This window comes from Scleropages formosus, chromosome 11, assembly GCF_900964775.1.
Source record: "Scleropages formosus chromosome 11, fSclFor1.1, whole genome shotgun sequence".
NCBI classification, from domain to species: domain Eukaryota; kingdom Metazoa; phylum Chordata; class Actinopteri; order Osteoglossiformes; family Osteoglossidae; genus Scleropages; species Scleropages formosus.
The window spans coordinates 2,792,719-2,935,943 of NC_041816.1; the positions used below are offsets into that span (position 1 = coordinate 2,792,719).

Sequence of the window (143,225 nt, forward strand, 5' to 3'; positions counted from 1 at the left end):
TGGATTGCTCCAGTAATGGTACCCTGCTGCATACGTGGATAAATCGCTGCAAAGCTGCTGATCGAACATTATAAGTCACTTTGGACAAAGGTGTCAGCTGAATAAAGGGTCATAATAGCAACAAGAAAGGTCCCTTCTTCTTCATTGATATTGACATGTTTTTCTCCACATTCTCCACATGGGGGCGCTAAAGACAAAAAAAACTTGAGAGAGTGGGGCGCCAGAAATCAGTGCTGCAGTGACACAGTATTGTAGTGCTGCACGCAGCCTTCAGTGATCTAATTAAATATTGTATTATTGTAAGGATATGTGTTTAAAAAGTATCGAAATGTTTTGAACTTTGGATATTAAAAGGGAGAAAGAAAAATGAACAGCAGCGCTACTGTTTACTTCAGTTCTTGTCCTGGAAGCACAAGGTGTGTGACAAGGTTAGGTAGAGCCTGGAGGGCGGTTCATCAGAGTTGAGAAATATTTGCAAGCTCTGATTTTCCATGTAATCTTGACAGTATTTAGAATTTTTTTGGTGCTTTTGAATGAATATGCACTGTGTATTATGTAAATTCAAAATACATGCAAGGCCATTCCACACACCCCCCTTTGAACTGCCAATAGACCCAATCTACTTATACAGGACTTTGCACATGTACATTTACATTTACATTTATTCACTACGTTTACATTGCGCACTGCACACTTTATATCTGCATATAACTTTATTTCTTGGATTTTTGCACTAACAGTAATTTTGTAAATTTGTGATTTACGCCTTGTGTTTTCTTTCCTTATGTCCTTATAATTTATGTCATGGGCTGCTGAGAGGATTCACAGAGTAAGAATTTCGCTGTATGGTGTAACAAACTGTTTGCTGTACATACGACAATAAAGTCTTGAATCTTGAATCTTTATTTTTTGTATAGGTATGGTCGTAAATATTTCCAGTTTTGACAACGGAACTAGACGAAGTGTCACATTATACACACAGTCTGGTTTAGGTGTGACGGAACTAGTAATTAATTTAAACAGATTTTTATTTTAATTGGTAATTAAATAACGTAGGCACAAAGTGACCTAACCCTTGCGTTAGGTTGTGCGGCGCCGCCCTGACGTGCGGTACCCAAAATGCCGGTGTCACGAGGGAGCTGTAACTGGGTAATTAGCAGAGACAAATTGATGATGTGGGGGAGAAATTACCAGGATGTATTCCTGCCACATGGCCCCCCTGCGCATTGACAGCAGGCTCGGGCAGGTGGAGCGGGAACACGGAGACCTGCCACCCTCGGGAGCCCTTCGCAGGAGCGTGACCATCTGACATTAGTGCACATTGTCACCAGATGTTTTACTCATATGTCTGACAGGGGACGCATTCCCAGGCCGTGCAAAAACACAGCTGTGAAATGTTATGGGTGTAAAGACGGGCGGAATGTGCGCGCGGGTTTTGACGGAGGCACTGCGTGAGCCACATGCCCCTGTGGTAGCCCTGCATTCATGTATTTTTCATTCATGTTTCCCCCTCTTCGCTGCTCTATTCACAAAAGTCGGGCAAGAGGCAGTGAGGGATGCAGGGAGAGACGCACCGGAGAGAGGGGGCACGGAACATGAGAGGGAAAGTGTTTGTGGCTCAATGGGCTTCGGTGGGGTTTCTGTCAATCAGATCATTGAGGTAAAAAGCAGAATGGAGCAGGGAGAGATGGGAAATGGAGAGACGGAGAGCGCAAGAGTGAGGGATGAAGCGCTCACAATTTAATCAGAGACGTGGGCGGTAAAGACTGCGCCAGACCGCCACAGGAAGGCGGGGCTTCAAGTTGGTCGGGGGGGTGTGGTGCTAGCGGGGTGGTGTGGGGTGTGTGTGTGTGTGTGTGGGGGGGGGGGTCCAATGAGAAGAAATGCAGGGGGGTGTGCGGCTGTGATTTCAGGAGCGGACCTCCTTCCTCCGCTCCCCTCTCCCTCTCGTTCCCTCGCTCGCTCGCGCTCTCTCTCTCCCCCCCATTGCCACGGCAACGGAAGAGTCAGACTCCTCGGTACCTTAGAGCCGACTTGGGAGAACCATCCTCCACGAGCGCAACAAACAGAAGGACATCCAGACATCCACAAGGGACGGGGGGCTGCGGGTGAAGCGCCCCTCGCTGTTGGCGGAGGGCAGAGGGGAGAGCACCAGGAGGAGGTGGGTGGGGGTTTTGATGGGGGGTGGGTGGATGAATGCTGCTCGAACCTGAGCTGCGTGGAGGGAAGGTCTACCTCAGCAGCGGCAGCGGTGCCGGGGCCGAGCTCCTGCCCGCCAGCTTGTCGTCCTCGCCGCCGCTCCTTGTGATGTGAATACTAATGACTCAGAAGGAGCCGTCACTCCCGACACCGCTTCCTCCCGCACGTGCAAAGGTAAGGGGGCTGGCGAACCCGGCACCACCATAGCTTACCGCGTTTTACCTTACCTCACCTTTCTCCCATGAACTGAGAGGTCTGTTTGTGATATCTGCTGTCAGTGGCTGTCATGCCCTTCGTACGCGGCTGCGTTTCTCCATCCCCGTTTCGACGCGGCGTTGGCGCATCACGAGCTTGGGCTTCGCACCCCTCTAAAGAGGAGTGTGTCGCTTGTGCGCCCAGAGCTGGGCTTCCTCACACTGCTGACCCTCTCCCGCTGCGTGACGAATGTCGGGAGCGGCGCGGGGGAAGGAACGAAGGAGTTTGAGACGTCGGACGCGTTCGAGGCCTTGGTGCCGGAATCCACAGAGCTCTTCCTGACGATAGCGCCGGAGACATTTCCGTACAGGTCTGCGCAGCTTCCACCGAGTCATTATTCCCGTCGCTGTTTGAAAGCCCTCTAAACGACATAGAACAGGTGCTTTTTTTTTCCTCTCACAGATCTGGCTGTACGGTCCTCGCAATTCCATTCAATATTCAAATTCAATATTCGGAACTGAAATCTTCACGTGACCTCAATGAAATAACTGCTTTTATACGTTCATGAAGTGAAGATTCTATGTAGTATCGCTCAGATCACTTAGGGTTCTGCGCATTGCTTTTTGGATTAATATCTCGGCACTTACCTGCATTTTCGGCACTGGGTTTCTCACCGGTGAATTTGTGCTCATTCGTTTTATTTTCTAAACATAATATAAACTATACACGACCCAGGCATCAACTGCACGATTAGAGGCAACAGATATGGTATCTCGCAGTAGCCGGTATTTTCTTTATTTCCTTTTTCCAGCTAAAAATGATTTCACAATAATTTCTTTTGATCGTTATTGTGCTTTTGTTGATCCTCGTCATAAGGACATTGGTCTTAATAACAAAATCTCTCCATTCACAGAATTCCTTTTCATGGCAGGCAAACAGTGCTTCAATAATCTGGGACAAAATAATATCTCTTTTCCCTCCAATTGTATTGCTTGCAAATCAGAAACACGCACACGCACACAAAGCTCATGAAACAACCCCATTCTGCTCAAACACAAGTCATCAGCTCTAGTATGTGGATAAATGATACTTTCGAAGACAAAGAAGGGTGATCCCTTAATGCACATTTGACGGTCTCTATCATACTAAGCAGTTTCACGAAAACAGACTCTAAAACCTTGTGCTTTCTGTCCACTCCTCTCTAGTACCAATGGTAACAAGACCATCGACACAAACCGCTTCTCTCGAGACTTTATCGCTGTGATGAGGAAATGATCGCTGGTAGATGGACTGCGGCGTGCGGCGCTCCAACGTGCGATGCCACGTTACGTGAGCCTTCTTAGTGACAAGATGGCAAAAGCACCGAAAACTGTCACAGTTACATGACCCTTAATGCAACGCCTTAAAATAAAGAGCACGACGAGGCAGGCGGTAGCCGTCGGTGGACTATTGGATTCCGTCTCAAGTGGCGCGGTACCGCGGTGTCGGTACGACCAAGTCCGAATGAAAATGTCCACAATCGGACACTGTGAGTGTGGTCATTTATGCATGTGACGAAAGGAAGCTCGTACGAAAAGAATGTATCGCTCATAAAACTGACATTAGGAGAGGTTCTCCTTCAGCTCCAACTGCTATATAAAAAATCACGGTACTTTCTAGGAACCTTGCAAGCTGTTCTGATGCATGAGCAGGTCAGCGGCTGAACTGAAACGGTTCTTCTCTGCCGATGCCTCACTTTGGCGTCCTGATGCGGCTGAGGGTGGTTGGTCAATGGTACTGATGCCGGACAGTCGGGTGGCGTCACCTATCATCCGCCGCGCTCGGATGCGGGGCCCGCTGGGCGATCTCTCTCGATCCCCTGCTCGATGACTTCCGAGACACGTGGATCATACCTCCAAACCACAAACAAGCCCACCTGGACCAGCGTTTCGGGCTTTCGGGCTTCTGTCTTTGGCCGTATGTCTATTACCGTGGTATTCTTTCTATTGCAATGACTCATTTCCTAATTATGAACCGCTTTTAGAAATGATACATCAAATCGTACAGTTAACATAAAAAATGCCATCTATTTATGGATTAAAACTGGATTAAGTGGCTCCAGCTATTAAACGGATTAACACGCACGCACAAATTGAGTTATTCCTTGTGCTGCGTGCACTTGTTGTGGTGTATTGCATTGTTTGGACATTCCCCAGTCAGGCTCATCGTGAGAATCCCTCCAATAACCATGTAATTATATGTTCATAATGGGAAATGATAGACACGCAGGGCTGAGCATGCAGTGAAACAATGCCACAAGTGATGTCCCTGTCATAGCGCGCTAACACAACGAGTGCCAACACACCCTGGAAATCTCTTCTGGAACTCCTTACCTCCCCCACCCCCTTAAAGTTTAACGTGAAAGAACTCAGAGATCGTTATATGTTTCGGAGCAGAATAATGTATTCGGATCTCTGCTGTGCTCTGCACGCAAGTCGATATTATATGATAACGCATTTTGGGAGCCCTTCGCACCTGGCCCGCACGTACGTCGCTTCTCGGCCTGCTGGCTCCTGGAACGCTTTCCGCCTTTTTCTCAGACACCTTTCCATTCTTCCTGCGCTGCCGAGAGAACCTCACGTTCACGCGAAAGAGGCCGCCGCTCTATATGTGTGTATTGACGGGCGAGAGTGTTTGTTTCCATGGTTACTGAAACGCCAGCCTCACGCACGTCATCGCTTCAAACCATCTTCAGAGCCGTCGGCTCACCTCGTCTATTGTTGGCCAGCAGATCTGTCCTCCGGTGAAAATATCCACGCCGCCGTGGCCTCTTTCGCTTGACGCTTTTGTTTGCTCGCTTCGCTTTTAATTGATCTTTGCTCGGCGGTGCCGAACAAAGCGCGAGGTGCGGGTACTCACCTGCACGTTTCGCCCGCGCCTTCGATCGGGATGGGCTGGAAGAGAACAGGACAGAGTGAGATTGGCGGTTTGGACTGGACATCGTTGTCTGACGTCTTGCATCTGTGCGACACCGATGCGGAGAGAGGAGCAGGGCTTCTGTGATGCCGTAGCTTCAAAAGATTATACGGGATTATCTGTTCACGAGGGCGCTTTTGCTCTGCGCTTTCACTCTTCCCCTCTCTCGCTGCATTCCTTCTTTGTGTCCCGTGCTGACGTGGGGGAGGATTAAGGGTGGGTTTGGACAGGGGGTAGGGTCACCTTGACAGCTTCTCCTTCTCCTTCTCCTCTTCTTCCCCCCTCCGAACCAGGATTGTTCTTACAGGTCAGCATCAGAGAGCAGCGGGGCTCTGGCGAGGGGAGAGCCCACCTCTTGCTTTGTTATGTGATCCAGCTCCTGCCATCGTCTTGCTTGTGCTTTTGAAAGGTAGGACCCTCTTCTCCGTTCCAGCAACGGGGGGGTTGGGGGGGCATGATGCTCTCATGTAAAAGAGAGAAACCGATTTTTACTCATTTTCAGAGCAGTAGGTACCCCGCTTACAGGTACTATAGCAATGCTATGGAGTGGGATTTGAACTGACGACCTTTCGGTTACAATTCAGCATTCCTTAACCGTTAGTGCGCCTCGTACTTTGTGGACATCTCTAGGTAATTTGCCTCCTGAATGACTGTTATTATAAAAATACATGTACGTATTAACTTGCTTACTCAGTGCTAAGTGGAGTGATTTCATTCATACGGATAATTTACCGGAGCACTTCAGATTATGCACCTAGTAGCAACGCCTCCCTTGGGGTGTGAAATGGCATCCTTCGGGGTAAAACTCGACGCCTCCCAAAAAATACAGCGTGACGTTTCAAGATGAAAAGTAGCAGAGAGTAACTGAAGGGACGATACTGGCCTTAGAGGATATATTTCCAAAGAATATATTAGTTGTTCTCCAAGTGGGCTGCGTTGGCATTAATTACAAAAGCAATTTACTACATTTACTCAACGCTTTTCTCTAAAGCGACTTACAGCGTTAAGCTACTATGAGGTTCGTGGTCATAACATGCTGAAGCAGTTTCTATTTAAGGAATATATGTATCCAGTAAATACATTAAGAAGCGTATTAAAATTTTATGTCCGTGAAATTAAGACTTTGAAGTTGTCACCTGGTTGTTACCTGGTTTGTCTGTCTTTCATTGCATTTCTAAAATAAAACTTGGTTGTCTGTGCTTTCGCATTAAAAATGCAAATTTTGTTTTTCGTGGCATTGGCGTTGCACTTTATATGTGTATATACAGTATATACTATATATATATGTAAGTCTATATATTTTTACATGGATATACTGTATATATATATTTCATTTAGCTGATGCCTTTGTTCAAGGTTACTTACAGGGATGGTTGATTCATATTGTATATTTTATGTGTTTACGTGTATTTGTACAGTGTAAACGTTCACATATTTTGCAGTTACAAGGTGCTAATAGTTCCTGCACGACATATTGTGTGGACAGTCTCTATCAGGTGGGTAGAACTCATTCAGCAAGAATCACCGATCGGTCAACGAATGACGGATTTGCACTTCAAGCCGCGGCTTGAAAATGCAAACGCGCACGTGCGCAAGCACACGCATTGGCGGACGCGCGCTGTACGCGCAAGGCTTCGGGAAGGACAAACGGCAGGACGAGGAACAGACTTTGAATGGAAATCTGATTGGAAAGAGGGTCGAGAGCTCATTATGCGTGGGCGCGATGGAAGCCATTGTGGGGACCCGTGCGTCCGCCGTCCTCTCCCCGAGAGCGGCCGCATCTCGACACAAAAGGCCCCGAGAGACGCACCGGTTGAGAGGCTCCAGCTGGCCCTCTGAATGGACATCTCGGCCCGGCTCGATTTCCGGAGAGGGAGAGGGGATAAATAATATTCATTTAAAAAAAAGGGACAAAAGCGGGAAAAGTGGGGGGTAGTGGATGAGTCAGTGTTTCCCTTAGAAAGACTGGTGTGTGTGTGTGTGTGTGTGTGTGTGTGTGTGTGTGTGTGCGTGCGCGCGTGTGTGTGTGTCTGAGAGTGCATGGGGGCAGTAAATGAATCACCGGTGAGACCGGCGGCTCCATCAGGCTAACCCACCTTGCAGGTCCGTCCTGGTCTCTGACCTCCGACAGGCTGGACGTAGTGGGATGGCTGCACCAGAATGCGCGATGGAGGTGAGGCCAGAGGCAGGGCCTAAGGCAGCGTGATACTATGACCGCATTTACTTCCCACATTCTCTCCCCGATGGACACTGAGATGCTCCCGGAGATGTTCCTTCACACAGTTCCTGCTTGCGTTTACTGTGCAGTGCATCAGGATTTTATGCAGTGGATCAAGATTTAGACTTGTGTCCTATTTTCTTATGAGGCTGAGGATAAAGATGATGTCTGAGCTGATGTAGACAGCAAAGTATTAGATATTAAATGAGCTTAACGAGCTGAACATCAGTGCAACGGGATTAGTCACACAGATGTGCTGCTTATCGCACCGCCATCAACCATGGCATGAAACATGAAAAAAATGGAAATGAGAGCGTATATATGACGATCAACAGCGAAAGTCACGGACAGCTGAGCATTCGGTGATTCATTGTGAAACGTAATCCATTTCCTTCGTACGGCACAGAATGCCCAAATGTAACCGGTTCTCGTTGTATAATTCAGAGCCTGGGCATTATTATGTACATTATATCCGAACCCCTCCACTCCTCCCTTGGGCGTCACGTGGCGACATGACCTCCATCGACCCCGTGAGCGACGTGTGCTGCACGTCCAGACCAAGAAACACACACCTGTCTTTCCTCAGAAGACTTGTTCGAAGGGCGGTGCCAAACGGCTCTATCCTGATTTTAGATCGGGTGAAAACAAACAAAAGGGGGCGTGATCATCGAGGAGCTGGATTGTTAATGCATCGTTTCTGATTTAAATGAGCTGGGCTCAGCTGCTGCTGCTGTGGCCTCTGGAAAAGTACTCATTTTACTAAACTGCTTGTGTAAATACTTACCAATTGTAGGCTCTGTACATGATGCAGTCCCATCCTTTGCAATAACAAGACCTGGTTCGAGTCTTGCATTCTTCTATAGCGCCCTTGATCAAGGTACTTAGCCCAGACCGTTCCAGAAAAACTACCCAGCTGTATAAATGGGTAAATACTTGCTTTGCGATCAAACCTCACTTTGTAAGTCATTTCGGAGAAAAGTGTCGGCTAAATGAATGACTGTTACTTTAAGCTGCTCGGAAAACAATTTTCTCTTAAATGTACAAATAATTGCACTAATGAGGTCACAGACAGATGGGCGTTGGATTAAATCAGGCCCAGAATTCTCTCTAGGAGGGCAAGCGATGAGACTGAGGTTGTCATACATCGCGCAAACGTGCGGTTGTCTCGAAAAGACAATAATTTTCGGGACGTTCTGGAAGGCGGATGGACTCGATCAGAGACGCAATGGACACATCCCTTTCAACACGAAGGACATTCTGGAACCTGCAAATGTGGTGGACACTGACTCGGTGGCACTTAAAAACAGCAACGGCGAGGGAAAGGAGTATCAGCTGCCCATGCTGACCGCCATTCGAACGTGTGCGTCTCATTGAGAATGTGGAGGTAGGAGGGAAGCTGCTACACCAGCGCAAGGGTGTGGGCTGGTGTATAGTTTTGCTGATGAGAAACCCCTAAAAACTGTTGCCACTGCTGTGTCCAGGACAATATGCTGCCCCTATTGTGCGAGATGCTCGCCTCCGCTGGAGAGGTGTTGCTTTAGAGCAATGTCCTGCTATGCTCTCTCTCTCTCTCTCTCCAAGTGTGACTCAAGACTTGAGAGCTAGCAAGCGGTCCTCCTGTTCTACCTCGCTGCTTCCCATGACTCGCATGTTGTACTGCAAACACAATCTGGTCCCCATTCCACTCACACTGCTACACAAAGAGGGACACCGGTCCATAGAATGAACGCGATTACAATAGACCGCTTTGACGAGATTGTTGTGGGCAAAGATATGAATGAGACATGATATGAGTGCAATATGAATCTGCTGGATTTGTCACATGCCCTTTCAGGGCTGTCGGAGGGGTCTTGTTGCTGTATCCATTGAAAAAGTGCTTAAAGTGCTCTAAGAGAATGCCGTGCAATGTGAAATAGTGAAATTTAGAAATAGCTTTGTGTAGAAGCAGCTCTATGACATACAGTAATATTCATTGCTCGGAGAGATTAAACTAATGTTGCTGCATCCACACAGCTGGGTCTGATGGGTCCCTTGTTTCACTTTCAGCTATTCTTCTGGACAAGGCGTCCCCTTCTACGGCGATGGCTCAGCAAGGCCCAGCCCCGTTGGATCTGCGAGAGGAGCAGCGGACGAGCCAGCCGCCCTCCCAGAGTTCCCCACGGCAGGCCTATGGCACGTGGTGGGAGAAGTGCTGGAAGACGGGATTGATGGTTGGCTGCATTCTCAGCCTCGGCGTCTTCTCCCAGATTGTGGTAGGAAAGCCAGCATCCATGGGAAGTTTTGCTCAAACGGGCGTAATTTTGGTCCAGATAACATCAGCTTTCAAAATCGCTATTTATTGCTTGTTGTGGTATTTTTTTGTACCTTTGATCTAAATTTAAGGTTGCAAAACCACGAATATATAGAGGGCATATTTGCATTTGCACTCCGTTGACAGGGAGTCTGGGTCCTGTACATGATGAATGGATATGGAGCTTTCCCAGCAGCCCACAAGGTCCTGGACCTCATACAGTACCTGCTGTCATCGCTGGGGGTGCAAAATTCTCCCGAGGAAGAGGTTAGTATTTCAGAATTCCCATTCATTCGTATAATTGGATTCGCAGCTCAGAGTCAGGTGATACCTGCTGCTACAGTAATGCTATGAGCAGGAAATAAGAATTCTGCTTCTTAAATGCTAAAATTACTAAATAAAGTCATGTCAATAAGAATGTGTCCAATACAGGACTCTTTTCTCTTTAATGTTGGACATCCAAGTCCTCACAGAAGGAGCTCTGGAAGATGGAGAGTTTGTGCCCATTGCTGGCTACCTTCTTCCTTGGTGTTGTCATCCTGGGCATCGGAGTGAGAAACTTTTCGTTTGCTCCATTTTACAAAGAGCGCCCCCATACATGTATAGCAAGGTTATCATTACCTTTTGACCAACCGTAATGTGTCGTCTTCCTCTGACAAGCTGCCTGTCCTCTCAGGTCATCTACTGTCTCGGAGCACTGGCTCCCAGCAACCCCCCGGCCTTCCTAGAAGACCGACGCCAGTCCGTGAGCCGCCAGCCCTCCTTCACATACTCGGAGTGGACTGACCCTCAGCAAGAAGACTTCTACAGTGGAGACCCTGTGCCAGAAACCCCTGTCTTTGACTGCTTCATGGACATGAAGGCTGAGAGTGACCCGGCAACGCTTACAGTGAAGCCGGTGGGCCTGCAGGAAAGGTCAGACTAACCCAGCCAACGGAAGCTGTCATTTACTCCACGTGCAAAATGTCTATTGAACATTTCACTGATATTGTCCAAATGTCATGTGCACATCTACATGGTCTCAGGAGGGGCTCCAATGTGTCTCTGACTCTGGACATGTGTACGCCCGGCTCCACGGAACCCTACGCGGCCATGCTGTCGCCCCGAGAACAGTCTACACAGGAGTACCTTCAGAAGGCCTCCAATGTCCTGACGGCTGCTGAGCTGCACGAACGAGCCCTAGACGACGCCGCCCTGCAGGCTGAGTTCTATGTGAGTTTCACGTCGCAGTGGAGGCTGCTGGAAGCACATTGTGGACTTCTGCACAGTACAAAATGTAGACGAATATGTCCACGACGTAATGCAGTATCGTTATAAAAGCATACTTTCCTTTAACCCTTGGGTTGTGTTCCAGTCAAATTTGACTCATGTATAGCTTTTACATATAATAAATATGGGTTATTGTGTCTGATTGCCATAAGGCTTCATGACATCTTCCGCAAACCTGAATACATAAAATGAATGATCACCAGATTCATTGAATTTTACGTGTTTTATTCAAATATTGTACATCGCGACGTCAGTCTGATGTGGTTCATCATAGGTAATGAATGTATGAGACTAGAATAAAGAACAAAGAGTATTAAATACCAAATTCAGGATTTCAAACTCACACTGAGTGGTATCATCTAAGGTAGAAGGCATCTATAGAATACAAATTCCAAGAAGAGTGTTGACCTTGTGATAATGACTCAGAATGAATGAGTTAGTAGGTGTGGCCCAGCATTAGATGATCATCAGTGTTTTCTAATATTATTATAATGGGCTGCCCAATTTTTGATGGGAACACTAAAAAAAAAGGCCAAAAATGGAAAATATTTTCAAATACAACCCAAGGGTTATTTGCTTTTCCTAATTTCTTTGTAGCTTTATGACTGTGAAGAAGTAAATATTTTTAACTCCTAACAGGAGACTCCTATGAATTTTGTGGACCCCAAGGAGTACAACATTCCAGGAGTGGTGAGGAAGAATCGATACAAGACCATCCTTCCAAGTGAGCGTTTCTGCTGTTGCGGAGGAAAAGCCAACTCATGTGCTCGCTCGCTCTCTTCTTGCTTACCTTGGCTTACTGAGGCGGATGTTGTATGGAGAGCAGTGGCGTCGATGCTGCACAAGGTTGCGTGGAGGTCACCGCGAGTGTGAAATACGAGCTTTCCCTAACCGCAGCCCGATTTGATTCCCTGCGTTCCAGACACACACAGCAGAGTCTGCCTCAAAGCAACAGACCCGGATGACTTCCTCAGCACCTACATCAACGCTAACTACATAAGGGTGGGTATTAGCATGTTGCCGACATTCTGCACCTTGTTTCGAAATCCTCGGAGCTGTTAAATTGCACTAGAAAAATAATTCTTAACTTTCCGTGTGCGAGTCTAAATGGAAGACATTTTCAGTTCATGTGAGGCTTCAAGAGAAGGTGCTGTCACGGGTGGGGGCGTTGCTTGCAGGGTTACGGGGGTGAGGAGAAGGTCTACATCGCCACACAAGGGCCCACAGTCAACACCGTCAACGACTTCTGGAGAATGGTGTGGCAGGAGCGCTCGCCCATCATCGTCATGATCACCAACGTCGAGGAGAAGAACGAGGTCAGGCTGTGACTTTGACTGACAGGATCCTGCCCTCTGTGTGCCCATCTCTGATGGGGTCCACTGATACTCCGCGAGATGCTGGCCTCCTGCTAGTGCCAATGCTAGATGTTTGTTCTGCTCACACAGTATTAACACTTCTTTCTACTTGTGTAAAATGAGCTTGCCCAGAAAGAGTGGGCAGCCAGTTGGCCTTGTTTTCCATTGTATATGGTTAATTGGTTGTGTATCCATCTGTGACTTGTTATTAATGGAAGATGATGCTATTACTAATGCTACTTGTTGCATTGTACTTTTTGGATTTCATATGTTGTGCTAAGCAACCACATTGAGAAGGGCACAGTACGAAAAGGACTGAAACTGAGATTACCGTAGTTCCGAAGCGCTTTGATGGGAGTAAAGTTGAGGCGATCAGTGCTGTTCTTCAAGGCTCTAGCAGCATGCTGTTGTACGCTCAACCTTAACCCTTGGCTGCAGTTGAAGTACCTAACAGATGTGGTGATGGGGGGGGGAGAGACATAGGTAGACGGTGAAGTCAACTGGCTCGGTACCCGGCTTTTTCCCTCCGTGTCACAACGCTAATTTGCTCTGGTTGACTGACGTTTTGACCGAATGACGGTTCGTTTCTCAAGACAGTCCTGCTTTAGTTCATCCATGCAGAACTGGCTGTATTACTCATAATTTGTTGTTTCTGGCTCCCGTTTGCGGTTGTATTTCTCACAGAAATGCGCTGAGTACTGGCCAGAGGACAGTGCGGTCAATGAGGGAATTGAAATCACCATCAACAAAGTGATCCAGGCTGATGACTACAGTCTGAGGATCTTCACGTTGCAGGTCTGTAGATCATCTCCAGACACGTGCGCTGCGTAGCTAGTCCCGAGGCAGCTGGGGAGTGCAATTTTAAAAAGCAGATACCTGATTTTAGACATGTGAAACGGGAATATACGGATCAAACTTGTATCACGCTCCTTTTTACATCAACTTTTTTATAGCGGCATCTACTAGATGCAAATGGAAGTGTATCCGAAATTACCGACAGAAAAATTCATTAACACAGACAGAAGTATTAGCTGGAGATTTACGTTTGATTGTTTCCACGTGAGTTTTCTGGGTTGGTTGGTGTTCACCGGTCGCGTGCTTCCGTGTTGCTTGAATGCGTGTTCACGGCAGTGCGAGGGCGAAACACGTAGCCTCAGACAGTACTGGTACACGTCATGGCCGGATCAGAAGACTCCGGACAAAGCTCCGCCCCTGCTGGAGCTCGTACAGGAAGTGGAGGAGGCGCGTCAGCAGGCTCCGTCCGGGAGCGGTCCTGTCATCGTTCACTGCAGGTACGCAGCTCAGTGTGACGGACACCCACACACACTGCTGGGGAGACCTGCACCGTGTAAACATATGTCCCACTCATCATATGCCTCGCACTGATTGTTTGTTAATGTCAGACCGTTACATCATTGCATGTGATCATTATAACACCAATATTCTCAGTAATACCAGCATCACGGTGTACCGAAAGGGTTTTGGAATGAGCACCGCAAATCCCGAACTGGTGAAACGTGAATTTCTTGGCAACAGCTTGAAGAAGTAACCATATCAAATTTAAGACCGCCGATATTTCTAAAAATGAAAAGGTCTGAAGCATTGATTTTTAACCTTTTCATCTGAAGTGTAATGTTTTGTTTTTCACATTGATTTAACAACTACAGAGGTTCTATTTTGCTCCTGGCAGCAACATTTCACAAAGTTGAAAAAAACGCAAAAATACACTGGCGATTTTCGCATTAAAATTCAGTTTCCATGACCACCGTGCTCCCTGCTGGCCCGCAGCGATCCGGAGCACAGGTATGCTGGCCAGGTGGACCTAGCTCTCTCGTTCTGCAGCCACGGGCCATGGAAAACCTCTGGCACGCAAGCGAAATATTTGAATAGATAACAAGAGGCAGGAGCTGTGGTGACTCATCCAGAGTTCTGACTTGTGCCATAAGGAGACAGTCTGATCTTATCCCAGCTCCCTGTGCTAATAGGCTATTTAAATCTGTGTTTGTTTGGGCCTAGAGGAAAGGCCTGCCTCTGTCCATGCACCTGCCCCCTTACTGAGAGCTATGTGGGCTGGTGGACCTTCTCATAAGCCCGGGGCACACAGCCAAAAGCATAAATTCTGCTTTTCCCAAACCCTACACGCTTGCTCACAGCCTTAGGTGTCGTCACGTCCTTCAGCTCAAGTAGTTAGGGGTTCGATGAAGCTCTGACAGCATCCCAGGCACCCACGATGCCCATAGTGCATATCGTGTTTCTACCTACAGCGCAGGAATCGGACGAACTGGCTGCTTCATTGCCACTACCATCCTGTGTAAACAGCTTAAGAATGAAGGTGTGGTGGACATACTGAGGACTACCTGTCAGCAGCGTCTGGACAGGTGAGCTCTGCCACCCGATGCCTCTCAAGTAAGCCTTTCGGCATCACCTGTGCTGTCTAATACCTGAAATGAGCTTGTCTTTTCTCCAGGGGGGGCATGATCCAGACCTGTGAGCAGTATCAGTTCGTTCATCATGTTCTCAGCCTCTACGAAAAACAGCTCTCACGTCCTGCAGAAGAATAGAGTGGCCGTCAACTCTCCGGAGCATCACTACGATAGCATCTGCTCTGCTAGCACAAGGACTCATCCGGTGGCACCTTCAGCCATCTCCACATTTCAGAGAACTCAAGAGGCCTTCAGGGAAAATCAAGGCCTAGAACAGCTTCGCGTGGCGTTCCATCTCTACCCAGTCTGTTTCCCTTAACCACGGCGGAGATGTCTGGGGCTTGAGGTTCTGAGGCCTCTCTGTACAAGCACAAAAAGTCCAGCTTCCAGCCTGAAGTTCAGATGCGTCAGCAAAACATACTTGCCAACTGCCAACACCACAGTGATAGAAATTTCAACAGTTCTACAGTTTTCTCCAAACTTTCCATGTTAAAGGCCTGACTGGCGAATGTTGAGCTTCACAAAGCCTTTCTTCATCTGAGACATATAGTTTCCTGCCCGGGAGTTAAGGACGTCAATAATGTTGACTTCGGTATTGTTCTACTGTGGACTGTGGGAAAACTCAGAGCCTGATCATCACCACTCGTGAGCAACGAGCAGGGCGCATAAACTTTCGAGTTGTTCGAGTCGAGTTGTTGGGGCTGCTCGATCTTATTGGCACGAGATGATCTGCTCTCAGAGTAGACCAGAACCTTGGACTCAGGGCCAATGCGCTGAGGGTCTGCAGGGCTCATCCTCTCTACGAAGAAAGAGTAGTTCTTTGAAGCATGACGAATATATACCCATGTTCATGAGTGTCTGTGCTTGTCGATCAGTTTTTCGATTCACCGTTGAAATCTTTCAACTTCTGACGTTCGCTACCTGTGAAGGGACAGAATGGCCGGTGACAGACACCTGCTTACGGGACCCCTCTTCAACCAGGGGTCCAAAACATGCCAGCCTGGGGGTTTAAGAAACAGCTCGGTTCTTAAACCTTGAACTATCCCTTTGCCCCGCTGTTGTTGAATGTATTCCATGCTCAATAGGTAGGGTTCCCATTTCACCAGCTGCTGACCATGAGCTGCAACTCAAAACCTGGACAGCTCGCAATGTAGGAGGTGTTAAGAGGCAGGTTAATTCAGCACATCTATTTTATACGCAATGGCCTTATCCCATGTCTGTCTGTCTGCTCAGCTCTGTTCTGTCAGAGATTCGCTATCCTCTAGCATCTCTTTTAACGTCTCTCTCGCACTCCTGTCAAAACTGCAGAAGAAGGTGTCCGCTAAGTCTCAGCCTTCGTTTCATCCGCTTGGTTTTCAACAGGTGGCACTTCCTCCTCAAGCATCACTCATACTTGCTGTGCAGCAACAGGGAGGTCCTCCACTTTGTGGTTCCAACCAATCCAAGGCAGCTGTGGGTATGGATCTACCTGGGTTCTTATTGCTTCTTCACAGAAATACTATTCTTTTTGACACCATAATGTTAATAACATGTATACCCGCGTATGAATGTATGTATACTGTTTGTTGATATTCCACTGGACTCTGGAGTACCCAAGATGCTGCATCTTAAGTTTACTACACAACGAAAATGCCGGTATACTGTATATCAAGCTACTGTTAATCGTGTAAATATGATCTTACTTGTCCCTTTCTGATTGTTGTTCAAGGCAACAGTTGACATATTTGGTAGGGAAATCACTCTTCATACCCAGGTGTCATTTGGCTGAAGAGGTTTATTTGCATTTTTTTATCCACCCATTGTAATTTCCTGTAGGACCTGGATTTTACACCAAAAAATACGTTTTTTTTTTTTGCAGCTGCTGCCGCCTCAAGCGATCAGTTATCTTTGCTCGGGTTTGTTTCATGTCTCCGTGCAAAGGATCATAAGCAAGCAGTCGCCTTTTTTATTGTGTCTGTGTGCGCGGCTGCTTTTCCATCAACATCCTGCGCTTGTGTTTGCTGCCACGTGTGTGCCCACATTCGGATGAGTCGCGGACATTTTTTGCCCTTTCTCGCAAATACAAATGACTGCCGAAGTCATAATTGCAAATTCCCTTTGCAATAGAACTGGCGTCCATAGAAAGGGAGAAAAAAACACTAATATGAGCGACCATCTGTGCAAGGTCTGCGATTTGGGTTTATAGACGTTCGATTTTATCTCAGCCCATGTAAGACAGTACTGTAGACAGGGATTTTTGCGCATAAATGTGCTTTTTAACCTTTCTGATGGGCATCTCGCGTAGACGATAGCTAGAATTTATGTAACTGTTACAAAAAAAGATTTTTTTTGTGCAGGTGGATAATGGTGATTAATAATTAAATTAACATAAATTCTTGGGAAAAATCACATGTTTTCTTTCATTGTAGCATGACGGTTTAAAGCCATCGATACAGTTTAGCACCGACGTTGCAGGAGCTCCCCGAGACGTGTCCGGAATTAGACGACCGCAGCCAAAACATCAAAAAACAGAAAGTCGCTGTAGAGGAGGCAAAACAGTGAGATTGAACCAGCTGACAGGCAATCAAATGGCATTATATCATTAGCTGTGAAGCAAAAAACACTCCTTAGTGCTCCACCGCCTGCAGATGGTCTGATGATGGTCGGATGAGTCATCTTCAAGATGAAAATGGACACTCCCCCCTCCCCCCCTTGTCGATGTCCAGCTCTCGGTCCCAGTCTGGCTGCCGCTGTGCCACTCGCATCAGTGCCCCCCCAATGCCTCCCTCCCAGGACCCTCCATCTGTCCCGCCAATCTGCGCCCACCATGGGGGATTTGCCACACGCACATCCTGCCTCGCTCCTCTCCTCCTCAGACACGAACGCAACGGCAGCGCTCTCCATTTTCTCCGGCAGCTCCATCTCGTGTACCCCACCGTTAAGCCGCGCTCCGTTCCGCACAGCGAGCCCGTCGATGGCCTGACACTTCATAACGTCATCGCTTCGTGAATGGCAAATTCCTTCTGTAATCACACGCTGCAATTCGCAATCGTTCGTTTTTGCAAATTCCCCCAAATTGCGCGAAGGTCCTCACCTCAAGATCGTTAGGATTCGATGTCTGCGGCCAGAGCTGAGAGGCGGTTATACTGTACAGCGCCCATGAGAAGTTGCACAAAAACTAAGCTGTGAACACTGACTGAAGGTACTCTTTCCGTCATAAGACAATCAGGTCTTTCATAACAGAATTCAGCCACAATTCATTTAAAGTAAAATACAAACAATAATTTCAGTTCCGTTTGATTCCGTCATGAACTGAGCTGAATTAAAATGAAAACAAAAAAAACTGTGCTGTCAAGGCAAGAGAAGTCCTTTAAAGCTTCTAGTCTACAACTGGCAGTTTTATTATTTTAAACACAGGTTTCTTTATTACCTTGCTTGATTATTTATGTACTTGAAGAGTTGTCCATGACTCAGAACCGTATCCGTCATACATGGAAATGAATAAGGAATTCCTTTCTAATTCTAATTTATAATTTTTTTTTTTTTTACATCTAAATGGTGAATATATTGATATTACAGTGATATATTTAAAAAATAGGATCAGCTACTTCTATATTGTTTTGGTTTTCTTCGTTCCTGCAGTACATATATAAAAAAATATATATGTAGCATAAATATATGACAACTGCATGCAACCCTTACAGGTCAGGCCTCACCACGTATAAAGCACACTTTTACAGGCCGGTTTCGAACAGATGACAGCCATGTTACTCCTTTATTCCCATTTGAAATATAACTGCACTGATTTTAGACACTTGCATGCGCAAAGTGAGTCTACAGGCTTGAAACTGGCCGTCATGCTTTCTTCATGGCTGCACCACACTTTCTCTCACCATGTTTTTATACTTTGTTAGTTTGCGCAAAGCAGATAAGTCTTTGAGAATAAATTCATCCAAAAAAGGGCAAAGGCACTTTTGCTAACGATGCAGTTGCGAGTCTTTCTACCGCATCGCTGTCGGTTTCTCTGGGCTTACGGAGACTGACCGCGGCTCGGCTTGTTTCTCCGTCTCCTGGCTAGTTTGACTGGTTTATGCTCACGTTTATAAATTACTCATCATATTTGTGTCCTTAAAACCACTTACCCCATCACGACATGTAAAAATGTTGACCTCATATACAGGTATTCAGAGCATGTTTACTTCATACTCCTCTTATACTTCTTAAAAGTTTGAATTACCATGGAAACGTGTTGACAAAAACGACTATTTTTTTGAAATCGCAGTTGTTTTATACCTTGAATGAGAATTTCACAATAGATTTTTAATCAAAAGGTCTCTTGATAAAAGTAGTATAGAAGATTAATTGACTCATTGCCCTTTTTAATTTCGTTCAAAGTGTAATTTCATAGATTCCTTTGTGTGTGTGTGTGTGTGTGTGTGTGTGTGTGTGGGACCAGGGGATTATGAGAAATGTGTGAAAGTTCAGGACATTCTGTGTAAGCACTGTACAATTAAGCGATCTGCGCACTTCATAAGAAAACAAAAGCCGAGCGTGGACATGGGGAGGCATTTAAATGCCATTTTATGTGTTTAAAAAACAAGATCCCAGCTTTCAAGAGGCAAAAGAGCATTGTGTTTTATTTTTCCACTTTTTAACTCTCTTTTTGTGTTCTGTTTTAACTCCCACAACCGGATTACATTGTTCCTGAACCAAATTTATTCATACTGTGCTATTCGCTTTTTAATGACTGAAAAAGGACCAGTGTGAGTTGCCTTAATTGGTCAACGAGACGTACTAATAACTGAATTACTAAATCTATATTTTCATATGAAGAGGCAGCTATACAAATGATTGTACATTATTTTGTAGACTTGCGCTCAGCTTGAATCATGCAATCATTGCATGTGGCTTTTTAATCGATAATTTGGGTTTGTTGATCTTGTCCGGAAAGTGACAATAATTAAGTTGTTGATGATAGAAACTGTCATACTGTGTGTTTTTGGACCTGTCCAACCAGCAAGGTGGCAAGGATTTAATGTTTTTCCTTTCTTTCTTTCTTTTCAGAAATTAATATGGGTTGTGTTTTGCATCGTAATAAAAGCAAACTTCAGTTAACATATGCTGTATCTTTGCTGAGATTTTACGCAGTTATTCATTGTATTTCCAGCGTTGAACGTTATTGAACTGAAACGACTGCCTGCAGTATTTTGTGGCTGCAATAAAAGTGCTGGATGATGTGTACATAAACAGTAGGGTGATTGTTTCAGACAGGAAAAACACTCATTCTACCTATCTTTAAATGAAATAACAAGATATAAGTATAAATTGTATAGCCTGCAGAGAGCAGGTAGGGTCAAGACTGTCACTGCGGTTGTCTGAAGGTTGCTAGATTGAATCCCCCTTCGGCTGCAGCACCTTTGGTTTAAGTACCTACCTCCAGTCGATACTGTAGAAATACCCTGCTGTATAGATGGGTCAATTGTGGTAAAGTTCTAAGTTGCCGTGGACAAAGGCAAGCATTGCACCTAAGCAAGGGCATGAGATATACAGAACAGAAAGAAAGATTACACTTTGTGCATTTCATGGTACGTAAACACTGCTTTTTAATTAACATAGAATCTATTTTTCTCATTAATATAAAATACTTTCTGAATCAGCAACATAGGTCATAATGAGCTGTACTACACCTGATTAGTTTCAGGCCTTTGGATAAATATGGGACTATTGCAGGAGAGCAACCTCTCCATCTAGTGTTCAGACTGAGACTAAATTAAACATCTTGGCAAAAAGATCTTTCTGCATTTAAACCACAGAAAAGCACATTGATAATACAGGAACATGGAGATGACACACTGCAGTTAAAGTTGAAATAAACACAAATCACATGTTTCCTCATCTTATCTAATATATATTTTAAAAAATCTCCCTCTCACCCCCCACTTGGGGTGGTGTGTGTGTGTCTTCCTCAAGCTTGGGTCCTCTACCAGAGGCCTTGGAGTGTAAGGGTTCTGCGCAGTATCTTAGCTGTTCCTAGGACTGCACTCTTCTGGAGAGACACTTCAGATGTTGTTCCCAGAATTTGCTAGAACCACTCTCTCAGTTTGGGGGTCACAGCCCCGATTGCTCCTATTACCAGTGGGACCGCTCTGGACTTCACCTTCCACATCCGTTCCGGTTCTTTCTTCAGCCCTTGGCACTTCTCGATCTTCTCATGCTCCTTCTTTCTGATATTGCTGTCACTTGGGATCGCTACATCTATCACGACTTTCCTCTTCTCTTCCCTGTCGACCACCACTATGTCTGGTTGGTTGGCCAGCAACTGCTTGTCAGTCTGGAACTTGAAGTTCCACAGGACCTTAGCTCTGCTGTTTTCAGCCACCTTTGGTGATGTCACCTATTTGGACTTGGGGCCTTCCAGTCCGCATTCTGCACACATGTTCCTGTACACTATCCCAGCCACTTGGTTATGCCGCTCAGTGTACGCTGTCCCAGCTTGCATCTTACACCCTGCTGCTATGTGCTGGACTGTTTCAGAGGCGTCTTTGCACAGCCTGCATCTTGGGTCCAGTCTGCTATGGTAGACCCCAGCCTCAATGGATCTGGTGTTTAGAGTCTGTTCTTGTGCTGCCATGATCAGAGCCTCCATGCTGTCCTTCAAACTGGCCTTTTCCAGCCACTGGTAGGATTGCTTAATGTCAGCCACTCCCTCTATCTGTCGATGGTAGAGCCCATGGAGGGGCTTGGTCTTCCACGATGTCTTCTCTTCTTCCTCATCACCCTCTGTCTTCTGCTACCTGAGGTACTGACTCAGCGGTTTGTCTTGGGGAGCCATCTTCCTGCTATACTCTTGGATGTTCCCTGCTTTATCTTGGATAGTGGCTCTGACACTCACTAACCCTCAGCCCCCCTCTTTTCACTTACCGTACAGTCTCAGGATGCTGGACTTCAGGTGGAACTGGCTTCTAAGGACCTGCTTTACTCTATGGAGGTATTTGGTTGTGGATGACCTCCTTGCTGCCTTGTCATGGTTCCCACTGACCTGTGGGATACGCAGGTACTTGTAGCTGTCCTGTATGTCTGCAATTCTACCTTCTGGTAACTCCACTCCTTCAGTCCTGATCACCTTCCCTCTTCTTCCTACCATTCGATCACACCTATCCAGTTCGAATGATATCCCGATGCCATCACTGTATATCTTGGTGAGATGGATCAGTGAATTGATGTCTCATTCACTCCTGGCATACAGCTTGATGTCATCTATGTAGAGGAGGTGGTTTATGGTTACTCCACTTCTGAACTTGTATCCATATCCACTCATTGCCATGATCTGACTGAGGGGCTTCATGTATAGTACTGTGCACAAGTTTTAGGCACTTGGGGGAAAAAAGCTGTAAAGTGAGAATGCTTCCAAAAATAATGCCCTTAATTAATAAACTTCCTACAAAGCTTAGTAACCATCCATCGTCAACAACCGCTTGTCCCGAGTGGGGTCACAGCAGGCTTGGTCGGGTCCCGCTCTCTGGCGGGTCTGGGGTTCGAGTCCTGCTTGGAGGGCTCTGCGACGGACTGCGTCCTGCCCTGAGTGTGTCCCCTCCCCCTCCAGCCTTGCACCCTGTGTGGGTGGGTTAGGCTCCGGCTCACCGCGACCCTGCTCAGGACAAAGGTCTCAGACAGTGTGCGTGTGTACTTTCTTTCTTGAATTACATACAAAACCCTTACTGTGATACTGTAACTTTTTGCAAGAGGAAATCTAAAATATCCTCTTTCCGATTGACACTAAAGCAGAAGACATTAAATAACTGTCTAAAACAAATTTTTTTGTGAAACATCTAAATACCTAAGACTTTTGCACAGTACAGTATATACTCTATATATATATAATATGGTACAGAGGCATTTGCAGTTTCATTTATTCACTTAGCAGATGCTTTTCTCCGAAGCAACATACAGTATATCTCAGAGAACAATACAAAGTGCATGATGATATCACTCAATGGAAGGAATTTGATGAATTAACATATTTGCATGATTTCAACACAAGCATCTACTAAATAAAAAAAAATGGAAATATTAATTCACTTCCACCGTCATGAGCATTTTCTATCAGAGAGAAAGTGTTGCTGAATTACAAAGTCACCGATCAACGAAGAAATTATTTTCCATTCAAAATGCGATGTTTTAACGTGTGAACCCAAGCCAATTACTAACCAAACCCTCAGTCCTTAATAATAGCTAAGCTTGGTGATATATTATACATTGTTCAGTGTAAAACTTTGAGATTATTTCTTGTCAACGTGTAAGAGTCTTAGCGGAAATCTATTTCATCCATTTCTGAAAGTGCATCGGAACCTCTTAAGTTTTCCCCGAACCGCACGAAGAAAATTACGAAAACTTGTATTCAGCGTCATGGAGACACGTGTGATTTCATTATCCGCCTGAAGGTGGCGACAAAAACAAAATAATTCCTGCGCCGTCAATAACGCGCAGTCCGGTTAAAAGACGACGTTGTGAGTAAAGAGTATTTTCAGCCGTAGTGGCGATGCTGAGGGTCCAGCAGGCACATCGCGGGAATCTGAGGTCACCGCACTTGGACTCCTGCAGGGGTAACGCGTGTGTTACAAGTATTGAAGTATTCAAGAGTCTGACTCCCGGGTAACTTACAGATGCTGGAGAGTGTAACACCTGGTTGCAGGATACGAGTTCTCTAGCCTGAACTGATGCAGTAAAGATTCAGTGATATTTCCACTTTTATTCATGCATACTATTAACGTAACTATGTGCACTAAACAGTGTAGAAACCCCATTTGGATCTAAATAAATGTAAAATAACTTATTCTCGGCTTCTCTAATGGGTCAAGCCTATTAGGGATTGTGCTATGGTATGGAATGGGGAAAAAAACAAAAATTATATTACCTTTATTTCTCGGGTTGTATTTTGTCACACGGTGGAGCAGGGAGTGAGTGACAGCCTAAGCCTTAGGCTAAGGGCTTGTGTTGTGGCAAGCAGAAGCGTACGTGCGATGTGTTTTTTTCCTCTCTTTCTGTCTGGATCAGCATGAGGGACAAAGTGAACGTGAGCATAACAGGCGTGTGCTGCAGAAAATCAATTAAAAGGACATTGAGTCGATCAACGTGTTCCTCAAAGCCGCACTCTCATCGCAGGTTCCCTTTAAAAACCCCACAGCGCCCTTTAATCTCATCGACCAGCCGGGTGACGTCACCTCGGCTCCGAACGGCTCCCTCTGATTGGCTCGCGGTGACGTAACCCGCGTCAAGCCAATGACTTCACCGCGAGTTCAGTGTCTGTGCCAAAAAAGCGCACGTTCTGTAGTTGCGCACCGCCGGGCCCCCGTTTCTCCCACCGCCCCCCACGCCAGTGACTACCCCCCGTCCCGCGCGCGGGGGACACGAGCCGCCGGCGCCGCCGCTGCCGCTAAATCCACAGTGACACCTGCGTTCCACAAACAATGTCACATACCGCAAAATGGAAATTAGAGAAGCAAAAAAACATCAGATTTTGAAGACGGTGAGTTTCGTATATTTTTTAACCTTATCATGTTCCCGTTGCCTGCTGTGCACAAAAAAGTGTTATTATTATTTTTATTATTATATTTTCGGCACCCCGTCCTTGACCCACGAGGTGGGCATACCTGGTGGCAGTACTGTACCTTGTTGTTTGTCCTCGGGGCTAAGAGGGCCAGAGACCCCGCACCTGTGACGTCACCGGTGTCGCTCCCTCCGTCCCAGCGGCGCCCTAACGAGGCTCTTTAAATGCCCTGGGTTTGGCGTTCGGACTCCGTCTTCTATTCTTCTCTTCTTCATTGCATTGCGAGTCCCAGGTACGAGGACGACGTCTCTCTGCCTCTTCTCCATGCTGCTGGTATTTGTCCGCATCTCAGCGTTTAGGATTTCATACTTTTCCACATATGTTATGTATCTCAGAGATATATATTCAGTCAGTTACAAATTTTTAGTTTTCCTATGAATACAAATTGTAAGGGGGGGGCAATGAAATGCTTATTACGTCAATGTGAAAATTGTAAGAAGTTATTTCTTCCCCAAGGGACCGTTAAGGATGACTGTGGTATTGATGAGCTCTCCCATTCTGTCCTTATATTGCATTTTTTGCACATCTGTGATTTGTGCTCCTGCTTGCTTTGTTTTAATCTGAAATTATCCAGATTTTTGCATCACAACAATGCAGTGAATCCTGATATATTCTCAATTTATTTAAATTTGGGGGACACATTGCATGGATGTAGAGTCCATTCTTCTACATTAAAATTAAATGATAATTAAATCTCTTGACCACATAGTTTATGGACGTGGGGGTGGACTCTGCAGCTCACTGAGCAGAGCCCTGTGTTTTTCGTCTCTGTGGTGCATGGAAATCACCGCAGGAGAACACAAGTAGGCGAGTGAGCTCTCCGCGCTCCTCGTGTCATAATGCAGCCCTCGATCTCCTGTGCAGGAATGAGCTGGAACCGTGACCCTCGGCTGTGCCTCACATCACACAGCGCGCCAGTGCAGTCCTACTTGGCCCTGTGGCCCAGACCTTCAGTAAGCCGATTAAGCTTTGAAAATCATTTCCGAAAGACAGCGCCAAACAAGTGTGCAAAAAAACAGGAAAAGCTGCAAACCACTCATATATTTTTTTTTTAACATTTTTTAAGTTTTATTTTTATCCATCTTTTCTCATGGATTCCAGGGAAGACTGGCACCTTGTACATCAATAGTCTGTTAAGCTTGTAATGTTTGATTCCCCCCCCCCCTTTGTTTTTATTGGGACTGGAGAGCAGGGCGGTGCAGCAGGTAGTGCTGGTGCCTAACAGCCCCTGAGCTGTAGGTGTGGTATGTTTGGTTTGAATCCAGCACCATCTGTGCGGTGTTTGCATGTTCCCCGTGTTCACGTGGGTTTCCGCAAGATGCACTGGGTCCTCCCACAGTCCATAGACACGTGTTTCAGATGGATTGGCGATTCTAAATTATCCTTAGTGTGTGTGAGTGAATGACTTTGTCAGTAATTTCCCTGGTGTCCCATCCAGGCTATACCCTGTCTCATGCCTTGCGCTCCCAGGATAGGCTCTGCGCCACCACCACCCTGCAGTGGGCAAACACTTAATGGTGATGTATGAATGATTTACTTGGACTGAAAGATATAATTTTCTCTTATTCATACTATTTTTTTATTATGCATCCATTCAATTTCAATAACCGCTTGTCCCGAACAAGGTTGCAGTGATCCGGAGCCTATCCCAAAAGCATCGGGCATACATTATTATTATGTGGGACATTTTTCCTCTTTAAGGAACCATTCCTCTGAATCTACCACCCCCGACACCACAAAAATTTTAAAAACACGGTACTGGTACCCTCATTTAGCAGTTGGTACACATTTGGGGTTTTTCTTTTTTTTTTTTTTTTTTTTTTGAATGGGCCTGCTAATCGATCCTCCTAATCCGTGGACTTTGTCCCATGCCTCATAAGTAATAAAAGCCAGAGCCTGTTGTGGACACTGTTAAATAAAATCCAGAGATGTGTTGTTGACAAGACTGGGGGATTTACCACATGTTCCTCTATAAGAATATACAAATGTAGTTATTAATGTCTGTAGCTTTGTAGAGAGAGTCTGTTTAATTTTCCCCCCATCGCTTTTTTGTAAACAGCAAGGGCTGAAGGAGAGCCCTGGAGTGGCACCACAGAATGCAGAATAAATTCTGAAACCATGCGCTGCAGCGCTGCAACGCTGGAGCGCTATCTGGTTAGAGCTCCGACTTGTTTTCTTCATTCGGTCTATATTAAGACGGCTAAATTGAATGCTGTCTACACGTTACTCGCATGTTTCCGCCGGTGCCAGAACGTAGTAAGGCGAGGGGTATAAGTGCGGGGAGCTCGTGCAAACCAGCACTCAGAAAGTTGCGAAATGAAGAGATGAGCGAACGCCGATTGCACGTAAAGCAGGTGTACGAGGTCAAGGCGGTCATTAGGACTGGTGACATGACGTCAGCCCCGTTTGCATCCAGGATGAGCTCTTCTGTTTGCCTTCCTTCCTTCCATCCACAAGCCGTATTGAGCCGATTATGGCCTAGCCTTGCTCTGCGCTCTCAGGAGCACGCTGGAAGAATTTGGTGCAGCCATGAATTTGTCGTGTTTTCTCCATTTTTTTTTTTTTTACAGGGTTGCATTAAAAGCCCCTTTTCTTCTCTCCTTTCACCCCCCTTCTGAGTGTACACCCAGCTAGGGCAAGGACATACTGCATTACAAACAAGCAGCGCTGGACAGGAATAGTTTTCATGTGCTCGTTTCACCGACCCTTCTCTCCAAAGCGACTTACAATGTTAGGTTTATATACTATGCAACTTGTAATTATTAATAGTTAATTGTTACTCTCACTTCGAGGTAAGTACCTCGTTGAAGGGCTTCTGCGGTGGGATTCGAACCTGGGTCTTTTGATTGCATGACAGTGACTCTAACCACTGCGCCCCCTGCTGCCCTAACAGCTTGTTTAAAATGAATTAATTTATTTTGCTGTAAACTATATTTGTGAATACCGGTTCGTGGCGAGACTACGGATGAATGTGGTCAGTAAAACACTGAAACCACACGGTGACAGAGGGGTGGGGTCTGGGTTTAGCACCTGCCCGCATGCTCCTGTGGAAGGCAGCGACAGGGAGCTCAGTGGGAGCAGCACCACTGCCTGCTGCAGCACCGCTGGTTGCACACCCCTCTTTGGTTTGTCTCGACCCGCCGGTCCTCGCGCTCGGCAGGAAGAAGCGCTTTCGGAGCTCTCGGCATCAGCCTCGCCGCAGTCGAGCGGAAAGCGCGTTCCTGCCTCACGGACTGCAGAGGCGCCTACCTAAGGAGTCGAGGTAGGGCTGCCACGGTTTGCTGATGCTGGGAGCTGCGGGGATGTAGGAGCAGGGCTGCGACTGTGCTGTGTGGCTGAGAGAGAGAGAGAGAGAGAGAGAGAGAGAGAGAGAGAGACGGAGAGATGGAAAGGTGGGTGGCGGCTGCGGTCAGACTCCATTGTTGACAACGGCAGCCATCCCGAGCCTCAGCAGCGCTGGCGCACGTTTCCGTGCTGCAGTTTGTTGTGGCATTTTCTCGCACTTGGCTTGTTAGGCACTGTCAGGGACCGTGTCCTGATCCAACATCAGGACCTGGAAAAGCACTCGGGACGCCGATGGCATATGTGCGTTAATGGCGGGCTGTTCGCGTCGCCGTAAAATGCGCCGTTCTTCTAGCCCTGTGACGCGTGATACCGTCATGTATTATACCTGTTGTGTTGGTGCTCAGGTAGAGCAGAATCTGCATGCGAAAAATTCCATGTATAAATGATGATCGGTAAATGAACGGACGGGTCATCTGAATCCCATCTCGTCGTTTGTTTTTGCCGTCACGTCGTGCGCGTAAACCTGACTTATGCGTCGGCGTCAAGAGAATATGAAAAGGTGTCATCGTGAAAATACGAGCATGGAAGCATTCGGTTGCAGGTGCAACGTCTCGATGGGTGAGTACGGTTCTATACCCATCCGTTGCTGGAATTGATCTTTTTCGGTCAGTTCAAGGGTCTTTGGTACTGTCAACGGTGAGGCGCAAGTAAGCCCAAAAAAACATGTTTGTTACGCATCTGTAGTATCCCACGAGGTGTTACCGTCACAACTGTCTCTCCGTCGGAGGAATTGCCGCACGCGCCGTCGTTCTTCCGTTTTCATCGCGTTGCTTTTGTTACTGTGCTCGCTCGTCGCTCGTGACCGTTGCGCTGTTCTGCCCGGATGCGGCTTTCGGAGAAAGGACGCTCTAATTCCGACTCGGGTTCTGTTATAAAACACCTGTTCGCTTCCAGGCAAACGGTATTTCGGGAAACATCCCCACGGGAGACGGCCCAGACGCTCTCCGTTACACGGGCAGCGCTACATTTGCGATCTTGAACGAAACCAGAGATTTTTTTCGTTGCGTTTTATGACTCACGAGCTGTAAATCCCGCTCCTTTTTTCTGATCCTCGGAACAACTTGGCCTACTTTTGATGCAGCTAAGCACCCGTGTTATGAGGCAGAAGACAAGCGGCAAGTGGACTAAATAAATAAAGAGCGCAGCTGTTTTGTGGCCTCTTATCTTTTCGGCTGGTTACCGTTCATCTGCGCAGCATAAAAGCAGCAAATAGGCTGCATGTGTCTTGGGGTTTTATGAAGTTCTGAGTTGCGAAGGCCAAGCGTCCCAAGACGAGGAACGATGCTGTCTAGAAGGAACCCTTTGTCACGAGTCCATGTGCCCCTGGACATAGGCAAGGTGAGATCTTATTAGGCAGCTGTCAGCATCAACGTATGCGTAAAAATTTCCTGGCCGCCGACTGCCTGCGCAGGCATCCGACGCCTGGCCGGATCCATCTCGGCCAAAAAGCATCTGCGCTCCCTGGACGCGACCCAAGGCCCGTTTGCAACAGCAGAGTCGGTACCCGTTCCAGGAGGGAAGAGCGGTTGAGATGCGTCCGGTGGAATGCGTGGACCTCGTGTCATACCTGACCGAGGCTATCCAAGCTGCCCAAGTTTTCCCTCTTTTTACGGCTCCGGGAACCGACCGCTAGCATACGGCCGAGCGAATAGATTTCGGAGCATATCCGTCTCATCTGACATGATTTATGCTTCACGTTGTGAGCGAGGGTGATTTCACCGAAATGCATCATCGGTGGGGAAAAACATGACTAACTTTCATGTGCATAAGCAGCATAAACATCCCAAAGCTGTTTTGTCCAGAAGCTGACAAATGTTTGTATTGTGACTACCATACTGTGTGCTGTCATTGTTGACATGCCATTACTCATGGGCTAATTACAGCTGCTTCTGGAATATTCTCTTTTAAATGATAGAGTGGCGCAGCTACCAGCACTCGGAGTGCCACCGCTCGGCCGGAACTGAATGGGCCCGCAAGCGGACTTTTTCTTTGCAACAGGACTGTAATTGTGTGACTGCAATTCTAGAACTGAAAAGTTTGTTTTTTTTTTTTTTTTTTCCTTCTTTCTAGTTACTTTTTAATAGGATGCAGGAAATTATAATTATTTATTTCACTGGGATGTTTACAGCAATTTCACTTCTGCAAGATTTAACCAGCATGTTTACTACAATATTCCGACTTTTTTCTGCTTAACATAATGCCACTATTGTTGTGAGGCTGTGTTGTGCCTTATGGGTGTTACCGAGATCTCATAATTCCACGTTGCGTCGTGGGTGATTTTTAAATGGTGCCTTATTTGGGGGAATACATAGCGGAGATAACATCTGGATGACTGTGAGGGGCTTTTTTTTTTATTTAAATCTGATGTTCAGAACCCGTCTCGAAATGAGTCAAGAAATATGCTCAGTTTGGTTAAATCTCTGCAGCCTCTCGTATTCCTGCCTGCTAATCAAAATGGGTATTCAAAGCCTGCGCTAATAAACACTGTTGATGTTTACAATGAAAATTGTGACTGTGATAATGAACGAGCCGTTCTGTCATCTGAATTATAGCTCTTCAATCTGAAGATGTCGAGCAAGTCATCATAAAAAGTTCTCCTCATTGAGCAATCGTTAAAAAAAAAAATCATGTAATGCTGACCACTAATTGCAGTTAATAAAAACGGTCTCCACTGGCACTGCGATAATTACTGCCTCTGTCCCTGTTCAGTTCAAATTCATTTAATTTCAATGTGTTCTCCTTTGAAGGAAATTGGGTGTACAAATAACATCCCACACGAAATGGCATTAGCTATTAAAATAATGTTGATGCGTAACAAAAACGACATTCGAAATATTTTGTATTAAACAGCTATTGGCGACATTATAATAAATAAAAGATCAACCTGCTTATATTTAACCAAAGTTTAAGTTTAACTGTCTACAGCATAGTCATTTGTATGTTTTATTAAGCAGGTGGATGGAACAAAGGTGTCTTTTGTATAAATTCCTCTATAATGATGGTTTTTCAGGTTTTTTCAGTTGCGAAGGGTTCGTCTTACGTATTCTCTCCTCTCCTCTTTTTTTTTTTTTTTTTCCTCCTCCCCCCTCGTCATAGAAACCATGGACCCCCTGATCCACATGCCTGCTATTTCCTTTTGACCCCGCCCCTCGCAGTTCCTCCTTTCTCACATCCATTGGCCACACAGCAGGCTCCCTGGCCCAAGCCCTCTGCTCAAGCGTCCATGTCCAGGGAGGAAGGACACTGCAAGACCATGGATCCGCAACGCTTGGCAGTGCTCTTGCAGCGAGGTCTCTCGGGCACGCTGATCGTCGACAGCCGTGCCTTTTCCGAATACAACGCCTCGCACGTTCTCGGCTCCATCAACATCTGCTGCTCCAAGCTGGTCAAGAGGCGGTTGCAGCAGGACAAGGTGCCAGTCGCCGAGCTCCTGAACCTTTTCGGCAAGATGAAGGTATGATCCCAGTGCCCTCTTTTACCCTCTCCATCTAATTTCTGACCAGTACTGTCCCTTTTTCTACACGGAGCCCACATCTTCCCCTACCACAGGTGGTGGATACAATGTTTTAAGAATATCAAAGCACCGAAAATTCACCGCAGGCTTTGCCTTAGGGAACGGTTATGGCACCTCCTCACGAAAAAAATCTCGTTTTTCAGCTCTGCAGACAAAACAGACGCATAAGGCTGGAGAGTTTGACTTGGACTGATTGATACTCGAAGGTGTTCAACACCTTCATGCTACTCTGCTTCTCTCCGGCCTCTTGGTCTCAGTTGTTGACTGGCTGTATACCTGATCTGCCCAGGACTGAATTACCAAAGGTGTATGTTTATTCCATATTAGCGACTGAGAAACTGAACCCTTGAGGTCTCCATGACCTCAAATATGGCACGTTTTTCCATCAGCTGGTGTGTGATGCTGGAAGGAGCCGTGAGAAACCGAAGGAGCTAACCTAAACGGGAGCTGATGTTGCCTTCTGCATCTCATTATAGAGGGCATTTTACGAGAGCATAATGAGTGGTGGTCTGGCTTTCCAAGTTGTCTTTACTCAAGTCTGGTTTTTTAGTGTATTATTTACCCTCAGATGATGCATTTTTCCAGGTCCTATGAATGAAAGACTGGTGTGCAACGTGACACTTTCCAGGACCTGAAGTTAACTTTTTTTTTTAAAATCCCGTTCACGTGCTTATGGGCTGAAAACAAAAGTGAGATACAAGCTTCTTCCTTTATAAGAAGACAGTTAAACATTTAACACGAGAAAATCAATTAAAAAAAGGTAGATCGGTATTCAGTTCTGAAACATTACCCTTCATACATGCTGTCAGATTTTCGTTTTTTGGATGCTGCCGTAAGGTTTTTACAGTCCAGTTATTATGATGTCATTGTTTGTCCTAACGAGACGAGAACTCTGTCTATTCAGTCTTCTGTAGGGGGTTGAATGAGGGCGAGTGTCTCGCTCTCTCTCTCCTTGCAGTCAGTTTTATTGTGCCATCGGAAGGAAAAGGCAGAGGAAACTTCCTGGGTTCGTGGTTTCCGACAGCTGCCCTCACGCGTGAGAGAAGCCTCACTGTTCTCCCAGCGTCTCCATCATCGTCCTCCTTCCTCCTGTGCCCAGGCCTGGCTCAACAGCTGGCTGGCTCTCATTATCTCTCCACCGAAGAGGATAATGCCTGCGATTAACGAAAGGCCGAATAAAGCTGGAAGTATTAAGAGGTGGAGGCGGTTGGCAATGCTTATGACATCATCTCCTTTTGTGTGGCGACTGACGGGCTGCGGGCCACACGTGCGCGCCAGCTGTGGCCCAAAGGTGGGGATTCACGGTTGCCCCGCGCCGGTCAACTCCTTTCACTGCAACCTGGGAGTTTTCTGTTCTCCGTACTTTCGATATTCGCTTCAGACCTATGTGCTAGTGGTTCATGTCATATTTTCCTAGATAGTTCTGCACATTTGTGCTATTGTCTTTTAAGTTTTGGTAGTGCGTGGGCCCTACAGTGCCACAGTAAGCGGTGATAGTCCCTCGCGCTCCCGAGCTATGGGTGCGGACTCGGGTTCAAATTAGATTCTCTCTGTGTACAGTTTGCGTATTCTCCTTACAGTCACGTGGGTTTCCTTCAGGTGCTCTGGTTTCCTTTCGCAGTCCGTATACATGTCTTTCAGATCCGTAGGTTAATCTAAAACTGGACTTGGTGTGTGTGGCATCTCTCTGCTGTATTAATGAGAAAATAACTGTAAACCAGAGCACCCGAAGGAAACCCGTCACCGTATCTACCGTTACGCGTTGCCTCGGACAGACGTGTGACTTGAATAATAGTTGATGATGATGACATCCTGGATTAGTTCAAGGATCCTGTCCGTAAATACAGCAGCACTTCATCTACACTGTATTTCCAATTATGTTCAGCACAGGTAGAGATATTGTTTATTCCACACTGAGTAAAAAAATCCATTTAACTCACATAGAAGTGGGTTCTGCTAGTTTGGTATGCCATAACAGCACAACTACTGGTGGGATCCTCCAAGAAATCTGGAAATTAGTTTTTTTTTTTTTTTTTTTTTTTTTTTTTTTTTTTTTTGGGTGGGGGGTGGGGGGGGTACAATCAATAACTATGCAGAAAAGTAGCACAAAAAGTCTGGCCACATCAGTTTTTTTTTTTTTTTTTTTTTATGCAATAGCTACACATCATAGCTGAAGGTTTTCCATCCATAAAATATGCAACCAAATATCTTTTGCAACCATATGTATTTTGCATTTAACTGCATCTTAATAAGCCACAAAAAATGCAGTTACTCCGTCTGCAAGCATATACAAAAAAATTTTAGTAAAACTGTCAGTCTTCATTTTCATCCATGTGTTTCCAATTTTTTTTTCTACATGCCCTGTTGAATGAAATTCCAGTTTATAAGGCTGGAGTGTAGACTGCCCATGGCACCACTATGAAATGTCCATGCACCAGTCTGACAGGGCTGGTCGATGACATAACGCCTCTGGAATGAAGTAAGCACCTCAAGGGGAGGCGGAGGGACAGCCACTGTGACTCAAGGAGGTTAGTTATGCGTTAAGCGTTTCCCAGAAAAGGAGCAGTGATTGCTGCTGTCTCTGTAGCCTCTGCCTTTGGCACGGGTGCCCTTGGTGCTTGTGTCTTAGGTTCTGGTATATTAAAGGTTAGTGTCTTTGGGTCTGCTGTCATTGGAGCTGTTGTCTTTAGAACTGGGGTATTTAGGGTTGGTGTCTTCGGGTTTGGCATCTTTGGCACTGGTATCTTTATGGTGTCTATATGGGGCTCTGGGGTGTGTGTTTGGGGCTGTGGACTTTGGGTGTGGTGCTTATGTGGCTGGTGTATTTAGGGTTGGTTTTGTGCTTTCTCCTTATTAGTAGGACTATATACACCACTCTTGCTTCCATGTGTCTGGTGATTCTGCACACCTTATACACCAGAACCGAAGCGATAGCTTGACGGTTTCTGGAGACAAAGATAAATCCCCGCTTACAACTCGAGGCACTCTTATTTGTAGAACCTGGCCATCTGTACGTACTTTCTGAGTACCGAATAAATACATCACACACTAAGAGAACGACACTGAATGAGTTACAATGACTGAAAGGTTTTTGCGGGAACGTACTGCATCATGTTGCTTGTTATGTTCTTTAGTTTGCCAAGAACAGGGGAAATAAAAATAAATTACGGTCATATATTGAAAAATACAGTTTTAGGCAATATTTCCCCAGGAAAAGATGTGGGCAGAGGGTTCAGTGAAACCAAGTTTCTCTTTTTTGCCCCCATCCACTTACCATGTTTCAGATACGTCTGCAAAGATGCAAGGAAAAGTGAAACTCTAGTTTTGCATAGCAGCTTGCCGGCGGCATGCACGGGGACTTCTGTTACTTAACTGCAGATCTCTATGAAGGGAGCGTCTCATATGTGCGTTGAAGCCTCCTGTGCCAGGGAGTGTCTTCTGAGACCCCAGCACCAGATTGCTATCTTCTTCCTCCTTCCTGACAAAGACAAGTCCATCTATTCAGATTTCCCCCAGGGTGTGTATGGTGTTGATGAGGACGGGACAGTTTGAGCTGAAGCTGGAGAGCGGGGATCCGTCATTGGGGACTACGGTTGTAGAGCCGATGGGGCTCGGCTGTCAGACACCGGAAAGCTCAGAACACGTATTGTGCCCTTGCTTAGGTTGCTGTCATCTGACTAAGGCCGACGGGTTTGTTTTCAGTTAATTTCTCCCTTTTTCCTCTCTCGTTTTCCCTGTCCGGTTACTTTCAGACATGGCAGAAAATACATTTGGTGCCAAAGTTTGTAAGAAAAAGGCTAGAAGAATGAGTGGCCGCTGTGTGAAGCTGCTGTGATTGCAAGTCAGTGGCCCACAAGTATTTAATGTAGTGGTGTAACAGCTCTGTTGTAACCACCGTAGCATCATACTGCGGCTAGTCTTTGAACTTATTAAACTTTATAAATACTAGACAGTGCATATCGCTTGAACTGCTTGCATTTTTTTTTTACTGTATTAATTGGAGGAGGACAACCAGGATTGTTTAGTTCCTCTCCTGGGTACTGTACTTTCTTTTTTTCTTGAGACGCTGGGATGTGGGTGCCCAAACTTTGGGTGAATTCCTGGAGATGGAGATAAGGTCTGACTGTTCTGTGTGTCTCCGTTGTGCCACCATACAGATGTCCCCTGCTGCTGTACACAAAGTTCTCTCTCCCATCCCAAGTCTGCTGCCTAACATAAATCTCATGCATAGCCTTTGATCCCACGTTGATGTCATCCATCAGGTTCAGCTGTAATCCTATTACAGAACAACACCTTTAGCCTGGAAAGTTGGATCGACTGGGAGGAGATCAAAGAAAAGATCTCATCATGTAAGGAGGTGAAAGGGTTGTGGAAGTGTTACGTAAGAGAACTATAAAAGCCGGATCCGTTTTATTTATGTATGTATTTACCGTAAACAAAACAAAGCAAAAAAAACGAGCCAGAATCAGTGTATCGAGAAAATGCTAATACGTACAGCTTCGGACAAATATAGCACAACGGCGGAAGGTTACAGTGCTTACCAGGTGTGGTCATATAGCACCATCTAAGATGTTCCAAAAAGGGTGGTCATATTTTAAAAATTCATTAGCACTATGATACAAGTTGGGTATTCATCATTTTTGTAAGTTAGGCTGTTGAGTCGACTGCCCAATCCTCATTTCTACTGTGTTACACCCATGTTGACATTATAGCTAAGCTCTTACTACACAGTATGTTCATATAGTACGGTAAATATAGAAAGGGATAGCAGTGTAGAGAGTTCTCCCGGCCCTTTAAATGTAGCTTGGGCCAGTAGCCCATTAGTGCCAACGAGAGGCCCAAGTGGGGCCCATTTATGCCATTGCGTCATTGAGTCTACCTGGTCGGAGATGTACTCTGTAATCTGCACCCGCTCTCTGACCTTGGTCCTGGCACGGCCCACGTGTCACCCACGGGGCCCCTACCAGGCTGTCAAAAGAGACGGCGGGCAATATATGCCCTAGAACATGTGCAGTCGACCCAGGCTTGATCATTAAAAATCATGCACTTTGGCTGGCAAACACATTGTCTTGCACATTAACTGCTCTTTCGCACAGTGTCTGCAGTTTGTTCCAATCCTCGCGTGAACTGCTGGATCTCATGTGAGGCAGGAGGCCGCTGCGCAAATGTTTGTTTTACGTAAACGCGACCCATGGCAGTCTGTCTGAGTGACAATTTTGACCTCACTTAGCCCTCGCTTTCCTGCAGCCCTCTGTCATCGCATGGTTACTGTGGGTCTGTACAACAGCACGGTTTATAAGAAATGTCTTGAAAGTGTGATGATCTTCAGTGGCAATAAACAGATCAGTGGAAGCTGTCAGTACCTAAAACGTCACAAGAACTTTAAGTGGTATTATTATTATTATTAGAAATACTGTATTTTTTTTCTTCTTTTTTCTTCTCCTTTTAATTTGGTTTCTAGTTCAGATTTAAACTCGCACTGAAGAGATAAAACCAAACTGCGCAGGGGCGCAATTCAATCCATGAGGATGGTTGCTGAAATTGGGAATGCCGTCATTGGAAATATGAAGTGACAGTTCATGGTTTCGCTGTCCAGGGGGCTGTTAATCCTTGACTAAACATATGCATCCATGCATGCTGAGGGACAAACTTGTATAAATACTTTACATTCATGCAAACGCACTACAGTCAAGCCGAGAACACGTACACGTTGTGTATGCATGAACACCCTCATGTTCCAAGAGACCGAAATCATTTTTTTTTCCAAGCTATGAAAAAGGAAGATGAAAATAAAGATATAAATAGCAGTGTCATGCTACTGTATATTTGTCATGCTCTCTTGGAACTCTGGGAAGGGCTCTAGGGATACTCACTGTGTGTAGATCTCAGCCATGTTTGAGGATTTTTACTTGGTCACGTTGCGCTGGTCTAGGATTCCATTGTTGCCATAGATTTAATCATATCTGAACACAAATAAATGACTTCATCATTTCTTGCTAGTGGTTAGACCTGTCATCTTGCACACAAAGAACCCAGGGTGAAGTCCCACTTTGGCTGTAGAACTCATGTCCAATGTTATTACCCTGACTTGATACAGTGAGTATAAATGGGTAAATCAGTGTAATCAGAATATTTAGTTTGCAGGATTATATCTTAAGTCAGGTGCTTACCCTAAATTGCTCTGGTAAAATTGCCCTGCTCTTTAAATGGGTAAATAGCTCTAGGTATCTTAACATTGTAAATTGCTGTTGAGAAAAGCGTCAGCAAAATGAAAAATAAGTAATTCTGGAAAATCCATTCACAAGTAAATATGTATCTTTTGACTGGACTCCTAATATTTCAGTGAATGAATATGAGGCATAATAAATATTTAAATAAAAAAAAAAAAAAAAAAACTTTATTTTTGATATGCCGAATTGTAATGTATGCTGGAAGGACTTGTTTTAAAGAAGAACATGAACATGAATTTGAATGTCCTTTTAACGTAGTTCCTGTTGATGTGTCTGTGCAGCTGGACCTGAGCAAGAAGCAGGAAGTGGTGGTGTATGACCAGAATTCCAGGGACAGGAGCCTGCTGCCTAAGGACAGCTTTGTGAGTGTCCTGCTGGGGAAGCTGGAGGCCACCTTCTACCAGGTGTCCCTGCTCACAGGTAGGGCTGTGGCAGCTAAGGCAGCTAAGTCTGCGTCTCTGTTTGTCCCGTTTGCCCCTCCGCCCCCCAACCGTATGTCACGATGCCACTTGGCACTGGGTTGGATCTCACCGCTAGAAGTTCCATCGATGCCTTTCGGCTTTTCGGCCAGCAGGTGTCGCCCATGACATCACAGCTCTCAACTGTTTCAGCGTAACGTCACCTCTCCAGAGTGTCTCAAGGCCTGGCTAGAACCAACATTGCATCAGAATACATTGCTAGCAAATCCAGAAAAGAATGCCTAATACCAGTCTTGCCCTATATAAAATCCCATACACACATAAATATGTGTACTTTATGTACATATGTAAATGTTTCAAAACTGAGTTCTATTATCTCGGACACACGCACACTGTCTACAAAGCTTGTCCCAAGCGAGGTCGCGGTGAACCGTAGCCTAACCCGGCAACACAGGGCGCAAGGTCGAAGAGGGAGGGGGCGCACCCAGGACGGGACACCGGTCCGCCACAAGGCACCCCAAACAGGGTTCGAATTCCAGACCCGCCATTCTATGATCAATAGAGTAAAATATAAATGAAGTACAGTAGTAATGTTTGGCCTGATGATTTTTTTTTTTTTCTGGTTCCTTTTGTCTTTGAATGTGGTCTAGAAAGTAAAAGCAGCAGTTCAGGCTTTTTTACATTTTGCAGTCAGCCTATCCGAATTGCCAGAAGCGAGAGTGCTAATTTAAGATGTCGAGCAAGAATTAAGCGATTATCCAGCCGAGAGGCGGGCAGGCTGTCTGGGGCCGCTTGTGAGAAAACTTGACGGTAAATACGGCGGAGACCTCGTCATTTCAGAAGCCTCGGTCTCCTTTGGCCGTTTCAGCAGGAAAAGATAAGAGTCGAGCTTTAGGAGTGGTTCCCACACAATGACGTAATAGGAATGCAGAATATCAAAGAGGGCAGATTTAGGCCGCAGATTACAGTGGCCCTTTGTGTGCCTATTTATTTACTGATTGTGCTCTGTGCGCGCAGGCGAGCAGGGCCGCGCTTGGCGGGGCTTGTGATCGCGCTATGACGTCGCGCTCGGCAGCGCCTTACGGCTCCTCTGAAGTAATGGTTTATGTAATAGTGCCTCTAGCAGCAGCGCTGCAATGTGCCGCATAACAGAGCCCCTGTACTACCTGCCTCGGTTGCGTGTGTTAACAGTGTTAACGCACACTGTTTCTCATGTGTCGTAGCAGTTCCAGCTGCTACCTTTGACTCAAAGGAGCGCCGTTCAAATACCACCTCCTGCTGTAATACCCTTTAGTAAGGTGCTTACCCTGAACTGATACTGCAAAAATTACCCAGCTAAGTGAGTAACTAATTGTAAGTGGCTTAACGCTTAAGAAACTTTGGAGAAAAGCTTCAAGAAAATGTGAATTTTCTGATTCTAACTCACACATACACACATTGTCTGAACCGCTTGTCCCATACGGGGTCGCGGGGAGCCAGTGCCTAACCCGGCAACACAGGGCGAAAGGCCGGAGGCGGAGGGTACACACCCAGGGCGGGATGCCAGTCCGTTGCAAGGCACCCCAAGTGGGACTCGAACCCCAGACCCCCCAGAGAGCAGGCACAGGCCAAACCCGCTGTGCCACCACACCCCTCGTTGGGTCTTTGAAGTATATTTTTCCAGTTCCACTGGTTTGATTTAATGTTGATGCTGCTTACAACTGTATGCACAGGGATGACTGTTGCGGGGGGGGGTACCTGACAAGCTGGAAATTCCTGGATCAGGAAATGACCGGTTAATGTGCCGAAGCAAAGGCTGCAGAAGAATTCCCGAAATGTTGCGTAATAATGTGTAATAGTAGCAGGCAAGTCACTGGGAGGGGAAAAGATTTCCCATCAGAAAAGGTTTAAAATAAACACAGTGAAAAGGGATTTGTGGGTTTGTTCGCTCCAAACGGGTTCTTGGAGTTGAGCTTCTCGTCCAGGAGTCCAACGACGGACACCATGCGAGAAGCTGGCAAGAACATTCGAATTAAGATTTTTTTTTTTTTTTTTTTTTTTACATTAATATAAACAGAGTGTGGATAATAATTCATAACAGGACATGCGTATGTGTATCACTCGGTCCGCAATCATCAGCCTTACTAATGGAACTGGCAGCACATCTCAAGGAAGTCCGGACTATTTGAAGTCTTTAGTCATCTATTGACAAACGGGTTATTTTTCTCTGACATCAGCCCTTGGACGGTGTTGACTCTGAATACACATCCAGATGACAGTGCTTCTCTCTGACCAGACCATGCAAATGTTATTTGCATGTTTATTATTTAAGCTCTGAGTCATATGTGCTCTTTACAGAGAGCCTGGTAATTGCACCAGCAGGTAGCATAGTGTTTAGAGTTGTTTCCTTGCAGTCAGAAGGTCCGTGGTTTGAATTGCATTCTCGCTGTAGTTCCCTTGGTCAAAGTACTTACCCTGAACTGACACTGTTAGAATCCCCCACTGTATAAATGGGTAAATCATTGTAAAGTTGATGATCTGATGTTGCAAGTTGCCTTGGACAAAGAGGTCGGCTACATAAAGGTTAATGATAATGGTGAATGACGACTAAGTTCTGGTTGGCTGCATGCTGACTCCTGTTCAAGAAGGACTTTGTTTGGGACGCCTGGCTCACGTTGATGGTGCTGGGTTTTCGATCAGCGTTTCGTGTTTGTTCCCTCTGTGCTGCGTGGAGCGTGTTTGTAGGTGTGCGGTGATCAGCGCTCTCTCCGACTCGGAGAGTTCTCCCTCTGCTCTTCTTCTGTGTCTCTTCCAGGAGCCAGATTGGTCGTGATAGGGAGCCAGGGCCTCACCGCACAACCTACCGCCTTCATACCAGACCTGATTTATGACTCCATTAACAAAGGCGATGACTTCATGTTTGGCCTCTATCTGATATATTCTGTTTTTATCTCACACATTTCCCGTTAAATCCACACCTTCCCACACGCAGCCTGCTTTCAGTTAGGTAGGGGGGTCTGATGATTAGGGAGTAGAAGGATAAAAATGATCGACTGATGGTTTCAAAGAAAGGTAAAGTAATTTGCTTTTTGTTTGGTCCTGCTGGGCATCTGACAGTTGCATCAACTTTTTTTTTTTTTTTTTTACTTGGGATCAGTGGGTAGTGTAGTAGCTGGAGCTGTGGCTGATTTAGAGGTTGCAAGTTTGAATCCCACCTCCTGCTGTAGTGGTACCCTTGAGTAAGGCATTTGCACCGAGCTCCAGTAAATGTTGCCCAGCTGTGTAAATGGATAAATCCCTGTAAGTAGTTTAACCTTGGAAGTCACTTTTGGGGGGGGGGGGTTGCCAGCTAAATTAATAAATCTGATTGTACATATGTAGGGGGTGCAGTGGCGCAGTGGGTTGGACCACAGTCCTGCTCTCCGGTGGGTCTGGGGTTCGAGTCCCACTTGGGGTGCCTTGCGGCGGACTGGCGTCCCGTCCTGGGTGTGTCCCCTCCCCCTCCGGCCTTACGCCCTGAGTTGCCGGGTGAGGCTCCGGTTCCCCGCGACCCCGTATGGGACAAGCGGCTCTGAAAGTGTGCGTGTGCGTGTGCGTGCGTGTGTGTGTGTAAAAGTGAAATTAATCACATATTCATGCTCATTGTAAGCATTGGTGAGATGGAGTGTGACATGATAACTTTATTTAAATTCTTAAATTAAAAGCAGAACATTAAAAAATTAAAAGAACAATATTACTGTATTTAATTAGTAATAGTTAATCATATACCATACAACAGCAAAGGTAGTACATTAAGATTAATACACAGTGGCTCCACATTTTTACACACACACTTTCTGAACCGCTTGTCACATACGGGGTCACAGGGAACCAGAGCCTACCCAGCAACTCAGGGCGTGAGGCTAGAGGGGGAGGGGACACACCCAGGACGGGACGCCAGTCCGTCGCAAGGCACCCCAAGCGGGACTCAAACCCCAGACCCACCAGGGAGGAGGACCCGGTCCAACCCACTGCGCCACCGTGCCACCACGCCCCCTCCGCATTTTTACATTTACATTCATTCATTTAGCAGACGCTTTTGTCCAAAGCAATGTACATCTCAGCAAAAGCACAATTTGTGCATTACATTAAGAGAAAGAGACACAGCTGCAGACATGTGACTCAAGTAAACCTAGTTTGTTACCTTCCACTTGATGCACCGAGGTTCATCGTTCAAGTAGGTGCATAAAACACAGGACAGACAAATTTCCCTCCTACCATTTTTTTTTAAAAATAATATTATGATACACAAGCAAGCAAATACAGTGCCGGAGTAGTGGCTGATTTATTCAGATAACATGGTATATCATTATTAAGCACCTGGGAGAACAGCAAAAATGTGCCTGAATGAGATGTGTTTTATGCATTAATATGCACCGAAGCGGGCAATAAATCAGTTTTTTTTTAATATTTGTGACTTTATGTAACGTTCTGCAACTCAGTTCAGGTGCTTCAGTCGCGCATTTTATGAGCTGAGCTCATTGACAGGCTCCAGTGATGTAATGTGTCTTTTCGTTGCACATTTGACTCTCCGTCTTCGATTTCAAACCGGTCCCTTGGCTTCATGCATGATGTCATTAACCGTTGCGCCGTCTCACTGAATAATTTAACACGAGGAGATTCACGCTGCGTCAGGGTGCCGTGCGTCTCGGCCACGTTCTCGTTTGACGGTCGGCGCTATCAAGAGCAGCGGTCTAAAAATAGCCGTGCTCGATGTTTTAATAGACAATTTCTTTGCAAACTCCACAAAGATTTGCTGATACATTTTGCTGCCAAAAAATATCCGAATGAGATGAAAAAAGGTGATTTTTCTTGCTCTTTCTCTTCTATTCTAATCACACTAGTCAGTGTTGATCTAGAGTGTACAATGGTACAGCATAAATACTGTTAGTTTTTCCCCAGATGTGAGCACTAACCATTGACCAATAAGCACTCCTGATCTACGGCATTAAAAAAAGATCCTAAAACTGATATAACTGGAACTTTGGGACTGACTGCCCTTTAGACGGTCATGTTCACTAGGTCTAAGCCCAACATTTCCCTTTTGATCCTGTTTTTTTCCTGTCATTTATTCACATTTAGGGTGTGGTGGCGCAGTGGGTTGGACTGCAGTCCTGCTGTCTGGTGGGTCTGGGGTTCGAGTCCCGCTTGGGGTGCCTTGCGACGGACTGGCGTCCCGTCCTGGGTGTGTCCCCTCCCCCTCCGGCCTTACGCCCTGTGTTGCCGGGTAGGCTCCGGTTCCCCTGCGACCCCATATGGGACAAGCGGTTCTGAAAGTGTGTGTGTGTGTGTGTGTGTGTGTGTGTGTGTGTGTGTGTGTGTATTCACATTTATTTAATTGATGTGTTTTTTCAAAGTGATTTACAATTATTTACCTATTTACGCAACTGGGTCAGGGGGGTGCGGTGGCGCCGCGGGTTTGGCCTGCGCTTGCTCTCCGGTGGGCCTGGGGTTCAAATCCCACTTGGGGTGCCTTGTGGCGGACTGGCGTCCCTTCCTAGGTGTGTTCCCTCCCCCTGCAACCTTTTGCCCTGGGTTGCCAGGTTAGGCTATGGTTCACCGCGACCCCCCTTGGGATAAGCGGTTTCAGACTGCGTGTGCGTGTGCGTGTGCGTGTGCGCTGTCATTTTACCCTGTCAATTCAGGCTAAGTGCATCTGGGACAACTGGAAGCATAGTGGTTTGAGCTGCTGCCTTTAGAGCCAAAGGAGACTGGATGTTAGGTACTTGCCTTAAATTGTTCCAGTAAAAATGACCCAACTGTATAAATGAGTAAATAATCGTTGGTTGGTAAACATAGTAAGTCATTTTGGAGAGAAGCACCAGTTAAATGAATACAGTCGACCCTTGAACAACGCGGGGGTTAGGGGCTCCGACCCCCTGCGCAGTCAAAAATCTACATATAGCTTTTGACTCCCCAAAAACTTAACTATTAATAATAGCCTACTGTTGACCGGAAGCCTTATCAATAACATCAACAGTTGATTAGCATATATTTTGTATGTGTATTATATACTGTATTCTTGCATAAAGTAAGCTAGAGAAAAAAGTTAAAATAAAAGGAAGAGAAAATACATTTACAGTACTGTAATGTATTTCTCGATACCGGAAGTTTACGTCGTCCGTTTACAAGATGAGCCTGTCAGTACCTACATCAGTATTGTCTTATATGATACAAAACGCTGCAGATGTTATACGTATTACTAACACTAGACATCAAAAATGAAAATGAAAAGATAACGTGAAAAATAAATTCGTATTTATTTACAGGTGTAACGATTCTTGCCTTGATAACGAAGAAGCACCGATATGATTGCTTTACGGTAGCCTAGTGTAATTGATACGATTGCGTCACAAAATTTTAACTTTTTATTTTTTTCTTAAGAAGTCTGTGTAATTTATGGTAGTAAACGATAAAATGGACAAATTATTATAGTAGTACAGTATGTGCTGCGCTTAATTTTCTGCAGTTATGATTCAGTACTGTTTGCTTACATGTCTCTCGACTGCGAATGGCACCATATACCGTCTGTAAGTGTTTGTGTGCATAAGTTTTGATAAATTTAAACTTTTTACAGTAGATTAGTGTATATTTTATGGTAGTAAATAATAGAATAGACTAGTATCTAAATATATTTTATGCATTCATGACAGACCTAACTTTTTCTTAATTTTTTTTTTTATATTTCTAGGCTACGCGGTTCATCTGCGAGTTTTTTTTTTACGATATCGCAAATCTCCAAAAAATTTTCCAATACATTTATTGAAAAAATCTGCGTATAAGTGGACCCGCGCAGTTCAAACCCGTGTTGTCCGAGGGTCGACGGTAAACGCCAGTACGTTGCTCGAGGGCACTGCAGCAGTACGTGGGATTTGATCCGAGTTCCTTTGAGACCAAACGCGGCGGCTCTCGCCACCGTGCCGCCTTGTGCCCTGCTTGTTCTCAAAAGGAACAAAATGTCATGCTGCTCCTGTACACTCCCACAGAGTAAAATGTGCAGTGTTTAATTAACTGAATGGCTCATATGCTCCCTTTTATGTTCAAGATCAACTCCCCTCAGTGTTGGTTTAACTCTCTCAGGCTTGACAGCATGACACAGCAACATCTCGCCTAGCGACAACCCCACGCTAACAGGAGGAAGCGAAGCACCCCGAAAACATCTCCTAACCATCAGACCTACATGACTTCATGCGGGACTCTAAAGTCCTTCAGCTACAGTGTGGAAATAACCTCATTCTGGAAGAAGTGAGAATGACCCATGAATACAATAATCTGAAAGGCATTTTGAGATTCGCCTTTTATTCCCGTTGTCGTGCGAGAGCGTCATCGGCATGGCGTCTTGGTGGTCTGATGTCGGTGATGAATCCTGCTGTGTGTTTGATGTTAATTATTGTGCAGGAATAAAACAGGAATGACACCGAACCGTTTCTGTAGGGGAGCGGCTCCTTGGAATTTGGTCTTGTGGGTCGAAAGGGTAATAATAAATTTATATTTTCATATTTTTAGCAGACTCTTCGATGCGACGTGCAACAATTATTTGCCGTTGCTTATCTGACACCTTTATTGAAAGTGACTCACTGTGTTGGATGCGCTCTACTAACCTCCCGAAAATCATTTATACAGTACAGCGATGTTTCACACACTCAGGCTCGTACACACTAGGAGCACATTAAACCCCTCTTTGGACTGTATGATTAAACCCCCCCCCACACACACACACACACACACACACACACACACACACACACACACACACACACACACACGGGGAGAACACGCAAACTCTACGCAGATGGAGCCGGATTTGAACCCGTGTCCACATGCGCAGCCCTGGCACTGTATTGCACATGCTGATAAACGCACTGCAATAGCACTCTGTTGGAAAGCATGTTGAAATGGGCCCCTGCGGCTGAGAAAGACGTGTAAAAGTTCTCCACGAATTCTTCAGGAGGCTTTGAGAGCCCTGGACCGCCTGCTTTCGGCGAGGTTTCTGGGGTTGGACCGACCTGCTGGTTATCAGGGCTGCAACCCCAGACAACCACACCTTGACGCTTAGTCAAAAGCGAAGGTGTGCCCACCCTCGTTCCCAGGGATCTGACTCGGGCGCTGCCGGTGCCAGGTTCACCTGGCTCTCGGATTCCTCCCGGGGCCTCCAGCAGGTCGCGTGCGAACCGGACATATTCCCTGTCGCTTCCTGGCACCGCTTGCTTCTTCTTCTTCGAATTACTCCAGTAGGTGAGAGAAGACAGAAGAGGATGAAGTTTGTATAAGCGGATGGCGCTCTTTGACCTACATCGCCGCTGCGAGCCGTTTGTTCTCCCGCCTTTGCGGGGATGTGCGGGACAGACCTGTTCAGCCACCTCGTCCCCCATCCGTTAGCGATGCCAAGGACGGTCTCGTCCGGTGTGGAAGCAGTGCATTCTGGGAAGTGCGGGCCTGCACTTTCTCTCACTCTTTTCCCAAGGAGGAGCTGGTTCATTTAATCAGTCTGTGCTGGACTCTCTGCTCATGCAAAAACCGTATTTGTCCAAATGTGCTGCGAAATAGAATAGCACCTCGAATAGGGAAAACCATAAATATGGATCAAGTAATACTTTTGGGGGAAAATGTGTTTTTACGCTACAATCGATGAATTTCACTCCGTTCTTGGCGCATACGCGCACCCTCTCGGAAACTGTCTTTTTTTTTTTTTAGGTTAAGAGTCACTCTTAGCTTCAAGGAATGAATTCTTTGAACCACTCAAATTCCGAACCTCTTCGCTGAAGAACAGTACGTTAACTCCCCATATCTCTTTTCCCGGCGTTTCATTATTTTTACCGAAAGACCTCATTATGTTTGACATTTTATTAGACGTGAAAGTCGCAAGGGCTTCGGCCACATGCTCTATGACATCACTTTCTATTCCGGCACGTACCAATTACCTCGCCGTTCCCTTTTATTCCCTCGAGTGTATTTCCATGGGCTACTTGCAGGGGCGGAGCCGCGCTCGTTCTGCGTTCGGGGCCGATCGGCTGCTCATTCTTCCTTGGGAGAAAGCGTTATGTTGTCATATGACCTGCAGATGCTGACACTATTAGTTGCAAACTGTTAAGAGAAGCAGATGGGAGAAAGCGAGGCGCTAGCCTGTGCCCCAAGGCTGCCATCATCATCATCCTCATCATCATCACCACCATCATCATCATGATTAATTCCCTTAATCCTGCCTGGTGAAAGTGTTAGATAATGGACTCAGCAGCCTCTCGCACCACCTCCTCTCCCCTTGCCTCCCTCCATCTCTTCTTTGCTTGTGTCCTCTAGTTAGAGCACATATCCAGCTGGGAGGGAGGCGCAAACAGAACCCCAGTGAGATTTTTCAGTCAATAGGCAGCATCCTGTTCCTTCAGACCCAGCATCATGGGGTTTTTTTTTTTTTTTTTTTTTAAAGGGGATGAAAATAAGCTTGCGGGCCGTTGTTGCCGAATGCTTCCTGAATGACGTGATCCCTCCGCATTCCTGGTGCTCTCTGTTCTCTAACCTCGTTCAGCTTAAAGGAGCCGTGTGCCTTCCTTGGGCCTGCCTGTCGCCCTTCTCGCTGAGCTCTCGCCTTTGACAGTTATCTTGATTTTTTTTTTTTTTTAACAAAATGTTTTCTCTGCGTTGGGGGTGCTTATTTACAAGCCCATAAAAATGGTAGTGCATACTGCTGGTTTCATTGTTCCGTGCACACCCATTAAGCATTTGTGGGCAGTACAGTGGCACAGCATGTAGTACTGAGGCCTTATAGCCCCTGGGTTGTGAATTCAGACGTGGGTTCAAATCCGGCTCATTGCATTTCTGCATTTGCGCCGGTTTCTTCCAGTTTCCTCCCACAGTCCAAAGACATGTGTTTCTGGTGAAATGGGGGCTCTAAATTGCCACGCATGCGTGTGTGAGTAATGGCCCTGTGATGGACTGGTATCTTATCCGAGGCGTACCCTCGCCGCACACCCTGTGCTTCCAGGATAGGCTCTGGACCACCATGACCCTGCTTGAATAAGTGGTCATTAAGAGTGTCTGGATTGATGGTTTTGAGCTTGGAAGTAAATGACAGCAGGATTAGTGCAGTTGAAGGGATCTGGTTTATGGTGCGGTAACGCTCGGTCGAGTTTCAGTTTCATTTCCGGGGACGCGTCGGCGTAACATACGTATTGCCGCAAATTGCTCGCGCGCCGGTTTTGCCCACATAGTCCTGCGATGCCGGTAGCCTCAGACGTCGTCACTCTTAAATGGGACGTTCGGACTCGGAGATTACGGCTCCTATTAATTCTCTGACACGCAGCGAAAACGATGGAGCTCAATAACAAATTAATCTCGCCCCGTAAACAGTTTGCTGTGAGGCAAGTCGAGCGTGAATGAGGATGGGGGAGACATCATCGAGCGCGGAGCCTGGAGTAACTTGAGGACATGGAAAGGAAAGCTTGTCCATCTGCCAGGGACTGAAAGACTATATCCCCCCTGCCACCCCAGCTCCTTCTGGCTGCTGGAAATAGAAGTGGATCTCTGGGCCTGAGTGCCGCATGCGTGAGATCCCAAACCCCGTGTTGCTGCTGGGACCGTTGCCCCGGCAACGCAAACACATCTATCGCACCGTCTCGAACGGGACCGAGAATGTCCCTGACAGCTGCGCCGGAGGGACCGTGAGCGCAGTGATCATCTCTGAGTCACGGCCCTCTTCTCTTTGCCCTAATGAGAGATAACGGGAATAAACAGAATAACTGGCACGCGCTGTGCGACGGGGCCGGCCGAGGCCGCCGCCATGGGGCCGAGGGGCTGCCCCCCCACCCCGTGCATTCCCATTCAAAAATATTTGTCTCTGAGCTGTCGCTCCTGAACGTGTTAATGGCTTTCACGTGGACTGCCCGTGGTTTTCAGATTTTTCTGATGTTCTTTTCCCCGTAGCGCAGCATAACGTCGCTTGACCGTTTTTATCCGCTTTCCGCTTTATACTTCACGCCATTCGTACAGGGGGATTTTTACTGTCGCACTGCGTTCTTATGCGTCTTCACTAAATGCGCTAATTCATTTACCATCTCTGGATTTGTACCTGCGTCCGTTTTCACTGCACACGTTTGCTCTAGTTTGCCTATTGCAGGCCGTCCTTCATTTACGATGTACGCGACTCGCGACGAACCAGACTTTCCGGTTTCGCCGCGCTGCCGCAAGGCGCCGCATTTCTTATTGACTCGATCGCCGTGTCTGTCCGCCGGGCTGTGTTTCACTTTTTAAAAAAAAGTATTCTTTCATTTACAGAATTTTTAATTTGTGATTCCATGCAAGTTACTTTTTTTTTTTTTAAAAAAATTACAACAGATAGCAAGCGAAAAATGAGTGTTCTGGTGGTGCTGAAACGAAAAAGAGAAGCAGAAAGCAGCTTTAGAAACAAAATTGAAAATATAATTGTAATGCTGTACTGTACTTATAGTATATTGTTATATTAGAATTATTTTAACATTATAAAAAAATATAACAAAGCCCTATTATACAATATACCATTACTGCATTTTAATACTTTATATCCTTTTGGTTCATATAGGGTGGCACGATGGCACAGCGAGTGGCACAGCAAGTAGCACTGCTGTCTCACAGCGCCTGGGTGGTGCAAGAGGACGTGAGGTCGATCCCCGCTCGGTCTGTGTGGGGTTTGCATGTTCTCCCCGTGTCTGTGTGGGTTTCCTCTGGGTGCTCTGGTTTCCTCCCACAGTCCAAAGACATGCTGTCCAGGTTCATCCGTAGTGAGTGTGACAGAGTGTGTGTTCCACTGATGTATGGATGAGTGACCCAGTGTAAGTAGTGTATGTAGCGGTGTAAGTCACCGCGGTGAAGAAGGTGTGTGGGCTGACAACACTACATAGTATCCGTTGGAAGCTGCTTTGAAGAAAAGCGTCTGCTGAATAAGTAAATATAATATGATAGAAGGGATTGGATTTGAGACTTGCGATGAGGTCATCGGGACAGAACCCCGTGGTAAGGCGAGGGCTGCCTGTCTTTCAGTGTTTGGCTACAGTTTCTCCTGTCACCGAAGTTACCATACGTGCAGCCAGGTATTTTACCAGAGCAATTCAGGTTAAGTATGTTCCTCCCTAAGGGCAGTGCGGCACGGCTACTCCAGGGCTTTGCACTGATTGTTTTCAGGTTACAGCTCCAGGTCCTAAGCTACCACGCCACCTGCCGCGCGGTTAACGCCGGTGTACACGAGAAGCGGTGTGGAGGGCGGAGCTCTCTCGACTTACTTTATTGAAGGGCTTAGAAAAAGAGAAGAACTTGCATGGTCCATCCCTGCCCGGCCTCCCCTCCCTCGCTGACGCAGCCGAACGCTCATTCCTTGATAAAGACTTGATATTTTCCATCCTGAGCGGTCTAAATTTGGACTTCCAGTGTAGCGCAAGAGCTCCTGTGCAAAGAGCAAGGAATGCAGATATTGTCATCATTTCAAGTATTCCCGGTAGTGCTGTTATTCCCTTTTCTGTTCTCCCATCTCTTCTGTGCGCACGCACACGCACGCTTTCTGTAAACACATACTTGCTGCTCTTTTGACAAAACCACCTCCCTTCCTTGTCCTCTGAACCTCTCCCCCCTCTACATTCCTCAATATATAAATAAACCAGTTCCTCACAGAGTAACTTCCTTTACGATGGTCTCGTTCCCGTTCCCTCCGAGGCCGCTTTGCATCTCGGCGCACTTCTGCTCTCGTACCCCCGTCACCTGGGGGGAGACGCACCTCCACGCACACGTCAGACTTCTCGGGCGTAGAGCCGAATGCGATTTTGCTCACGAAAGCTTGTTTTCGGTCGCGGGCGCTTTGGGACGAATGTACTGGAGAAAATGCCTCCCTGGAGATTTAAGAAACCATCATTTGGATTTATAGCCGAAATACAATTCTCTCTCGCTGACTACACATCACACCAGAAGCATCAAATTCCTTCCCCGTTGTGTAACCAGTCAGGTGACTCTTATCACCGTGTCACAGACGACCAAATTACGTCATGGACCCCCCCCGAGGCCACATATTTGCTCAACGAGATTAACTTTCCGCATCGATAATAACAGGTATAATAGCGAGAGTTGAGTTGAGCTGTACTCCTCAGCATCCATTGTGCCTTTTCTCCATAAACTGCCGTGTAACGTTTGAGATACGGGCCAAATGGAGAGGGTGCAAAACCGCCGTGCGTCATCGTGCGGACAGTCGATAGCCTTCCGCTCCTCCTCGGACCACCGTCCCCGTCAGAGCGGGCGGGAGTATTGTGACATCAGAGCTTAGCTCACCTGTGTGTCCTTTAGAGGAGTACACCCGAGTACTGTACCTAGACTACCTAGATTAGTCCAGTCCCCAGTCGCCACAACCGCTCCGACCAGACAAAGACAAGACCACGGAGGGACCTCTAAAGATCCAGAGTTCAGTTGAGGAAAAGCAGTCAAACGTCGCTGTAACGCTGGACTCGTATTGGCGCCAATTCCCATTCTCATCCGACATGCTCCCCCGGGACCATCTGTATTAATGTTTAATATGCAGCGCAAATAGGAAATGCCCTCTCTAAATTAGATTTGGGGATTTTCATACCCCAAGGCGAGTTATGAATATTGATTTGAAATTTGCAGAGCGCTCCGCCTCGCCGTGCGATCTGAGGGGCTGCGCTGTAATTTCACAGCGTGCCCAAGCGAGAAGGCTGCGTCGCACGGTGATTAAAAGCAGGATCTTTCGTGGCCGATGGGCAAATATTTCCTTTGTCTAATGCGATCCCCCGGCGCGTTCCGAGGGCGGTTTCTAATGGCAGTTATCTGAGAGAGGAATGGGTTCGATGGCACGCTGGCTGTTTGGCATCTGCGGGACAGACGGCGGCTTCGTCCGACCGCATGGAGGCGAATGATGACCTTGTGGCAGACGGCTGCTCTTGGGGATGACGTCGCCGTGTGCCGTTCCTCAAGATCCGTTTGCAGACCGCAATGGAAAACTCGCCGGATGCTTCCGACGCGAGGAGTCGGGCCTGTTTCTTATCAGCGACCCAACGTGGCCAAGGAGATAAGCCAGATTTCCCCGGTGTTCTTTGAGAGTCTCCGCGACGCTGGACCGGACGTGTCCTCGGAGCTTCTCCAACGTTACGGCAGAGCTGCGACCGCACCGTGGTCTCCGCATCCCTCCGGACATGTGGGAGGCCTCCCTCGTTCGTAAATTCTTCACTGTGATAATTTCTCTCTAAAAGAGCGTCAAACTACATTTCACAGCTGTACAGTGTGTACTAAGCTTAAGTAATGCTTAACTCGGTGTTGGTCAACTCAGGGCTGGACCGTTGCACCGTTTTGGGCGTGAAGGGACCATTGAATTTGAGTAACAACGCATTGCATGTGATTCGAGATAGTGCTGAGAAAATCAAAGTAGTGCTTTTATACCCGCTGCTCCCCAATATGTATAAGACCCGATCGCTCGCTACACCCCAACCAGACTGGTACACCAACTCCAACTCTGCCTGCTTGGTAGTTCCACAAACACAAAATCACAAACATTTTTGATTTTTGGCTGCACGATTTGGCTGCACATTTTTGGTTTAGGTGGCACAGCGAGTAGCGCTCCCGTCTCACAGCGCCTGGGCGGTGCTAGAGGACGTGGGTTCGATCCCCGCTCAGTCTGTGTGGAGTTTGCATGTTCTCCCCGTGTCTGTGTGCGTTTTCTCCGGGTGCTCTGGTTTCCTCCCACAGTCCAAAGACATACTGTTCAGGTTCACCCATAGTATGTGACTGACTGAGAGTGTGTGTGTGTTCCACTGATGTATGGATGAGTGACTTAGTGTAAGTAGCATATCTAGAGTGTAAGTCACTGGGGTGAATAAGGTGTTTGGGCTGATATCACTGCATAGAGTTCATTGGAAGTCTCTTTTGAGAAAGGCGTCTGCTAAATAAATAAATGTAAATGGATCCAGTGTTGTGATATCAGCTCCCTCTCTCACTCAGAACTGCTGAATCCTTCTCTACATTAAGAAGGGTCTCAAAAGTCACATCTTTTGGAGTCACTTCTCCCTTGACTTCCTATGTGCTCGATAAACGTGTAAAGGTTTAATAATTTGGTGGTTAGAAATTGTTGAATAATGGGTAATCCTTTCTGCAGCTACTCATGTGACGTACACTGGTTTATACTGCGAAATGGGACAGATGGACTGTACTCCGGAATCACGTGTCTGCATCCAAATCTCTCCTTCTGTTGATATAATGCACTCTTTGTATTGTTCTCTGAGATGAAAGAAAAGAAATGGAGAAAAGTAACTAAAAAAACTACCGGCTGAAACTGGTATAGCGCTGACTGCTCCGAAATCCTCGGATGCACACAGCCACGTGGCAGTAGATGTACGGAAGGTATTTATATGGCAGGTCCCATCATTTGCATCTGTAGGGTATAAGTATGGTCAAAATTATGCACAGAACTCAACTGTAACATTTACTACTAATTTCAGTAGGATTTTTTTTAAAATACGAAAAATTTAAAATACGTGTATGGTTCCACAACACAACTCTTGCACAAACCGGGATATAAACTTTATTAGTATAACACAGCGACTCTGCCATACATCCCTATTTCTGTTTAATTTAACAATCCCGGCTCATCTGCCACAAACTGACACTGATAAGGTAAAAATTGTTAAATACATTGACTTTATCATCTATCTGTTTTCTTGCTTTTTTTAATTTTTGGCTTGGCTGGGATACAGCTACATTTATTCATTTCGCTGATGATTTTCTCCAGAGAAAATTGCACTGTTACGGTGCCTATAATTATTTTCTCACTTGTACAGCTGTGTGACTTTACTAGAGAAATTTAGGGGCGGTATCTTGTTCAAAGATACTACGGCAGAAGGCGGGATGCAAACCTGTGACCTTTGGATACAAAGGCGGCAGCTCAATCTGCCATGCTGTCAGTCCCCCTAAAACCAGAACGTTTTGGGTTAAAAGTCAGTGCTCTGAATCACCGTGACACTTTCCATGTGCTACACTGACCATTTAACAGGGATCAAGAAACCACAAATCCCTCTGCTTTATTTAGAGCGTCGTTATGAAGCGTAAATGTTACCAGCCTCCTGATGCCAGTCAACGTGCCCAGTTTGCCAAGTCCATTGCCTTTATATTTCAAACCAAGCCTGGTCTCAACAGCAGATAAACGCGTGGCCATCTGAGGCTGGACAGCTGCAAGAAGAGCTTCTCTATAATTCCACGACTGCCAAATGAACAGCAGGCTCCCTCCTCCTCCGCTTGTCGGGTGTTTCTCCCTGACCCTCCCAGTACCCCGGTTTCATAAACTCTACCGCTCCAGGCCGATCTGGTTCTCCTGGCGATACCTGGGAGTGTGCAGGATCTCCCAATCCCTTGCAGCCCTGTGCCCCCAACTCCGACCCTCCAACAGGAACAGGAGGAAGATGTCTTCTGGGCCCTCGGTCAAAGCTCTCTCTGTCTTCACGGTGACATCAGGCCTTCATCCTGTGGCTGCTCCTTCACACATCCTGCCCGATGTGTTTACAGGCTTTTGTTTCCCAGAGGCATCTTGGCTGAGGAGTATTTTACAGTGATACATAGGTAGATTCTGAAGCCCTGACCCTTCTACCCTTCCAGGCAGTCTTTTCTTTTTAAGCGAAATATTATCATAATTCTTCATTCACTTAACTGACCCTTTGCTGCAATGCAGTTTACAATGTTAGGGTTGTAAACGAAGCGACTTAAAATGATTTACCCGTTTATACAGCTGGGTAATTTTTACCGTATCAGTTCAGGGCTCAGCACGAGGGAGGATTCGAACGGGGGCCTTTCAGTTGTATGGTGACAGCTCGAATCGCAAGCCGTGACCTTGTAGGTTTAGGAACGTTGACTTTTACGTTGTCGAGTTTCTCGTAGCGCTATCGATTCTGAATTCACTCAATTCGCCCCAGTAATTTTAATGGAGGACTAAGTGCCAGATGCTTTTTAGACTCATTAGTCTGGCATTGTACGGTGGAGCCCCGGTGAGAAGTTACACGTCGACACAGTACTGATAACAGTATGTTGTGTAACTTTTATGTGTTCAGGTCCTTGCCGTGTCGGTGCAGATGTTTCTGATTTAGGGTGCAGCATGTTGTGAAAACATCCCATGGACATTAATGGTTTATAGGATGTTTAATGTTCACCACACTACGTAATGATCACCAGCGGGAGCGTATAACGAGGGAGGGCTCCCGTCTCGCTCATCGAAAACGCCGGCTCTCTCCGGCACACGGCATCGTTCCCTTGATTTAGTAACGATGGCGTAACGGTGGCTGTAAATCCAAAACTGAACGTGACGGAGGAACGTTCTTGGGACTCTGGTTAATCCACTGCTGGGGTTGTTTGAACAGAGCTCCACACTGGGCAGCAAAATTTGAAGAGAAGTTCACCTTTCATGAGGAAAATCACCTTTTACTAGAAGGAAGAAAGCAAGCAGACTTGCGGTGGACCAGAGAGTCTAAAAAACGTGAACGAAATGAGCGAATGTGAAACTGAAAGCTTTCTCACGAGCTGTAGATGTCTTCAGCTTTGGGAAGTGCTTGGATTATCGGTCTGTTAGATCTTAAAGCTTGAGGTTCGTGCAGTTTAGTGCTTTCCGTTTGAGAAGCGTAAGCTCATGATCAGCTTGAAATTCATGTGAAAGACATACGGTGTCATGTGTACTTGTCAGCCTGTCCTTTCATTAAAAGAGCATGGATGTCATCATAGGGTACTCCTCTCTCTTCTGTTCTTCCGTTTGAGAAGCGTAAGCTCATGATCAGCTTGAAATTCATGTGAAAGACATACGATGTCATGTGTACTTGTCAGCCTGTCCTTTCATTAAAAGAGCATGGATGTCATCATAGGGTACTCCTCTCTCTTCTGTTCTTAGTCAGCGGGGCTCCATTCGGACAACACGTGCCTTAAAGACGGTGCATGTTCAGAGAGAGGAAGCAGGGCTAATGCAGGGGATTTTGGATGACACGTTTGATGCGTGATCCGTGAGTCACAGCAGAGTGAGATGAGACACCCCGCTGGGCCGTGACCTCACCCCCTGCTGATTACACCCTGGAGGTTCACAATTCTGTGCATTGTGAGATAGCGGTGCTGCCGCGAGCTCGGTGACAATCGGGCCCTTTCAGCGACTTCTATCAACTGCGGCCCAAATCCTGGGGTGCCAACAGGGCAGCAACGAAGGGAAGGGATGGCGGTGGCCCGTGGACATTTTTAGGGTCCTAATTGAAATCCAAACATGATGTGACACTGAGATTTTCTTGTGGAACCCCAGAGTTTCCACATTTCCACTTCGGATTTGCCAAGGATCTTGTCACAAAATCCACGAGTGTACCGGGAAAGGACAAACATAGGAAGTACAATTCGGAACAAATGAACCCTTGCAAAGCATGGCTGTATTTTACTCTAATCCATGCAATTTGGCTCATCCATGCCCCTCGAGAGTCCAGCGATAGCCCCCTCTCAGTGGACGTCACATAAACCCCGCTAGCAGGGTGACCGCATCACGCTCAAGGCATGTCAGCTGCGGATGGTGTCTGCATTACATCACTGATGTAAGGACATATTAATTGCTTGTTACCGATGCCTTGACAACAACAGCTGTCAACACAGAGCTACGACCCCGCTCCTTCCCTCGCCCTCTTTAGCCGAGCAGTACGTTAGCTCCACGGCTCCATCTTCTCTTGCTCTTGGAACACCCAACACCCCGAAGCACCCTCCTAAACGCTCCCCCGTCGCAACCCAACTCCACCTTCCAAATTTAGGGAGTGGGCTGCCTTGCTTCTGATATTGGGATGAAGGTGTGGATTACCATGTCCATTCGGGGAATGGTCTGCATGGGAGTGACTTCATCTCACCATGTGGAGAATGCATCTTGCGCCCACCTGCTTGCTGACCCTTGACCCCAGTGTTGGAACACAAGGGTTCAGACATCTGCCCTCACTGCCTGGCCTCCAGACCCCATCATCCCATGTCCTCTCCATACACACTCTCTACAAGGTCCTGTCCTGCTGCAGGCTGTTTATCTCCATTAGAAAGGTCTCTTTGTCCAGGTATGGAAGAGGAGTTGTCTGAAGGGTTGTGAGAATGAATGAAATCAGGTAGGCCACTTCAACCAAAATCTTACCCTGTTTTAGCTGGAATTACTAAGGAACCAAAAAAAAAATAGTGTTTAAAATGGTAAAGTACGGTCTGATGAATGTTCGTTGTCATTAGCAAGGTAAAACGCTTGGTGCTATTGTGTAACACGGTCAATTCCACTATGTCATCCAAGCTGACGTAATGTCGGAATGATGCTCGTTGATTCAGGAGGCTCTGTCAATAGGGTTACTGTATTTTATTTCTTTCTTTTTTTTTTATTTTGACTTGAGTCACTGCTTAGCTGCGCTCATGTGATCTGTTTGTGTGGACTGACTCTTCTCCTTACTGAAGCCATCGCCGAACACGCTCGTCACAATTACTTCAGCTACCCAGCTCCGCTTGTAATGGGACGTCCTTCCGGCAAGGTCACTACAGCTGTTTCTGCCATAAGTCGTGATAAAATGGAATACGTTGTGAGCCTTTAACCGAATTGTGACCCATCCTGACCTACCCACATGTCCTTTAACCCACAGAGAGATCTTTTTACCTGGGGCATCAGTAGTGCTGCTATTATGCTTCTGCTTTCAAAAGATTACTTCCCCGTGGCCTCTCATTGCTCGCAGTCCCCCCTTTCAGCGCGCTCGTGTTTCGAGGCGAGGGGTAGCCGAGATCTTGGCTCCCGCACGGGGCTCCTCTCCCTGCGTTAAGCAGCGTAGCAGGTTATCTGGCGGCTGCGTGTGGCGACCGTTGTTCCGTTTGTACGCAAGCCAGGGTGGAACAACAGGGGCCTCCACAGGAATAGAAGCGCTCGGCCAGGTGATGCATGTACTTATTTGCTTTCCTGCTGAAACGGGATCCTGCAGGAGTAATTAAAAACATGCAAGATGCTTCCCTGCAAGCCTCTTATTTAAACACGGAGTGCCAGCCCATGCTTCGGGCCTGTGCTGCGTTGCCTGCCAGAACAACGTAGACCTCTTTGATTATACCAAATGTCCGAACCTTGGTAGATTGGACATTCCTCGACCGAGGAGGACACGTGCACCGAGGCGACCAGTGAGTTGAACGGAGCCCACGTTGGTGGACGTACGGGTGATCGCCTGGCAATGAGCTCAGCGGTAATGTCTGTTACGGTCGAAGGAATGTATCGCCTGTTAATTTCCATCTGATTCATTTCTTCTTTTAAGCTGTTGCGCTATAAAAAATGCTGGGTTTAAAGTTGCTCATGCTGGGTTACTATGGTATAGAATGTACTTTGGATTACAACACAGCGCAGCATTTTGGCATTTGACCGAGAAACATGGTGGCGCAGTACGTGGCGCTGCTGTCTCACAGCGTCTGGGTGGTGCAAGAGACCGAAGGTTCAACCCCTGCTCAGTCTGCGTGGAGTTTGCATACTCTCCCTGTGTCTGTGTGGGTTTCCTCCCACAGTCCAAAGACATGCGGATCAGGGCTATTGGTGATTGCAAAATTTCCCGTGGTGTGTGTGACGCGATGAACTGGCATCCCATCCAGGGTGTACCCTTCTTCAGCCTAGTGTCCAGTACTTCCAGGATAGTCTCTGGTTCATCACGACTGTGCTGAGGAGAAGCAGTTTTGAGGATGGATGGATGGGACACCAACAGGGTAACACAAAGCTTAAGATGTTAAAAGCATAACAATATCATCACCATCATCATCATCATCATCATCTGACACCGCTTGTCCCATACGGGGTCACGGAGCCTAACCCGGCAACACAGGCCGCAAGGCTGGAGGGGGTGGGGACACACCCAGGATGGGATGCCACTCCATCACAAGGCACCCCAAGCGGGACTCGAACCCCAGACCCACCGGAGAGCAGGATCTGGTCCAACCCACTGCGCCACTGCACCCCCCATAGCATAACAATAATAAATAATAAAAATTATAAACATATGGTAAAACCATAATAATCATAAAAGTAGGATTAAAATGAACAAATCATCCAAGCATCTAGGGGGGCGGTAGATAATGCAGTGGTTAGCAACATCATCTGGCAATCAAAGGACCCAGGTTCAGATCCCTGTTCCTGCTGTAGTGCCCTTGAGGAAAGTACTTTGCTTGCAGTGTAACAGTAAAAATTACTGCCATATAGGTGGGTAAATAATTGTGAGTGCCTTGGTGTCCAAACATTTTCAGTTGCCTCTGATAATGACATCAGGTAAATAATGGTAATAATATGAAAAGCGGACTGTGTTCTGTCCAATACTTACTTGGTATGGGTTGCTTAGAATTTGCAGAGCAGGGTAGTTTCTGTGCAATTTTCGGAGCAGGTGGTCCTACTGAAGGAATGGCACTACTGAGACTGTAGAAGTGGATGCTCAGTGATATGGTGCGGTTGACCTCCTGGAGATGTGAGGAGGATACAGATCATGTTGACTTCCCTACCGCTCCCGTTTCAACACTAGAAATGCGAAGGACTGGCATCTTCTCCCGAAGGCGTGTTTTGCTAAGAGGCCAACGGGGGAGGCAGTTTGCCAGCTACAACAGAGCATGAAAACCTCGGTGTTTGAAGTCCACGGGATGACCGCAGTTCTAAGAAATCTTGCTTGTTGGCACGAGTGTGTGACCCCACCTCCGACAAAGCTGCTCTTCATCTCTAGGAGTTCTCGCTAGCGCTGGATGTTTGTCATACTATAGTAAAGCACCACTGCCGTGTGACTCCCCGCCCCTCTGAAATCACTCCCACCCAATTCCGTTGAGAATGCCTTTATTGAAAGGGGCCATTTTTCTGCTAGTGTTACCCGTAGCTCTGGCTTTTAAGCACACTGTCGTGAGTTGTGGTGAGATGACATTTCCACTTCCTCGCTCAACAGCCATAAAGCTAAAGGTACGGATGCGGCCGTAATGGGATCTCTTTAAATCGTCCGGCGCATCATGGGTTGTATTGTGAGCAGCACCAGAGGTGTAATTACCGTAATCCACTTTGAAACCAGAATCCATTTACAGTTGAACTCAACAGTCACTCAAGTGGAAGGGTACCAACGCATGATCAGGAACCTGAATGAAGCAAAGAGTATGGAAGTGCAGGTTCCTTGCCTGAACAACACATCCCAGCTCCGTGGCAGAGTTTTACATTTATCCACTTAGCTTTACACACTTCTCTCCAAAGCAACATACAGTCTTTAGGTATTTACAGTGATTAACCTATTTATACAGCTAGGAAATTTTTACAGGGGTAAATTCAGGATAGGTACCTTGATCAAGGGTACTACAGCAGGAGCTGGGATTTGAGCCTGAGTCCTTTTTGTTCAAAGGCAACACCCCTAGTGCACAACTGAAGGTTTCAAAGTGGTTAAGGCATTGAGCCTGCGACCCAAAGTCTGCTGGATCACATCCCAGAATTAATTCTGCTGTCGGACTTCTCGGCTGTATGCATAAAGCTGTCTCAGTGAAATATCCTGCAAGGTTTTAGTGTCAGTGTGTATTGTAGAAATGTAATGCAAACAAACCAAACAACAAGCTTCATATTCGAAGCCTACACTTTATTGAGTTAGGGTACGAGTCTTTCTTGTCCATCCACGAGCCTGTAAGTAGGCCCCAAGGTGGCCGCATATTTGCGTGGTGAGTAAGGAATGCGGTTACATGCCTTACGCATTAGCTATGACTGATCCCTGGCTTGGTGACCGAGCGAGAGAGAGAGAGAGAGAAAGAGGGAGGGAGGGAGGGAGGGAGGGAGGGAGGGAGGGAGAACAGATCGGCTGCTCACGGCAAATGAGCTCATTCACTCGCTGAGCGCTTGAGCAGAGCAGAGCACCAGGGCGTTGTAGAGGGAGACCACGGGGAGAGGGAGGGTGGACGGAGGACGGGGAGAGAGAGAGAAGCTTTACAACAATAGGTAGCAGTATTTCCAAGCAGAGGCTTGGGCAGAGACACAGGGAGCAATCGGAGAGCCTTATCCTCCGCAACCCCTGCAGGTCCACCTTCCACCCAGTGCTCTGTGGACCGGACGCTTCTGTCATCCGCGGAGGGTGTTTTTTTTTTTTTTTTTTTTTTGGCTTGTGCGGGATCACGGATCTGCCCTCTGCCTGGATGCCGGTGGACGTTGTCATCACCGCAGCCGAGGAACGCTTCTGGCACGAGATGCACGAGAGTGAGATGAAGCTGAAGATCCGGGTGCGCAGGATGAAGGAGGGGCGGGACCTCCGAGGTGCGTACGCGGAGCATCAGGGGCATGTTGGGGTTACCGGTTTTTCGGTCACCTTTGCATTTTTTGGGGTTTTTCTATGTCATTTGTGGAGATCAAACCAAGGGTTACTCGGAGCATTGTACGGACACCCCCTTACTTGGGTGAATCGCTTGCGGTTTGTCGGCATGCAGCCATTGATATGTAAAAACCATCGCTAAAGCTCCTTTGCGCTGGCTCTTTTTGCATCTGTGGGCCGATTGCAGAACTTCCCAGGGTGCTTTCAACGCGGCCTCTCTCTCCTCCCCTGCGTATGAGCACCTGGGTTTGGTCCATGTCCCAGACAGGGTCTGATCTCTTTCGATTCCTGCCGCCCCAGAGGGAGAATGGATGACACAGGAGCAAGGGAAAGCAGTACAGGTGTTGGGCTCTTCTGCAGAAAGGTCAGCAAGACACCAGGACAGGAGGCCATAGAGTTAGAGATGGGGAAGTGTGCTTGAGGCCTTGAAAGATGTCCAGCTCCTCAATGCATGAGACTCCATGGTCTGTACTGCTTAGTCGGTCCTGAGACCATGTGGCATGCAAAACAGTCCCCAGTCAGAAGAGTTGGGGAAGAGGAAGGATGCATATAGCCGTGTGGCAGGACTCTGGTCGATGCTGAGCTGAAATGTGGTTGGAAGTCCTGCTGCGTACCTGTGGTTGCTTGGACAGTGACCAAACCACAGTGAGATTCTCCCTAAAGCGACTTGCGGCACGCGAAGAGGTGGCGATCCTCCGTTTCTCCTCCAACCTGCAGCGCAGCCTGCATTGGCACCGCGCCTCCTTCTTCCCATAGCACCATTTGTTGTTGTTTTGAGCGGACGATGTAATTGTGCTAAGCAGGAGAGCTCATTCTAAGGTCGCGCCACCCTGTGGGGTAGCTACTCGACTGAAAATTGCAGGAGCTGGGTTCTCCGGTGTTCTCCTCCAGAAGAAACAAATGCAGACCGGAACGAAAGCAGGGTTTAGTCAAGTGAGAAAAGCAAAATAATACAGTATACATATTACTTAATTTACACCAGTATATGTTCATACCTGTCTCTACCTGGGGACAGCCGGTGTCTCTAATGGGGATTGCTGGTAGTGTCGTGATTAGAGCTACTGCCTTTGAACCCGAAGGTTGCAAGTTCAATTCCTATCTCCAGCTGTAGTGTCCTTGAGCAAGCTTTTTACCCTAAATTGCTCCAGTAAAACTTTCCCACCTGTATAAATGGGTAATTAACTGTGAGTACCTTAACATTGTAAGTCGCTTTGGAGAAAAGCGTCAGCTGGATAAATAAATGTAATGTTTTGTGTCGCTGACATAGTCATGATCTATTTCGACATACAATGACATGGTCCAGAGGAGGCACAATTAACTGGAACTGTACCACGATGTCATAAGATGAGCCATCTGTGTCAAAAGCAGCTGGACCTCAAAGCGGCATATAAAATGTGTGATAAACTTTATTGAAATATTTTATTAAAATATAATTACACTGTTATTTTCATATTTTAATTGTTCCTTTCAGTCCTTCACCTAGCGTATTTACAAAATGTAAGGGCGACATTACAAAGGGTTGTATTTTGCAGTATGAGCATAAAAAAGAAATACAATAAGCCTTTTCCGCTTAGGGTACGGTGCGATAAAATGTGGTGAAAGGGGTAAAACTCAGAGCAGGGTGGCGTGTGCCCAAAACGTTTCCGAAGTGCATATTGCTATTTGAGACATTTCCGCTGCATTAGTGTTTGTTAATGAAGTGAACAGTGTTTCCACTGCACGTTAGCATGTTAGCTAAGAGCGGGCCAGATCGATCCGAGGCTTTAACGGGCGGCGCGGAGGGAGCCGCTGAACTCGGCCATTCGTTATCGACGGCTCTTTTCCTTGGCAGCGCGAGAAGAGTGAGGTAAAGAGCGGGTCTCCATGTTTTCGGAGGCGGAGCCTGCAGCAGGCTGTTGCGTAAGACTTGGGAAAAGGAAGTGAGCTCCCCCTCCCGCCGGCCCAGTGCCCTGCTTTTCCCTGCCTTTTCCCACTTTCCTGGCGCAGGAACGGACGCGGGCGCGCTCGAGGGCCGCTCCGAAAAGACTTCATTTGCATTGGCTCTCCATAGCCGTTCTTCTGAAAGCCGCACTCCTGGCTTTCTTTGCTTTCCTGGCTCGCTTCAGGCTTCTGGATGTGTAGAAGCCATTATGCGAAAGTGGTTTTGAGCACGGCCTTGTTGTAGGTCTTCTGTCCACGTGGCTGGACGGAGAAAGGGAAGCGTGCGGCCCGTGGCCGCCTGTCAGCTAGTAATGTCTGTTGAGCACGGCCCGTTTCCTCCATTGGTAACCGTAGTTTGTCCGACCGGGGTTCCTTCCGCTCTGCTTTTCAGAAATGATACCCACCTTCTCGTTTCCATGTTGACCTTTAGCGTACGGGTCACGGGATTAATCGCTGAATCTGACCATCTGCGGAAGAGGTTCTGCTCTCAGCATCAGGGGGTTGCGAGATGCGAGGAAGAGAGAGGAACGTTGATACCTACTCAACAGGACGTTTACTAAACATCGTCAACGTGTTGTAACAACGAAGGAATCCAGGTTGGATGAGGTGCACGCGATGACGTTATGCTCAATTCCCTTCCGCAGTTTGTGAACGTCATTGTTTCGGGACTCCAGAATAAACGTTCATCGCTCTTGTTACGTATCATCCGCCGCACTGGACGGCCTTGGCTGGTTGCGAAGTCGGTTAACCTCCTGTTGTGCAATCCTCGATGGCCATCGCGGGACTGGCTTTCAAAGTTCAATCCCAAAACATGTGCAGTTCTCGATTTCAGCATTTTTGTTCGTCAAGGTTAAGGAAAATTTGAGGCAGGCAGACATCTCCCTAGGACTGGATGTTTTTGCTTGAAACTGTGCATTTGCTCTGTTGTCCTCATCACCTATGTTTAGTTATTGCGTTTAGCCACGATCTATGTTTAGGCATTGCATAGTACATGCACCCTGGAGGACCGTTGGATATTCCTATCCGATGACTTCATTCCAGCAGCCGTAACGTGTTGCTTTTTGCTTACGCCGAACGTACTGCGCCATTGCGATTCCGTCGGGGTGCCGGAGCGTGACAGAGAGAGCTCATAGATGGAAATATTTACCATGTGTGGGTGTTGCTGTGGCTCAGCAGCTAGCACTGGTGTGTCCCAGCATTTTCCCTGTGCATTCTGGACGTGGATTTCAATTTTGCTTCGTTTCACTGTTCAACCCGTGTTCACCTAGGTTTCCTCCCACGGTCCAAAGTCATTTCAGATGAATCGGTGACTAATTTGCTCCGAGTGTTTGAGTGTGTTATATTGCTCTGCTGTTTTAAAAAAAAAAAAAAAAAAAAAAAGGATAAATGATTATAGAGAGTTTAATGGAGTGTTCTAAATTGCCTCGGATAAAGGTGTCCGCTAAATGCTAGTTCATCATTTTGCGTGTCACTTTGGATAATATTTTCTGCTAAATCACTACGTAAATGTATATATATGCTTGCAGTCGCCTTGGCAGTCGAGGAAATGGACCACTTCCCCAGCATGCCCCTGGGGGCCGTGTCAGTGCGTGTGACTTCACGCTGCCATTAGGTAATGGTTAGTGGCAGGGGAAGTGGTCCGTGCTGGGGCACACTGAATCAAAGCCTCCGAGACCCCCCACCCCCCAACCCCTTTCCTGGGATTGATGTCTGGCCGGTGCAAAAACAAAGCATTCCAAGGGGAAAAAATAAAGCTTACAGAACCAAGCTAATAAGGCAGGTTACACTGTGATGGGGAGCGCGATGCTGGCATGTGCCAGGGGTACAGTAGCACCGAGAGGGGCTTGTCCACATCCTCACGGCAGAGGAACTTGCGTGTCAGTGTGTGTGTGTGTGTGTGTGTGTGTGTGTGTGTGTGTGTGTGTGGAAATAGGATAACCCTCGTCCAAAGCGGACAAGGCAGGATCCCGCCCGCGAGCCGCTCAGAGATGATGTCATGCCCTGTGGCGGCTGCCATTAATAGCTGAAAACAGGCACCCATTCACTCGTCTTAAAGGGCCAGTCCCCAAAACGAGAGCAGGAAACTGGAACGCAGTACCGTACCGGCCTGTAACCATACCTAAAAAACAGGTTTTGCGCTCCTTGCAAACTCCCGCGTCGCTTTGTCGCTGTCGACTTTCGTGCATTTGTTCATGCTTTCAAGGCGGGGTACACGAAGACAAATGTCAGTTAGCTGTGACACCAACCTCTTGGCGGCATTCTTTATGTAAAATGGCGTTACGGTATTTGCATAGGCTTGTGCGAAAGGTCAGGACGGCGCTTGCTGTTAGGAACATTAGTCACCGTGCAAATTCACTCGTAAGCGTGACCTCATGCTTATCGCGGCCTGCTTCATATCTGTTGTGCCGAGCTAGCGCACGCAGATCGGACGTTCTCCTCCTAATTTAGTAGCGGATCCGTTGTTAGTAAAGTGGGTTATATAAAGAAGAACATCGGAATCAGATTAGAATGACGTGAGGCTCAAGTGAAGTTAACAGCAGCTTGTATCTAAGGTAAACAAAGGCACAAGTCAAAACACTGAGGTAAGTAATTATTAAAGGCACTATTTATACTGTCAGCCCAAGTGCGGGCTTACGTAAGCGCCTGGAGCTGCTGAGGTCGCTACGCATGCAGGGCGGCGAGCAGCAAGAGAGTCCCGGTGAGAAGAACCCAGGCCAAGGCAAGGACCGCGAGGGCCGTGGCCTTACTGAGCGAAAAGACGAGCATAAAGATGAGAAACCCAAGCAGATACAGTTTTATTCTCCGTTTGACTTTCTTTTCTCATTTTTGTTACAGTGTTTTTGCAGGCCTTCTAAGCCTGGGATTCATGGACCCCTTGTGGGCTCTGCAGGAGAGATTCAGTGGGTCCGTGAAATTCGTTATGAAAATGAGTTTAACTAAATCACGCACACAACGTCCACAACCGCTTGTCCCGAGTGGGTTCGTGGCAAGCCGGAGCCTAACCCGGCAGCACAGGGCGTAGGGCTGAGAGGGAAGGGGACACACCCCGGACGGGACGACAGTCCGCCGCAAGGCACCCCAAGTTGGACTCGAACCCCAGACCCACCAAAGCGCAGGCCCCGGCCAAACCCGCTGCACCGCTGCGCCCCGTAGTTTAACTAAATTACTTTTTTTTTTTTTTTTTTTAAAAATCACTGTGTCATTACCCTGTGTGACATAACTGAATAGAAAGGTCATCAGTTTTCAGTAAAATCAGTTCAATGCAATGCTTTCTCTGAATTTCATTATGGAAATTTTTTCTGTGAGTTTCCGCAGCTTTTCTTACATAAAGAGGTTTTTGGCCTAGAAAAGGTTAAGAACCTCTGATTTAATGTTTTTCTCCCATGCATTTTTGTGATGAGTCCTTGTCCAGGCATTAGTCCAGAGCACCCTCTCCTTAGCCCCTTCTCCCAACCTGTATATCCTAAAAAATCTGGCCTGGAATATGCATTAAGCCTTATAATTTCTCAGTGTGCCTGCCTTACTGGGAGGAAGGCGAGCGTGTGGAGCTGAGCTGAACATTTTTGTTATTCTTAGAGCAACTGGATTAATTTAACTTTCTTTCTTGGATTTAATCCTATAAGTGTTCATGCTGCAAAAAAGTGTTTAATCCTCGGCGTGTGCTTTGCTCAGATTTTTAAGGATTTGAACGAAGCATCCGAGGACTAAGAGCATGAGACGATGCCAATGTTGCCTATCGTCCGGTGCAGCTCGGGGAGGGGGTTTGATTTATGTCAGGTGGACAGTTAAATGTAGTTGAGTCACAAAGAAATAACGAAGAGGAAACCCCTTCTCTTTCCGTGCCGTGCGGATTCGGATTTTCTCTTTGGCGTTTGCATTTCTCGTTGAAAGCAAGCTTGTGTTCCCACAGCCGGCATGCAAATTGCAGCCGTGAGTCACACAGATGACTAACTTACTGAATTACCCTGATAATACATCCCAACTGCCCCTCACTTTCCTCATTGCTTCTGCTGTATTTCTTCAGTATCATGCAGCTCAGTTCCTATCAGGAACTCCCCATGGGTGTTTTTTTTTTTTTTTTTGGTGACTTTTGAATCTGTCACTAAAATTGATGAGCTGTAGATCCTGGTATGTGCCCACACCTGCGGGAGAATTCAAACATGTATTCCAAACAGGTTTATGTGTCATTTCTTGCGTGAAGGAACTGAGCCTTAGTGGCAGTTGGAACTTCTGCAGGGGGTTGACGGTGTTTGCATGTGACTTGTTCTCCGGTCATTTCCCATGTTGCTGGAGGGGCTGATTGTGCTCTCAATATGTACACTTCACAGGGGGGTTTGCCGCCTTCTCCTCCTGCTTCCCGGGCCTGTGTGAGGGTAAACCAGCCACCATCCTTCCTGTGAGCCTTTCCCAGCCTTGCCTGCCCGTGGCCAATGTGGGGCCCACCAGGATCCTGCCTCACCTGTACCTGGGCTCCCAGAAGGATGTTCTCAATAAGGTGAAGATTTGGCATGGGGCAGAGTTTAGATCACCGCCAGCTGCTGACTGCGATGCAAACACACATTTCAGTTCAAAGGCAGTTGTGCAATAATCATTTAAATTCTGCTTTTAATTTTCCTGAAAGCCCAAAAAATCCTCTTTGTGACTTTTTGCTCTATACAAAACACAACAAAGTTAGAGAAATATTTTTTAGATGTAAGGGCTGCTACGTACCCGTTTACGTTCTGGGCGAATTCCTGAATTAATAAAGTGGTTTCCCTGTTTTGTTCGGCCCCCTTCCAGGACCTTATGGCCCAGAACGGCATCACCTACGTACTGAACGCCAGCAACACCTGCCCCAAGCCGGACTTCATCTGCGAGAGCCATTTTATGCGCATTCCAGTCAATGACAATTACTGCGAGAAGCTTCTGCCCTGGCTGGAGAAAACCAACGAATTCATTGGTAAGAAAGCTTTCTGTGATCTGTACGATGAATGGCATCAGTTACGGCTTGTATGAATTTGCTTGCATACCCTTCGGTCTCCGGTATCTGTAATATACAAATCAATTTCCTTCCACTGTTTCTAGAAAGTTGTCTTTACTTGATTCACGCAAGCTACCCCTTAAAACTAGAAATGCATGTTTCTTTAGAACATGTCCCTTTTTATGTTTTCTCTTTTTTCTCTTACAGACAAAGCTAAGGTGTCTAATTGCCGAGTGATTGTGCATTGTCTGGCGGGAATTTCCAGGTCAGCTACCATCGCGATTGCTTACATTATGAAGACAATGGGATTGTCATCTGATGATGCCTACAGGTAACTTCCTCTACCGCTACCGAGCTTAAATGAGTTTGCAAGGTATCCTTCTTTTGTGAAATTTGAAATGCTTTTTTTTTTTTTCTCCCCCAAAACAAACAGTGAAGCAGCTTTTTTTGTTTGGTGTGTGCAGAGCATGATGAAAATAAGGTTATCTGCAAAACCCAAGCACAGCTTTATTGCTATCTTTAAATAGCATTTACCTGTATTAATTTAGCTGATGCTTTTCTCCAAAGCGACTTACAATGTTAAGGTTATTATAAGCTTACAATAATTTACCCTTTTAAACAACTGGGTAATTTTACTGGAGGATTTACAGTCAGTACCTTGCTCAAGGGCACTACACCCAGACGTAGGGATCGAACCTGTAACCTTCAGATCCAACAGCAGTAGTTCTAACCACTACGCTACCAGCTGTCCCCTTAGAAAGGCTGTGCTTGTTAAACAAAGGTATGTTAAGTGAAAAGTTCACTCAGGCTTGTGTTTCTCTGTGTTCAAGGTTTGTGAAGGATCGCAGGCCTTCCATATCACCAAACTTCAACTTTCTGGGCCAGTTGCTTGAGTTTGAGAAAGGTTTGAAGCTGTTGAAAGCCTTGTCTTCAGTCCCTGGTAAGACCCTGATTGAGAGGCAAGAGGACGACCCTGAACACAAGGTCCAGGAGTGTGACGGTGTTGCGCTGCGGAATGGACTCCATGAGAAGGAACCTGAGCCTCAGGAGACAGAACCAAAGATCGCCTCCCCTGCATCTCTTCAGCAGGGCCTTAATGGACTTCACTTGTCTGCAGAGCGCATTTCGGACACCAACCGTCTCAAGCGCTCTTTTTCTCTGGACATTAAGTCAGTTTACACCCCCACTCACTGCCCCAGGGCTACTCCAACATTGGCAGTGATACCAGTGGACACAGAGGACGTTCCCAAGCTTTACAAGCTCGACAGCCCTGAGGTGTCCAGTGACGTTTGCCGGTTTTCTTCGGAGCTGGAGAGCCCGGGTTCAGACAAGTCACCGGGCAGTGAGGAATCCAGGACACTGCAGAGGAGGAAAGAGAAGGGCAGTGGCAGCATGGGGAGCTCCCCAAACCGGTCTCTGAACATTAATGCTGGCGGCAGCCGGGCCATGCACCAGAACTCTGACGTGGACAGAAACTTGAAAGGCTCGCTGCTCTTGAGCTTGCCCGGTGTAGGCTCTGGCCAGGTGTGGACCAAGCACAGGGACTCGACGCAGGCCACCACACCCAACACGCCCACAGATGACGGCCCCTGGTACTTGGGCCCCGACTCATCAGCAGGCGGAGGTGGGGCACGCTTCAGGAGTGGCACAGCCTTTGGGGCATTTGGCTGTGAAGTGGTGCGGCTACGGGAGAAGCCCCAGGATCAACGGGACTCTCGGGGCAGCTGGCACGAGGACACGACTGGCAGCAGCGCCGACAAACAGTTCAAGCGGCGCAGCTGCCAGATGGAGTTTGAGGAAAGCATCGCCGAGACACGGGCCCACGAGGAACTCGGCAAGGTCGGCAAGCAGTCCAGCTTCTCGGGCAGCATGGAGATCATCGAGGTTTCCTGACACGCAGGCCTACGGACTAGTGCCGTCTCACCGAGGGGGAGCTGAGCCAATGGGTTCTTTTATAATACAGTATTTTTTATTGCTTTGCATTCACAGCTCAAAGGAATCTGAAGCAGCCATCTCAAACACGTACAAATCCGTGATGACAATGACACTGGTTGTCACAGTTCGTACTTCACATCCTGTAGAGCCAGTAGACCAGTGTGCATGCCACTGACCAGCACTTTGTGCATGCCATTGAGCCAGCCAGTTCTGCAGTTTTGATTAATCCATTCATCATGACTACAGCGTAGAGAACTTTGCGGTCTTCGCTCTAGTAATGGACGGATTATGAAATGGATCACGCAGTACGTGGATACGGATCGCTCCCGAATACCAGCACAGTGAAGCACCAAGGGCTGATCTCTCAGCTCTCCCCTCATGGTGGTACTTTGACATTGTTGTTATTTTTATTTTAATGAAGGATCCTCCATGGGCAGGCTCCTTGAAGCTAAATAACACGGTTCACCACAGTGTGAACAAAACAAAGAAACACAATGCACATGCATTTATGTGACACAGACTGACATCATTTCCCACAATGTCAGCTTTTGCCAGTATAAGCCAAAAAGCGAGTGAGAAGTTTTGATTGCCCTCTGTACTTTTGCTGAGACTCCCGCCAGCTCTGTGTTTCACCAGAGCTCCTGGAACTCCTGCGTGTGCACTGAGCAAGCTGAGAGCGGCCGGCCTACAGTACCGACGCGGTATTTTTGTACCTGTGTGACAGAGAGAAAGAATGCGTTCGCCATGATTGTACCGTGCTTTTTACCTTTTCTTACTCCTCTCGGTTTTAATTTATTTTATCTCTTCATTCTGGCAATGAGAAAAAGATATCATTTGTTGAAATATTTTCTGCAGATTTTATTTACAGTTCTACTATATATTATTTAGAAAACGTGAAAAGAAGTACAACTTAAAGCAATAAAAAACATACTCCTTTCTTTCCCCTTTTTTCCGCCTTGAGAAGAAAAACTGAGGTCTTAGTATGTTGTAGGACTTCAAGCCTTTTCTGTGCTTCGTGAAACCATTTGCTATACAAAGTCTATATTTATTTATCTGTCTTGATGCCACTCTCGGTCCAGACTAAGCTGTTTTTTTTAATATGTGTCTTGAAAATCCTTTAAAAGATTCAGTTGGGCAGAATTCGAGCCTGGTCCCACTTTCACACAAATGGACCGCGTGAGAAAGAACATTTACATTAAAGGACTGCTGCCGACAAACAGCTCAAATTCCTTCCGCCTTCATTCTTGTAATGACACAGTTAGTCGAATCTATTTGAAGAATTTGGAAGCCCGAATGTCCCGCTGCAGGAGCCTTTCGGGAAGATGCCTGTAGAATGACTTTTGCTAAAGGCACCTGAGGGTGTTGAAATTCAAAAAGTTAAACGGTAGTGAAAATTCAGTGATTGAAAGCGCGCCTCCGAAGTGAGATCGCTGGTGCCCAAGCAGACCTGGGACTCGAATATGAAGGAGTGCTTTCGTGCTCATTGTAGCTGTCCGCAGTAGTTCGTAAGCCTTTCCCGTGAAGGCGCATCCTCGGCACCTTGCGGCCGAGGGCTCGGATGTGCGGACGGTCGGTGAGCGCAACCCACAGACCCTGTGGGGAAACACACTAGAGATGTTATAGAGGTCCTGCGTGTGCCCCAGTCTGCTGTGGGCACCTGTCACTCATGGTAAAATCTATACCATCCCGTCTTGCTTTTCGTCGAAAATGCACAAAGGGGTTTTCAGTGCTAAACTGAATGCAGTTATTCTCTTTGCAGTGCAAAATGTTTGTTTGTTTTTTTTTTTTTTTTTTTTTAAAAATTCTGGTAGCTTTCAAATGCCAACCTTTGACCTTTCATTTGTGCTGCTGTAAATTCAGACCTTAACTGACTGTGTTCTGTTCTTTTCTGTGTGTGAGGCATTTTTCCTTTTTCTAAGTATTTTTGAGGATTATTATTATTATTGGAAAGATGCTGATTGTCCCAATTATCATAACTATTATTATTATTATTATTATTATTAGCTTGATGTAAATAGCAGTGTATCTAAAATGTATGAAATAAGGTAACTTTTCAAAAGAAAACCGATACCTTTGGCTGCTGAAGCAAAATACCTCAGGTTAAATTGAAAAAAAAAAAAAAAGCTTTTCCTTCCCCTGTACCTGTTTTGTGAAAATGAAAGAAAAATTCAAACAAAGCAATGCAGTGTCTGTCTTTGTTAAAAAAAAAGATTTATGATGGGCAGTCTGTGACGGTCAAGAGAAGGTATTTAGCTGTCAGAACTTAGAGGACAACCCTTTATCCGTTGTCTTCACTGAGACTTTTAAAAAAACTATTATTTTGGTGTAAAACTCCTTATACTAAAAGCGTGTCCTGCACAAAGGCCTGAAGAAGAAATACACTGTAATGCATCCATACATCCATAGTACTGCTAGTCCAGTGCAGAGACACGGTGGTCCAGAGCCTATCCTGAAAGCACATGGTGTGAGGCAGGGTACATCCGGGATGGGATGCCAGTCCATCGCAAGGTAGCTTCACACACTCATTGACTCACTCACACACACACACACACACATCCCCACCACAAGCAATTCTGAGTCACTGATTCATCTGAAATACGTCTTTGGGCGGTGGGAGAAAACCAGAGCGCCCAGAGGAAATCCCATGCAAACACGAGGAGAACATGCAAACTCCTCACAGACTGAGCTGGAGTCAAACCTTTGTCCAAATCTAGTCTTAAGAGCTGTGAGGCACCAGTGCTACCTGCTGTGCCACGCTCACGGAAATAAAAGAACACAAGTATCATAGTTGTCACGTTTACGCTCTACCTGTGACGCAATGAGAAGACATACTAAAAACTACGGGTAACGCCCCTGTGATTTACAGAGGATGACCATTTGCACTACTCTTTTCACTTATCGCTGCTTATTGCTCATCCCTTTCTATTACGTGACGCTGATTTCCCGGTGGATATGCGTCTGAAATGCTGCTTATTATTCTCTCTCCGCTTAAAGGAAGGTCCACGATGGGCCATGCCCATAATGCAGCTCACGGGAGAGACGCGTGTGTCGTCGTGCCACTTCCGGGTTGAAAATTAAACCGGTCAGAGTGACCTCAGCGGTTTGCGATCGGAGGTTGGGGAGGTGGGGCCTGAGGTTGCACCCATGGAAATGAGGACGAGGATCCTGGCCGCGGTGGTGACACGCTGGTGTCCGCTGATCTCTGCCGTGTTGCCTTGTGCAGACCTGGAGGATTTCCACGTTTCCTTGAGACGCTCACACCCAGGGCGTAATGATACATTTATGTTCTTCCCTATTTGTTTTCCGAGTGCAAACTGTCTCCTGACTTCGTCTCTCTCCCGATCCTCGCTGCACTGCAGCATATTTCCGTGGGATGATTTACAGCGCTTGATTTTCATTGTTTGGTCCTGGGAGCCGATTCTTTATTGGAACACAATAATTTTATTTAAATTTGAAACGTCCGGTTTCATATAAGCCATCGTAGCCCACAATCAACTACTCAGATGTTTTTCACCATCTACAATAATTTCCCATCTATATATGTGCATGTGTATCTGTATCTGTCTCTGTGTGTGAATGCATTCAGGAATTGTCCCACTTCCTTTTTTATTAGAAAAGTCCATCATTTCTCTAGATTTAATCATTGTAAGTGGTTTGCAAAAAGGAGATGGCATCATGGTTGGATTCCCCAGCCGCATAACTGGGTAAACAATTATAAGCAAGAATTCGATCAATGAGATGCTTTTGAATGCGTATAAAGTGACATCTCAGACATGGCTGAACATGTCCCTGAGGACGCAGACACCCATTTTATGTTAATATTTTCCGAATTAAATAAAACCTTCACCATCAGCAAGGAATCCCCAGGATTCTCAGGGGTGTAACTGAATGACAAAACTGTCACATGGTCTATTAGCACTCATCATACCAATAAAGGAGTTAGATGAGGTTAGTGGACCAGTGGGTGGCATAGTGGTTAGAGCTGCTAGCCTGCACTAGCAGGACTTGGGTTCACCATTGATCAAGGTACCTACACACACACACACACACACATCTTCAGAACCGCTTGTCCCATACGGGGTCACGGGGAACCGGAGCCTACCCGGCAACACAGGGCGTAAGGCCAGAGGGGGAAGGGGACACACCCAGGACAGGACGCCAGTCTGCCGCAAGGCACCCCAAGCGGGACTCGAACCCCAGACCTACCGGAGAGCAGGACTGTGGTCCAACCCACTGCGCCACCGCACCCCCTTCAAGGTACCTACATTTACCTTTATTTTTCAGATGCTTTTCTCCAAATCAGCTTCCAACAAATACTATGTAGTGTTATGAGGCTACACACCTTATTCACTACGGTGACTTACACTACTAGATACACTACTTACACTGGGTTACTCATCCATACATCAGTGGAACACATTCTCTGTCACTCACACGCTGTGGGGGAACCTGGACAGCATGTCTTTGGACTGTGGGAGGAAACCAGAGCACCCAGAGAAAACCTACACACGCGGGGAGGACATGCAAACTCCACACAGACTGAGCGGGGATTGAATCCATGCCCTCTCGCACCACCCGGGCGCTGTGAGACAGCAGTGCTACTTGCTGTGCCCCCATGCCTCCCCTAATTACACCACTTAAAAGAACCACCCAGCTGTATAAATGGGTAAATCACTGTGAGGAGCTTAACACTGTAAGTCACTTTGAAGAAAAGGCTAAGAAGACTAATAAATAAATGTGATGATTCCGAGCCTCATCGTCGTCAGGATGTCGCTCCCTCTGCTGACAGGAGACCCTGAGCGACACACAGCATGTTACCACGGTGACTCCACTTGCCCCGAGCTGTAGTCAGAGCAGCGGGATGGATATTCAAAGCATGTCCTTGTTTTACACTCTGCCGCACTTCTGAGCAGAGCTGGACTCAGATTAAAGGTTTCGTGGGGTTAACGTAATTACCATAAAGATACAAATATTTGCAAAGCGCTGAGGTCAGCATGATTCACCTTTTCCATGAAGCGAGCGGAAAAATGAACACAGTTTTTAGGTGTGTAAGAGGACGCTGTGCGTGATGATAAGGAAAGAAACATAAGTCATTAGTGGTTAGCTGTCATTAATATTGCAATTTATACGATATCTTGAAAAGACAGATGATGCCCTTCAGTGTGTGTGTGAGCAAGTGGGAGAAAGAGCTTAAATATGCATGTCCTGCCCAGCACCCGAATGGAGGCCTAATCTACGGAAAGTGTTATAACTGGTACAAATGCACATCTGGCTCAAATAAGAGCAAATAAATCTGGGTCAAGAACTAAGGGTGTTACAACAAGTTAACTGTGGTTCCAGGGGGGAAGTGTGACTGTTGTCGATCTTTTCCATGATCAACAGCGGTCACACACTTCCCCAGCCACTGATTTACTGAAGTAGTTATTATTGCGAAGAATTTAATTAGGATATCGGTTTGATGGGATATAAAAGTATACTGAGCAAATGCTTCACGAGAAGAATAAAATTTCACGGCGTTGTTTACTGCGATTTTATTTTGTGCTTTGACTCAAATATTGTGGCACGCTTCAACAATCAATTGCACACACAGAATACACACTATACATAGAATGTACACTGACGTTATTCATTCTGACATTATCTACATAGTTGAACTGCCAGAGTGTTAATAATACATGCGGAAATACTGTATTAGCTATAAAGCAATACGCTTGCTGATATTTATATTGCATTAACGTGACCGAATGGTCCAAGCACAAGCTGATTAATTTAAGGTTTGATGATCATGATTTTCAAGACAGTGGCAAATACACAAAGAGGTAAAAATTAATTAAATTAATGGTATTTTATGTCTCGCCGGTCTGAAACTGAGTAGTTTCATTCTGCCACCTACTGTCAGCTACTGAAGTCATCGAAGAGGTCAAACGACTCTTTCCGATTGTGAAATTCATTTTCATCTTCCATTTCCATGTGATGCACCGCAGTTACTTATTAAAAATACACATTTTTCTTTCTTGACCTGGTATCTTTCATACTGATATTAACTGATTGATAGCTTTATAAAAAGGGTATAAGACATTGAAGAAGCAAGTGAAATCAGGACTCAGTAATCAATGCACATCAGTAGTTGAAGAGCTCAGTTCCATCCAGATGATGCACACATTTTAAACATTTTAGAAAGAATATGAGAACATGTGTGATTCTCCAGAAAAGATGGATTTTTAGAGAAAGAGAGAGCAAAGGACAGATTATTGACTAAATAAATAAATAAATAAAGATGACTTGCTGACTCTTGATTGACTTTCCTTCGTACTCTTGCCGGGCGGATTACATTACCTCCAGAAAACATCTATTAGCACATATCCAATAACCTCTTGTGTGCAGGTCTAGGAATATTTTCTGCTGATGTGGCACTTTTGCTCATGAAAGGAGATGTGCAGGTAGACTGGAGCACAAGGAGCTCATGTCCAGCTCTATTGCTTTTTATTCCTTTCTGAAGGAACCAACACATCTGGGGTTTTATTCCAAATATCTGTTTTCTTGTCTTACAAACAATTTCATTTTGTTTTGACTTTCAGTGTTGATTTTCCAGTAGTTTCAGACTCATTTAAGCGACTGTATGCACGCCCAGTTGCATCGCTGCTACTTTTAAATAAACGGATGTCAGAATTTGATCCCACTGTAAAATTAAAAACACAGATTTTCTTATATCTGCACACTATTATATACAAAAGTAAAATGGTCAGGGAAGGATAATTTTCTTGAATACTTTAAATTAGACGTGATGGCCTATTTGCAAGCTATTTAGAAATATAAAAATAAAAGTGTGGACCTTATCTGTGTTTGTTTAATCTTTTTTTATAATGTGTGTTTGTGTTATAACATGTATCCCTGATATTTTTTGATATGGTTGCGCAATGCAATATGTACTTTTCTTCGTATTGTTTTCTGTGTTAATGTTTGTGTTTAACCAAAAAAATTCTGCCTGTTAATACCTCCTTGTGTTATGGTAACTTATCTGCAGTGTAATATTAGTACACAACCATCAAGCCGAAAAAAAACTTAGTTGATTATGATTATTATATTTTTAAGCATTGACATTATGAGGCAGGTTCTGTGAATGAGCGAAACCAAGAGGCTCCTCCATGTGGTCATCCCCCAGCATAAGCTGAGCGATCCATCGAGATGCAAGTGCATTCGCATTGATTCAAAGTTCTGTATCAGCGGCAGGGTGGCCCTTGGGAAATGACCTCAGCCACAGAGGAGTGCAATGCTGGGATTTGCTGAGTGGCTGCATGTCCAGGGGTCGCCAGGGGGCAGGTGCTGAGAGGGACCTCAGCAAATGCATAACTGGAACATGATGGAAAAAGGCAAATAACCTTATGAGCCAAAAAAAATCCAGAACCGTTGCTGTCATAACGACACAATACCGAATAATACTGAATAAGCACGCCTTTAATATATATTTCTAAACGCTGTGATATCTCAAATAAATTCATACCACTTCAAGCTAAAAATATAATTTGTTCAAATTTCAAAATCATAAATGAAAATTGTTTTATCAATAAATATATGTAATGTAAAACATAACAAATAAATATGCTTACATTCTAGCTGCATAGGTGCCATTTCAAAATATATCGGATACAGGTGAGAAATGGGGAAAAATACCGCAAGATGAACCAAAACTGCTCTGAGTCTCTTTGCTTCCCGGGAAGCAGGGCCCTCTTAGAAATAAATGGTCCAGGAAAGAAAAGACAATGTTTTCCATGTGTAATGAGGAATTAATTCTGAAAGGTTACACACACACCATCTGAACCGCTCGTCCCACACGGGGTCACGGAGCCCAACCCGGCAACACAGAGCGTAAGGCCGGAGGGGGAGGGGACACACCCAGGACGGGACGCCAGTCCACCGCAAGGCACCCCAAGCGGGACTTGAACCCCAGACCCACCGGAGAGCAGGACCCGGGCCAACCTGCTGCGCCCCCTTCTGAAAGGTTAGACATTCCCAATTAATTTCCCTTTATGCTACATTCAGGAGAATGCCAGTTAGAGGTGTCAGTTTTACACCTGAAAGCTGTACATCTGAATCACATTTACTACTGTAGTGCCCCATAACAAGGTCCTCATCATAAACTGCTCCAGTGAAAATTACCCAGTGCATAACCTGGTAAATCACTGTAATGTGCTTTGGAGAAATGTGTTGCTTACATGAACAAATGCCATTAATAGGAGCAGGGGAAAACTGTCCTGTGTAATGGCCCCTTATTGAAAGGAATCACTGTTATCACTGACAGCCTGATTCTTATCATTGTTATTACTGGGACGGTCATTATTCTGGAACAGTATATTACAATACACTTAAAATCTTTACACACCTGCTTACCTGGTTCAACCAGTACAATTAGGAGTCACATTTCTGCACCTGCACTACTGCAGTTTTTTCTACTACACACACGACAGGTTGATAAGTTTGTGTAGTGTCATGTGCCATGACCCCTTCTGGTTTACAGTGTGTGTTGCTGGCGCCACCTAGTGTATCCTAGTGGAATTACACCCTGGTGAATATAGAGCGCAGTGTGCAAGATTCAAGATTCAAGAGTTTGTCATGTGTACAGTAAACAGTTCCTTACACCAAACAAGATTCTTGCTCTGTGAATCCTCTCAGCAGCCCATGACATAAACTGTAAGGACACGAGGAAAGAAAAACACGAGGACAGAAAAAAACAAGCATAAATCACAAATCTCAAATTTACAAAAATTGCTATTAATGCAAAATCATACATTTACAAAAATTACTATTAGTGCAAAAAAAAAAAAATCGAAGAAACGAAGTTTATACGTACATAAAGTGTGCAGTGTAAACATGGAAGTCATACATGTGCAAAGTCCTGCAGAGGTGGATTGGGTCAATTCACAGTTGAAAGGGGGTGTGTATTTGTGTATGCAAGGTATGCGGAGGTAGTCTGTGTCCTCTAATGTTGTTGGCGTTGTGTGTGTGTAGGAGGGATGGGGGGTGGTTGACACCTCTCGGAGCTCAAAGGGTAATCTGTGTCTGCCGTGATGGGTGGAGAGGCAGTGGATGGATGTCGTTCACAAACCTGATGGCCTGTGGGTTAAAAACTGTTTTTCAGCCTTGAAGTTCTGGCTTCGGAGCTTGTTGATGAGCTTCGAAGGCATCGCTGTGTTGAATGCTGAGCTGTAATCGATAAACAGCATTCGAACATAGCTGTGCTTGTTTTCCAGGTGGGTGAGGGATGTGTGTATTGTTGTGCTGATGGCGTCCTCTGTGGATCTGTTCCGTCTGTATGCGAACTGGAGAGGGTCCAGAGTGTCCGGAGTGATGGCCTGGATGCACCTCATGAGGATTCTCTCAAAGCACTTCACTTTTGGAGTCAGTGCAATGGGTTGGTAGTCATCGAGGCAGGATGCTTTGTTGTTTTTTGGCAGCAGCAGCAGTAGGATAGTGGTCCTCTTTAAGCAGGTGGGAATGGAGGCTTGTGGAAGGGACAGATTGGATATATCGGTAAAGACATCAACTATCACCGACGAGCAGGTTCTAAGTACGCGTCCAGGGATGTTGTCTGGGCCGGCTGATTTCCGTGGGTTTGTTTTCCCAAAGGTCTTTGCCACTTCTGCGGATGTGACCGTGAATGGTGGGTTCTGTGTGTTCCCACCAGTCAGTTTAACACCCAGTGGTTTGTTGTTCAAGACCTCAAAATGCACAAAGAACTCGTTGAGTTTGTCAGGTGTGATGCGGCTGTCAGCGATCCAACACCTGCTTCTGCTCTGATAGTCTGTGCAAGGTGTATGAGCTGCAATTTCACACGAAAAACCTAATTTCTTTATTTACCCTGTACATTCTGCTGTGTGAGCTACTGTTATGCGTTGAAAACTGTAGTAGATTACAGTGTGGCCATGAAGGTGCCGTTATAAGTATTCTTTTAAAGGCTCCGGGTGTAGATGAGAGAGGGCATTTCATTACAGGACATTTCAGGGACACCCAGAGTAATTCTGGGTATTTGCTTGAGAAAACACACACACACACACACACAGGGTGAGACTCAGGCCTTAACCTTTAAGTAAAGGCAATTCCAAAAAAAGGAAGAAGGATAAATGAGTTGTTCGGTTTGATTGAGAGATCGTGACAGTAAGACAGGCCAGCTGGGAGCTGTAGGATCTCAGTTTTGGAGAGATGGAGTTGTAGGTGGTGATCAGACATCCATGCAGCGATGTGCATGGAAATGTCTGATGCACCAGGTGGAAAGGAGAGGAAGAGCTGGGTATCATCAGCACAGCATTGGTAGTTGAATCGATGAGGCGATGATAAGGCTGAGGTGCAGATGAAGAAGAGCAGAGGGCCCAGAACCAAGCCCTGCAGGACACCAGTTGAGAAGGGCAGAGGAGAAGAACAGGAGCCCCACCATACCACTTGATAGGACTGGCACTAAGAGGGCTTCAGTCGTACATATCTGACAGATCCTTCGATCCCAAGCTGACTAAGAGGAGACTAGAATCTGGTGGTTGACCGTGTCAAATGCTGCATACAGGTCAAGGAGGAGGAGGAGGACCAAGGAGAGGGAGGTGGCTCTGCCCACCTGGAGAGCATCACACACACTGACAAGAGCACTGTCTCCGTGGAGTGACCAACTTTGAATCCCAACTGGTATCCATTGAGGAGATGGTTCTGGGTGAGGAATTCAGATAGTTGATCACAGGCTGCTTGTTCTAGAGTTTTAGACAGAAAGGAGACTACGGAGATTGGCCTGTAGTTTTCGACTGAGTTAGGATGCAGAGAGGGTCTCTTTACCAGAGGTATAATGAGGGCAGTTTCGAAAGCAGCCGGAGGAGAGCAAGGGAGGGGGTGGTGAAGGACACTGTAGGGATGAGAAGGCAGCAAAGAGTCTGCGTGGGTTTTTGTTTTTTGATAGTTGCAGACTATATTTTGTTGTGGAAGAAGGTTGTTCTAGCTGAGGAGACAGAGAGAAAAATGATAAGAGTTCTTTGCAGACATCCAGGTCGATGAGAGTCTTGCATTTTTTTTTGCAATTGTTGCTCTGCAGCCAGGAGTTTGGTCTTGTTAGTGCATAATGTATCAGTCAGCTATGGGGTGGGAGTGGGACATGCTACTCTGGAAGTTAGGGACAGAGTCAAGAGAGGAAGATGTTGGTAGCAGTGTCCATCGATAGGCTTGAGAATTGTGCAGCAGAAGGGAGAGCAGGCAGTGTGGCAAAGGCAAGGCAGGAAAGTGAGAGATTTTTAGTTATGGCAGAAAGTGACTCCTGCAGATAGACTCCCTTGTCTTTGCACCCTGAATCTTCTCACCAAGAGGCTGCCACTATAGGTCACCAGCTGCTATTTAAACCAGGCTAAATCACGTCAGCTGAGAGTCCTAATCGGAACTACTGCGACAACGGTAACAGAACAGACACGATTCATCGATTCAACCGAGTCACACCCACTCTACAAAACGGGACAGTTTCTATGCTTTACATGCACCCTAACAAACCGCAAATTCAGTTAAATAAATAAATACAAATACTGCACAAACGAATGCTTCTATGTATCCACATAACTACACAAGAAGAACGTGCGTGGGGATATAGGGGTAGCAACAAATAAACTTCCCGGAATTGCAGCAACAATCCTCTAACACGAACCACAATGCACACCATAAATCACTTACTGTTCAGCTAAATGAATTCAGCCGTAAAAGGTAGCGGCCGAGTGTCCTACATACCATATAATTAAAACCGTAGATGCAATTAGCCTCAGATTAATGAAGCGCTGTCCTATCTGTTTAACACACTGCACTTGAACCCAGGTCAAAGAAATCTTTGGTCCTAGATAATTGTGCCTGCTACACCAAACAAACAAACAAACAAACAAGCAAACAAACAAGGACATAGTTTAAATTCTGCCTCGGGTCTGTACAGACAGCGGTTTCAGTTTTTATTTTCATTCTTATTTTGCAAATATCCTTCAATAATTCTATTTATTGCTCTGTGATGGACTGCTGTCCTGTCCAGGTTGTTCACTCCCTCTACCTTGTGCCCAATGCTTCCAGGATAGACTCCAGACCTCGTGGCCCTGATCAGGATAAGCAGAGCAGTTCATAAAAATAATGGATGGACAGAAACTTCCACTAGTATTTCGTGGCGGGAGAAGCAAGTTAAACCGCTCACTTTCAGCGGAAAACATATATTGCAATATATAGTGATCAGGGCTAGAAGGGACTAATGATAATGTCATAAATTGTAGTCAAAGAGTGTAGGGTTTCAACACCTGAAAACGACTGTATATCCACTCATAAAATGATAATGTTGCCACCAAGAAGAAACAGGAGGAGTATTTTTTGGATCATTATTATAATTTCTCTGAAGTTCAACATAGCATTTCTATTTCATTTACATACACCTCTCATACCTATGAATAATACTATTTGATTTAAATATAAGTGTGAAATATTAACAACTTCGAAGAGTTATCACAGGATTTATACCGTAAACAGATAAAATACACAATACTGTTTTTCTGTCATGTTGCCAAAGAGTTTTAATTTAGGACTACAGTTCCCAGATGCCACTGCGGTAAGGAAACGAGCACGTCAAAAATAAATACATCCAGGGCACTGTGAAAAGGGGCGGGGTCTATGTGTACTTCCGGGTTTCCTGTATAAGACCGAGCGCGATTACTGTATCACTTCGAGAACTAATGTGGGGTTTCATGACTGAAGAGAGACAGTTGGTAGGTGCAGGACGAGGAGGACCTGCTCCGCGCTACTGGACAGCAGCCGCTTTGCACAGTACGACCCCCGCTTGTCAAGCTGTTCCGAGTTTCTGAGGAGGCGTGTAGTGTAGTAGTATAGATCATGCGGTGCTCGGCCGTCCCGTGTGTGTCAGGACAGGAGGAGCCCGAGCGGTGCTGCTGCCGGCGGTGGCAGGTGTAATCCGGTCCGGCAGCCGAGACGAGAGTGACGCGGACAGCAGAGTCGCAGGGCTCCGGCAAAAGTCCGAGGAGCAGGAGAAGTTCCAGCCAAGTCCCAGGAGGAGCTCCGGCAAAGTCTCGTAAAGTCACCGAAAAGTCGCAGAGCCACCAGGACAGGAGGAGGAGCCCCCCCCAGGGGGGGGGGGCTGCTCCAGCCTGCGGAGGAGTCGCCCAATCAGCAGCCATGGACTGGTTAATGGGGTGAGTCTGGAGGTCACGGGCCACCAGGAACTCGCGAGCGCTCCTGTTGTTGCTCTTTCCGGGGGTGAAGGGCTCAAGGGGCTGAACGTGACGAAGCAGACTAAGGTCCAACGTGCTGGAGGGTCAGGTGGCAGCACGGAACCTGCCCTCAGGCCTCTCTGCTTGTGTGCTGCCAAGATGCGCTTCAAGCTCATTCTTTGAAATTGAAGGCCAGGCTGCGAGGACTTTGGGGGCTTGTGTGGGGGGCAGGCTGCTGAGAGGAATGGAACAGCACCCGGTCCCCACCGCCACCTTCTGCGGGTCCACGTTTCCATGTTCTTAATGCTAAGTTTGTGGCAAATCCACACACGGTCAACGATTGGAGGCGAGACTCGAAATCCGGCTCTCTGTGCCCCTTCGCGTCCTTCATGTTTGCTGTTTGCATGGCTCGTCATCCTGTTAGTAACAGTGATGAGAAACAGAATACGTTCCAGGGATTTTTAATGAGTGATCTTGGCCAGGTAATTGGTCCACTGTGCCTCTTCAGTATGTGATGTGACCCCTTGTACAGCGTCGTAGAACCTGACACCTTCTCCCAACCAGAATCTGTGGCTTTCTGTAGTCATTCTACTTTGTTTATTTTGTTCATGCTTTGATTTGTATACAATGCCATTTGCAGTGGTGTTGTACAGTAGGGTATTTCTGCTGTATCAGTTTGGGTTACTTAAGGGTAGTGCAGCCAGAGGTGAAATTCAAATCTGGAACCCACAGAGTGCAAAGCAGCAGCCCCTGCAGTTTCACCAGGCTATCTGGTGCCCTATTAATAATGGTTGTAGTAATGTTCACCGTTTTCAATTCTTTTGCTAGTTTTGTTTCTGGGGGTGCGGTGGCGCAGTGGGTTGGACCGGGTCCTGCTCTCCGGTGGGTCTGGGGTTCAAGTCCCGCTTGGGGTGCCTTGCGGCGGACTGGCGTCCCGTCCTGGGTGTGTCCCCTCCCCCTCCGGCCTTACGCCCTGAGTTGCCGGGTTAGGCTCCGGTTCCCTGCGACCCCGTATGGGACGAGCGGTTCTGAAAATGTGTGTGTGTGTGTGTCTGAAATGTGTTTTTGTTTCTACAGAGATAATGCTCTAGGGAAAGTCTGACGGTGCTCTTGAAAGCTCTTCCTGGTAGTAGCTGGTCTTTTTCAGAAGATGTGTGCGCAAGATGAGCACTTGCAGACTCACCGTGTGAATGAGCTCACGCAACAGCGCGTGCCTGGGGAGCACAGCACTTGTGGGCCTGACCCAGTAAACGGTGTGTGCTGCGGTTTCCTGTGCCTCTCGAAATCATCTTCGCTTCCACCTTTTGAGGTCTCTGCAAGCTGAAGTTCATGTCATCTTAAGTGTGCATTTGGAGGGTGGAGGTGGTGTTTGGCTGTGACCCCTAACAAAGCAGCATCATGCTGAATAAAGGGCTATATTCTTTAGCAATAATTAATTTTTTTTTCTCCATTTTTGATTCCCCCTTACACAACTAAATACATTTTCCAATTTTCTTGATCATATGTGGGGCTTGAGGAAATAGATAAGTGCAAATTGCCAAGGTCAAAAAGCATTTGGTCCCAAATTTGTACTCTGTTCTGCTCTTGTTGAACTCCATTTCACATGCATGGACACAACTTCGACACTTGACTGACTTTGTGTAACTGTAATCAATGAAAAGATCTCATTGGACATCCCAATGATAACTACGCATTAGCTTGTGCTGACAGAAAAGGCATTTTTTTCCTCCCTCTGTTCTGGGGCAGCTGATAACGTACTGGTTGAAGCTACTGCCTTTGGATCCAAAGGTTCGAATCTCACTTACAGCTGTAGTACCCTTGAACAAGGTCTTTTCCTTAAATTACTCTGGTATACAGTAGGTACCCAGCTGTATAAATGAATAAAGAATTGTAAGGTGCTTTGGAGAAAAACATGTGCTAAATGAATAAATGTACATTTAATTACTGGGGTTACAGTTATGGTAGTGGTTGGAGCTGTTGCATTAAACTCCGAGAATTTAGTTTGACCCAGCTATGTAAAAGAGTGAATTGTTGTAAGCAGTAGCTAAACATTATTTTTAGCTGCTTTGGAGGAAACATCAGGCAAGTCACTAAATGGTAATTCCAAAACCCTGAAGTGATCTTTCATGTGTGAAAAATTGTGAAAGGTTCTCAGTTATGAGAAGACTGAGACCTTCACTGGAAGAAAGCCTTTAAATTGGAATCAGGCATGCTTGGATACTGAACTGCATTTGATGTGCAGAACAGCTCTCTTCAGCTGCTCTTTTGGAGATGCAGACACACTTAAATCGGACCATTAGCATTTAGATTCCTCTGCTCCTGCCTTTAATTTCCACCCTCCACCTGCATGCTGAGGAGTTCTTCGCATGTCGCCTGTCTCCCTCCAGCTTTTCGTATCATGCAGGTACCAGTGTTTTGACCACTACCTTACAAGTGGTTAAAGATACGCAGTCTGAAGGTTGTTGGCTCAGGTGAGGGGGAGGGGAGGCAGGTGGACAGGAAGTCTAAAATCACAATTCCTGTCACTTGGTTTTTCTGATAATTTGGGGTTAGGTCTGTTTCAGGTGCTGTAGCCTGGCTGCTCCTTCACAGGGTGCTTCTGCAAAGCTCAGCAGTGCATTTCTGTAAATCAATGGTTCTTGACCACCCATTCAAACCAGCACATGCTGCCCTCTCCCTGGACTGAGGGGTGAGAATTGCTGCAGTTTATATGGGTCTGTCCATTTGCACACTTGGATTGAGATGTGAGGAGAAACTTGATTTAAAAGCCAGTTTTTTTTTTTTTTTGTGTCCTCTGCCCCCCCTCAATCGGAGGATCTCAGGATTGATAAGTAGCTGGGGTTCTGAATATAGTTAGCTCTGCAAGGCCTGATGTTCACTTTGTCAGGGGAAGAGGCCAATACATTCATGCAGATCCCCTGGCCTTTTCACTAGAAAGTATCAAAAGAGAGCTGTTTGATTTAATCTGTACATTTTATTGCAGCACTTCTGTTTTTATCCTCATTTAGCATGTGCCCTTTGTTTGCATCTCACTTCAGCTCAAAAGCAATATTCCAACAATGGCTTTTGCAATGTAGGTTTATTGCAGCTGCAGGAGATTGCATGATAGTTCTTACTTCCTTAATGTGGGATAAATGTGTGTCCTGACTGGAGCACTTAAGGTGTTTTGCAGAGGTGTGCTGTGTCTGCAGCTGCTGTAACTGTAATCACATTAGTTCTGCCTTCTTGGCCACAGATGGTTTTGGATCTGTTTTCAAGGGCTTAGCTAAATAAACCTAATTTTTTCTTGTATGCACAGTTGTGCCGGAGTCATGCATTGCCAGAGTTGGCAGGTATTAATAGCTCTGCTTTGACTTGCGGTGTGTGCAGGAGGGTTAGGATGCCATCCTACATTTGACCTTGTGGTGCTTTCCTTCTTGATGGACTTCCAGGAAATGGGTTTCCACAGCATCTTGCCAAAACATATCTGTTCAAACTCGAAATCAAACCATGCCACTCTTTTCCGCTTAGGCAGACCGGTGGGTCAGTCGCTCTTTCCATCCCCTGCCTCCATAGCACTTGCAGACTAAGAAGTACCATGATGGAGGTGCTCCCCATTCAGGCTTGGGGGGAGGGGTGTGCTCACCAGGGAGCAAGGAAAACAAGAAGTCCTCAAGCCTGCAGCTAACACTTTATAAACAAGGCAGGGCCTCAACTGAAATGGACTAAGTGCTCTATGGACGGGTATCAAGTTCCTGTTCAGAGTGATGTACAGTGCAGCTAATAGAATTTGCAACACAATTGGTAGTGATCTAGTGGCTCTACATGAGATTTTACACACACTGCTCATGGCTTACAGTATGTAGCAGGTGGTGTAGTGGTTGGAGCTGCCATCTTTGGACTCAGTTGCAGGTTTGAATCCTACCTCATGTTGTAATTCATTTCATCAAAGCAGTGACCCTGAATTGTTCCAGTTGCTTTCTAAATGGTTATATTGTTTTAGGTAGCTTAATTCTGTAAGTTGCTTTGGAGAAAAGCATCAGCTAAATGAATAAATGTTCTCTAGTGGAGCCAAAGCAGTTTTGCTGGAGGTGGAGCAGTACCTTGTAAGGACATGAGCACTGTGAGTGTTTGACTCAGTGCTGGTTGCTCAGCCGTGTTTTTACAGACGAAACATTGCGGACTGTAGTAGTGTCACTCTGTTTGTGCCAGGAGCAAATTGCTTGTGGTTGCAGCCAAACAATAATTGGGATGTGTGACAGTACTTTTGGCCCATGCTAAACCCCAGAGCCAAGCAACTGACCCCTAACAAACCTTGAATAATTTTCTGTCAATAGTGTGCCACTGCACCATGTATTAATACATGCTTAGCGGTGCAGAGGATGACTTCTGGCTGTTGCTTGCTGATTATCTCTGTGATTGATGGCCAAAGCCCAGCTTCCCCTTGGGTTTTATGCTCTTCCTCTCATAGGTTAACCCTCCCCTTATAGATTCACATTCCTGGCAGTCAGACACAAATAACTGGACCTTGCGTGTTCAGTGTCCATGGCTGTATTTGTGTGAAATGATAAATGTAATTTTAGATGTGGATGGAGGCAATTGTTCCAGACCGGGCCCAGATATGCTTTTGCATTGGTTTAAAGCAGATGAAGAGGAGGGAGTGACTGAAGACAGATTCAGTGTGGATGTGGGCCCACTCTTCCACCATCCCCAGCATGTCACTGCAGAAGTGTTGACATTAACAGTCCAATCCCTCATCTCTAAGAACAGCAGCTGCTTGGTGTGATGCCACTGTGCAGCTTTGATGCTGCCCTCTGTAGAGATGCAGGGCTTTGATTTGAACTCCAGTTGGTAACTCTGAAAAGAAATGGCACAGCACAATGCCTGGGGTCTGTTGAAAATACTTCTGATGTTGGTGCTGCATCATGCAGAGCATGAATTGTACTTTATCCACCAAGTCCATTAGGCTCCTGGCACAGGACATTGAGCTACTATGTACTTATTGTAAAAACATTGGCTCCTTGAGTTAAGAACATCTGAATTTCAATTTTTCCACAAATTTATTTGTTGCTGTTAATGTGACATGTCTACAGGGCCAGCTGATAAAAGGCAGTAAAGAGCATAGTAACTGAAGAAGAGTGTTAAACCATTAACTGAACTTACTCTATTTACTGATGTCTGGTATTCATGAGTCTTCATGACTAAGATGAGGAATGTTGCACTTTGCATCTACAAAACAAATGGGTAATCAGCATTGAAGGGAAGTTTGTGGAGATGGTTCAAAATTTTGTTCGGTGTGTGATAGCTTTTCAGTTATTAAAGCGTTTTAAAAATCTGAAGTTTTTTTTCCTATTGCTATATCAAAGACTTTTACAGAACCTAACATGTAAATTGTGGGATGTATTAAGCTTTTATTGACAATGACTTAGTGTTGGCAGTGACTCAAGTTACAAATAAATTTATGAAAAGACTTCTAGTCCCAATTATGTTCATAATCTGGTGGGCCACTGTACAGCAAAAAAGCAGTTGTGCAAAACATAGCCTTTTTGCTGAAGGTGCCACTATAAATACAAGTAATTATGGCCAATGTTACCTGTGGAAATGGTAATGGACATTCATGTGGCAATTGGTTTGCAGACAGGCGGCAGATCACTTTAGGTCACTTAAGCTTTTTTTTTTTTTTGAATAACATTGCTAACAGGTCAACCCTGTGACACTGAAGTCTGACTCATGAAAAGGTCAATTTGCTGTCTGTTTCTGGAACAGTATGTGGCTTCCTCCTGAATTATCACTTTGCAGTGCAATGTTTTGCTTTCTTAAACATTCAGAGATCTCACCTACCCCTGGGTTTCATATCCCAAAATCCCATTTCAATTTTTACTTGGTTTATTTTCTGTTGCTTTTTCAGCAGTCAGTCTCAGCACAGCAGTTTCATCCAGGATCTCTTCACTTCACAAGACTCATGTTACTTAAATTTCAAGATTTACACAACTTACTTTGCAAGGCAACTTTTTAAAAAGTCTCGCTTGTATCATAAGTTTCTCCTGGGGCTTAAAGCTGCATCCTACTGACTTTGAGCCCTTAATCATGTTTTTCATAGGGTTTCCCAGAATAGTCTATGAATCAAAAATATATATATTCAACAAAGGTCATCTTCGTGGATGGCTTATAACTTGAAATATGGCTCACCAAATTGCTAAGATGTAGCCCTTAACATTTAATTCAGGCACAGTAATTGGAGTGAGTAGAGGGATATTTTTTTTATATTCTTTGACATGAGAGCAGTGGAAACGCAATAGCGGCGTGCTTCTGAAAACAGCTGTGAAGTTTGTTTTAATTATCATTGCGGCTCTTCTGATGTTGTGGTGCTCCACCCATGTAAAATTGCAGTAAGCATGAGACTAGCATATTCCTAGAAGAAGCGTTTGATCTCAGGTCGAGCCAAATTCAAATCCCTCTTCAGCAGCATGGCCGTAATCAGATTGATCGCCCGTTTCATGCCAGGAGAAGAGCAGTCTTTTTCAGTATTCTGTTGGAGCAGAAGGTTTGGATGCTTCAATGCACATTTGAAAGTGGCATTTTTGGATTTAAAATGTACTTTTTTCATTTTGCTGGAAATTTGGCACACTGTATGTGTGTTTATTAAATACTGCCTGTGATGTGAGATGGTCACAAAATCTGAACCCTAGTACCTTAGGGACTTGATCAGTACCTACACCCCAGGAAGTGCTGTACTCCTTCAGCTCTGGCTGCTTTGTGGCCCCATGCATAGAATGTCTAAAATCAAGTCTGAAATGCTCAGTTTTTGCTCGGATGTGGCGGAATGAGCTCCCCCTCCTGCCCAGCATTCAGTGAGGGTCTCAAATCACATCTTTGAGACCCACTTGTCTCCTAAAAGCTAAATTTACTTGCACCTTATGTTACAATTAACAGTATGTAAATTTTGCCACCCTACAAGATTTGCTTGGAAGTCTTGGTTTCGTGCTGGTTCCACCTGGGGAAGGCCAGTATATTGATCATAGAAAGCACAGGAAGAGGTCTTAGCCTCTCGATGTTGTGGTTAGTCACTGCCTTCAATGTGGTCAGCTGGGGTTTGACTCTCCATGGGCTGTCCCCTGAGGAGCCTCTTCAGTATCTAGTATTACCAGTTGTACAATTGTATAGAACCTGACACCTTCTCCCTACCAGAATCCTTTTTTGTCACTGGTGCAGCTGATCTCATACATATTCTATGAAAATAGAGAATTCAAGTCATCGGGTGTCAAAGGTTAAAAACCAAAACTGAATCAAGAAGGCGACGTATCACTTCTGTGTTCCTGGAACGCTTGGCTGGAAAGTGTTGGCTGATAGCTGCAATCAATACCCCCACTGGGATCAAGTACCACTGAGGACTGCCCAGGCTGCCTGCAGCCCTAAGGTGAGCTAACTGGAAGAGCCACTTCCAGGGCCTCAGATCTCAATACCGTTTGAGTCTGCTCATGTACGTAGTCCCACATGTTGTATACACGGTCCTTAGTTTACGAAAGTGTTCCATTCCGACGACCTTGCCGGAAGTTAACTTTTTCACAGATCCAGCAGGAGGTCATCAAAGCTTATGGCTTCAATAAGGGGGAGGGTAAGAACCAGCCATAGGTCCCAGTTGGAGACCCCCAAGTTAAGTCAGAACATCCTAGCCAAGAGGCTAAGGTGGTCCCCATTGAGCAGCAAAGCTCTTCAGTGCCTAAGGAGGACCAGGTGTCTGATGCACTGATTTGACCTTTAAGGCCAAAGGCAGGAGAAAATCAATGTATGTTTCCAATGAGGTGCATTTAAGGTTCCATCAAAGCTTAGTCCAGTCTGTAGCTGCAAGTAGAAAGGTACTACACAAGTGTAGTAGTAGTCTCCAGAGATATGAAACCAGGTGGTACATACACTGGCTCTTGGACTTAAACACACTAGGGATTGGTGTCTTGCCTCCTTAGCCACAATGAGAGGGGGGGGGAGAAAAAGCAATACCCTCGTGGTGAGGTTGCAAACTTTGGATATAGCTACAGTATAAATATAATTACTGCATGAGCTTAATATTTGAATTGTGACGCTCATCCAGACATCCCCAGTAACTCGTACTGCAAGTCCCGACCAGTGTATCCCATAAACATTGTATCGTTCTTAATTATTGACCATCAGCACTCAATAACAGAAACGGTATAAACACTGTGGCGATGAGTTGAATTAAGGTAGTTCTGCATTGCTGTTAACTTTGGGTGCTTGTTACTGCTATTTGTTTACTTGCTGTGTAACTACAGGACACTTTCATTTGGCTACAAAGTGGAATTTTAAATACATATGTGCGGAGAATGCTATTAAATGTTTTAAATTTGTAACCCAAGCAACCAGTGTATTCTGTTACCATGCTACCTTTCTACTACCTTTGACTTCACTCCCTCTTGTGATTTTAGGGGTCCTTAAAGCTGCCTGACTAGTGAAGATGTACAAATGCCAGGACCCTGAAATTGCTGCCATGTGCATTGAGCTTAACGCTCTATTGCTGTCTCCCATGTCAACCCCACCTACTGGAGGTGAACTCATGGCATCCTAGGAGCACATTTTTGTATTATGTTGTCTATGTAAATATTTTTAAAAGGTATATTCCAAATGTTCCCCTGTTTAGATCTCAATGCAGTTAGTGGGAGTTAGAAAATGCTTCAATCTATTATATTGTTACAAGAAATGTTCAGCAAGTGCTGTTATCAGGAGACACTTTTGAGCTGTTTGCAGCAAAAACAATTTCAGCAGCAGCTGTTTGCAGCTGTACAGTGAAATGGAGCAGAAGCTCATTCCAATCAATGGTCCTGGCATTTTGACTGTATTTCTTTCACATTTTCCTCATGACCCAGACAGCTGTGTTCAATATTTGTTCTTGCTAAACATCCATCCATCTTCCATTCCGCTTGTCCTAGTAGGGTCGCAGTGGCAGCAGGGAGAGCAAAGAGGCCCAGCCACCCCTGTCCCCCGCAACTTCCTCCAGCTCAGCCTGGGGATCCCCCGCCGTTCCCAGGCCAACTGTGAGATATAATCCCTCCAGCGGGTCCTGGGCCGACCTCGGGGCCTCATCCCAGTTGGCCGTGCCCGGTATACCTCCAAAGGGAGGCGCCCAGGGGGCATCCTTATCAGATGCCCGAACCACCTCAACTGGCTGCTCTCAATGTGAAGGAGTAGCGGTTCTACTCAGAGTTCCTCCCGGATGTCCGAACTCCTCACCCTGTCACGGAGAGTGAGTCCCAACACCCTGCGGAGAGAACTCATTTCAGCCGCCTGTATCTGCAGTCTTGTTCTTTCTGTCATTACCCAAAGTTCATGACCATAGGTGAGGATAGGGGTGTAGATTGATTGGGGATGTAGAGTGGAGACAAGGCACAACCTTGGCAGAGTCCAACGCCCACATTGAACATGCCTGACTTAATGCCAAGTATGCGGACACGGCTTTGTCTCCGTTTATACAGAGACCGAATGGCCTGCAGTAGTGGCCCCAGTACCCCATACTCCCTAAGCACCTCCCACAGAATTTCCCAGGGTGCACAGTCATAGGCATTCTCCAAGTCCACAAAACGCATGTAGACTGGATTAGGAAACTCCCATGCCCCTTCAAATATCTGTGAGAGGGTAAAAAGCTGGTCCACTGTTCCACGGCCAGGGCGGAAACCGCATTGTTCCTCTTCAGTCAGAGGTTCAACTATCGGCCGGAGCCCCATCTCCAGTACCCCAGCTTAGACTTTCCCAGGGTGGCTGAGAAGTGTGATGCCCCGATAGTTAGCACCTACTTTCCGTTCCCCTTTCTTAAAGATATGGACCACCACTCCAGTTTGCCAGTCCAAAGGCACTGTCCTCGAGGTCCATGCAACATTGCAGAGTTGTCAACCATGACAGCCCTGCAACATCCAGGGCCTTAAGCAGTTCCGGGCAGATCTCATCCACCCCCAGTGTTTTGCCACTGTGGAGCTTATCAACTACCTCAGTGACCGAAAGCCTCAGGCCCTGACTCCTGTAAGGGAAGCATATCACCTGGGTTTAAGAGTTCTTCAAAGTGCTCCTTCCACCTCCTGACAATGTCCTCATCAGAGGTCAGAGTTTCTCCACTCCTGGTGAACACAGCCTGAGCGAAACTCCTCCGACCCCTTCTGAGCTGCTGGATGGTTCTCCAGAACCTCGTTGAAGCCGACCAATAGTTGTTTTCCATGGTCTCTCCAAACTCCTCCCATGCCTTGGATTTTGCTTCTGCAGCCGCTGCTGCCTTTTTCGCCCGCCTGTACCTGTCTGCTGAATCGGGAGTCCCCAGAGCCAACCAGGCCCTAAAGGTCTCCTTCAGCTTAACAGCTTCCTTCACCACCAGTGTCCATCAGCAGGTTCTCGGGTTGCCACCCTGGCTGGTACCAACAAGCTTTTGGCCGCAGTTGTGCCTGGCTGCTTCCACAATGGAGGTTTTGAAAAGGGTCCATTCAGACTCCATGTCCCCTACCTACTCTGGGACATGGGAGAAGCTCTCCCAGAGGTGCGAGTTAAAATCATTCCGGACAAGGTCCTCCGACAGTCGTTCTCAGCACACCCTCGTTAAACATCTGGGCTTACTGGGTCTGTCCATCAGTTTTCCCCACCATCTGATCCAACTCACCACCAGATGGTGATTGGTTGACAGCTCAGCACCTCTCTTCACCTGAGTGTTCAGAACATCTGGCCTCAAGTCAGATGAAATGACTACAAAGTCGATCATTGACCTTTGGCCCAAGGAGCTCTGGTATCAAGTACACTTATGAGCATCCTTGTGTTCGAACATGGTGTTTGTTATGGACAAACCATGGCTAGCAGAGAAGTCCAATAACATTTCATCATTCGGGTTTAGATCAGGCAGGCCGTTCTTCCCAATCACCCCCCACCAGATTTCCCAGCCATCGCCAACGTGAGCGTTGAAGTCCTCCAGCAGGACTATGGAGTCTGGACAGGGCCCCACCTACAATCTTTCAAGACATCTACATTTATTCAATTAGCAGATGCTTCTGTCCACAGCGACATTCATCTCAGCAAAAGTAGAACTTATGCATTATATTAAGAGACACAGCTGCAGACATGTGACTAAAGAAAACCTAGTTTGTTGCCTACCACTTGCTGCACCGAGGTTCATTGTTCAAGTAGGTGCGTAAAATGCAGGATAGACAAATCCTGATACCCTCCTAACTTTTTTTAAATATTGTAAGATACACAAGCAAACAAGAATACTGGAGTAGTGGCTGAATAAAGGCTTTATCTGGTGATGCTCAAAGTTACAGTGCATGCTCACTTACATTGTACATGAGCTGGAGAGATCTTGGGCAAAATGGGTCCAGAAAAGGTGAGTTTTCAGACCCTTGAATATAGACAGTTTCTGCAGTTCTGAGTGAGAGGAGAGGGTTGTTCCACCACAACAAAGTCAGAACCAAGAACATCCATGCTTTACTTTTCGTGCGCGGGACCACCAAGTGAGCAGAAGTAGACGAGCAAAGGGGTCTAGTGGGGGTGTAGCACTTGATCAAGATCTGTAAATAGCTGGGAGCAGTTTTATTGATGCATTTGTAGACAATAACCAGGGTCTTGAATTTGATTCGGGCAGCTATAGGAAGCCAGTGCAGAGAAATGAGAAGAGGAGATATGTGGGAACGCTTTGGCAAATCAAACACAATTCGTGCAGCAGCATTTTGTAGAATGCTGCAGAGGTTTGATGGCAGTAGCAGGAAGGCCACACAGGAGAGAGTTGCAGTAGTCCAGATGGAAAGTCACCATGACTTGGGACAAGTAGTTCAACAGAGTCAGTTGTGAGATAGTGATGGATCCTACGAATATTATGCAGGATGTATCTGCAGGACCAGGTTGTGGCTTCGATGTGCTGAGAGAAAGACAGACTCGCGTCAATCGCTACTCCCAGACTAGCCAAGGATGTAGGCAAGATGAGTGAGTTGTCCAGTTTGAGCGATAGATCGCAACAGGAGGATGGGCCAGCTGGGAGGTAAAGAATCTCTGTTTTGGAGAAGTTGAGTTGGAGGTGGTGATCAGACATCCACGAAGAGATGTCTGACAGGCAGGCAGCAATGCGTGCGGAGATGTCTGATGCACCAGGTGGAAAGGAGAGGAAGAGCCGAGTATCATCAGCATAGCAGTGATATTTGAATCCATGGAAGGCTATGACTGGACCGAGGGAGGAGGTGTAGATTGAAAAAAGAGGACCCAATACTGAGCCCTGCGGGACACTAGTTAAGAGAGGCAGAGGACAAGAACGAGGGCTCTACTAGACCACTTGATAGGCTCTGTCAGATAGGTAGGACTCAAACCATCTTAGTGCCACACCTTTGATCCCAAGCTGGTTAAGAGAGGAGAGTAGAATCTGGTGGTTGACTATGTTGAATGCCGCAGACAGATCGAGGAGGATAAGGACTGAGGAGAGGGAGGCGGCTCGGAGAGCATCAGACACCGCCAGAAGGGCCGTCTCAGTGGAGTGACCAACTTTGAAACCAGACCAATAACCATTGAGGAGATGGTTCCAGGTGAGGAAATCAGTTGATCGTAGGCCGCCCACTGTAGGGTTTTAGACGGAAAGGAGAGGAGAGAGACAGTCTGTAATTTTCAACCAGATTGGAATCCAGGGAGGGTTTTTTAAGAGGTGAAATTAGAGTGGCTTTGAAGGCAGCTGGGAAATAACCAGAGGAGAGCAAGGAGTTGATGATCATAGGGATGAAGGTGGACAGTTGCGGGGAAATGTTTTGTAGGAGTGACCATGGGATCGGGTCAGGCGACCAGGTGGTGGCTCTGCGCAGTATCATGAGGTCAGAGATTTCTGATTCAGAGAGCGGCTTGAACTGAGAGGATAGCTTCACAGGGAGGGCTAGTGTGAACCGGGCAGGTTGATGCTGAGTACTTGTCAGTGATTGCTTTGACTTTCTCGGAAAAGCAAAGCAAATCAATGCAATGAGAGAAGAGGGGGCAGGGGGCACAAAAGGGATGAGAAAGTTGCAAAGAGTCTGTGTGGGGTTTTTTTTTTTTTAGATGCAGACTTTTGTTGTGGAAAAATTAGGCTTTAGCTGAAGACACAGCAGATTAAAAAGCAGCTCAGAGTGACTGGTAGGCCACCAGGTCCAATGGAGTTTTGGATTTACGCCACGTTCGTTCTGCAGCCCGCAGTTTGGTCCTGTTAGCACGTAACATATCAGACAGCTATGGGGTAGCAATGGGGCGTGCTGGTCTGGAAGACAGGACAGAGAATCAAGGGAGGAGAATAAGGCAGAGAGGAAAGTCTTAGTGGCATCATCTGTAGATAGAGTGCAGAATTGTGCAGCAGAAGGGAGAGTGGCCAGAGTAGCAGAGGCAAAGCTGGAAGATGAGTTGCAGCAAAAAGGTAACGAGAGCAGAAAGTGGCAAGGCAGGGTTGAAAGGAAATGAAGTGGTCAGACATGCAGCAGAGTGACAGAGGGGAGGACAGTCACAGTTGCGGGAAAATACAAGGTCAAGACAGACAGTTGCCCACTTTGTGAGTAGCAGGGCATTGGGACACGGAGAGATCAAAGGAATATAGGAGCAATGGAAGGCCGCTTGCATAAATGTCATCAACATGCAGGTTGAAGTCACCCAGGAGAATCAATGGAGTCTTGTCCCCTGGCAGAGAGAGGAACAAGATATCAGTCATCCAAGAAGCAGCCAAAAGGGCCAGGAGAGTGATAAAGAACAACCACAACAAGAGTGGTTGGGACAGTGATAGACAGCATGCCATTCAAATGAGGACAGATCATGCAAGTGAAGAGGCAGAACAGAATATTCCCACCTGGGAGAGATGAGAAGGCCTGTTCCTCCACCTCTGCCAGAGGAACGAGGGGTGTGAGAGAAGGAATAGTTAGTGGAGAGTGCTCCAGGTATGGCTGAGTTGTCTGGGGAGATCCAGGTTTCAGTTAGGGCCAGGAAGTCTAGTGAGAGATGAGAGGTGTAGGCAGGTATGAAGTCAGCCTTTCTCACAGCTGCATCATCCACGGGCTCGAGGGCAGGGTCATGGTTGTCTCGGGTCACTCTCTGCTCCTCCATCTCTCGCTCTCTCTTGCCCCTGGGTCCGGGGGAAGAAATGGAGGCTGTAATTAGTTCCAGCTGCGGCTGGCTCACCCCGGACTCCGCCCCCCTTCCTGGCTGCCTCGGCACGTTACAGGTCATCCCACCTTGCTCCATCAATTTTAAGTCCTTTTGTAGCCTGGTGGTAAATTTGTATGTATTGATGATGTTATAGGTATCTTCTTCCAAGATCCTCTCAGGTTCTGCATCCTTTTGTATCTAAGGTATGGAACCTGTATTTGCAGGTCAGGCACACCCAGTCCTCCATCCATTATGTTACTATGGAGGAAGTCCCATGGTTCCTTTAGTCTCGTCATTGGACAGGACTTTACATTTTAGGGTTCTGGGAATCGCAAAGGTAACCTCCCGAGGATGATTAGTTCTCTGGATGTGCAGAGCCCCAGTTAGCCCATGACTCATGGTTGCCCGACTCTCTACCACGAGGAGGTGGGGGTTGACTGAGTCCATTAGTAGAGGTGTTAAAAGCCTTAAATTGGAGCAGACTGGTCCAGCTGAGATGCCACTGTAATTTAATCAAACTCTAACAGACATGGTGCCTCTGGCATCGTATCCAGCCAATGTTGTCAAATAGCAGATGGGGGGGTGGTCATCCTTAGATGTTACAACAAGACTTCAGGACTCAAATGATATTATAAGGTTAATGGGATGACTGTTGGAAGTCTGGGTGGTTGTAAGTTGTATATGTTTTAGCTCAATTTGTATTTCTATTACTAAAAGAAAATAAGATGTAGGATGAATAACTGCACTTGCTTTGTCTCTGGGGTCAAAGATCAACAGGGCTGCAGACACCAATTTCTGCTTTAATGGAACCACATGTCAGGCTCTTTCATTTCCCAGTTTAAGGTCACGTGTTCAAAATGCCCTCAGATGCACTTTCAGACAAGCAACACACTGGCCTTACCACAGTACAGAAGTAGATGCTAAACTTGCATACTTCCTGTATATTTTTGTCCTTCCTATAAGGCCTGTTTTGTTTAAGCTCCTGCTTCGGTCTTCAGGTTGCGCAGCATCTCGCTTTCAGTAGATGAGCTCAGATTGAAGAGGTGACCATGGGTTTGCCCACCCTTGTCTGTGCTGTTTCCCCTGTTGGGATTCTCAGCACACTCACACATTGGGAGAAGTTGATGGAGGAGTCTGAGTTCTGTTGTTGCATGTGTCCTTTCTCAAAGCAGTCTGCATGTTTTAAGGTTTCTATATATTGTACCTGGGGGGCATCATGGGTAATGCTGGTGTTCATTTGAGTCCGTGTGGGTTGTCTCCATGTGCTCTGGTTTTCTTCCATAGTTCAAAGATGTTTTGGGTGACTTGTAAGGAGTTTGTGTCCTGTCCAGGGTGTGCTCAGGCTCATGCGCTATGATTCTGAGGTAGGCTCTGGACCACTGTGACCTGGCATTGGACAGTGGAGGAATGGATGGATGTACCATACATACTGTATTACCTAGTAATGCTGGAGAAGACTTCCTCTGGGTAGTGTGGGGAAGATGCCAAAGGGGACTTATTTTAGACTCCACTGGTCACAGGGAAAACGGCAGCAGTAAGCAGTGTTGGTGATGGAGGGCATTCTGGAGACGGGGAGTAATCGGAGCCAGTGCATTCCCCCCATCCCCTAGTCAGGCAGAGCTCTCTTGCTGCCACCAGGAAGGCTCTTACATTGGATTAGCTCTCGCTCTGTCGGGCTTCCCTAAATCCCTGAGATCAGGAGGATGAGCTGAGCTGTGCATTCCAGCAATGCCTGCATTGACAATGCCCTGTGCTCCGTCCCCTGTCCTAACCTGGTCCCGTCCCAACCACCCTGCCACCTCCTTGTTTCGGACCATTGTCCCCAAGCTGAGGCCTGTGTAAAGGGTGGGGCTGGTTACCTGCTTTACTGTGTGTGTGTGTGTGTGTGTGTGTGTGTGTGTGTGTGTGTGTGTGTGTGTGTGTGTGAGAAAGACAGACAGACAGACACGGCAGGCCAGGGTAGAGCTGGGGGGGTGTGCTCGTTCAAATGAGGCTGTAAGAAGGGGCCGACAGTCGTGTGAGTTGCTCACGGGGGGGGGGTTATTAGTTGTAGGGCTCAGGAAAATGGGGGTGCAGGTAACTATCTCAGGGGTGCTCGCTGGGGAACGTGGAGTTCGGGGTCGCCGTCACTCTTGGGGTCATGCTGTCTCACTTCCCGAGGTTGTCTTTCCCGTGAAGTCCTCAGACTCGCTCCCCTCACTGGTCAAGCCAGGGGGGGAAGAAATGGAAGCGTTGATTTACTGTCAGCTGCCATTGTTTCTTCCCCGGCTCCGCCCCCCCCTGCAGACTGCCCCGGCATGCTACAGAGACCTAACAGGATCTGCCCTGTTTTTCCTTTTGGTGCCGTTTCTTTTCTTCTCTCACTAGAAGAACCGTTGTGGCCATAGGTAATAAGGAAATAGAGGCAGCTCACTGTCCTTGACTCAACATATTTTATGCCAGCAGATGGTATTGTTAGAATTTATGGACCATGTTATTTATATCTACTGCTGTGCCAGATTTTGCCACTGACAGAGCACCAGTTATGTGCTCCTAGTGTGATCCACCATACTGTTGGTGGATGATGTAAGAAAGTGATGACTAATGATGGGCTCCATTCAGTGCCACTTCTGATGGCACTCCAGGTGAGAAGGATGTGCGCTTAACGTTTTTACTTTTTATGCTTTTGTTAAAGATCGCATTTAGCCTTGCTATGTAAATATATTACGTAAAATCTCACCTCCACCCCTGTAACAATGTGGTACCTCTGCCAGCCCTGTGAAGAGCCTCATTAAGCCTTGCCATCTCGCATGATGCACTCCTCTTTTCGACCTACTTTGTGCTCCTGTGAGTCATTCCCACAGCATATTCTGCTGATGTTTGCACCAGCAAACTTTATTTTAACTGAAAATCCAGAGGTCCTGAATAATGCATCGGAAGCTAATAATAGGCAGCATGCAAGCGCTGAGCTTCCTGGGTGACTCGACCGCCTGGCTGAGCACAGCGATGAAGCGGTAAGGTCCCATCGGTGCGATGTGGGCAGAGTCTGTTGGCAGACTGACACAGTCTCCAAGGTGGAGGCCTCATGCCAGCATCCTTGTTGCTGCATTGGCCACCATTCTAACTTCTAAACTTGATGTGGTCGATTTTCTTCCATGTTAGTCCTTTTCTTTGTCTTTGTGCTACTTTTATGAGCAGTCTGTCACAAGGCACCCTAAGCGGGACTCAAACCCCAGACCCACCAGAGAGCAGACACGGGCCAAACCCGCTGCGCCACCGCACCCTCTACTATAATTTACATTATATTTATTCATTTAGCAGATGCATTTCTCCAAAGTGACATCTCTGCAAAAATACAATTTGTGCATTACATTAAGAAAGACGTGGCTGCAGACATTACATTCTTAAGTAAACCTAGTTTACTGTCCACTCGATGCAGTGGTGTTCATCGCTTGAGTAGGTTCATAAAATGCAGGATAGATGAATACTACAAATTTTTTTTTTTTTTTTTTTTAGGTACACAAACATTCACATAAATTGCCGGAGTAGCAGCTGTGTAAAGGCTTATCTGGGGATGATCATGAAGTTACGGTGCATGAACATCTATACCCAGCATGAGCTGGAGAGATCTTGGGCAAAATGGGTCTGGAAAAGGTGAGTTTTCAGACTCTTCTTGAATGTAAACAAAGTTTCAGCAGTTCTGAGTGAGAGGGGAAGGTCATTCACCACAACAGAGCAAGAACTGAGAACCTCCATGCTTTACTTTTAATGTACGGGACAACCAAGCAAGCAGAAGTAGATGAGCGAAGGGGTCTGGGGTGTAGTGGTTGATCTAGTCTTGTAAATAGCTGGGGGCAGTTCTATTGATGAATCAGAATCCGTTTATTGGCCAAGTATACCTGAGCATACAAGGAATTTGTTTCCAGTTTAGAGCAAACCTACAGTGCACATGTTCACATACAGGCTACATACACACATACTGGACTAGACATAGACTAATACAAACATGATGGCACGTGACAGTTAGCAATGCAGCAGACAAGAACACAGATGTTATGTAGTAGTGACAATGGGATCAGATCAAGCGAGCAGGTGGTGGCTCTGTGCAATATCAGGAGGTTGGAGATTTCAGATTCAGAGAGCGGCTTGAATTTGGAGGTCCAGCGCGAACCAGGCAGGGTGATGCTGAGAACTTGACAGTGACTGCTTTGACTTTATCTCTGAAAAACAAAGCAAAAAGTCATCAGCAATGAGAAAGGAGGGAGAAGGTGGCGGAAGACACAGAAAGGATAAGAAGGTGGCAAAGACTTTGTGATGGGGGTGTTTATTTTATTTTAAGAGGCAGACTATTTTGTTGTGGTAGGAAATTTTAGCTGAAGAGACAGCAGAGTGAAAAGTAGCTAAGAGTGACTGGTAGGCATCCAGGTCAGAGCGAGTCTTGGATTTACACCATCTTCGCTCTGCAGCCTGGAGTTTGGTCCCGTTGGCGCGTAACGTATCAGTCCACAATGGGGTGGTACTGGGCCGTGCTGGTCTGGAAGACGGACGGAGAGTCAAGGGTGGAAGATGGGCAGAGAGGAAAATGTTACTGGCATCGTCTGATAGAGCCGAGAATTGTGCAGCAGAAGGAAGAGCGGACAGTGTAACAGAGGCAAAGCAAGAAGGTGAGAGATCTTAAGTTGCGGTGGAAGGTGACGACAAATGCAGAAAGGTAGGTGCAACAGATGGAGGCGGACCCAGGTAGGTGCACGGCTATCGCCGGTGTTTATTTACAGGAGTGCGGGGGGAGGAGACAAGGGGGTAGAACAGGGAAACCGGGAACAGATGGGTCGGGGCAGTGTTTCGGGGACGGCTGTGTTGTTCAGGGGCTCGGGATCGAGGGTACGGGTGTGATTGGGCTCGGGTCTGTGTCGGTCGGGGTCTCTGTCTGTCTGTCTCTTCACTGGTGGGTCCGGGGGAAGAAATGGAGGCAGCAATCAGTCCCAGCTGCAGTTGTCTTACCTCAGACTCCACCCCCCTTCCCTGCCACCTCGGTGTGCTACAGTAGGTTTGAAAGGAAATGAAGTGGTCAGACATGCAGCGGAGTGATAGGACAGCCACAGTTGCGGGGAAAAAACAAGGTCAAGACAATTACCTGCTTTGTGAGTAGCAGGGGATTGGGACAGGGAGAGATTGGAGGACTGTAGGAACAACAGAAGCTGCTTGTCGACATGCAGGTTGAAGTCACCCAGGAGAATCAGAGTGTTTTCCCCTGGGAGAGAGCTCAAGATGTCAAGGTCATCCAAGAAGTAGCAGAGAGGGCCAGGAGAGCAATAAAGAACAACCGCAACAAGAGTGACTGAGGCAGGGATAGACAGCATGCCATTCAAAGGACAACAGATCATGCAGGTGAAGAGGAAGAACAGGATATTCCCACCGGGGAGAGATGAGCAGGCCTGTGCCTCCACCCCTTCCAGAGTAACGAGAGGTATGAGAGAAGGAGTAGTTAGTGGAGAGTGCTGCAGGTGTCGCTGAGTTGTCTGAGGTGATCCAGGTTTCAGTTCAGACCAGGAGGTCCAGTGAGAGATGGGAGGTGTGGGCTGGTATGAAGTCAGCCTGTCTCACAGCAGACTGGCAGTTCCAGAGTCCCATGGGGAGGTTGAAACAGGATGGAGGGCTTGACAGATAAGGAATAAACCAGGTTACTGTAGCAGCAGGAACATCTGAGTTTCTAGTGGTGGTGTTGCACAGTTCTGTTGCCATAGACAACTTCCTTCGAAATATTTGACGCGTGATCCCTCTCGGCTTCCTGCAGGTAGACTCCCTTGTCTTTGCACCCTGAATCTTCTCACCAAGAGGCTGCCACTATAGGTCACCAGCTGCTATTTAAACCAGGCTAAATCATATCAGCTGAGAGTCCTAATTGAAACTACTGTGGTAATGGTAACAGAACAGATGCAATTTATCAATTCTACCGTGTCACACCCACTCTACAAAACAAGATTCAAGATTTTATTCATCACATACAGTTATACACACATACAATCAGCCCTTGCTCTGCATCGCCTGGTGTCGATGTCATGCAGCGGGGGGAGAGCAGTGCCGGAGATGCGCTCAGCTAACTGCACCGCTTTCTGCAGGTCTTTGCGAGCTTGGGCTGAGCAGTTCCCGTACCACACTGAGATGCACAGAGTCAGTATACTCTCTATAGCCCTGATATAGAAAGCTTTCAGGATAGTGGGGAGATCCTGAATTTCCTCAGCTGTCTCAAGTGGTACAGCCGTTGCCTGGCTTTTTTTCACCTGGGCTTGAGTGTGATGAGTCCAGGTCAGATCCTCAGATATATGCACTCCGAGGTATTTGAAACTGCTTACACTCACTACTGGTGTCCCGCTGATCTTGAGTGGGGTGTAGGTCCGCTGCTGCCTCCTCCTGAAGTTGACAATCAGCTCCTTAGTGGTGTTGATATTCAGGGAGAGACAGTTTAATTGACACCATGATGTCAGTTTCTCCACTTCATCAAGGTAGGCTGCCTCGTTGTTAAGGCCCAACACCACCGTATCGTCAGCAAACTTGACAATAGAAGTGGTGCTATGGGAGGACACAGTCATGTATAGAGAAAATAAAGCAGAGGACTCAACAGGACAGTTTTTAGCTTTACATGCACCCTAACAAACCGCAAATTTTAATTAAATACAATGGGCAACTACACAAACGCACAACCGATTTGCTTCTGTCTGCAAAACTGTATGAAGAATACACGTTAGGATTTTGGGGTAGCAACAAACTTACTGGAGTCACAGTAAAACTGAAGTGACAGTCTTCTAACGCAAAATATAATGCACAATCTAACAATGAATCGCTGTAGTAAAATTAATCCAGCTGTATAAAGGGGTTAATAATTAACATTTTTAGTAATCACTAAATTTAGGTATGGGGGCTGTGAAGCCTGGGCCCCTGATGAGCTCAAATCCTTGTCCTCTGGTGACAGAAGCCCATCATGTGTGACTGGGGGGTAAGAATATTTGTTGCTCTTGTCCCTTGTTTGGTTGTTTCAATCTGACCATCTCATTGGCAGTGGCACCCACTGAGCTTGTTTGGCCAAGACCTGTATTTGTGAAGGGGGTGCAGCTGTAGGTTTCTGCAAACTTTCTGGGAGAATAGTGCCCACAACATCAACATCTCCCTTACAGGTTTTAGAAAGTCAGTGTGAAATGATCTTTGTGCTCCCTTTCAACTAAGCTTCTGCTCAAGCTGTCTCCACCACTCAAGCTGTAAATCCACCTCAAATCACCAGATTTCAGAAAACGTTCCCGACCACCTCTCATTTGCTTCGTACTTTCACACAACGTCATTCCCAGTAAACGGCATATGAAATTTCAGCCTTATCTTCATTAGTTTGCGATATTGGGGCTTTAAAAATAGGGTGTGACACTGATTTTACAAGCAAAAAGTGGTACAGAAAAAGATGCAAAGTTCCATAAGTCATTACTTTTGACCTATTCATGCTAGATACATGAAATTTTCAGGCGTTCTCGGATACAAGAGGTCTAACTACTCTGAAAGACCTACAGTTGCATATTTCCCGATTTATAGCTTGCTGAAAACTAAATTTTCATTTGTGCTTTGGAGCAATTTTGGCCGTTTAGCTCCACATTGAAGCACATCAGATCTTTAAAATTTTATTTCTCATACTGTAAAACTATTTTGGTGACTTTCTCATTTTACTGAGTTGCGAGGCATTACAATTTAAAAATCATTTCATGCCTATATTTCAAATGCATATTGCTCATGTATGACAAGGTCTACCATAAGAATTATACCACTAGAAAGGGCATGTCTTCGTTAATAGATGCACAATATTTTAAGTTATATTGACCCAAACTATAAGGTATCAAATATGCCACAGTTTACTACAGATGGAGATGTAAAAGACAGAGGTGCTGTTTAAAATATAATCAAAAAACTGTATCTGAGCTATTTGTATTTTGTCTAAATATTCAAGTGTTGCCATACCCAGTTCTACAATTTAAACAAGCTACAGTGTTGGAAAAAGCAAAACCTTAAATAGTGTCTTCGAAGAGTTTGAACTTTGCTTTTCAACATCAGGTGGAAGTTCATACTACCTGCCCAATTTTTGTATAAATGGGGCATCAGTAGCCTTCAGGAAATGTATGAGATGGACCCAACATATCTTCTCTCCTGGGCCAAAGTCTTACAGGAACAATGAGGATGTATGAATGTTACCTGTATGTCTTGTTCTTCCTCTATTACACAAACATTACCATCATTGTAGGGGTGCGGTGGCGCAGTGGGTTGGACCACGGTCCTGCTGTCCGGTGGGTCTGGGGTTCGAGTCCCGCTTGGGGTGCCTTGCGACGGACTGGCGTCCCGTCCTGGGTGTGTCCCCTCCCCCTCTGGCCTTACGCCCTGTGTCGCCGGGTAGGCTCCGGTTCCCTGTGACCCCGTATGGGACAAGCGGTTCTGAAAGTGTGTGTGTGTGTGTGTGTGTGTGTGTGTGTGTGTGTGTGTGTGTGTACACCATCATTGTTGGTCATACAAGCACACATTTACCAGGAACTATATCTGCAAGAGGGACTGATTTCACAGCAGTTTGATTCATTATTTGTGGACAATTCCCACTCATATCCGTAATAAAGCTTGGACCACTTGATACCTGCTGATCTATACCTAGTTTGGCACAATAGGAACAAATAAGTGGCTCTCTCTTGTTCCAGGAATGGTGGCTGACCTTAGATCTCATCTGCAGTGCTTTTCCATTCTGTGTAATATCATTACTCACCCAGATGAAGTGGATGTTCTTTTTTTTTTCTGCCCACAGAAAGATCTGTTGGGGTTAGTATGTGATTATTTCTGACTGCCTGTAAGCTAACATACTGCTGATAGTTTTACAGTACCTCCAATACCATCACAGGGTGACTTAACATGAGAAGTGGCAAAGAAATGCCACTTAGCCAACAGTCAAGTCTTCCTTAGGTTTCATAATATTTGTGAAATTTTTGTATTGGCCTGCTGGCCTCCAGTGATTTCACACAAACTGACTCCTCTTTCTTTTGACCATCAGTCATTTCCTGACCAAAACTCCATCCCTGGAAGCTGCCTGGGCATCAGCGGAACAGGAAGGAAAGGTCATTGCTGCTGCTGCTGCCATAAGGCAGCCCAGTTCCCCCCCCCGACTGATAGAAAGATGCCAGTATAGCACTAAGGGAGTGACAGTTCTGCTCTGTTTACTTTTTTCCTCTTTCTGAAGTAATTTCACAATCCTATGCAGTTGTCTTTGCCAGCAAGCAGGTTTATTGGACCTGCTTGTTCCAGTGAACCATGTTAGACTGATCGTCATCTGTACCACTGTTGCACATGGCTCTTAAAGACACTGCCTGTGTGTGTGTGTGTGTGTGTGTGTGTGTGTGTGTGTGTATATACACACACACAGCATATAAAAAATGGTCCTTAAGGGTCAGTAGGGGCAGAAATTTGACATATAGCCTAATTACATTTGTTTTAGATTGAAATAAATGGTAGAAAAATTCAGTCTATGTATGCTTATTTTGAACAAGGAAGCAAGAATTTGCCAAGTGATAAGTTTGGGTTCCTCTCTTCTGCTTTCTTTGGTTTCATGACAATTTCCCCCCCCCCATTTCAATGTTTTCTTGGGGTGGAGGGAGGGGTTGTAATTTTCCACTGTGCTAAACAATGAACAGCCTTTGTAGAGAAGGCTAAATGAATGCAATTTGGAAAATGACTCTATTCAGGTCATGCGAAAGGAGAACATGCACATCCATCAGCTCTTCAGGACTAGCTTGGGGAGCTTCCACTGCTGTGGAAGTTCACGTGTTGACCGACAGGTGGCACACAAGAACAGGTTAACAGCATCACACCGCTCAATAACTCATAAAAGGCTCTGATTGATCATTTTAGACAAGTTATAGGAAGAGGGCATTTTTTTTTAGGAATATTCACTTACGTTTTGTCCATAAAGCACACGTTTTATTGGTCAGGAGCTGAAATGTTTTCAGACTTGAAGACTTCTGGATATTTCAAGGAACCATGCAGGAGTACCTGAAATGAGACATTTCCCTCAAATTTCTTATCCCATGCATGCACCAGTTTTCCCCTTTAAATATTTTTCTCTACCCTTCCGGCTGTGGGGTGATGACATGTCTGCTCCACTCAGACCCTCAGCTGACTCTAAGTGGTCAGTCTGTCAAAGGTGGAAGATGGATCCTTTCTGTCCCTGCCTGTTTTAACATCACATGTTGGCCAGTCTGTCCACCTTCAAGTGCAGTCTGCAATAACACTGCAGTGTCCCTGCTGCGTCTCCAGAGCCTGCCTGCCTCCCAGCATGCAATGTGCTGACTGCAGGATTCACCTGGCCAACACAGCTACGGTATCTGAAGTTGTTCCCATCTGGAAACACTTTGTTGTGCCTTTTGTGGGATTGGCTAGGTTAAAGTGAATACAATTACATGACAGTGTAGCAGGAATAATTTTTTGGACTTAACCATTTATTATAAAACTCTTCAGTATGAACTTAAACTGGTACTGTAAGTATGCTTGCTAGAAAATGGTCTTTTTCCCACAATTTGTGATATCTAGGTCATTGGTTTGCGGTGTCAAATTTCAGTTTCTTCCTTGTCCAGGTAGTTCTTGCACAACTTTGAGGTGTGGCTCAGGATATTGCCTGAAGAAGGGAAGACTGTCCAACTAGCTGTAATCCTGATGGGATGAAACAGACTATGGTAGCTGTGATGGTTGAGACTGGCATGGACTCTGTCCAGTAAAGCAGCCACACACCATGATGCTGCCACCACCATGCTGGACAATGGGGACCACACAAATATAGACACTCATGCCCACTGTTACTCACCAGCTGGAACCAGTATTTCACATTTTGACTCACTGGTCCATTAGACCAACTACCATTCCAATTTCTGTTTTTCTTGCAGAGGCATGTCTGCTGTCAAGCAGGTGTACTTGCACAGTAGTCTAGCTACTCATACTGGATAGTTCATTGATCTGTTACACAGTAAAAATTCATTATGAATAATGGATGACACAATGAGTAATGCTTCTTATCACAGCACCTGGGTGGTGGAAGAAGATGTGGGCTTGATCCTTGCTCAGTGTGTGGAGTTTGCATGTTCTACCCATGTCTGTGTGGGTTTCCTCCCATAGTCCAAATACATGCTGTTCAGGTTCATCCATAGTATGTGTGGCAGTGTGTTCTACTGATGTATGGATGAGCGACCCATTATAAGTAGTGTATCTAGCAGTGTAAGTCACCTTAGTGAGTAAGGTGTGTGGGCTAACAACACTACATAGAATTCATTGGAAGTTGCTTTAGAGACCAGCATCTAAAATGTAAATTACTTAACATAATATTGCTGGAAGAAGTGTTGGACAGACAAATCTACTTATTGCTGACCTGCAGGACTGACATCCCAGTAAATCTTGTACAGGAAAGTGTGAAGTTGAATAACTTGTCCTCATTAGGCCCTTTTTAAAAAGATCACATTTACAGACATTCAGCATCTTTGGGCCAATCAATGACCCTCTGCAGAGTGGTGTCAGGTTTAAATATCTGACCTCTTATTTGTTCACTGGAGTAGCAGATAGCTGCAGATCAGTGTTTTCTCTTCCCAAGAAGTTTATTGTATGTTTTTATGAATACATTTGAGAGGCTTGATTTGATTGGTTGTTAATTCATTTTAATATTATAGGTCTGTCCAGATATTAAGAGTGGAACGATGGGTTTTTGACATTGTTCGCATTCAGGTACAGCATGGACTGCCCATCCTGACTCAACCGAACAAGAAGCTGACATTGCTCAGTAGATAAATGGATAACCCAACCCCCCCCCAGCACAAGGCCAAGAGCTACTTTGATGTAGGTGGATTACATAAGGCCAGCAAAGGCACTCACAGGCATGCTAATGAAGGATGGAGGAACTCCAGGAGCAGGCCAGAGCCTTCCGTCCAGATCTTTCTGGACCGGGCGCTGATGTCGTCAGCACGCTGTCCATATCTGGTGTCCCTGTGAAGGCGCGCTGGCTGTCACGTGGGGGCTACGAAAATCGGCACGTGACATGGCCATCCACCAGGAGAGTGTCCCTTTACCTTCCCTAGCTGCTGTTCTGTGTGTGTCTGTCCACTCATTCAGCTGTCCCTTTATCAGAAAGTACACCTAAATGTAGGTACCGTCTGCTCCTGGTAAACATCGGCAAAATGACCAACGTAAATCTCACGAGCACCCAAATAGAGGCGTTGCGGAGCTTTGGACTGCTACGCGTATCAAACTAGCTAGGCACCAGAACGGCAACCTCGCCTACTGCTTCAACACTCTGGCAGAAACGCCACAAGTGCTATGAGAGAAGACGTAAGCTAGTCAAGTGCGGAGGCACCCAGCCTAGGCTAAAGGCTACCCCCAACAGACCAGCTATCCTGACCATCCTGCTCCCCAACGTACGCTCTCTTGATGACAAACTTGATGAAAATCAGCTGTTTAGAATCACTCAAAGCGTGAGGGACCGTTTTTGTTTTTACGGAAACATGGCTGAACAAAACTGTCCCGGACTCCCATTCAGTTGGACCAGCTAACCCCTTAAGAGCGGACTGACACAGCGCTGTCCGGTAAGACTCGCGGGGGTGGCTTGTTTATATCAACGAAACTAGGTGTCAAGGTGCTGTAGTGGTTCACTAACACTGTTCATTGGTGGCCAAGTTTAAGTGCTGACCGTATGGTCTGCCGAGGGAATTTGTGGCCATTGTGCCGGTGGCTGTGTATATACCTCCAAGTGCCAGAGAGGCCCTTAGTGAACGTTATAACGCCTCCAGCAAGCAACAAACTGCCCACCCTGATAGATTTATTTTCCGTTGGGGACTTCAATCGCACGAACTTGCAGCGCTTCCAAACTTTACCAATACGTCGAATTTCCGACGAAGGAGAAATTACCTGGACTCTGCTTACGCAGATGTTAAGGGCGCATACAAAGCTGCCCCCCTCCCCTACCTGGGCTTCTCTGACCACATATCTGTACTGCTGTTCCCTGCATACAGACCTCATGCCAGACTGATTTCAAAGCAAATCAGAGTGTGGCCTGCAGGAGCCACAGCTGCACTATAGGACTGCTTCGACGCCGCTGCCTGGACTATTCAAAGAAACTCCAACCTACGACCAGACGTTCAGGAGTATGATGAGACAGCGACTGCCTACACTAGGAAATGCATCAATGTTACTATCACCAAGACCATCACCATGCGGGCGAACCACAAACCATAGCTGATGAAGGAGGTCCGCACACTGTTGAGAACCCAGGATGCTGCCTCCAGATCAGGGGACTGAGCAGCACTAAACGGCCAAGATCAACCTGCTCCATGACATCAGGGAGGTGACATGCCGGTATATGAACAGGATCAACGGACACTTCAACAACATAGACCCACGGAGCCTGGGGTGGGGAATCCGGGTTATTATGGATTACAAGCCCCCACCACAGGCCTGCAACAGCTTTCTTCCAGATCACCGTGACAATCCGTGCACGCTTTGATACGCTGAACAATACACCAGCACAGAAAACACCACCAACAGCTGCCAACCAGGTCCTGTGTCTGTCCGCAGCCAGTGTGAAGAGATCCCTAATTAGGATCAACCCTCACAAGGCTGCTGGCTGGGACAACATACCTGGCCATGTTCTGAAGGACTGTACAGAAGAGCTTAAAGATGTCTTCACAAACCTCAACATTTAACCAAGTCAGGCAGTTATCCCCACGTTTCAAAGCAACTACTTTTAACAGTGGTGCCAGAGAAGTCATCTGCACTCTGCCTGAATGACTAACACCCTGTTGTAGACCCCGCCCATCATCATGAAGTGCTTCAAAAGGCAAGTCGTGCAACACATAAAATCCATCCTCCCTCCCCCTCCAATCTGTATATCGGGCCAACCGGTCCACCGGATGATGCTGTATCACCACCCTCCACCTGGCCCTGGCACACCTGGACAACACGAACACCTACATCACAATGCTGTTCATTGCCTTCAGCTCAACACTCAATACGATCATCCCTCAGCAACTTGTGGCAAAACTGGACAAGCTGGGCCTGAACACCTCTCTCTGTAACCAGATCTTGGATTTTTTTCACGCGAAAACCTTAATCGGTTCGCATTCGCAGCGGGACTTCAAGCACCACCGCACTGAGCACAGCGTGCACCTTTAAAAGCATCCTAACCAGCCGTATCGTTGCATGTTACGAGGAACTGCACGGTCTCCGACCGCGCAACCATACAGCGCATAGCGACTTCAGCTGGGAAGATCATTGGTACCCGACTCCTCTCCCTACAGGACATCTCCACTGCCCACTGTGCCTGCAAAGCCTCCCAACTTGTGGGTGACCCTATGCACCCCTCCCACACCCTCTTCAGCCTCCTGCTGTCTGTGAAGAGATACAGGAGCATACGAGCAGCTCCACCAGACTGCAACTGCTTTTTCCCCTCAAGCTGTCAGGATCCTGCATTCTCTGTACCACCCATAACTGCCCAATACCAAGTATAGTTGCTGTATTTTAGTACGTTCCCTATCGACTGCATTGGGTCATACTAACAATTATTGCACAGTCTTTTCACATTATGATTTTTAAATCTGTTTACATTTATACTTGTTGCACATTTTATTGTACATCCGTTTAGTTTTGGCATTATTAGTGTGACTTACTGTATACTGCGGTAACGGTTTTTTGATTCAATATAAAAGGCCAAATCTACTACTGTAAGCATTAAAGGGATTCCTTGTTCCTCAGGTCTCCCTGCGTCGATGGCGAAGGGTTAAAGGATGTTCTTAGGACTATTCTTAGCTTGATCTGTTTCGCTGTCAGCTGTGTGTGTGCAACCTCGTTGGGTCCAACTGTCGCCTTGCGCTGTGGAAAACGCAAAAGTCCATCCTCGGGGTTTCAGCGGACAAGCTGGACATCTGGACAGGAGGGGGATGGACTCCCCTAGTGCTCACCTACAAGTGATGGCTGGCACTTACTGTATGTTGGTTTCAAAATATTGTTTCACGTGCTTGGTTGGTGTGCTCTTGGCAGCCGGTAGCTGTTCAAGTAAACGTGAAACGTCGGCGTTCCAGAACTTTCTGGTTTCCGCTGGCTTTTCATTATTATGAGTGTATTAGTGGAAAAACTTCTTGCTTATTCAGTTGTCCCCGCTTTCTTTCTAGTGCACTGTCCAATGTTAATTTTTTCGTAAAAAAAAAATAGTAGTTTCATGAAACACGGGGCTGCAGGGTTCACTATCGTATCGACTTAAAGAAGCAAACGTATCGGCGGAGGGAGAGAAGCAGGGGGCGCGGCGGTTCAGTCAGGCTGCGGAGCTTCGTTTTCCTGCGTTTTCGAGGGAGACGCGAGTTCGTGAAGTACGAGGGGCTGAGTTCGGACGTCTGCTCCAGACAATCGGCCCGTCTCCGAGGCAGCAGGATCGTCCTGGAAGTGCTCCACAAAGAGCAGGAAGGGAAAGCGGCAGGCCGCCTGCAGTGCCTGGCTTCCTCAGAGGACCGCGACGGGACGCTCACTCGCGCTGCGATCTCCTCCTGCGTGCGGAAGGAACTTGGACGAGAGGGAGAGGGAGCGGGAGCGTGGCTTTCAGACGCCCCTGCTGCTTCCAGGCGAAGGAAGAGCAGAAGAAGGGAAGAGGGGTTGTCGCGTCCTCCGGATCCTCCGTTTTCTCGGCGCTCGCTCAGCTGTGGATTTCCTCACGCGCCTCCTGTCCGCGGGGATGAGGTTCAGGAGGAACGGCTCGTACACGCTCCACCGGTGAGCGCGCACGGGATTAGGCTAGCGGCGATCGGGGTCCGACCTCCCGGAGCGCTCTGTCTGTGCGTGTGTGTATGGGGGGGGCTCGGGCTCGGGGAGAAGCCTTCGCTTCTGCGAGGGTTTGTTTCGCGCTCGTGCCAGAGCTTTATTTCTGTGTGCGATGATCGGTGCCTCCGTTGGTGCTCCGTTGCACAGGATGTGTGTGTGCGTGTGTGGCGTTGCAGAGGTTTGGTGTACTGTAGAGGATCTGTTTCTCAAGCTGCCCAGTTTTTTTTTTTTTTTTTTTTTTTTTTTTTGTCTAGCGCTCTTGTACAAGGTGCTCGTGTCCTTTTTTTTGTCGCTTTTCGGTTTTCTTTCCACATCATGATCTCTGGCACAGTTTCTGTCTGCTGCAGAGCTTTTCTTTAATTCTCCATGAGGGTGCGTTCTGTGCTTCCACCAAGAGGTTCTTTACTACATGACATTTTCTTCCTCTGGCCCTGGACTTTTGTTTGTTCACTTCTGTTCAGTTCAGTACTCAGTTTTTTTTTTTTTTTTTTCCTCCAGTTTTGCTTTGCGCCACACCGCTGCGGTTTCTCATGCGCTCGGATTCGGAATCCTGTCCTCACACCGTCCCCTTTTCCAACTACTACTGGAAATACTCATTCGTAACTCACAAGGACAGCGTGTGAAGCGTGCAAACGCTTGGAACCGGGTGCTTTTTGTGCGCGTAAACAGCTGGAGGTGCCACGCACGATGCGATGGCGTGTCCCGAACAAAAGTGACACGTGGAGCTGCTGGAACATGCGGCAAAACAAATGGCTCTTTTCGTTGGGATATGAGCTCATCACGCATGGGTTTAGAGCACCATTTAGATGTTCGTGTGCTCTTCCCAAGTCCACAGCTGTGCCCCTGTGCCTTTTGGATCGCCTTGTATTTATACAAGTCAGGTGATGTGAACTGTTGGACAGAATGAAGTAGGGTTATGAATTGGAAAGAAACTGACAGTTCATTCAATTATGAGCCAGTAGGGGTTGGGTGGTCCCCCCCCCCCCTTTCTTTCACAATCACCCTGTTTGTACCCATTGCTCCTCAGTGCTGCTGAGCTCATTTGCTTTAAAACCCAGTATACTGGGCAGCAACTTCAACCCCAGAGGTTCATTTCTTTTTTTTTTTTTTTTGTTTTTTTATTTTTAACACCCGGATCCAGTCCAGCTTTTTATCCCTCCCCGATTCTTCGGCCAGTTTCCTTCCAAGCCGATAATGTCATCTTAACCTTCCCTTCTTATCAGCAGCAGCTCGCCCTCCTCTCAGACCTATTAATTATGGCGATTCAAATAACAGGCTCTTGTCCTGCATCGGCCGCCTGATTGATTAATATGGAATGAGTTATCTGGGCCTTGCGAGTCTCCTTGAGCAGGAAACGCCAATTACGTACTGTAGGGTTAGTGGCGAATAACAGCCAGTGTGTAAAACACCATTTAGTACGGTATATTATGTGCCGGTGCAGCGGGTAGCTCCTGGGCTGTGGGTCCGGGCATGGGTTTGAACCCAGCTCAGTCTGTGTGTTTGCATGTTTTCTCTGTGTTTGTGTGGATTTCTTCTGTGTGCTCTGGTAAATTGGTAACTCTGAATTGTGCGCGTGCGAGAGAGAGAGAGAGAGTGAGTGATGAGATTTCCCTGCAATGGACTGTTGGTTCATCCAGGGTGTATCCTACCTCAGGCCTTATGCATCTGGAATAGGCTCCAGACCCCCCAGCTCTTCAGTGGGCAAGCAGTTCTTGATTTTTAATAGATTGATGGCTATTAATAGCTCTCAAGGTACTGGCAATTTGTTGTTCAAAATGTCACCAGATTTTTAAAAAAATTACTCGCCTGTTTAAAGGTCTTTCGACAGATGTGTTGCAGTCATATCTGCAAAATATAAAAACGTGGCTGTTGACAACAGGAGTTTGAGTGGAAATGTTTGTGAAGAGTACTGCAGATGTGCACATATACACTTTAATATTTGCCAAACAACCCCCCCCCCCCCCCACTGAGTCCCACCTCCTTATGACACACGACACTGCACGCAGCAGTGTGTGATCAACTCCATGTAAAGTGTGACTGCACACAGCCCCCCTCTCAGACTCAGCTGTGCCATCAGACCGTTACCGCAACATAGTGCGAAATCCTTGCTAACTTTGGACGTGATTCTGTGTGTTAAGGTCACACGTTGGAGCGCTGCGCTGTGGCAGGGGTGCTGCGGGGTGCTCTGTCGACCTCAGCCTGGGCCCGGCGGTCCCCCGACACCGGAGTTCCCAACGCTGCAAGTCTGATCTGGTTTGACACGTCCAACCCGCTCCTTGCTCCGCAAGTTACCATCGATGTTGTCGTCATTGAGGCTTACAAGGTTTGCCATTGCTAAGTCATCTGCCACCTTTCGTCCGTCCCGCACCTTTGCTGGTGCTGCGTTTACAGCGCGATGCATGCGTTTTGAAAGAGTCGTTTTCCTGTCGGTTTCGTGAGCAGTGACGACGGAGGTGAAAAGAGCCATGGCACGTTTGCAGAAATCATCCGGTCGTTGCGTAGACGAGATCTGCGTTTCTTCTCATCTGCTCTGTGTCGCAGAAACGTACAGTCTTGCAGTCAGCAGTTTATTTATGTACGTACATTTGCTAACCTAATCTTCCCGCCTTGGGGCGGGGGGGGGGGGGGGACGGGGCAGGGAGAGAGAGTGAACGTGAGGGAGAGAGGGAGCGTGAGCGCACCCCATAGGCGCAGAGTTGGTATGACGTCACACCAACCCCCGCCCCCCCCCTTCCGAGCGCATGCTGCTGCCGCCGCCGGTGCAGGTGTCCCTGACTGTGCTACCGAACTAGTCGCCTTGAACTGGCGCTGCTCGCTGCTGTGTCACGCCGCGCTGGAGGCCCATCCCACCCCTATGTGTGCTCTGCTCCTCCTCTAGAGGCGACTTGACGATCAGGAACGGGGGGGGCTGTCATTGCCCACCTGCGCCAAGATCTGCATGGGGGTGCTAGTGTGTTGTGACTGCTTCTTCTACAGGTACACACTCGCTTCCCTCATCTTTGTCTGTTGCAGCGTGCGTGCTCTTTATTTGTGCTCAGCAGGAGAAGTCGCTGTGGCTTATAGGAAGGGATGTTCCAGGGGACCGCGCTTGCTTGCGGCGGCATGGTCCGATGGTCCCGACACACTTGGCCGGGTGCCGGGACCGACTCGCCGTGCTGCCTCCGTGATGTAACGCGACAGACCGAACGTCCTCCTCATCACTTTTTTTCAGCACGTCCCCTATTGCCTGCTGCACCGGGGGTCATCTGCGAAACGTCGGGGGGGTTGACGCACACTGCGAAGTGTATGTTTGTGTTCAGACAGCCTCAGCTTGTTGTGCCAGATGGAGCCGAAGGCATTTTTAAAATGTGCTTTGAGCTTTTAAGTTTTTTGTTTTCAAAAAGCTCAGCTTTGTAAATACACACATTCTTTCGTTGCTTGCGCGCCTTCTCTCATACAGGCAGTTCTAGGTACTTGGTGCTGCCTCAGTGTTACTGTGGTGTTTGTGTGTTTGCCAGACTGCAGCGCACACAGCTGCAGTGGATTAAAGCTGGAGATCCACGCCGCTCGCTCTCCGGGCTCCCCTTCCCACCTCCTCCGTAACGTGGCGAACAGGCGGCTCTTTGTCGCTCCGCTTGTTTGTATCTGTTTGCAGGGTCCGGAACTTGGAAGCGGGGGGGGGGTGCTTTTCTCCCAAGCTCCCCCCCCCATCTCGTTTGATAAATGCTGCCGTCAACACAAACATGAAATGTCCAAGCTGAACAAAGGGTGGTGCTGGCAGCTGGCGCCCACTTCCTCCTGCAGGCTGAGATTGCTGTCGGTCCACCTGGAGACCGGACGCAGACTTTTTAGACCTATGCGTGGGACCCCCAGAGTACAGTGTTTTTTGTTTTTTTTGTGGTTGCTGGGGTCTGGCAGAGATGGGATGTATCCCAGAGTGCTGTCCCTCCTCTCCACCAGTCGGCCCCACTACCACAAGGTGGAACGGTGTCAGACCGCTGATTTCTCTACCCTCACAGACAAGTGGAAGTCCAGGTTCTCACACTTACACCGCGGCTCCCCCTTTAGGAGGTGCTCAGAAGGTCTGGAATTCCTGGTCTCCTCAGAGGTCAGCTCACCATTAGCAGGAAGACCAGTATGCCCATAACTGGAGAGGTGGCTGAAGGTAACAATAGCCCTGTACGAAGAATAGGCCTGTGGAGCATGACATGCTTCCCCTTACAGTAAGGCAGTGGTACTTGCTCATTTTTAGGGCTGTTGGTGGTCCCCCCATTCACTCTTACTTCTAGATTGTAGGTGTTTTTAAGTTTTATTTATCCTTAGACTCCTCAGCGTTAGGATTTCAGCACAAGCTGCCAGACCCACCCTGACGAAGGGTCTTGAGCATCAGTTAAACTAAACTTCTGAAGGTAAATTCCCTGTTACAGTGCACTTTATGGGGCGATTTGCTCATGAATCAATCGGGTTTGTTCACTACAGAACAGTTTATAGGTGGTTCGAAGATGATGGAAGATCTTCAAAACCGGACCCGTTTGGGACAAAGGTGCGTTACAAGAAAATGACCTGAAATTAGAGGAGGTTTGGCAAACTTTTGCAAAGGTTATGTCTTATTTCAGATGTTTTTCTGAGTGCCTGTTGTTTCTAAACTGAGCCTGAGACTCTGAAGGTAACTGTCCTTCATTTCCAGCCCAGTTCTGACACATACCCACGTCGCTTGGTTAAGGGTTTGTTTGTTCGACAACTGGTCAGATCGCTTCTGGAGCTCGGCTGCAGCGGGCAGGGAGGCCCAGAGCCGAAAAACGCAGGTCAATTGACGGGTGTCTTGCAGTTAACGAACAGGCAGTTTTTTCCTCTTTCGCTTTGTTAAATGAACACCACCTGTCCATCACTGTGACTCTTGACTTTTTCCCAAAGATTAATTTGAAGGGTCCAGCTAATCCAGAAACGCAGTCAGTAAATTTACACGGATATGAAGTTATTTTTTTTCAGCAGTAATTCTTCGCCAGCAGTCGGTCTAGCTGAATGGGTTGGCATGAAAAAGTAACGTGACGTACGTGTGACCCCAGTCCGAAATTGAATTCTTTTAGTAGATCCTAAGCTGGGTGGTGTGCGGAGCCCGTAGCCTCGATGCAGGATTGTCTGTCGGAAAGCGGAGCCGTACGGAGTCCTGCAGACAGGGCTGGGTACGCTTTGACTGGGAAGAGAGACATTTTTCCAGCTGTTGGGATAACCCTGCGTCGCTTCCTCTGCTGTGCCGTGTGTCCTTCGCCGCACCGTCTCACCTCAACGGATGTAATGATTTGTTTGGGTTTTCAACTGGAGCGAAGGGACCGCTTCACGTTTCCCGTAGCATTTTTGGGAGCAGGTGAGCACTTGGCTCTTTGGGTCAGATTGCTCCTTTGGAGGACGGGCACCCTAAGCATCCAGGGAGGTCAGGCAGTGCGAAGAGAAATATGTTCGTGGCCCATTCCCACTAGCAGAGCGTTCCCCTTCCAAGACTTTTTTTTTAATTTTTTTTTTTTTATTTATAAAAACCTCATAATCAGAGCTCTTTACCTTCACTATTAAACTTTTTACCCCTAGAAGCATAAAGATTTGAAGTATGTCGATGAAGGTTGACGTCTGGTTTGTACCCACAAGTTTGTTCTGCCGATTCCCAGGGTAAATGTCGTACCCAAAAAGTCTCTCCATAAATAGAAATATATTTAGTCGTGTTTATTATTCTTTTCTGGCAGCGGCTAGACTTCTGTGCAGACATGCAGAATATTGGCCGTTTTGGGCTTTTTCACCAGCCCGTTTCCTGATAAGCGCTTTCCCAAGCCTCCGCCTGGCTGCCTCCTGTTCGGTGAAGGAGGCAGGAGGAGTGCTTGCTGCATGTGTTTGGAGCACATTCATAGACACATAACTTATGGACAAAAGTCTAAGCTATTTGCTTTTTTTCTGCCCCCCCCCCCCCCTTCCCACATCCATCTTTAAATATTTAACTTTGGCCATTCTGGCTTTTGAGCGTCTGTCAGCATGGTATGCCGCGGGGCACGTTCCGGGACGTGAACCAGCATCCTTCGCGTTTTCCCTCATCAGCTGAGCCTGCCTATTGTGTTGAGTTAGGGTGTTTTTGTGATATCCAGGTTGGATGGCGTGCTGAGCGCGGTCTGCCAGAGGGTACGGTAAAGTGCGGTACAAATGGCCTCCCTCTGCAGTCTGATGCTCTTTTCTTCAGCAAAGCTGAGTAATTGCCTTCAGCACTGCGGTGCAAGTTTGGCCACCATGGTGCACCATTTATTTCAATTATCTTACATGACCCGGTCAACATTTGAGGTCCTGAAGATGGAGAAACGACCTCTCTCACCTGTTAAACTTCTACGTTCTCTGACCGAAGGCAGTCTTTTTATTTATTTTTTTTTTTAATTTATTTTTTTAGGTACTGTGGCACATCGAATAGAGCCGGTGCCTCCTCTCCTGGGATCTGTGCTTCAACGTGGGTTCAAATCTGGCTCGTTCTGAAAACAGTGGGACAAAGCAAAGCGTCCCTCCCTCTGATGCTCCTCCTCGTGCAGAGGCCATCGGTGTTCGCCCACAGCGTTCTTCAGTCTGTTGATTTGACTTTTCTGCCCTCTTCCCTCATCCTCCCTTTTCCGGGAGGCGGCTGCCGTTTTCCACCCTTCCGCCTCATTGAGAGAACATCTGTCGGGCCGGCTCCACGCATGGGCACGGTCTCGAGCTGCGGGCCTCCAAGAGCTGACTGACGGGGTCCCGGGTGTGGCGGTTCTTCCTTCCTGCGTGAAGAACCAGTGTCTCATCCCCATTTGGTGACACTTTTCTCTCATTCACTTTGTGAGGGCAAACATGGTCTTGTAACCCTGTGCTTTAGTGCAGCTTCTGCACGTAGGAGTGGGTGGCTGTATTTTTCCCCCACTGTAGGTAAAGTAAACGTAAGGAATCTGGTGACGTGCGGCTCTAGGACTTGTATGGAGTGGGATAATGTTGAAATAATGGGGCGGGGTGCAAAAACACGGTTGAGGCATTACCAACATGCTCGACGACGATTGAAATTCGCGCTCCCTTTCAGCGCTTCTCGTTCATGTCTTCCGGGCTCGTCGATGTTGCTGTTCTAGTCCTCGAGTTCATGTTTAGCGTTCTCATGATCGAAAAAGCAGCAGGATTCTAAACAGTTCACTCGTTTACACTGCTGGGTAATTCTTACTGTATCAGTCTGTGGTTAGGAGTGGGATTTATACCCAGCTCCTTTGCAAGGCAACTGCTCTAACCACTGCGCCACCTGCTGCTCCCGACATCTGCCTCCCACGTGATTCTTTAACCGAGGTTTCCTTCACTGCCTTACCTTTGCAGGGAAGGACATTCTGCTCTGGTTCTCGCACTCAAGCTCACACGAAGAGAAATCCCCACGCTGTAATTTTTAAGTGGGGGTCATTCGGGGACATGAGGGTTCAAGCAATGGAACTCGTGGGAATCCATTCCCTCCTGGTGCAAAGGCTCGTCCTCCTAGCCTGAGACGTCGCATGCCCCTAATTCAAATCGCTCTAACCGCTCCATTTATTTTGCAAACGGGCTTATTTGAAGGTGTTTCCGAGGGCTCGTCGCGCACAGGGCCCCGCCAGCCCTTTTCAAAAGGGCACGTAAACACAGGAAAGCCGTTTTGTATATCGGAAAGCCGCCAGGAGAGGAAACGGGGCTGCGTACAGTACACCCACACAATGCAGGGTGCGCATTTCTCCAGAGCTTCTGGAGGAGCAGGAAACGGGGGAAAGTGTTACCTCACACAGGCTCCATGGCGTCTGCTGTCTGTATGGGTTACGCAGCCTGGACTTGGGTCACCCAGAGCACACATTCATGTCTGGAAATGGAATCGGTATGTTCGTCGGATACCAATGACCTTTCTCCCCTTTTGCTTGTCGCTCTCTTTGGGGAAAAAAAAAAAAGTCTGACGCGGAGCAGGAGAGTTGCAGTGTGCGGCACAGGGGCCAAATGTGGCCCGCGAGAACTTTTGTGAAACGAGTACATGCTACACCTACGTGTCACGCGGAACACAGGGAGCCGGGACGGCCGAACCCAAGTGCAGCGTGGTTCGTCAGAAGTTGAGGGAAGAGGCAGGCTGTCAAAACCAGGGACAGGCGAAGGGTCGGTCGATCGGCGAACGGGACAGGAACGAGGATCCCTGGACGTGGTTGGAGAAAGAAGCAAGGAGTCAAAAAACCGGAGATCGTGAATAGAGTAAGAGTGTGCGTAGTAACGCGAGGAAGGGCGGTTGTCCCAAACGAGATTCCGCAACGGTACGGGAGCTGAAGAGGGTCTTTATAGGGTGAGCGATTACTCAGGAGCTAGTGCGGAGTCAGGTATTGTCGCTTGTGTTGCGGGCGTGGACATGACGCTACGAGAACTACTGCGCTTTCCGTAGCGTTAGATAATACGGATGCGTACACGCACCACGCGTGAACAAAACTCTGAATTTTTCCAATTTCGCACTTTCGTTCAGTATGGCGCTATGCTTTGTACACGAGTGTGAGAATTGGCCAAAGAAAAAGTAGACACTCTGACAAAAGCGGAAGAGTGGTTCGCCGGATAGAGCTGCAGCCTTGCAACTCCTGGGCTGTGCAGTTGGATGTGGGTTCGAATCACGCTCAGTCTGCGGTGTCTGTGTGTTCTGTTCTTCCAGCGTTCGTGTGGGCTTCCTGCTTCCGTGGACCGGTGCCCCATAGTTCCGGGATGGGCTCTAGACCACAGCGACCTGGATTTTAGCAAGAGTCTCTTGACAATGGGTCAATGGTTCCATAAGATGGAAGGATTGATATATTTGCGATTCCTCATCGGTGATCAGAATGCTCTGAATGTGTGCAGCTGTCATCGGCACGTCGTCTCCCTGTTGTCGGTGACGTTGTCCAGGACACGATGAGTGGAAATGAAGGCCGATCAGCGCGACGTCCAGCCGTGCCCTTGAACATCATCTTCACAGTTTGCGGTACTATCTGCAAATTCAAGGGCAGAAGAAACTTCCCCCAGGTAGCTTGAATGGGCTTTAGAGGTTAATGTGCAAAAGGTTTTAAACCTGCTGCTGTTATGGAAGATCAGGTGGTTTAGGAAACGAGCGATTAGGAGTAATCTGTGTTCAGTGTAAATGTGATCCGTCATGCGGTTCTGTGGATGTGTTCTTAAACTGTCCTGGTACGGTCCACAAGACAAGGGTGAGAAGCAGGGCTCGGTTTGACGTCTGACCTTCCGTTTACTCCGAGCATATGCCAAGCTGGCAGTCCACGTAACTCTCTCGTGTTCCCCTCCTCTTTCCAGGATCAGCCTCCGCCTTGCACACACAGTCCTCCCTGGGTGGAAGACGTGTCCTGGAAAACAAGTTCTTCGCCAGATTAACTCCTTGGTTAATTTCTGTGCTGATCTTCTGCCTTTGACAACAGGAAGGGGGAGGAGATTACCCTGCAGCCAGGAAAGGAGTGAGGGGAAAAGCACGTTCGGAACGGCAGTACTACCTCGTTTTCTTTCGTTTTAGCCTTCTATGTAATTGATCATAATTCACCAAATTAAATGTATATCTGAACTGAATGAATAACTTGAGAGCACAGCTTTAACACCCTACATCTCAAGAATGCCTCTGGCGCACTGGCTAGTGGAGGTATTTCTGTCTTTGAGAACTACTGGGATGCTCAGTGTGATACCTACGGTGTTGTAGTACACTACAGGTGGTACCGCGATGGATAGCGGTATGTCAGTGTGAAATATTCTGATATGTACAAGGTTTACAAGTCCCTGAGGACCTAAACACTACTAGGAGTATTTCCATCCAGCTGTTACCATTTTACCATTTGTCCAATGCACAGTCATGGTGGTCCAGAGCCTGTTCCAGAAGCATAGGGCATAACAGGCTCCTCCACTGCAGGGAAACCACACACTTATTTACACCCGTGCATACTCTGAATGCAGTTGAGTCAGTGGTTCACCCCTAACGTGTCTTTGGACGGTGGGAGGAAACCAGAGCACCTGGAGGAGACTTGCGGAAACTGGGGCAGAGCCAAATTGATACCAACAAGCCGGGCTGCGAGGTCGAAGCGCTCGTCTTCACTGATGCGACCTCAGCGTTCCTACAAAAGTGTGTCTGTTCAGGAGCGGAGATAAGAGCGGTGTTCACGAGCCCACGTTTGCTGCAGGCGTGGGCACTGGCCTGAAGAGGCGCACACTGGGTCTTTGTGCGAGGGCCAGGCCGGCGGTGCCAACGCCCCTCGTTTTTGAGCAGGCCGGGGAGTTTGCGGGCCAGAGAAAGAGGCGCGATCAGCACATTCGCAACCGCTGCGCTCATTCCTGCGTCGCCAGAGCCGCCCGGTGCCCTCGGAGCCCCCGCCCCCCAACCCCCGTACCTGTGCCCCGGTGAAAAGACGGCAGTGTTCTTCCCTGGGCGGCCCGCCCGTCCGCCCGCTGCTCAGCTGCTCGCCTCACTTCCTGTGCAAACACAGGAAACTGCCGTGAGAGAGAGCTTTCATTGTACCTGACTCCACCTTCATCCTCTTCCTCCTCCTCCTCCTCGCACCGAACGCGGTACACGTACCAGGCACCGACAGCCTCCATCCATCGGCTACGTGTCCGTGGCCGCTTTGTGTTTTAAGATTCCCGTCATAGTCGATTTTTAGAGTGGTTCATGGTAAATTAGCTGAGCGGTGTTTTTGATCGTTTTAGTGGTCACAATATAATGGATTTTTTTGTGAAACAAGGTGGGGGGGGGGAAACTGGAAAGAATGAGGAGAATATGAAGAACAATATGAAAAATCATTAGTCTGACCTTCGAACATGATGCAACAGGTGGGCACCTCCTAGGGTTACAGTTGGCATCTTGCAGTTGGAAGACCTGGGTTCAAATCCCCGCTCCCGCTGCAGTATCCTTGAATTGATACAGTAAAATGGTCCAGCTGCGTACCTGAATAAATCAGTGTACAAACCTGACGCAGGAAGCTGCTTTGCAGAAAAGTGAATGTAACGAGGCCGGCGAAAAAGAGGGAGAACTTTTGCCCCAAGCTGAACAAAAGTGTCCGTGTGCAAAGACCCACCTGTTAGCTTTCTTTAAAAATGCCCTGTGCGGGTTTGAAAGGCCGTCCGGTTCAAGTGGCAGCTGTCGCCCGGGTTCGACGCTCGGCGCAGCTGCGCGATTCATCACGCGCAGGATGCAGAACCTGCACCTATTTAGGCGGGGATCTCCTTCTGGCGAGGCCGAAATCACCATCAAATAGCACACAGCGCTTTCTCTTGTGTCCCGGTGTATCGTGGCCACGGTGAGGGGATGCGCACCCAGCACTATGAGTTAAATTCATGCGTTCCGTTGTTTCACTAGTCTTTATAATGTAGTTTTCTTTTTTTAGCTTGATAGTGTTTATAACTTAATATATTTCATATTCTCTGCTATGGTAAAGCCACATGGAGGAGGTGAGGCGGGTACAGCTGGTGGTGTACTGGTTGGAGCTGCTGCGTTTGGACCGAAAGGTTGCAGGTTTGAATCCCACCTCTACCTGTAGTACATCTGAGTGAGGTACTAACCCAAAAATTGCTCCAGTTAAACTAATTTAACTAACTAAATTGTGAGTCGCTTTGGAGAAAAGCATCAGCTACAGGAGTAAGTGTGTGTGTGAGAAATGATGAATGGTGCTTTTCTTCTCTAGTACTGCTCCCTACCTGCTGGTGGTGCCTTTGTCCCGAAAGCAGAGCTGTGCGTTGAAAAGGAACGTATCCCTTTTGCCGCATATTAATCTTGTCATCTAGTCGTGTAATTTAGTGTCCGCCTGTTTTTCTTTCGGCGATTCTGTCGAGGTCGGTTCGTAGCCGTTCTTCTCGAGGCTCTCCGCTTGCTGAATGTCCTCGTGCGACTTCCGCGCAGGGATCCCCACCGCCCCTTCCCAGTTCGTGTAGCTCACGCTCTGGACGCGCTCTTGTGTACGTGTGCGAAGAAGAGTGTAACAAAGTGGGGAAAGGGCAACGGTGAGCCGAGAGGGGCGCTATTAGAGCTCCGCGGTATCGGCCTGCGCTGCCGGCTGTTTTCGGTCCACGTCGCGCACGATTCCGGTCGCTGGAAACGCTCTTGTAATTATCTCGCACGTTTCTCCAAAGTGACTAACAGTGTTAGGTGTGTGTGCTATGAGTTATTTACGATGATTTACCGCTTTATACAGCTGGCTGATTTTACGCCGTCGGTCAAGGGCAAGCGCTGCGCTCGAAGGGACTGGAGCGGGAGGTGGGATCTTTAACGGAGATCCTTCCGGTTAAGGCAGCGGCTCTAACCACGACGCCACCTGCTGATCTGTAATGGTGAACTGTGAGCTCTCTGGACATGCCTTCATGTTGCGGCTTTTGTAGGAATGCTGCAGCCCTGGAAGTGCACTAATGAAATGAGTGTTGCTGCCCCCCCCCCCCTTTTTTTTATTTTTCTGTTCCTTTTGATGTTGAGTCAGAAATAATTGTCTGTCGGTTGCATAATTCTCTGTGGTTGTAGATGACTTTTGAGAATTGCACGTGGTTCCAGTCAGCCGGCCGAATCCCAGCGAACCGACAAAGGGTGGTCTGCGTGTTCTCCCTTAGAGGCATGTTTTGCAATCCACAACAGACACTTTCCGGATTTAAAATACCCTTTAATTTTTCTGCGCTGGTGTGTTGTTCGCATTGAAGACCTTCAACTTCGCACCCTAGCTGAGCCGAAGGAAGGACTTGCGAAACGGAAAAACTCGAGTTTTAGAGCTCCTCGCGGTAGGAATGCTGTCCGGTTCCGCTTGCGAGGTAAAGTACCGCGCAAACGAGCCGTGAACTCGGCACATTTAGAGTGCGCAGTTGTCGCCGTACGGGAGTCTGCTCCTTGTCCTTTCCCAGACGTACCCGTCTATCTGTTCATCTGGTCGCCATGCCGTTGTTTGTTTTGCAGCAGACAGGCAGGGGAGCACTTCGCGTGCCTCGACTCGTTCGCCGGCCCCAGGGAGGAATTTGGCGCGGGGGGGATGGGATGGGATGGGATGGGATGGGATGGGGGTGTTCATCTGTACCGTCGAGGTGGAGCTCTCCCACAAGGCAGAGGCACGGAACCCTGACCTAAAAACACGATTCGGTGAGCAGCTGCGAGTGTCTTCGGGGGTCACGAAATGACAAGTGTGAACGAAGGTTGGTGGGTTAAAACCCTAGAAAACAACTGCTCTTGTACCTTCGAGAGAACAGCTGACAGGATGCTGTGTATATTGAGTGTGCATAACGAAATTAATAAGAAAGTGAAAGTAAATAACCGAACAAATGCAAAGAACTAGATGGCTGCTGTCTTTGGATCCTAAGGTCACGGGTTCAATCCCCACCTCCAGCTGTAGTACCCTCGAGCAAGATACTTACCCTAAATTGCTCTAGTAAAACTACCCAGCTGTATAAATGGGTGAATAATTGTAACCTTAACACTGTAAGTCACTTTTCTCTAAAGCATCAGCTAAATTACACACGCTGTCTGAATCCGCTTGTCCTGCACAGGGTTGCAGCAAACCGGAGCCTAACCCAGCAACGGGGGGATGGGGGGGGTCTGTCGCAAGGCACCCCAAGCAGGGCTCGAACCTCAGACCCACCAGAGAGCGGGATCCGTCAGCCAAATGAATAAATGTATAGATATATATATATCTCTCCTGTTATAATGCCCAGTCTCAATATTCCTGAGGGCATGCATTATAGATTTATTTCTGGAGCGTCAAGACAGGAATTTATGAAATGTTCCATATTTTACATCTGCACAATACATCTCATACAGAGGTTTAAATTTCCTGGCTGCTGGCTTAACTTAATGTATTCTTTTCTTCAAAGTGACTTAGAATGGGGGGTTTTGTACATTAAGCTTCTTACAATTGTTTATCCATTTATTGAGCTGCGTAATTCATACTGTATCGGTTCAGGCTGAGTACTTTGACCAAGGGTACTGCGGCAGGAGGTGGGATTAGAACCTGGGTCCTTCCAGCCTTTAGTCAAACTAAGGACGTGTAATTATGGACTTTTTAAAATGATTGCGACAGCGTATTCTTTTGGGAAGAGGGCTACAGCAAGAGAGAGGGGATTTCAGCCTCGTTCTTCAGACCGCGAGGTGATGCCCGAACCACTGTGCCATCTGTGGCCTACAGCGCGTTTCGAAGTAAAGTTTCACTATGATACGTGTGCGGGTGCTGACTGCTTGGATGGTGGCGGGGTTGTGTTCAGCGTGCGGGCCTTATCTGTTGATTTTAGAAGCCCGACTTCGTGGAGGTGGGTGCAGCGATATCGGTATTGCCCAGTTGTGTCTGTGAGATCGTTCCGGAACGCAGTTCAGGCCCCGAGGCCTGTTGACGAGCGGCTCTGTGGGAGTCGCTGTTTCTGGTTAATAGGGGAGCAGCTGCAGCTGTGAGCTCTGACTCAGTCTTACCGGTGTCTCATGTGGCCCTCTGATAAAAGAGAGAAATACTTGTTCAAACCCTGCCCCATTGCCAATACCCTAATTTTCTTTCTGGGAGCAGCAAGTGGCATAGTGGTTGGAGCCATTGGCTTGGAGTCAAAGGAGCTGGGTTTGAATCCCTGCTCCTGTTCTAGTACCCTTGAGCAAGGTACGTTCCCTGAACCAATACAGTAAAAATTACCCAGCTGTATAAAATGCTCAATCACTTAATAGCTTGGTGTAAGAGCCACATCCGGTAAGCTGTATTGGAGAGAAGTGTCAGATGAATAATAAAATGTATTTGAGGTGCGTTTTTAAAAAAAAAAAAAAAAAAAAAAAATTGCAGCTCATATCATGTTCGGGTTTTGCTTTTCCTCCGGGTGTCTGTGGTATTTGTGTCACGCACGCACGCACGCTGGTCGACGCCGCTTGTCCCGAGTGGGGTCGTAGTGAGCCGGAGCCTAACCCTAGGCTGTAGAGGGAGGGGACGCACCCAGGACGGGACGCCAGTCCATCACAAGGCACCCCAAGCAGGACTTGAACCCCAAAACCACTGCGCCCACCATATTTGCGTTACGCTTGTGGAAAATCCCGTCGTTGAACGCACGTATCCAGGAGGCAGTTGGCCACCGGACTCAAGTCACAATAGGTCAGTTCGTTTCTAGGGGTGCTCACTTCGAGTTTATCCTGGGTGAACTGGAAACTAATTTGTCACTTTGACTCCCGCTTGATGTGGGATCTCCTGTAATCCGTTGAGCAGCGAGGGTTAGGCAGTGCACCGTGTCTCGATCTACCGCTGTCTTGCGTACGCTGTGAGGAGCTCTCTGGAAAGGTGCTGCAGGACTATGCACCATCATCGCCTGATCCTTAAGCCTTCCCCCAGAGGGTGGTGGTGCACCGAGGGCCTCACTCGTGTTTTTTACCTGGAATGGGTTCAGGTGTGCATTTGTTGCCATGTAGAAGAGGTGTGGCTTTTCTTGTCTAAGCCAGATTTGAGATGCTTGACAAGACATGCTCTGACTTTGCATGTTCTGACATAAATTGTATTTCCAGTTCATACTTCTAAGTGATTGATTGTGAATTCATTACAATTTTACATGCTTGGCACAAGGTTTTCCATGTTTAGCATGTTAAATACTATGTCATTCATGTTTACCCTGAAGTCTTCTGTATATGATCTTAAACTACTAATTTTTTTTAATGTGTGTGTGTGTGTATATATATATATATATATAGGGGTCGTTGCCTAGCCTTTTAAAATAAATGTAGCACAGAGGGCATGGTATGATTTTTTTTTTTTTTTTTTCCCCCCCATTAAAAAAAAAAAAATCAGGCGCTTAAGCATAGGAAATAACTTCAAAAATATAAATATTGCATACAAAATTAATTTAAAACGTATGTGAAGCGTTTCGATCATGTGGTAAAATTGGAGGTGTTAACATTTATCATTTTCTGAAGCACTTTTATTACCCATTACATGGTAACGTGGTACCTGCAAAAGACGTGTCTTTGAACAGCCACATTGTTGGCACGCGGCTTTCTCATGTCCCGCCTTTCTCGCTTGATGATAGGCTGAAATTTGACACTGGCGGCGCCTCACTCGTAGATTGACCGTTGAGCTCCGCCTCTCCCAGGTTGTGATAAGCTGAAAGTTGAAGCTCCGCCTTTCCGCGCGGTGATAGGCTGAGCGAGCACAGGCGTTAACGGAGGAGGAGAGGTTTTCCTTCAGAGCAGCGAGGAAACGGTGGGAGGCGACTTGTTCTCTGCGCTCTGCTGCGTGGCCATGGTGGGAGATCAGTGCGTCCTCTCCGGAGACAGTAGCGCTCTGCTCGCTCAGAGGAGCCCCAAAGGCGCGTTGAGCTGCAAAATGGTACTGCAGGCTGTCGGGAAGGTGCTCAGGTAAACGACACTCGTGCTTAGCTGACCTGTTCTGTTCCGTCCGTCAGAAGTGAGGAGCCTGGTGGTGGGAAACAGCAGCGTGACGAGGCTTCGAACCTGCGTGTATCTGCACGAATGAGCAGCACGTAGACAACTCGGCATGATGCTTTTTTCTCTCGTCAAAATGATAACTTCTAACACGATTTATTACCGCAAAGGCACTTGGCTTCTTACTTGCTCTGTCCTGCTGTTCCTGAGACACCCCGGCGGTGTTTGTGTCTGTCTCTGAGGTGAATTTGTACAGAACCGAGTCACTCGTCACACCTGTTGGTCTTTGTCCTTATAGTTAATTATAATGTCAGCAACTGACCAAGTCAAAATGAATGAACAAAGTCAAGTGAAATTGCACAATGAAACCCGATAGTTTTTCTTTTTTTTTCCCCCGTTGTATAAGAAATGTAGACGTCTGAAGACTGGTGCGCTTTTACAGACTTGTCTAGTAGTTGTAAAATCAGCTACATTTTGGTGGAATTACGAAATGAATGATGGGGCTTTACCTTTTTATTGTTACTGGGTTTATTTCCCGTTTTGTTTTGTTTTTTTATTTTTTCCCCTCAGTGCTCTAGGCACTGTATTCCAGATGGACCGGAAGTTAAAGGGAATCGCAGACACAACTCAAGAACATCCTCGATATACTGTAGTTAAAGTTGGCAGTTTACCATTGTTGTTTACCTATGAAATGTTAAATATCGTGATGAAGGCAGTTGGGCAGATTGAGCTGTTTTCCTGTAGATACTGGGCTGAACTTGTCTGCTGTTAGATGTTTAGAACTTGCTAAGTTTAAATTTAAAGTCCATTCTTAAACTCTGGCAATTAGGGACAAGGTTTTCAGATCCGGTGGTTTTTCTGTAATTGGTGACCGAGACCTCGGTCTTTCTGAATATAGAAAGAATTGCATCTGGGAGTTGCAAAATAAAGTTTGGCAAGGCATCTCTCTGCTTTTTTTTTTTTTTTTTTTTTTTTTTTCTCCATGTTTCATTTAAATGAAGCTAAATGGAGTGTAACTTGAACTTGTACATACAAGCGTTTCTCAAACTGCAGCCAGAGGCCTTCTTGCAAGGGTTAGGGTTTGGAGGGACGTGAAGAGGAATGCTGGGCAGCAGCAGTAGGGCTTCGCGGAGAGTCCAGGTTGAAGCCAAGTCCTTGGTTCTGCTGTCACATGTCTGACGTGATGTTGTCCTGGTCTCAATGTGTTATGGTTAACCCCACCCCTTCCTGAAGGAAGCAGGACTTTGCATCTGTGAGGTCTCTAGCTTGACTGCCATTTCTGAAGTTCCTCATCTGCCCCCCCCAGAAGATGATGATTTTTACCAGTTCCTCCTGAGATATAATTATTGCCAGTCGTGGGACGATCGTGTGTGGAAAATCTACAAGCTCTTTGCATTCATCCTTCCATAATCAGTAACTTCTGTAGTGTAGGTTCACAGGGGTCCGGAGCATGGGGAATTGGACAGGGTCCACCCTGGAGGGGATTTCAGTCCCCTGCAGGGAATTCGCACACTTTCACTCGCGCGCGCACATGCACAATATCGATAAGGTAGTCGCCAGTTCACGTGAAACATGTCTGAACTGCAGGAGGAAACCAGAGTATTCAAGTTGCTCTTAAATGTTTGTGGATCTGTGTGGCACTTTTTTTTTTTGGTCACACATCAAAAAACGATGACAGAGGTATTGGGGGGGTAGTGTCTCATGCACTAGGAAGCCAGTTCAGGACTTCAGCACATAGGCCAAAGGCATCTTGTGTTGTTAGTTTACGTAGTGTTTCCCAGCATCTCTGCTAGTACTTGTCCATTGACTCAAAGACATGCGCCAGATGCCTTGGTTTTTTTGTTATAGTGTTGCCTTTTAATTAATGAAATGTGTTTGTGAGGGAGTACGCTGCCGCTCTGCATGCCGGAGAAGGAATCTGTGGAAGTCGTCCATCCCGTTTTTAGCTCCATAATTGCAGTTTTGGCTTTTCTGGGCCTGGCGTCTTTGGTCGGACTGTGGTTTTTCGGAAAAGAGCTCCTTCACAGTTCCTTTAATAGCAGAGTTGGAACGCGAGTCTGTGGTGACTCAAGATCTCCAACCTGGAAGCAGTTGAACAAAATGGAACCACACTGAAGTTGTGTAATATTTCCAGCTTTTACTTTTCTATATTTACGGGTAATTGAAACTGGGCTCAAATGGCAGTTGACCGTTAAACTCTATATATGGTTTCATCACCATGCTGAAGCTTGAAATCCTGTGTACTTTTACACATTTTCTAAAGTAGATTTTTCTTTTAATGGAATGGCGTTTCACTTCAGACTAGAACAAATTTACTTTTATTTTATTACCCTTTTGTATAACTTCTTGTTTTTGCTCTTTTGTTTCATTTTTCAAGGATTAGTCAGCTTGTGAGTTTAGATTCATTAAATAGTTAAGGCTATACAAAGGATGAGAAACGCCTCCGTTTTTAAGAGTTCAGCATGACCTTCAAAAAATAATTCCAGTGTATGATCATGGGGGTGGATAATGGCAAAAAATAAACTTTACTCCCTAGACAGACTGATAACTCAATGGAAGCACAGAATCCTCTGCAAAATGTTCAATTTTAATGTGTTTTTAGCCAACCCCTGTGTCCGAGGTAAGTTGCAGCGCTGTTTGTAGTATACAAAGTCATTTAGCCATCCACGATTTCCACACATCCATTATCAGTACCTGTCCCCCCATTGCAGGGTCACAGTGGGCTTGGAGCCTATCCTTGAGGCAGGGTACATCTTCAACAGAATGGCAGTCCATCACAGGGCAATCGCTTCCATGCACGCACACACTAAGGGCAGTTTAGAGTCACCAGTTCACCTGAAATGCATGACTTAGGATGGTGGGAGCACCTGGTGGAATCCCATGGAGAATGTGCAGACTCCACACAGCCTGATCCAGTTTCACACCCACATCTGAACCTATAGTCTGGGAGGTCTGAGGCACCAGGGCTACATACTGTACCTCTGTTTGCACATTAAATTATGTCCATATGCTAATGGTCATCTTGTCTCGCATGTCCCTGTCCCCCCAACCCCCTTGATGGTTTTCTTTCTAGTTTTACTGCAGTTTTGCAATCTTGGGTTGGTCAGACATCACTGGCAGAAAATAGAACATGATAAATATGACTGAAATGTTCAAACAAATTTGCCAACAGTTTCACAGGTTGCGCAATGTGGTAAATGAAGGGCTCAGTTTGGAATAAAACCGCCAGTGCCATAGTGGGCAGCGTGGACCCTGCGTAAAGGCCAAACTGAGACTTCTTGCTAGAAAATATGTTTCTGATAAAGGAAGCCTTTTCTTATCCCCTAATGGAAGCAAGAAATTGACTGTCAGTGACGTTTTTGTTCCGTAATCTGCGTCTTATCCCATAATTAATATAATTGAAAACAGACTGAGTCGTGTGTTCCGGCTGCCAGGAGCCCTGCTTTATGAGGGCTATTTTTAAACTTCGCCAGGTTGTTAAAATGCCTCTATTCAGTCGTAGTGAAAAGGTGCCTGACGTGCTGCCCTGTTCCCTGGCTGCGCTCTGCCTTTCTGTGTTTCTTGGCTTCAAGGGAGAGGTTCTTGAACGCAGCCAGTCGTTTGCACCCGGGTGATTCTGCTGGTTCGTGAATCAGCTGCCCTGGAAAACAGTTTATGGCTACTTTTATGTACCTGGTCCCACTGGGATTTCTGCACTCCAGTCCTTTTCTAATTTCTCTTTTCCTGGTTTTGATATTTTAGAAATATCGTGCTCTCAGTTTGACGTCACCGAGGAGGCTTGTTGAGCTGCCTGGTACAACATCTGGATTTGAAACGAAGTGCATCGGCCCTTTTTTAGGCTTTCCTCGAGGAGACTCCCGTCCGGTCCCGTTTCTTAGATGTCTTTTCTCAGTTTAGTTTAAGACCTGTTGCTTCAGACTAATGTTAAAGAAATCTGTAATCTTTAGCTGAATTCAACCCCCCCAAGGTGAAGTTTAGTATCCACCTGCTAACCATTATTTACCCATTTAGATGTATGGTAAGTACAGTAATCAAGGGTACTACATCAGGAGGCACGATTTGAACCTTAATGTATAATTTCAAGGCTGCAGCTCTAAGTATTATGACACCTTCTGGCCTCAGGTAGCATTGGTTAACTTTTTTCTTCTTCTGTTTACCTTTTCGGTGTGTCAAAGCCTGGATCCCATTGGCAGGTATGCTTGTTGAGGTTACTCTGCAGGTGGCTTTACCTCCTCCATCACATCACAATGGTTTGATCGATCTGTCTGGTCACTGTCATCTTGGTGCCTGGAACAATGTCCACCCTGTCCAGGAGCAGATCTCTTTACCTGAACAAACTGTAGGGTATCCACAGCTGTGCTATGAATCATGGGATGATTATTATTATTATTCCTGTTATTCTTGCTGTTCAAGGTATTTAAGACTACTTAAATACCTAGTTTTAAGTTGTTTGCTTACTTTTGTTTTTCTCCCTATTATTACAAGTGGTTGTACGAGGGGAATTCCTGAGCCCGTAACTTCTTTTGGGGCAAAGAAAACGCACTTGCTGCCAGCAGCCGCCCACCCCGCTCCCTCTCACAGCCCCAGGCCCCGTCCGTGGCCTCTCGTGCAGAAACCTTGACCATAAAAGGCCAGGATGGAGAGCTGCGGAGCCACGGCAGAGCTGGAGCCACCCTGCCTCTGGATGAGCTCTGCCCAGGGGCTGTGGGCACTGGGTGGCACTGACCCAGAGAACCAGCGTGGAGGAAGTGTCAGGAGCTGGCATGTTCTTCCTCAGCTCACATGGGTTTAATCCAGAACTTGTTTCAGGTGTATTGTTGAGTCAAATTTGCCCCTAGGTTGTGTGTGAGTGAGTGAACAAGTGCGTTACGTAGCTCCTCTGTTGTAGATGGTTGACTGACTGTAGGTTTACTGCAGTGTATCTAGCACTGTAAGTAACCTTGCATAGAGGTGTCACGTAAAAAGTAGCAATTGCTGTATGTTGCTGTGGATGAGTGTCTACCAAATGAGTGCATGTAATTGGAAGTGCTTATGGTACTGAGTTTTACCAGGTCTCCACTTGATCCACAGCTCTGTAGCATCAGTTGAAGATCTTGTTGGTGAAACTCATCTGCATAAAGACTGAGTTCTTCCCTCGCAGTAATGCACACCTCCGCCAGCCACCTGACTGGGTGGTACACCCAGATTAAATTCCTGAGCGCTCAGCGCAGGAAGATGGACAAGACTGAACAGGCGCTGCTCACCGCGGTATGCAGGCGGGTTGTGCTTGCGGACAGGAGCTGTTGCATCGACTGGTTCTCACTCTGACATGAAGTAACTGGCATTTCTGTGTTTTAACACTTAGGTCACATCCTAACGTGTGTTTACAAAAGTGGAATTTGCTTAGTACCATGGAAGGGAAGTGGTGGAAAATGAAGTAAAAAGTCTTAATTTTACTTTGTCATAGTAACCGCAGAGGACTAGCCCCTTCTGGGAATTTAAATTCTTTCCTTTAAAAGAGCAGCGAAGGGAAGGTAATAAGCAGGCCGTGAAGTCGGTCGGTCGGGGGCGGGGGGAGTCTGTTTGTTAGCATGGAGGGCAGGGAAGGAAAAGCTGGAAATGTGTGAGAGAGGAGTGTAGTGAGGAATAAAACCATCCTGGTTGTTAAGAGTTGGAAGTGAGTTGGTTCCAGTCCTGCTGTCACTGTGCACATTAACTATTGACTGGAATGCGTTGGGCTTTGAACAGCTTCCAGATGAGCTGGAGGAGAGGAACTCGGCTTGGACGCACTTTTACTGCATCAATCGAAAGATCTGAACCTTCGTTCGACTACAAGGCGACAACTCTAAGCATTGCTCCGTCTGCTGACCCTCTGCTCTATCTTAACATGTTGGTGAGAAATAGTGTTGGTACACACAGCATTGTGTACGAAAGCTGGATCCCAGAGACTGAGCAAAACTAGCCCGTGCGCACAGGCGAGGCCTTAAAAGCAATGGAAGACCCCTGACCCATTGCTCAGTGCTGACTACAGTCTGTTCAAATGGAGGAAAGATTTGGTAATGAAAGGATTATTTTGGAAAGGTGGTGTTTATGAATTTTCTTCACTAATAGGGCACTAATATGCTGTAGAGCAAAAGAATGAGCCTGGTGGTGGGCTTTGGAACCATCAATATCATTTCATGTTACACTCAAGTGTCCTGTTTAGTATTTCAGCTGTGCACTCCTGTACACTGGCATTTGTGGAAACACTTGGGTTCCTGACAGTTTCGCATTAAAGTACTTCGCATTTCTAACACCTTGGAATCTTAAAATGTCACTCGGCGAGTAGCACTGGTGCATCACAGCTCCTGGCTGTGTTCACATACTGCCCTTCCTGTGTGGGATTTGTATATTCTCCCCATGGTTGTGTGGTTTCCTCCCACAGTCCAAAGACAAGATTCAGGTGAATCTGTGATTCTGAGTTGTGGGTGTGTGCGTTAAATAGCTCTGTTGTGTGCGTGCGTGCGTGCGCGTGTGTGGGGGGGGGGGGGGGCAGATAATTGTATGTAGTTCAGTGCAGCATAGCTTGTTTCCATGGACAAAGATCTCAGCTAAATATTAATTATAATAGAAATAATTAATAATGGCATAGTACATTTAATGTGCAATGTTTTCAGTGTCGAGTGGTGTTTGAACAGAAGACTGGATAAGAGACCCCACCACCTCCTTACCCTGCACTATTCACCACACTATACCTAACTGTTCAGGGTTCGGTGGTTTACGCTGGTTTACCATGCTGTGGGAAGAACCTTAACTGGGTTTTACGACTGCACAATGCTATAACGTGGCACCCAAGTGCGAAATTCCACAGTGGAAGTAGAAAGCAGTACCTGGGTCTCACGTCAAGGTTCAGCACCAGGGTCAGTGGTGGGAACAGTGGCTGCTGTGAGTTCCCACCTCACAAAGCCTCATAGCAAAGGCAAAAGCAACATGTCACGGGGGGCGCTACACAGTCTGACCCCTGATACGCACCAGAGGTGGGGCATTTCTTCTAAGGCTCCACCGAAAGGATGGGGTGTGATGTACGTTAGAGCTCCTCCAGCAGCTTAACTCCCAGGTGATATGGTGACCCCGCAGTGGAGGCCCCCTCTAACGCTGTTCTTTGTGCCGTGTTGCCCGCAGGAAGTCAAAGGCAAAGCCCAATGGGAAGAAAGCACCAGCAGAGGAGCGCAAGCAGTACCTGGAGTCCGAGTACACCAAGGTGCGCGTGGTGGACCTGGACCTGAAGGAGCTGGTGGTGCTGCCCCGCGAGATCGATCTCAACGAATGGCTGGCCAGCAACAGTGCGTCCTCTGTCTCTTGGGGGCGGGTGTGTGTGTGTGTGTGTGTGTGTGTGTGTGTGTGTGAGCAGTGTTATGCAGTGAAATTGGGGTCTGTTGCTCATAAAACTAGTAAATAACAAAGTGAAACTATCACTGTTAATTTGTACATATGAACTAGGTTACACTTCCCCATTAATACTTAATATAAATATAGTACTTTAAACAGTGATCTTATTTCTGCAGAAGGGTTCGTACTGTTGTGTGTGTGAACGGGTGTTTAGCTGCAGAATAAATGTGGTAGGGCGATGACGTGTGAGCTTTGAGAGTGCCCATTTCTCTGGAGCTTCCCTCACACTGAGCTTCTCTCTCCACAGCTACCACCTTCTTCAACCTCATTAACCTGCAGTACAGCACCATCTCAGAGTTCTGCACTGGGGACTCGTGTCAGGCGATGACAGCATGCAGCACGTGAGTGCGGCGCTGCCTCCTCGCTGCCAATCTCCTGTTCTTCTGGATCTCGCACATCCAGCTGCAGATAATGCCCCCCCTCATACAAATACCCTGTACATGGACGTAGAGAAAAACCAGAAGAGCAGCCTGCAAGTGGTGTGTAAACAGGTCACACCTGATGGTGACTTCACATGTCTGACCACAGTGTCGATGTGTGTGTGCAGAGAAATGTGAAAATAGAACTGAGAAACTTCTGGAACACGTTCTAGCTGCCCTTCCCAGAGTCGGAACTGAAAATAGCATTTGTTTGTCACCTTTGTAAATATCTCCTAGACTGCAGTTTGGGCTCAGTAAGCCTGTTGATTTTTGAGCAAGGGCATTATATACACACACACACCAACACATGTTTACTTCCTGTTTTCCTGGAATGCCACTGTGAATGGACTCCTCCGTCTGGGAGTGAGACGGACTCCCTGTGTCCAGGGTGTTTGGTGTTCCTCCTTAACAAACCACCCATTACTGCTCCATTTTAAAGGTTCTCTTCCATCGCACACTGGGCAGTTTAAGCTTCACTCCCTCTGCAGTGCCCCAGCAGAGAACATGGACTCAGGCATCTCCATTCTCTCCCCCTTCTGCAGGATATACTTCTGGTATGATGAAAAGGGCAAGAAAACAAAGTGCACAGCGCCACAGTACGTTGATTTCGTCATGAGTCTGGTGCAGAAACTGGTCACAGACGAGGACATCTTTCCCACGAAATACGGTAATTTCATTGTCGTTGTGCCCCCTTCTGGTCAGCACTGAGAACTGCACTGTGCTCTTTCTTCTGATTGCTTCAGTTCATAATGTGGCTGATGCTGTTCTTCAAGGCAACTTCAAAGTCTTTGTGTTGTACACTTACTGTGTAGTACATCAAGGTACCTACAAGGATTTACTCATTTATACACTCCAAATGGAGCTGTGTCAGTTCAGGCTCAGTGATATTGCAGTAGGTGGTGGGATTTGAACCTGTGTCTTGAGTACTAGTTGGGAGCTCTAACCACTATGCCACCTGCTGGTCCTTAGCTGTGCATTTTCCTAGGTGTGACTTGACATTTTGCCCTTTTGAAGGGCTCCGTGTTTTTGGAGCAGTTCAAGTTAGCGACCTTTTCTCAAAGGTAAAACAGAAGGTACCTTTCCCGTACTCCAGTCCTCAGACTGAAGCCGAGGCAGTTTTTCTAGCTGCTAATCAACTGGCAGCACTGAGCTAATTTTCCCCAGTTAAGTAGATAATTTGACACTTTAATTTTCCAACCATTTTAGTTTTTGTCTGTAATTGATCAATGACAACAAGCCACTCCCAAGGTCCTGTGAAGCCTTATACACATTTTCCCCCCTGCATTACTGTCGAAGTATGTCTAACATGAGTGGACACATGGCTTCTGTTAACGCTCTTCCAATGCTTCTCTCACCTCCAACGCAGGCAAGGAATTCCCCAATGCCTTTGATTCGGTGGTGAAGAAGATCTGCAGGTACCTGTTCCACGTGCTCGCTCACATCTACTGGGTGCACTTTAAGGAGACACTTGCTCTGGAGCTGCATGGCCACTTGAACACTCTCTACGCACATTTCATCGTCTTCGTGAGGGAGTTCAGCCTGGTGGACCCCAAAGAGACCTCCATCATGGATGACCTGTCTGAAGTCCTCTGCACACCTTTGCCTGCTGCACAGAACCACGTGACTGAGAGATGAGCCGCTGCAGCGCAACTGCCGCAATACCGGAGGATTTCAGGAAGGAGGGGGTGGAGCCAGCTACAAAGCGGGTGGGACTTAAACCTTCCACACCCATAATATTGCTACCCTGCGGACCCTGCTTTTCTGGGGTCTGTCGCACCAGCTGGAATTGGTGTGAGCGACTCCCCGGGGCAATTCCCGCCTGCCCGCCCACCCGCCTGTCCGGTCCTTTGAACCGGAACAATCAATGTCTTTATTTTTCTATTTTATTTAATCTTAATTATTACATTGTTGCTGTTGTTTGAGTGTCGCACTTTTCCTCTCCTTGTGCTCTTAGGAGTGTGGCGGCACCACCTCTGCCAGAGGATTCCCGCGTAATATTGTACAAACAGGTTGTGTCGGGGGTGGTTATTTGAGGTGCGGCGCCTCCTGGGAGGGCGGGCAAATGGTCGGCTACTGTCCCAAAAACGCGGCGCATTTCCCCTCTTTCGCTTTGTGCTCGAGCAGAGCTGAGATCCCTCGAGCACTTTTGAGAGCTGCTCCGCTCGCAAGTCGCAGCAGCGATGCCCTTTACTGCGGTAGGCCGCGGAGAGAAATGCAGACACACTGTTTTCATGTTAACGTTGTCACACTTGTAATACTGTAGTCAAGTAACCTGGTTGCCCCTCCTTAACCGAGTGGCCTGTAAATATGCTTTGGAGGAGGGCAGGAGAGCTGTACCCCATGGGGAGGCTGGAGGATGAAGGCGAAGGTCAGTTCTCGCTCCTGTTGCTGGTGACCTGCTGTGGTGGCGATTTGTTTTCTAGCTGCTAGTCAACTGGCAGCACTGAGCTCATTTTCCCCAGTTAAGTAGGTAATTTGATGCTTTAATTTTCCAACCCTTTTAGCTTTTCTTGAGCAAAAACAAAAACTCCTAGTGATATGTGGAATATGTATATAAATATACACACTTCCTTTTCCTCCTGAAATTTGTAATTTACTGTTCATTAGTTTATTCAGTGATTTGCTAAGTTATCTTACCATCAAGTGCAAAATTACTTATTCAGCGCTGAATTATGTTCTTTTCACAATCTCTTAAATTGGCTTTCAAAGGGCACCCTCTAATTGTCACATTTTTAAACATTTGTTAGTTTTGATGTTAATTGAGCTGATGGCTCAGCTAGGGCTCATTTGTGTACATGGTAGGTGACCAGGACCAGGAGGGTGAAAGTCAGTCCCCTCCAAATAGTGTGTGTGAGTGTGTGAGTGAGAGAGAGAGATGCACTGGGGTGGTGGTGGCGGCGGCAGTGAATGACAGCTGCTTCTGCTGAACTGAGCAGTACTTTGAGAAGACAAAGACATTGGCTGTGTCTGCTTTACATTCCCATCCCACCCACTCCACTGTTCTGTACAGCAGGTTATAATGTGGCCTGTCGTCCCCCCCCTTCCCCCGGGGGTCTGTAAGCGGAACAGACGATATTCAAAATGATCATGCCACTCCTGAAGCCATCACCTTTTGTTATGTCATCCCCACAACGTGGACCCCAAGGTGTTGAGTGCTGATGCGCTGGAGAGTGAGTGGCAGTGAGGGAGTGTGTTTGTCCCAGACCTCACCGTGTCCCTGTGACTGTGTCACGCATGTCGGAACCGGGGTGGCAGAGCCTCTCTGTCAAGGAGGGGCGTTTTTTATTTATTTTTAAAAACTGATTATTCTTATTTTTTGTTGTTTGCAGGGTTCCTCAGTTCTGGCTTTTCATTTTATGCATTTTAATTATCTAAGTTAAGAGCGTTTAATATTTTAAGCTCTGCAAATTATAGCCTAATAAAGTTTAAAAAGCAATTTGTGGTTTGACTTGTATTTATTGAGGTGTCTTTTGAATTAGGTGTCTCTTCTCTTGAAAAGGGCGAAGTGCATTTCCATCTGGAGCGCACATATCAGAGGTTACCAGTCTTCACTTGTATTCTGGCTGTTGCATAACTGTTTCCACCACAAATTAAAATGTGATTTGCTAGCAATGCCAGGTACATGTCTGCACAATGCTCCTCTGAGCCATCGTACAAAATATTGGCGCAGTACTACCTACATCTGTTCTGCTGGAACAGAAAGGCTTATACACAACACAGGAGCTTTTGTACTTCACTATTGGAGGGGGGGGGATTATGAATGATACTTTCTTATATTTAAAGCAAAATTGATTGAAGTCTTGTTTGTTGGACACAAGTGGTGAATAAAATTAACAGGTTATTTTAAAGGAAGCAGAATTTAAGATGCTATGGAATCACAAGTAAAGTTTTGTTAATAAATGCCGTTGCCTGTAAATGTGCTACAGCTCTCAATAATGCTATGGAAGCATAGGGTGAGAATCTGAGTACACCCTGGGCATGAAGGCAGTCTGTCACAGGGCAAACACACGCTCTTATATGTATACAATGGACAGTTTAGTCACCAGCTCACCTTAAGCATGTGGGAGGAAACCAGAGCACCTGGAGAAAACATGAACATGGGGAAAACGTGCAAATGTCACACAGACTGAGCTGGACTCAAAGCTGCTTTCCAAGAGATGTGAAGCAACTATGTACTGTGCCAAGCCAGGGATACCTGTTGTAGAATATCCATTCTGTGCAAACAGATGTTTTATAATACAAATCCATAACTGTGTCTAATGCAGCCAGAACCCAGGTACATTATTCCACCTGCACCGGTTCTAGTAATGTAAATATCTGGAATCCATCAGGGGCTCTCAACGGTGTACTCAGAAACTGCACATCTGACCTGTAGTATCTTCTCAAAGTTCTGTCCAGGCTAGAAATTTACCCTGTTTTACATCCTCTCTCTGCATTTTTTTTTTTTTTTTCCCCCCCTCTTCTGCTTTGGCTTCTTTTGGCCCTCCCTATTTCCCCTAGGGGGCACCACTGCCCATAGCAATTGAAAGGCTATCCATATAACCCGTACTGTGCGTGCGTGCGTGTGTGTGTGGACCAAGGAGGAAGTATTTGCTTGTGCTGGTTCAGCTGTTGGGAATGATGGGGGGAGTTGAATCCCACCATAATGTGAAGTGTAAAAGCAATGTACACACTGTCTGGGCACTGCCTGAGAAAGAGGGATTAGTTGTAATACAATCTGAAGTTTCAACTCGTCGGCGAAACACAGCTATAGCATTAAAAATATACATCCATTATTAATAACCACTTGTCCAGTGCAGGGTTGCCCTTGTCCAAGGTCTGCCCCGAAGTATAGGGCGTGAGGCAGGCTACATCCTGGATGGAGCACCGCTCAGTTTAAGGAATAACCTGCCAAATCATCACCTTGCTTTTAGGAGCAGTAGGTAAGAAAGTATCCTAGTCAGAGGGCTGAAGCACGGGTACGAGCCGGTAGGTAGTTGTGCCGTGGCTCCTCCCCAATGGCGTGAAGGTGGGAGGTATCCCAACTGGCGCTGGACCGACACTCCTCACTGACCTGCTGGGCTCCAAAGTACTAATGGTCTCAGTCGTCAAACACCGCATCAGACCCATAGCCCAACTAGACTGATACCATGTAAGAAGTGGGGACAAATATTATTCATATTAACCATTATTTACCTCATGTCTATTTCCAAGGCATCTTACAGTGTTAGATTATCAATTTTACGATTATTTCCTCATTTATGCCGCAGGCTGTTTTTACTGTGTTAATTCCATGTAAGTACCTTGATCGTGGGCACTACAGTGGGAGTAAGAGTTCAAACAGCCTTAACCACTACACTAAAACTGCCCTACTGTTCTGCGCTACGTGCAGAAGGATAGAACAGTGAAGGGATTTTCTCTGTAATACTGTACAGGTACAGGTGGCACCAGATGCGGTTAAGATTTATCAACCGTAATCTGCAGGACAGGTTCTTTTGAGTAACATGGCATCAGGTGTCGCTTTGTGATCCCCGATCCCCTGGTGCCTGAATCGTTCCCGTGCGGTCGGCGAGATCGCCTGCAGGGTGCGCTGTCAGGTGTCCCGTGTGTGTCGTCACACTGCTGCTCACGCTCACAGCTGCCTGTCGCGTGAGGCCTCAACATATCATGTGACGTGTCCCAGAGAGCATCTTGGACCCAACAACCTTCTGTCCCTCCTTATACAGTAAATCTTCAGAGCAACGGACCACGATTCCATGGATTTCAGAATCGAAGGGCAAAACTCCGCCATTCATGTCGTACTTATCCTCTGGCTGATGT

The 143,225-nt window shown here is 46.8% G+C and overlaps 3 protein-coding genes across 11 annotated transcripts; all 3 read left to right on the forward strand.

Annotated features, from left to right (window-relative positions):
- Positions 1–1,858: 1,858 nt before the first annotated feature.
- Positions 1,859–20,099, forward strand: LOC108934665 (tyrosine-protein phosphatase non-receptor type 5-like). 4 transcript variants are annotated; one of them, XM_029256217.1, is made up of 14 exons: positions 1,859–2,373; positions 5,643–5,758; positions 9,614–9,819; positions 10,005–10,124; positions 10,322–10,408; positions 10,534–10,772; positions 10,883–11,069; positions 11,766–11,850; positions 12,049–12,128; positions 12,305–12,442; positions 13,166–13,276; positions 13,613–13,773; positions 14,746–14,859; positions 14,949–20,099. In XM_029256217.1, exons 3-14 carry the CDS (start codon positions 9,649–9,651, stop codon positions 15,040–15,042), a joined length of 1,587 nt encoding a protein of 528 aa, XP_029112050.1. In that variant the 5' UTR covers positions 1,859–2,373; positions 5,643–5,758; positions 9,614–9,648; the 3' UTR covers positions 15,043–20,099. The 4 variants fall into 4 exon arrangements, with proteins under 4 accessions (XP_029112050.1, XP_029112051.1, XP_018608185.1 ...); XM_029256218.1 differs by having other exon boundaries at positions 1,859–2,161; XM_018752669.2 differs by lacking the exon at positions 5,643–5,758.
- Positions 20,100–24,176: 4,077 nt separating this feature from the next.
- On the forward strand, positions 24,177–72,273 carry LOC108934672 (dual specificity protein phosphatase 8-like). Of its 4 annotated transcripts, none has more exons than XM_029256230.1 (7): positions 24,177–24,409; positions 30,932–31,289; positions 37,861–37,999; positions 67,574–67,740; positions 68,025–68,184; positions 68,413–68,536; positions 69,036–72,273. In XM_029256230.1, the coding sequence occupies exons 2-7, from the start codon at positions 31,059–31,061 to the stop codon at positions 70,096–70,098; spliced, it is 1,884 nt and encodes a 627-aa protein (XP_029112063.1). In that variant the 5' UTR covers positions 24,177–24,409; positions 30,932–31,058; the 3' UTR covers positions 70,099–72,273. The 4 variants fall into 4 exon arrangements, with proteins under 4 accessions (XP_029112063.1, XP_018608199.2, XP_018608201.1 ...); XM_018752683.2 differs by lacking the exon at positions 24,177–24,409 and adding an exon at positions 24,655–24,722; XM_018752685.2 differs by lacking the exon at positions 24,177–24,409 and adding an exon at positions 27,710–27,752.
- A 10,534-nt stretch (positions 72,274–82,807) lies between these two features.
- On the forward strand, positions 82,808–140,862 carry LOC108934666 (MOB kinase activator 2-like). Of its 3 annotated transcripts, none has more exons than XM_018752672.2 (5): positions 82,808–83,330; positions 136,741–136,901; positions 137,255–137,348; positions 137,969–138,093; positions 138,793–140,862. In XM_018752672.2, the coding sequence occupies exons 1-5, from the start codon at positions 83,314–83,316 to the stop codon at positions 139,059–139,061; spliced, it is 666 nt and encodes a 221-aa protein (XP_018608188.1). In that variant the 5' UTR covers positions 82,808–83,313; the 3' UTR covers positions 139,062–140,862. The 3 variants fall into 3 exon arrangements, with proteins under 3 accessions (XP_018608188.1, XP_018608189.1, XP_018608186.1); XM_018752673.2 differs by lacking the exon at positions 82,808–83,330 and adding an exon at positions 112,760–113,222; XM_018752670.2 differs by lacking the exon at positions 82,808–83,330 and adding an exon at positions 129,317–129,573.
- Positions 140,863–143,225: the final 2,363 nt, after the last annotated feature.

Coding starts and splice junctions, on each gene's coding strand:
- LOC108934665 (XM_029256217.1), top strand. CDS start 9,649: ATGGCTCAGCAAGGCCCAGCCCCGTTGGATCTGCGAGAGGAGCAGCGG. Junction 12,443..13,165: donor ACGTCGAGGAGAAGAACGAG/GTCAGGCTGTGA, acceptor TATTTCTCACAG/AAATGCGCTGAGTACTGGCC. Junction 13,774..14,745: donor CCTGTCATCGTTCACTGCAG/GTACGCAGCTCA, acceptor TTCTACCTACAG/CGCAGGAATCGGACGAACTG.
- LOC108934672 (XM_018752683.2), top strand. CDS start 24,655: ATGCCCTGGGTTTGGCGTTCGGACTCCGTCTTCTATTCTTCTCTTCTT. Junction 31,290..37,860: donor ACCTTTTCGGCAAGATGAAG/GTATGATCCCAG, acceptor GTGTCTGTGCAG/CTGGACCTGAGCAAGAAGCA. Junction 38,000..67,573: donor CCAGGTGTCCCTGCTCACAG/GTAGGGCTGTGG, acceptor TACACTTCACAG/GGGGGTTTGCCGCCTTCTCC.
- LOC108934666 (XM_018752670.2), top strand. CDS start 129,458: ATGGTGGGAGATCAGTGCGTCCTCTCCGGAGACAGTAGCGCTCTGCTC. Junction 129,574..136,740: donor GCTGTCGGGAAGGTGCTCAG/GTAAACGACACT, acceptor TGTTGCCCGCAG/GAAGTCAAAGGCAAAGCCCA. Junction 136,902..137,254: donor CGAATGGCTGGCCAGCAACA/GTGCGTCCTCTG, acceptor CTCTCTCCACAG/CTACCACCTTCTTCAACCTC.